At 33.7% G+C, this 144,179-nt stretch overlaps 7 protein-coding genes and 1 long non-coding RNA gene across 10 annotated transcripts in view; 4 read left to right on the top strand and 4 right to left on the bottom strand.

The window, feature by feature from the left end:
* Positions 1-65,165: 65,165 nt before the first annotated feature.
* LOC133180246 (uncharacterized) lies at positions 65,166-66,385 on the bottom strand. The gene has a single exon (XM_061314788.1). It carries the CDS (start codon positions 66,368-66,370, stop codon positions 65,543-65,545), a length of 828 nt encoding a protein of 275 aa, XP_061170772.1. The 5' UTR covers positions 66,371-66,385; the 3' UTR covers positions 65,166-65,542.
* A 3,693-nt stretch (positions 66,386-70,078) lies between these two features.
* Positions 70,079-71,310, top strand: LOC133180479 (oxytocin receptor-like). Its single transcript, XM_061314994.1, has one exon. It carries the CDS (start codon positions 70,089-70,091, stop codon positions 71,172-71,174), a length of 1,086 nt encoding a protein of 361 aa, XP_061170978.1. The 5' UTR covers positions 70,079-70,088; the 3' UTR covers positions 71,175-71,310.
* A 3,990-nt stretch (positions 71,311-75,300) lies between these two features.
* LOC133180478 (uncharacterized) lies at positions 75,301-80,985 on the top strand. Its single transcript, XR_009720333.1, has 3 exons — positions 75,301-75,322; positions 79,240-79,357; positions 80,870-80,985. It is a non-coding gene; the product is annotated as an uncharacterized LOC133180478 (long non-coding RNA).
* A 7,856-nt stretch (positions 80,986-88,841) lies between these two features.
* LOC133180477 (cholecystokinin receptor type A-like) lies at positions 88,842-90,135 on the top strand. Its single transcript, XM_061314993.1, has one exon. It carries the CDS (start codon positions 88,933-88,935, stop codon positions 90,013-90,015), a length of 1,083 nt encoding a protein of 360 aa, XP_061170977.1. The 5' UTR covers positions 88,842-88,932; the 3' UTR covers positions 90,016-90,135.
* Positions 90,136-107,622: 17,487 nt separating this feature from the next.
* LOC133180476 (ultraviolet-sensitive opsin-like) lies at positions 107,623-108,985 on the top strand. Its single transcript, XM_061314992.1, has one exon. It carries the CDS (start codon positions 107,695-107,697, stop codon positions 108,808-108,810), a length of 1,116 nt encoding a protein of 371 aa, XP_061170976.1. The 5' UTR covers positions 107,623-107,694; the 3' UTR covers positions 108,811-108,985.
* Positions 108,986-119,838: 10,853 nt separating this feature from the next.
* Positions 119,839-124,993, bottom strand: LOC133180320 (lysosomal proton-coupled steroid conjugate and bile acid symporter SLC46A3-like). The gene is made up of 4 exons (XM_061314867.1): positions 123,871-124,993; positions 121,304-121,387; positions 120,716-120,872; positions 119,839-119,959 (listed from the first exon to the last, which is right to left on the bottom strand). Exons 1-4 carry the CDS (start codon positions 124,991-124,993, stop codon positions 119,839-119,841), a joined length of 1,485 nt encoding a protein of 494 aa, XP_061170851.1.
* Positions 124,994-137,697: 12,704 nt separating this feature from the next.
* On the bottom strand, positions 137,698-138,468 carry LOC133180319 (uncharacterized). The gene is made up of 2 exons (XM_061314866.1): positions 138,249-138,468; positions 137,698-138,140 (listed from the first exon to the last, which is right to left on the bottom strand). Exons 1-2 carry the CDS (start codon positions 138,466-138,468, stop codon positions 137,698-137,700), a joined length of 663 nt encoding a protein of 220 aa, XP_061170850.1.
* Positions 138,469-140,457: 1,989 nt separating this feature from the next.
* The window catches only part of LOC133180475 (lysosomal proton-coupled steroid conjugate and bile acid symporter SLC46A3-like), a 6,190-nt gene continuing 2,468 nt past the window's right edge, over positions 140,458-144,179 (bottom strand). Inside the window, exons 2-5 of one of the 3 annotated variants that reach the window (XM_061314988.1) lie at positions 143,155-144,179; positions 141,879-141,962; positions 141,338-141,494; positions 140,458-140,625 (exon numbers count right to left, since the gene is read on the bottom strand). The exon at positions 143,155-144,179 is cut by the window's right edge and continues 137 nt beyond it. In XM_061314988.1, coding sequence (XP_061170972.1) covers positions 140,499-140,625; positions 141,338-141,494; positions 141,879-141,962; positions 143,155-144,179 — 1,393 coding nt within the window. In that variant the 3' untranslated portion in view covers positions 140,458-140,498. The remainder of the gene's footprint in view (positions 140,626-141,337; positions 141,495-141,878; positions 141,963-143,154) is intronic. The other 2 variants (XM_061314990.1, XM_061314989.1) reach the window with 2 other exon arrangements.

The following is a 144,179-nucleotide window of genomic DNA, read 5'->3' as shown; positions in this document are numbered from 1 at the left end:
CAGTGATAGTGTACTTTAACTAAAATCTGGCTCTCTTTTCTACAGGTACTGTAGTCCAGATCGAACTCAAAATACACGTATCAGAGTACCTGGTGTCATTTTCAAGTGCAATTTTGTTTTTCCATTATCAACACTTTGAAACTTCATTTTGTGAAGACTACTGAGTTAATTCGACAGTGTTTACAATTATCCTCGTGCATTCGAAATGGATTACTTCCTGGCAGTTATTGATGGGATATAGATTATAATATGTGGTGCTTTGCGACTTGCTGAAAGTTAATAAAATTTGATATTTTTGTGATTGACATGAGGAAAACTCTGCAGCCGATTCAAATATAAATGTTTATAATAAATATATATATAAATATACATTTTGTATTTTTAATTTAAAAATTCTTTAATAAAGCCTTCTGGAAATATTCAATGAAGTTCTGATATTAAATTGTCAGCCTAATATTTTTTTCTTAATAATTTTGAATATTAAAAGTTTGTTATCTATGTGTAGGTTATAAAATATGTGTCATTCTGATCGAATTGTTGAGACTAATCAAATCTATTCAGTTCCATCTCCTTCATTATTTGTGTAAATTAGGTAGGTGTACATTGCACAGTGTCCATTGTATTGTATAATTAAAATTAATACATATCCAAACGCTCGGTGGCTTTATGGAAAATAATTAAATATATATTTTCATATATATTTTGAAAATTTTGACAATTATGCGCATTGAAAAAATATATACTTTTTGTGCCTAAATTAACGAGAGTGTTTTGTTTTTCTGCAGGTACAAATTATACTTATGATGTGTTTAGACGTTAAACACTTCTGCTGTTATGTGTTTAGAATTTAAACGCTTGTGTTTATGTGTTTAGATATGTTTAATTTCTAAGCACACAAGTGTTTAAATTCTAAACACTTTCTAAGACATGTTTAGAAATTTTACATGTTTAGGAATTAAACATATAAAAAAGGAGGTGACAAGAAAGTGTTTAGAAAAGTGTTTGAATTGTAAACACATTTTTTACAGTGTACACTGTGATAGGTAGATTATGTAACCATTAATGCAAAATCCATGAAACCATTAAGGCAGAGTAAGGCGGAATACGCCTTGCTAGTAAGGAGGAATACGCCTATCATAAGTAAGGCGGAATACGCCTATCGTAAGTAAGCCGAAATACGCCTTGCTAGTAAGGCAGAATACGCCTTGCAGGTTAGGCGGAATATGCCTTGCAAGTAATGCATTTTAGGGAAGGCGGAATACGCTCTAACTCATTTAAATATTTCGAGCCCTATTCCGCCCTGATTCCACCTGGACTCCATCTAATAGTCTTATTAAGTTCTATATCGACGAAAGGCGGATTCCTTCTTTTGATTTCTGCCTAAGGTTAGGGCGTAAATTTTCGTACAGGTGGGTTTATACCCTTGCCAATAAGTCGATAAGTAGCTTTCACTCTAATGCAACAGTGCCTATTCGTTTGTAGAGGAATAAATAAATACATCAGTGTAATTTAGAAAAAAAACAAACATTCTGCTCATCGATGTGATGTTTTATTTAAATATCACGTAGTCACAAACTTTCTCCAAATATTCATAAAAAAGGATATGCAGTACAGAAGATACCAGGCATATATTTTTAATATCACTGTAGCTCCTCGTACAATTAATAAACATATTGTATTTGTTTTCATTGTTTGTATCAATGATTGTTCGTTATATTCTTGGAAAAGTTGTTTAACAGACATTAAGAAGAATGAATAATAGTAGAGCTTTATAATTCAATAATTTGAAAAATTATATAAAAATTTATGTAGGCTTGAAATTAATTATGCAGTAAATAAATATCAATTTATTAAAGTTGACATATAACTTTTTTGAAAAAAAAAAAAATTCAATTCAATATTCAGTTTTACAGTCTTACATATGTAAATAATTTTTCTCTTAAGCTATGCTAAAAAAAGGCATGTGAGAAGAAAAAATATCCCCTTTTTGATACAATTACATTGAATTTTGGCAAATAATCTAAATAAAAGGCTAAAATGTATCCCTCAGAAAGATAAATCTCTGTATATTCTTATTAGGGTAATCATGTCTAAAATCCAGTTAAACATTAGATGAAAAAAAAAATTAAAGTTGACCTAGACCTTATTGATATAAATTTTGTTATTACAGATTTAAGCACTAAGTAGGGTATAAAAATCATGACATATCAATTTGAAGCCCAGATATTATCATGAAATTAACTTTTCATCTACATGCAATACCTACTCCATATATTGTCAATTTGCTGTGACTTGAATTCCCTACAAGTAATTTAATATATAGTTATAACGCGTAACATAATATAATATAAGAGTGCCTTGTGCTTGCATGTCATTGTGCCTTTTACCTATGTTGAAACTATATTATTTTGTCATTTACATAATTGGATCGGGAAGCAAGCACACTGTCTATATGTGCCCTCTTCATTTATTATGACTTTGGAAAATGATAGGACCCTTCACAATTTATTTATATCTTCTTGAGAAGTATGTACACAATAAACTAATGCATTCCCTAATCCAGAACGTAGACAAACGCTTGTCGTCCTACACTCATTATCAAAACATAATACCCTGCACCATTGTTAAATAATACATGTAACAGTGGCTGTACTTGTACTGAAAAACCATTTAATTTATAACGTAAACCTATATATATATATCGCAGTACAGTAACTGTTAAGGTGCCAAATGGAAATATCGGCGAATTTTTTAGATAAAAAATACATTCTTTACAAGGATGGACGTTTCTTTAGGACATTACTATTATCGGACAAATGCAATGTGGTTGAAAACTACATGTTGATGACGATTAGAATTCTTATTTAGACTTGTCACGTGATGTGGCAGTCACGTGATTTTAGCAAATATACCTGAATTATTGAGGTCATCTATAAATTCTAATATTGCAAGGGCATAAACAAGTTAAAAATCTAAGTTTAACATATAATTATTTTCAACACTCTTTGTAGTTTGTGAAAATTGCTACGAACCTATATAGATTCTACTATCTAATGCTAAAATTACATTTGTTAGACCGTATGTTGAATATTTTGCTGGTCAAGTACATTAAATATAGATTTGATTAATTCAGTTGCAAGATTTCAACAGGTTCGCAGCACTTTTCAAATTTCTTCATACTTCTTGAGTTTATGTGTAAAAGCTTGTCATAATTCATTGAGGGTATGCACTTGCAATATATTGATTTATTACGACCCCATGAATCTGCATACAAATATACGACAGTATCGCTTGTCTAGGGAATGTACGGGAAGTATATGAATAAAATCATAAAATAAACATCGAATCCAAGTTAATGGCCTCTTATATATATAAAATTTATATTTATTTTAATTACAAATTACAGTTTTCATTGTATAAATATAACTTGATCCGCCTGCATACAAACTGCGTCAAATTTTACGATATGACGTCACATTGACAAGTGCATTGCGATCAGTGAATTGTTTATATATTGCTGTGTGGGAAGTACATTCATTTTTATTCCGTGAGTGTCTATTTTCATGCAGTTTGGTAAATAAATCAGAATAGTATTTTCATCATGGCAGGTTTCATATGATACGATTGCAGCATATTACCAAATTGTGGGATATCACGATATTTTTCACATGAAAGAGATTATAAAGTGAACGGTTGTATTTACTGGTGTAGAAAAATCTAAGTGTCAGTGAAAACAGGTAAGAAAACATACTTTTACTAACAAAATATAGTACAATCTACTTCGATAAAATCATACGGTACGCAACTAAATTATCAAGAGTATTTGAAATATCATTGCTCCAAAGTAAATAAAAAAGCTTCTTTGTTCGACCTAATATAGATTTTAAACTTTCAAAGAAATATTTTAAATTAGTGAATACACAAGGAATATAACTTATTGTTTTGATTATAATTGTGTTTGTAGATATATTCTCTAATAAGAATTAATCTCGGGATGCAACTCCAACCCCAACTCCCCGAAAATATTGCTAGACGAATATAGTTTTTCATAGTAGGAAATTAGTGCGTTTAAAATGTCTTTAGTTTCATAAACACAGTTATCTCCCACTGATAATTTATTTATGACATTATGTGATTGGTGTTTATTTTCTAATCTTAAGAAATAAGATGTGTTTTTTTCTCCGTCGTCAATCCAACGAGCTTTGGCTCTCACCCTGGCCCCTTTTGATTTATATGCATATAACTTATCTAGTTCTTTTTCCAAATTTCTTTTATATATCATATTTATATCATCATACTTAGACATTTCAATTTCTTCAATTTCTTTTTCTATTCGTTTAATTCTATTTTTTACGCTTTTGTTTTTCGATTTAGAATATTCAATGCATAGCTCTTTTATTTGATATTTGATCATTTCCCATCTTATTTGCGGATCTGTTTGGTTGCTAATATTTTCAGGTAGATCTTCAAAGAAGTTTTTGATAATGTTACAAAATTCCACGTCTTGTAAAATCGACGTATTCATTTTCCAGTAACCATTACCTCTATTATTTTTCGATATAGTACAGTAAAAAATAAATGATCTATGGTCGCTCATTCTAGTATTTGAAACATCTGGAGGTTTTCTAAGTAATATCTTTTCAACCGGATAACATAAATTCTCCGAGGTGAATATATAATCAATTCTACTTTTAGGTTTATTACTTGAATCGCACCATGTATTTCCTTCTTTTTCAGGATTAATTTTTCCCCATAAATCTATCAGCCGAAATTTAAACTTTAAATCATTAATCATTTTAGAACTTTTGTTCTTTGCATTGTACAAGGAATTAAAATCTCCAACTAAAATTATGTTTTGTTCATTTAAACAATATTGAGAAACCCATGATGCAAGTTTTTTGAAAAATTTACATCTCTCATTTTCTGAATTTGGTGCATATATATTAACTAGAGTTATAACATTTTTTTCATACTCAATATTAATTAATATTCTCCTTCCATCGTCTGATTTGTGTACATTATGTACAGTGATAGGTAAACTTTCATGAAATAAAACAGATACCCCTCTACTATGAGATGAATTAGAAAAACAATGGTAGCTTGAACCATGCCATCTAGCATTGTAAATATTTTCTTTGTCAGTTACATAATGAGTTTCTTGTAGAAAAACAATTTTGCAATTAATATCATTAAGCCAATCATATAAAGTTTGCCTCTTAGAATAGTCATTAAGCCCGCGAGCATTTAACGACAAAAACTTTAAAACTGACATATACAGAAAAGTTCAGTTTGTTCATTCATTTTAACTTATTAATTACCGTTTCTCTGTTGATCTTTTTTTCCTGCTTTTTCTAAGGTTTTCGGCGGCGCAAGCAATTATCTCCCCCATCATGTTTTTTCCTGGCCAAGCCGTTGGTGATGTTTTGATTGTTTCTTCATATGACAGGGCAGTTCCCCAGTAAGGATCATAAACTGGGTGTCCAAAGAACACAGACGGCTTAAAGGAATTCAGTGTGTCTCTCATTTTATCGCATTGTTTTACCTTTTCTGCGATGATTTGTTCCATGACTCCCTTTTCCGTTTCTTTCCATTGATCTGATTTTTGGACAAGGTTGCCGATGCGTTTTGCTTCTAGGGCAGTCTTGGCATTACGAATGCGCTCCGCTGCAACAACATCGCCGGATCTTAGCGCCTTTGCTGTTTGGAAGGCTTGCTCCGCCGACTTAAAAGTCTCTCCGAAAATCTTTAACTCACATGGGAAGAAATTTGATAAGACATTGTTTTCTCCCTGAAAAGTTTCCAAATTTTTTGGTTTTACGGGAATGTAGAAATCACATGATTCACACCCTGGTTTATGTCCAGATTTTTTGCATACTGCGCAACATGGCTCGTTTTCGCAATGAAACCTATTGTGACCACTTTGCCAACAATTAGTACACGTGAGTGCTGGTTTGTCCATGTGTTGGTCTTGGTGAAACAGCTTACATTTAAGCCCGGCACAATACACGTTTCTGGGTAAGCATGCATTAGGCGGCAAGGGTTCTATGTACAGAAAACGGTTTCCGTTTAAAACACTGGTCATTTTCTTTGTTTCCGGATTTCTAATTTTTTCATAATATATTTCAGTTTTCGGTGTGACTTTTAATTTTGAAAGCATTTCGAACACGGCACTATCATCCACTGATAGAGGGACGCCGCAAATTGTGATTTTTAAAGACTTATCATCGGGAGCTTCAAGGCCTGTTGAATAGGGATTAGAGTCATACACCCTGACATGTTGGCCCCCAATATCTAAGCCCTGCAGAAGAAGACCATCTCTTCCCTCTTTTGTGTTCAGATAGATCCGCCACAAATCCCTATCCAATTGAATACACCGGATGGTATCACCGACAACCTTTGTAGCACACTGCACAAGTAGAAAATTAGATATCTTGCCCTCCTTCGGAGCAAGGATTTCACTGTTCTTTAAATAAACAGGCTTTAAGATTTGCGACATTGTTCAATGAGCACTAATCGCTGATCACTAACTCACCGACTCAGGTACAAATAAACAAGAAATATAAATGCACATAAATCCAACAGTTTTAGGAAATTCACAGAAAATTATATCTATATAGCCTATTTGTCTATATAAGCCACATAGAATTTGAAATGCGGAATATAAACCCAAGAAAATTGATCAAAAATACGGAGCTCGAAAGGTAACGTCCATACCCGTAAGCCCGTCACGTGATTTGAAAAAATATTAGATTCATGGAGAACAAGAAGCTTAACTTTTTTCGGAAAATGTACCGTTATTAATTCACTCATAGTGTCTAAATTATTATATGTGTTTACAGTTCTCGAAAATCCAGATGTCGAATACATTAAAAGTATAAATAAAATTATTTACAATTTTTTATGGAATAAGAGAGAGAGAATTAAACGCAATGCACTTGTAAGGCCAATAAATGAGGGTGGTCTTGGTTTAATAGATATCGAATGCAAACTTAAAAGCGTAAAAGCCGGATGGATCAAAAGGCTATACAATGAGAACTCTACGCTTAGAATTTTTTTAGATAACGCATTAAAAAGTTATGGAATAAACTTTGAATATCTATTACGTAGTAATATTATAAATCCGAATGATTTCAACGTTTTAAACAAATTCTCGAAATTTTACAAGAATATTTTCTGTAGTTTTAACGAATGTAAATCGTTATCACCGCGTAATAAAATTACAGAAAACTTATGGTTAAACAATTTCATTAAACACGACAATAAACCACTATATCTAAAAAACTGGGCAAGAAGTGGTGTTCTATACGTAAAAGATCTGTTTACAACAGAAGGTATGAAAGCTATTACGGATGTAAAAGAGATCATTGAATCAAAAAGTAATTACTTATGTGAATATCTAATAATGAAAAAAGCAATTAAAAAGCTAAATATAGATTACTGTAATGTAAAAAACACTAATATACAAAAACCCTATTTTTATTTTCAAGGAAAAAGTAGAAACCCAGAATTTGAAAAATCAGGATTTTATTATAAAATTCTACTTTCTAAAAAGAAGCAAAAGCCAATAATGGAAACGAAGTGGTCAAAAGAATTCAATATAACAAATGGTCAATGGAAAAATATTTATACAGCTAAGATATTAAATGTATTTGATAAACAGATAGCAGAATTCAATTTTAAACTTTTACATAACCAGCTGAATTGTAATTATAATGTAAGTAAATGGAATAAAGAGGTGGGGAAAAATTGTACAAGTTGTGGACAAGTAGAAAATATTGAACATTTAATTTTAGAATGTTCGGATTCAAAAAGATTATGGGAAAAAATATCAAAAATATTGAAATTAAATATATCCTGGAAAAATATTGTTGTAGGATTTTTTAATGAGTTTAACGAAACAACAAAATTTTTTAATAATGTCATATCAATTGTAGGTTACAAAATATACAAGTATAAAATGAAATGTAGATTACAAAATGAAAATGTAAATGCACATGCAATGTCATCTTTTTTAAAATCATCATTATATCAGTATTATTTAGTAGCAAAGGATGCAAAAAGTGTTCAATTAAATTACCATCTTTTAAAAAAGTTAGCTGACCAAATATGATTTTCTTTGTGTATGTATTTTGAGAAGTATATAAATTAAGATATTTCATCTATGATACTTATTTTATTTATAAAAAAAAAAAAAATATTATACAATGATATATAAGCATATGTATAGAAATGAAATGTCAGCAATGATATGTATACGTACATGTAATTTTTTTTTCTCATTTAATGTATATTATTTTGTAAATTAAATATTATAATAAAAATACCGATCCAGGGAGCTCCAGGCACCCCAGGTGAGGTATATACAGAGGGCTTCTGCGGAAGTTTTGCCTCAATATTTTGTTGTATGTTATTGAAAATAAATATATCATTTAAAAAAAAAAAAAAAAAAACTCCCCGAAAAAAAAAACTGCAAGGCTTTAATGATCAGGGGGTCGTAACATAAAGCTTGCTAAGTTTTTTGACTTAAGTCGGGACAAAAGTAAGTTTTAGGCACAATCTTAGGACCTGTCTAAGTACTACTTAAGTATGTTTTAAACCGTAACATAAAACAAACTAAGCGAGGTCACAATTTTTCTTATGAATCATGCTCAAAATCAAATTCAAATAATTGCTCGTTCACAATGTGGCAAATGTTCAATGTAAATGCATGACCTTTTGTTTATCACTCGAGACTGTGATGTTTTCAGTTACCTTTTGTTGTTACTAGTATTCTTTTTCTTGACAAATGTTCACACGCTTTGTAATTCTCGTAGACATGGCACGATGAGTGAAGGTCTATCTACATGTGTACATGAAATTGAAACTCTAATTAACAAAACTACAAAGCATTAGGAACATTTTGAATTTTCCCCTACCCCATGTATCAGCAAATGTCAGCAGGCAAAGACTGAAGACGTTTCATGACATACTTATTTACAGAATAATCAAGGATAGAAAAGAATAGTTTTTCGTTAGTCTCCAATTTATCAACAGTCCTCTCTCTCTCTCTCCCTCTCTCTCTGACGGTAGTGAACCTCCTGTGCTTGTTGCGTTCTACATTTAATCTAATTTTCAGATACTCTCTGTGTCCTTTCTATTCATCATCGTAAAACTCACCGACAAATTTTCTGTTTTTCAAAGTCTATTTTATCTCATGTTTTCACTGTGAACATACAAATCCATGATTACTCTGTATGATATACTTATATAAACTAGGTCCCACTAGTATTTAACAAGAGGCCCAAGGGCCACATTGCTCACCTGAGCACACTGGCTAGGAAGAAGCAAAAATCAGTTCAGTATATTGTTAAGTTTTATGGGGGGACTTACATTTACACTACCTCAGAATGCTTCTATATCGATATACTAATCATGGCTTTGCTGTTCTTAAACAGAACAATTTTAAAGATTTGTTTTCCTGTGTAACCCTATTTGTTACCCTATCCACCATAAATATGAACAAATTTGAATCTACACTACCTGAGCTAGGATGCTCCTATAATAATATGACTAATCATAGCTTTGCTGTTCTTGAGCAGCATATTTTATCAACTGAAGTTGATTCCTATATATTCTTATGCAAAACTTTGACCCTCTGTTGTGCCCCAACCCCTGGGGGGGTGGGGGGGGGGGTCATGATTTAAACAACATTGATTCTACAATACCACAGGTTGCTTCTGTAATAATGGCTTAGTTGTTCTTGAGAAGAAGATTTCAAAGATATTTCCTATGTAACGTGTATGATCAGGTTCTTACAAAGGATATATAGGTTTTTCTTTTACTCTGAGTTAATGATTGGACAGCTATGTCTGAGGGTATATCACATAGTGCTTAAATTTTTTCTTTCATCTAGAGATGGGGACTGGATAAGGTACTACTTACACCATGTTTCTCCCCTAGGATCCCATTGATAGATAAGAACCAGTTGTCTCAATCTTCTTCAAATTTACTACACCCAGAACTTAAGTACTTAACAAAGACTGCATTGAAGTCTATGGAGCAATGTTTTAAAAATATAAATTCATATAATACGAATATCATTAAATACTGTAGTGAAAAAATAGACTAAAACACTTTAGAAATAGAATCAATTGAAAATGATTTTTTTTTTACCAGGTAAGATTTTTACAATTGATTTTTTTATTAATTAAAACAGAGGAAGATAACTCTTACCAAAATTCAAGGTCATAAATTAGGACCCCCCCCCCCCCCTTTACATGTTAATAGTAATAAATAGGAATTATGTCTAAATATACTGAGTATTCAACACCTACACATCTGTTATGTATTCAACTTCACTGAACCTTTTGCTATTAGGATGGAATACTTTAACTTCTTTATTGCTGATTCATCATCTAACTTCTTCAACTACCTTCTGAAAGCCTGACTTTCCCAAAGCTTTGCCTTATATACACTTAGGATAGTCCATTCCAAGGTTTGTCAGGTCATTCCACTATTTGAAGTCTTCCATGCGTTTTACTCCAATGCCTTTTAACTATTACACCTATATATTCATATGTAAACCTTGACCCAATGTTGTGGCCCCGCCCTATCCCTAGGGGTCATGATTGGAACAAACTTGAATCTATACTACCTGAGGATATTTCTGTATTAATATGTCTAATAATGGCTAAGCTGCTCTTGAGAAGATTTTTAAAGATATTTCCTATATATTTCTTTGATAAACTTTGATCACCCCCCTCTGTTGTGGCCCTGCCCTACCCCCAGGGGTCATGATTGGAACTTTAATCTACACTACCTTAGGATACTTCTTTAATAACATATCTAATAATGGCCTAGCTATTCTTGAAAAGAAGATTTTTAAAGATATTTACTATATATACCTATGGTAAACTTTGACGCCCCTGTTGTGGCCCTGCCCTACCCCCAGGGGTCATGATTGGAACAAACTTTAATATACACTACCTGAGGATACTTCTGTATTAATTTGTCTAATAATGGCTTAGCTGTTCTTGAAAAGAAGATTTTAAAGATATTTCCTATGTATTCCTATGGTAAACTTTGACCCCCCTTTTGTGGCCCTGTCCCACCCCAGGGGTCATGGTTGGAACAAACTTGAATCTACACTACCTGAAAATACTTCTGTAATAATATGACTAATCATGGCTTTGCTGTTCTTGAGAAGATGATTTTTAAAGACATTTCTTATATATTCCTATGGTAAACTACCACCTCCCTGTTGTGGCCCTGCCCCATCCCCAGGGGTCATGGTTAGAACAAATTTGAATCTACACTACCTGAGGATACCTCTGTAATAATATGACTACTCATGGCTTTGCTGTTCTTGAGAAGAAGATTTTTAAAGATATTTCTTATTTATTCCTATATAAAACTTTGACCAAGATGTTGTGGTCCCGCCCTACCCCCGGGGGATATGATATGAACAAATTTGAATCTAAAGTATGTAACGAAGTTTTCACATAAGTTTCATCTTTTCTTGTCCAGTGGTTCTTGAGAAGATTTTTAAAAGAATGCCACCAAATTTGTACGAATTCTTAATTATCTCCCCTTGAAAGAGCCTCTTTTGACTTCTTCTCAAGAACCACTGGGCCAATTTCAACCAAACGTGCCACAAAGCATATTAATTTAAGAGGGCGCGGCACTTCCTGTGAACAAACTTGAATCCCCTTCACCCAAGGATGCTTTGTGGCAAGTTTGGTTGAAATTGGCCCAGTGGTTCTTGAGAAGAAGTCGAAAATGTGAAAAGTGTACAGACGACAGATGAACGCCGGACACTCTTTGATCAGAAAAGCTCACTTGAGCCTTCGGCTCAGGTGAGCTAAAAAGCATCCCCAAAATAAAATTTTGAATTTACATGTATATCATGTTGCGAGTGATATTGGAATCAGTGAACAATCCCCCCCCCCCCCCTTCGACGAAAACTAAAATTATTACACTAGTATTAAAAAGAGATATTTATAATCTTTAATGTATAGTATGAATAGAGGAATGTTTTAACGTCGAAATTCAACATTTAATAGTTTTAAATATGAGTATAAAAAAGAGTTTAGATATACTCAAGTCACCTCTACCGACCGCCTAAGTTTTGCTAAGATTATCAAATCTAACCACGCTTCTAGTTACGGTCTTAAGTTTAAAACCGTACTTAAGTCCTTCTTAAGCATGGTCGTAGACTTAAGTAACCTTTATGTTACGACCCCCAGGTTCACATTTCTTGGGTCAGAAACGACCAATAAAGCTTTCAGTCATTTCATGTAAAAATATTTTTTGACTCAAAAATCAAAGATCGCTTTTCATGAGTTTTTATAATCTTTTCTTAAAGAATGCAGTCCCTAGTATTTGTTGTGGGATTAAGTGCAAGTTCTGGCATTATCATTTCTGAGAAAGCGTCACCTCGCCCCAGCCTTAAATCCTTCAGAGATAACTATGCTAGTGTCGCTAAAACATGCTTGGCTGTTGGCTACGTAAAAGGAAACTGCCAGAGCAACCGAGACAGAAGTAAGGCATAATGAACTAGATTTTCCTAGATGAAAAGTTTATGCATGTATTCAAAATAATACAATGAGAGTTTTCATTTTCTTTTCAGGAAATATGATAATAGCATTCGATGCTAAAGCCAAAGGAGGTGTCCAGGCTTTACGTAAAGGGGATATTATCATGTTTGGAGATGTCAATCTGAATATAGGAGGAGGTTACAACGCCGTTAAAGGGATTTTCATCGCTCCAAAATCCGGAGTGTACATCTTTGATTGGACAATAATGACAAACGCAAACAAATATGCTTACACTTCTCTGGTCGTGAACGGTAAAAGAAAGTCTTACAATCATTGTCATAACAGCGGTCAATATCTCATGTCATGTAGTAAACTGGCTGTTGTAAGAATGAAAGCAGGGGATAAGGCATGGATTGATAGCTATTCAGGAACAGCAACTGTTCATCCCACATATACTTCATTTTCAAGTTTCATGTTGTAAATGTAAAAAAAAAAAAAGATGAGATATAAAAATAAATATGCAATTCTGACTGATACAGGTTTGATGACAATCTAATCAAAATAATGTGAATAGTATAATGATCTTGTAGATTATTGCAGATTCCCTATTAATCAAACAAACAACAGATATTATTTTGCTTGTTTAATGTGGCGCTTCTGGCCGCGGTGATCAATTTGCTGGGGCTACCACAGGGCTGCCCCACAATAACAATCAATACAACAAATGTGACGACCCAAATCGGGCGGATCATGCACTGGGTAGGTCACAAGTGCATGAACGTCACCAATTCAATTATAAATCAAGTTCAATCAATAAATCAATAATCAATCAAGTTCAATCAATCAATCATCATTCAATCAATCAATTCAATATCAATCAAGTCAACTGCTTGTCAATTACAAGCCAATGCACAAATTCAAATCCTGAATTTCAATTTACATGTGCAATAGGATAAACAATGGAATGAGCGTAAGAATATGTGTTGCACTCCTCCAGTTGCGTTGAGGTGCGACGGAATACGCAAACACACAGAATTACCACCGCGACATCGGTTGAAGTGGACGCTGTATCAAGCAGGCAGTCATCACGGATTACGTAAACACACAGAATTCACCACCTTGAAAAAGGCTGATGTGGACGTTGGACCAATCAGGCTGTATTTACGGAATGAGCAAACACACAAAATTCACCATCGGCACATAGGCTGATGTAGGTGCTGGACCAAGCAAGCCGTCCCTACGTACATATAATATCCGAACACACATAATCCACCACCGCGACATAGGCTGTTGTGGAAGCTGGGCGAAGCAGGCAGTCTTCAGCTACAATGACATAACAAAAAGCAGCAGTATTTGTTCTAAAAACAAGAGGAGGGTGGGTGGGTAAAATTTAAAACATTGCCACAATTTAACTCCCAACAATTTTCCATGACCTTACCGTTTAATCGATTCTTCTAGAAAGGAGGTAGAAACGAACTTATTATTAGACTATATACAAATGGACCTAAATTATCCGGAATGATAGCTTGCGACTAAGGGTGAAAATTTATATTTATCCGAATGTACGTAACTTATCCGGAATAGATAAATATTACTAGGGTTACTGAAATAAACTCACTTATCCGAGACCAGGCTCGTATAAGTGGTATTATTGCAGATTCCCTATTAATCAAACAAACAACAGATATTATTTTGCTTGTTTAATGTGGCGCTTCTGGCCGCGGTGATCAATTTGCTGGGGCTACCACAGGGCTGCCCCACAATAACAATCAATACAACAAATGTGACGACCCAAATCGGGCGGATCATGCACTGGGTAGGTCACAAGTGCATGAACGTCACCAATTCAATTATAAATCAAGTTCAATCAATAAATCAATAATCAATCAAGTTCAATCAATCAATCATCATTCAATCAATCAATTCAATATCAATCAAGTCAACTGCTTGTCAATTACAAGCCAATGCACAAATTCAAATCCTGAATTTCAATTTACATGTGCAATAGGATAAACAATGGAATGAGCGTAAGAATATGTGTTGCACTCCTCCAGTTGCGTTGAGGTGCGACGGAATACGCCACTTGCAAGGGCCATGAATACTCGTGTCTACCACGAGTAAGAATGGAACTGCAACCGCCACCAATGGGGGTGCCAAGAACCATGGTGACGGCGGCAGTACCTCAACGCAAATGGTCACCGTCGACCAGGGCCTGCTCATTCACCAATACAACTTATAAAACAAGTGACTTATTAGTCAAATACTATTCAATGCATTAAAGCAAAATATGAATTTAAATCGTCAACGGTCATTCACCTATTCCGTTATATGTGTTGAAATGCAATTATGGACTTGTGAGAATAAAATAACTCCCCGTTTAATCTAAAATTGTGGATCCATACCTGCACTCTATTCCCTGTCCCGTTGGTTAATTTTATCGTACTACTTACCTACTAGGTTTTTACTCCTGTTACGCATTTTTATGGCTTTTATAAAAATTTAAACTATCTTTGCAAGTATTGGTTATAGTTGTACTAAAAAGTGTGGAGTGTATCAGACCCAAATTGAACAAAAACGAGATATTTACGTCATCTCTCAACTTAGAATACTTTTAAAAACAATATTTGTGTACTTAACCCCCCCCCCCCCTTCTCATTTCCCTAGCTGCATAAATCATATTTCCTCTTCACAATTTATTAAACAACTATAATCCATAGTAAAATTAAAAAAATAAATAAATAAATCATTGAAATGAAAGAAAGTAAAAATATGTGAGCCTTGTAACAACTACTTAATGGATGCCTAAACATGTACATTTTATAGCCAGCGTTTCAAAGCTAAAATAACCCCCCTGCATGTTGGTGGCAAATGTGCTTTAGCGGTTGCTCCCCAATTGTAGTGAATGAGATTTAAATTTTGTATTCTACAAATAATAAGACATATGGGCATGATATTCCGTATCCAATACTGACTAAACCTGCTCGAAGTTTCCCTGAAAAAAGGATAAACACCTTTTATGACTGGTCATGGAAGTACTTGCAACTACATTCGAATCGTTAAACTGTTTTAATTAAAAATAACTGCAAGGCTTATTAATTTAATCATCACCTATTAAGTGTTTTAAAGTACGATTAATTTTAGTTTTATATAACCTCATGCCATAAGGGTAGTTTAACCTATTTCAAACAAAAGGAAGAATACTTTATATCGCTATTACTTAACGTAATGAAACTCTTTTGCGTTGAAGGTAGGAAACGTTGATTAATAGCTGAGGACAATGTGCTATAGCTATTGACTACACTATGAGATCGATCACTGCAGATTTTTAAGGGACATATAATATAAGAAAGAAGCCCTGGTGAAATAACTAGCTAAATGTTCGTTGCACCACGCTATGAAATTAAAATGCTAGCTCTCTTGTGTTAATTTTTTGTGGATATTTCCCGCTAAGTAGACTATTCTAATAATAAGTTTAATCATTTTCTTTCTGATAAACGTTATTTTGGAAGTCTAAATATTCCGAATACTTTGACTTGCTTTCTGAAGTGCAACCATCGGCATTACATTGTACCTTCGGCATACTTATTGTTCGTATCATTCAATTGTCACTAGCGTAAACAATATATGTAAACAACATGTTATGCCCCGAAAATGAATGGAGATTTATAAGTTTCTTGACTTTATTGCAAAACAGCCGAAGTAAGTTATACAATTCGAGGTAATTGCGATACTAAGTGTTCTGAGTATTCAAAAAATATCTGTAAGGGAGTAGTTTTATCTCTGGGAAATTTAGGTATAATCGTGGACCATTGTGTATTACACACAATTATACATGTATTTGGTAAAAATTAAACAGAATGATAAAATTAGTCTCAAGGCTTAAATCCCCATTAGACACTGACATAGGTGTGCAATAAAATAGATAAACACAATAAAATATCCGAGAAAACAAATTCTTGAGTACGTTGCAACTCTTTGTCCATGGGTATGTGCGGTGGAAAAAAACTGGTATACTTTATAAGGCATACTTCTGGACATATCTTGGATATCCCTTACCAGATTAGCTTAAAATTGAATGTCAGTGTACCTTAAATAAATGGATCAATATTGTTTTGACAACACATTATTAACTCCTTGGTTTTGACTTTTCTTATGTACTAGTAAATTCAATATTGCAATTTCATATCAACCTATTAAATCTTTAAATAATAATAATAATTGATTCATATATAATTTAACTGATTATTTGACAAGCTTTGTTTCCCCGTCTCGTCGAACACATTAGCAGCTTATCCATTCAAAGATAGCCTGATAAGCAACATACGGAGCAAGTACTGGGTGCTGCTTATCCTAGTGAGACTCCTGACCAATCACTTTTATTAATCTGCCTATCACAGTGCACTAATAGCTTAACTAAATATCAGAACTAGTCCATCCGACGGAGACGAGGAACCAATTTGATTTTGACCATCTTTTTTAAAAAAAATTACCAGTTTATTTGAAATATCCCCCCCCCCTTCTCACAAAGACTCGCTTAACCAAATTATACTTTTCCCTAGAATGTAATCTAATAGCTGCGATTAATTGAAGCTGGATTAGGATCTATATCATTTGCCAATTCCACTTTTATATCTAGTATTAACACAACTGCAACATTTCCTACTTGTTTCTTTTTTGCAAATCTTTAATTGCTATTCTAATGAATTATTGGGGAAGTGATAAGGGCATGCTTTGATGGAAAGGAATGTTGTGCCCATTGCAGCTGTTGACCCACTGATAAAGCTGTCTTAAAAAAATAAAATTAAAAATGTTGACCTGTTTTTGGTAATGTACCTGAAAATAAATAATCATGGTAACATACATCTGTAATCACTATCAATTACTTAAGGTTTTTTATGTACTTACTGCCTTTTGTACAATATAATTTGCTCCTTGCTTGTGCCTGAACCCTGCAAATTTGCCTACCTATTCTAATGCATATGAAAAATACTTTTCCACAGCTTTGCTGCAGTTTGACTGCTCACTGCGAGACAAATGCTTGCAAAATTAATAAGAAATGTTTTCATCCTATTTCAATAAACTGTGATTTTGCTTTCATTAGTTGGATTTTTATGCAGAAATTGACCATGTGGACCAAATGAGCTCCCATATGTTGTGTAACATAATATACAAGTTACATGTAACTCCTATCCCATTATGTAATAGGAAAATCAGTTCATACAATATCATCCATAAAACGTTACACCTTTTTGTTTTCTTAAAAAAAAAAAAAAAAAAAAAAATAGGAAAAGATAACAAACAGTACTGTTCCAAACCTTTTCAAAAGACCAACAAACAAATGAAATGATACAAGTCTGCAAATAAAGCATAACACTTACACAATTTAATAAACCTCCTCTCAGTACACACAGTACTTTGATTACTTGAAAAGTGAAAGTGCACAAATTCTCGTGAATGCTTTCTCCGATTTAACGACGATTACATTTTGTAAAATGCGAATCAATATACCTCCTTCGAGCACGATAAATCTATGTAGAAAACAAACTAAAATCCTTCTAGTAAGCCCAGCTTCTGAGAATATTCCGTGTTTTATGAAATTATCCCCCCCCCCCCCCCCGTTATAGCTATGATGGACTCGAAGTTTAACATTTCGCTCCTAAAAATAATAACTCAAGTTAAACAATCATTTGACCCCCAAACTGATCTTAATATATTCCTGTTACCTGTAAAGTCTCACAAATTACAACATCGCGTAAAATCAATTCAATTTACGAAAAAGTCCAATCAGGCCAAATCCAAAGTCAAACTTCGCCATCGATACGTCTAATTTGCTTTGAAACTACAAACCTCAATAGTTATACTAAAAATCAAACTTATTTGATTTAAAAAATTTAAAACATTGCCACAATTTAACTCCCAACAATTTTCCATGACCTTACCGTTTAATCGATTCTTCTAGAAAGGAGGTAGAAACGAACTTATTATTAGACTATATACAAATGGACCTAAATTATCCGGAATGATAGCTTGCGACTAAGGGTGAAAATTTTATATTTATCCGAATGTACGTAACTTATCCGGAATAGATAAATATTACTAGGGTTACTGAAATAAACTCACTTATCCGAGACCAGGCTCGTATAAGTGGTAATATTACAATAAGTAAGTCATATATAATCCTTTTAAAACCTTCTATTTTAAAAATTTCATTCAAAATATAGCTTATCTTATCATTAGGAAATTTTCACAAGGTATGCAGAAGAAATTTATTTAAGATTTATGATAAAAAGTTTTTATCTGTTATTTCTGGAATTTTATGTAAATTTAAAAAACAGTTCTTTGTTGCATTTGGCAATTTTGAATAATAGGAATTTATATAAGACGAAGATCAAACAAAGTCCGTATATCAAGGTATTATCACAGTAACAGAATGTTAAAAACTGTTATACTTACTGAAAAAATAACGCTATCTGCTTTGTATCTATACAATGGTGCATAATTTGTATTATCAATTAGTTTAGTTTAAATTAGTTTAGCAATGCTTTTAAAATGTAAATAATGTAGCAAAATTTAAAGTGCAAAAAATTTGACCGTCACGGTTGAAGATACATACTCAAAGCTTGCGTTGTCATGAGGAGAAAGTGGTTTAACCTTCACCTTAAACTTCATACATTTCAACAAATTCTATATGTATGGTTATTAGAGCCCTTCGTGGTAGTGTAATAATCGTGTGTGTGTGTATGGTGGTGGTGGTGGGGGTTCCAACTTCTTTCAGTAGCAGATTTTATTCATACAGTACAAAATTACCCTTATTTGACTATATTGCAACAAAAAATGGGGGGGGGGATAACCGGTCATTCAATGAACATTTGCAATAGTAAAAGTTATGTTTGGGGGAAAAAGTGGGAGGCATTACCATTTTTTTTTATTGTAAAACCAATTCAATATAGACTAAAATTACAGTCAGGTTTTTAATCAGTTGATTCAAATTTAACATCGGGATACCAGATGCTTTAAAATCCCATGAAAGTTTTTGGAAGAACACGCAGTATCAAAGAATTCAAAATTCTGTTTGCAAAAAGGGGAAAAAGTTCAATTTGAAATTTTACTTTACATTTGTATACGCACAACTATTTTTGCGTAAGTATATGTAACGACAAATGTCTGTTTTCTGTTAGGGTCTTTATTTAAAATGTATTGAGTCATCTAATTGGTAATGAACTAAAACAAAAATAATACATGTTCACATTACCAGCAGTGTTTGAAATAACCGTGCGCCCGACCGCCAGAGACGCACAAATTTTGCAGCGGGCGAACAAATTTGCATGTATTGATGTATTAACTAAATGCCTGTCCATTCATTACTCCCAAAGGACAAATGGATTTACACTATCTGCTGTGTGATGCACTATTGAGTCTGCATCTTTGTAGCACAATAAAAAAATGCACATTTATGCAATTGCTTTTGAAAACAAAGATTTTTTTTTTTAAATATGTTACAAAGCTTTTAATTATATAATTGGGAAAAAAGTGTAATCTTGATGCAACATTTTAATAAGGTTACTGTATGACTCTTAGATTTGTAGCTATTATCTACCATACAACTTTTTTTAATACTTGTTTTTTTTTTTTTTTTGGGAAGGGGGGGGGGGGGTAATGACTGATTTAAAGCTGCAATTCACATTTTCTATAGATGTACCAACCGGCAGCTTCTTTATTCTTTGCCTCAAATCTAAATGAACCCTAAATGACTAATGCGTATCTATGGCTCAGATAAGTACAGCTCAAGCTCTGATCACGTAAGCCGGTGTAAAGACGAATAATGACCCCCATAGAATAATAACCAAGGGGTCCTTTTTCAACCACAAAAAATACCCCCCCCCCCCAGCCGTAGAAAATTAATTTTTTGTAGAAAAAGAGCCCTAGGGGTCATATTTTTATATGTGCGTCCTATAAAAAATTGACCCCCGTTGGAAAATGACCCTTTTCCAAAAGAGCGATGCACAATTTAAAAGAGATGGTTGATGCCAAGGTTTGAACCTCAGTGTTTAATTTTTCTAAACTTATGCCGTTTTCGATCAACACTGAACGAAAGAGCAATTGAAATGCAAAAAAAAAAAAAAAGCATGACATTTACATGCATATTTCTATCTTTTAAGCCTATTGTGTTCTCAGTAAATATTGAAAATCGCAAAATGGCTACTGTTGGTTATAACTCTTAACGTAATCTCCCTTTATGATTCTGTTTGTTTCATATTTGGATATTTGACAGATTATAGACGTTCATAGTTAAATATATACATTTGTGGTATCTCTCTATTATATAAACATACAGAGAGCAAATATCTTCATACCTGTATGAAGTTTTTCGAAGGTCATAGGTCATTACGTGACCTAATCACACAGCGCAGTAAAATCTACATAAAAAGACTTACTCTACTTAGCAATATAGCATGATTTTCATGCATAAAAATGTACAAAATACACAAGTAAAATAACAATCATTTTATTTACAATGGAAACGAGTAATTAATACAGTTCTTGTTCGATTTTACAGAGAATAGAAAACTACGTGTTATAAGTTTCATGTCTGAGCTGTATAGTTTCAACGTTTACCCTTATTTTTCTTGTAGACCTCTGAATGCTATAATTTTTTTTCATTAAACTTTACTCGCAATAAATTTGAAAATTTGTTGGAAAATATCAGTGTAATGCAATCACGCCACAAACATCTGACAAACACTGCACTTCGGAAGTTCGGTAGGCACACCTCCATCATCGAGATCGTTGTCCTAAGCTGTCGCCAGTGTCTCCGTGTCAACATCATAATAAATATGCCTTACTGAAATCGTAGAATTTATGTTTCTGATCATTTTTTTTTACTTGATTTCAAGTTAACTGGTCCTGACAAGTGTCTCCATCCATCCCTTTCCGACCGAAGTTCCTCCAACTTTTTATTATCAAACATCGGACGTGTTTCTTGTGTTTTTTAACATTGAATATGGGTTCTCATGAATACAAAAATTCCCAGACATCAATATGCTCACTATTATTGATCACAAGTAGCCTTTCACAGAATATTCCCTTCAAAACAGAATCCGTTGCCAGACGAATTTGAAGCGTAACCGCTTTTCAAGCCGATTTACACCTTGCGTAATTTGTCAAAATCTACGACGAACAGTTAGTGCAATATTTATATTCGATTATATACGATTGTCCGTCTCAAATGTATATATAAGTAATAAATAACAAGTTTAAAAACTTCACTGGGAAATGAAGTGGGTCGGTACGTGATCAAATCTGATGAGAAGGCCTTCGGCCTTCACAGGATTTGATCACGTGACCGACCCACTTCATTTCCCAGAGAAGTTTTTAAACTTATTTATTTCTTAAATAACAGACAAGCAGGATGTTCTGACTTTTCAATGGCAAACATGTCTCTCAAAGTATTCAGCATGCTTTGAGTACGATCAACATTTTTTTTTAAAAAGTGAATGGAAAAAAAATGAATGAGGTAAGTATCGGAAATAAATGCGGAAAGTTATGCAATGAAATATTTATATATAATTTTTTTTTGAATGACATAAAAAGATGTGCAAATGTGGTAGAATGTATCACGAATGACATAATATCTCGTGCGAACGACATACTGTGGATATACATATATATTTCCTAATGATAAAAAGGTGAAGATAACGAACAGTGATGATTTCAAATTATCCACAGACAATAAAATTCTGTTAACAGGACCCCTGAAAATTGCAGAGGTAGATTCAGGTGCCTAGAAAGAATAAGCATCCCATGTTGACCCGTCACACCGGCCGTGAGCCCTATAAATAAATCAGGGGACATTCCGTTGTCGAATTTAGTATAGAATAAAAGACCAACCAATTGACCCAATTACAGGTTATATCTGTTGACAGGGTCATTGATACGACAATTGAATTTACTGAATGATGACTTTAAACGAGGTTGTTGAAACCCCTGTAACATCAACTTACATGTACATGTATCTGTCAGAAGCCTGCTTCGATTAAAAAAAATATCGTGATCTTGGGTATCAAATAATTTGGTAGACGTTAACATCATAATTATGCAAATGACAGAGGAATATTACTACATACATAAGGAAAGTTGACGATGGAAAAAGCTGAAGTCATCCCGCTTGTCAGACAATTTAGTTGTAAGTTGGTCTTTATCGTCTATAGTCAGTAGGACGTCCAAAAATGAAGCAGACGTGGCAAACATAAAAAGGACATAAAATTTCTGCATGTCTGAAATATATACAATCGTATAATGTGCATTCAGTTTTCTTTATAAACAGTGGTCTATGGGAATTTCTTTTCAAATATAAAGAAGAAATAAAGAAAAATCCCAGTATAATGTACATATGTACATCCAAGTCTGTTAACATGGTCGTCTGAGAATAGGATACATACATGTAAGAGGCATAATTTTCTTTTGAAATCCACTTTAAATCAGTGATACATATGTCAAATCAATATGGAAACATTTCAATACATTTCAATATGGAAACATTTCAATACATTTCAATACAGTGTATATTGAAGTAGATAAATGTTTTCAATTTATCATTAAAGACAGACCATTTTATTGACCTTCCAGGTGAATATAAGGATTTATTTTTTTCCTACATTGAACTAAAAATAGATTGAAAACAACTCTGAAAAATTATTTTACCTGCATTCGAATTCCATTCAAGTGAACATAATATTCAGACTCAAGGACTCGGAGAAGGAGGGGGGGGGGGGGTTGCCACCTTTTCTAAATGTACATTTCAGCAATTTCTAGTTTGAAAATGTTCATTGAAAGTCTTGTAACCACCCCCTCTTTTTTTATACAGTATAGTTAAAAAAAATCTCTCCTACTTCAGTGGACAAGGTGAACATTACATTCAGGCACATGGGGTCATTTTGCCTCTTATGATACCCCATTTTCCCTTTCGATGCCATGCCTGACATATATTCTTTCTACATTGCACCAAAACTAGATTTCAAATGGAAAACTAATATTGGTCATGAATATTGGTTATGTTAACTCCGATTCTCTTACTGTGTTTGGCTAGGACTGTTCTGTTGCACGCTCTAAAACTGAGAAGAGCTTATTACCTAATCTTGGCCTACTCAAGTAAAATGTCGAAGGCTATTAAGTTACCTAACTTCACAGCACCTAAGAAATAAGTTTTAATGAAACTGGTTGAATCCAGAAAAAATATGATTAAAAACAAACATAATGTTAGTAAATAGGTAATCAAAAAATGTGACTGAAGAAAGCTACATAATTTAATTCAAACCAAGGGATATATCAACAAAACTGAAACCCCTAAAATCGCCAACAAAATAGAACCTTTTAAGAAGAACAGGGGGAAAACTGGGTGGGTTATGGAAATTCCATAGTGATTTAGAAACAATGCCAAAATGTAATGCAGAGGTGAATTATGTACAGGGATGGGCACGATTACTGAAAAATGTAATCGATTAATAATCGATTACTTAGAGGAATTTTCTGTAATCGATTATTAATCGATTACACTCATTTTTGTCCTGTAATCGAATACTTTGGAAGATGTAATTGATTAATAATCGATTACTTCCAAGTTTTTATCCCTTCAAATATCAAAGTAGTATTTAAATGGTAAATGTTGATGTTATCCACTGAAGTTTGAATGTTTTCCTGCCGCAGTGTCAGTGCAGATTCTTTTAAGGTTTTATTCCAGCTAACATTCTCACTGAATGCCCAAATGAGGGATTCTCTACAATGGAAAGTGGAGACATGATTCATACAATAAAATATGCCAAGGAATTAATTATTCCTTTCAACCTTGGATCTGAACCTCCATATTTATTGACTTGTTGCAAGAATTATTTAATATTTTATTGTGAATTACTTTATTTGAAGTATTTGGGCTGCCGTATGTTGACAGTACACATTAAACATTCCTATACGTGTCTTTTTCAAAAAAAAAAAGTAAATTAGAACTCTTAGTTATTAAAATGTAAATTAAATGTGTCTTTCATTTATTAAACTAATAGCATAATTTCATTCTGTATTGAAATAAGTGTTTGAGAGCTATTAATTGTTTTAATAATATTGTTTGTCTTCAATGGAATGAAAGTTAAACACTAAGTAGTTCACAGTTTAAACCTCATTATCTGCAAGTCAGGGATGTCTCAGTCAATTAATTAGCCAATTAAGATAAGCAAACACAGTGACACTTACTCCCTCTCTTACAGACACTTATAACCTCTCACTGATATAAAAGCAACCTTACAATTCTGAATGAATACACGAGAATGATTTTGCATATTTTAAAGTTACTAAAACACAAGTTTGAAGTTGTTTAAACATTTTCAGATATGAATAAGTATTTCCATCTTCTTTTTTTTCGAGTACAATGTAGTTTATTTACCACATTATTTATATTTCATACAGCACTTAAATTTGTTTTTGCTATTTATAATTTTCTATTACAAGACAAAGTTTTTCAACATCTGAAGTATGAAAAAGGACATGCAGCAAGAGGACAGTGGGTCAAATGTAAAATGCACACGAAAAATCTGTATATTTTATTAATGAATGGTTGAAATACACTTCTGAATTATTTAATACTAGACCAGAAGGTCTATAATGCAAATTTTATTGAGAACATTATTAAACTTCTGATAATAAAAGTTAGGAAATCCAAACATTACACTAGGTGGTTTATATTTGATATTTATGTGTGACTGACTGGAAATAATTCTCCAAAATAACATCCATTTATGTATAAAATAATCGAAAGTAATCGAAAAAGTAATTATAATTACATTGAAAATTTTAGCTGTAATCGATTAAATTACGATTACAAGTAATCGAAAATCTCTTCGATTACAGATTACTGTCGATTACTTGAAAAAAAGTAATCATTACAATCGATTACGATTACCCCATCCCTGATTATGTAAGAACAATATACATGTATATGATTTGAATTTTCAATTAAGCATCAAATGAAACCTTCTCTAAAATTATCGAACCTTAGGTTCTCATTTGTATCATTGGTTTAATTTGATGTACAACTAACAACAAAAACAACAACAAAAAAATTACAGTATAACAGCGTCCAGATTAGCATTAGTTTGAATGACATAATTATATAGCTCTAGCCTGCACATTAATTGATAAAAAAAACCTTTCCTATTTCTATAAGAAATTTGGCATTATTAGGAGAATTTATTGGAATGATTATCACAAGGTATTCTGCTTTGTATCAAGGAGGGGGGGGGGGGGTTGATATGAAGAAGCAGTTACAGCAGAAAGTTTCTCACACACCCCAAAAAAGTAATGTTAAATAAGACACGCAACCGGCCACCAATAAAAATGAAATAAAAACACCCGCAAAATGAAATATTATTCAATCATGATAAAAATACCGGGCGACCGTTGTTATATGGTGAATAATAAGTCTACAAATTTTCACACATATCCATGCAATAGTCTCCAAGAAAAGGTCCGGACAAAATCACGTCTATAGACAGGCAGACAGCTATACAATTAATAGATACATTGTATAAAAGATAACAATATGGGGTTATTTTTAGTAGTTAAATAGTGGGGTGCATATGTCCTAAGGTTTTTTTGTTAATTCTTTCACACAGTGACTGCAGTTTTATGTTCATATCTTTAATACAGAGTGTGGTGAATTTTAGTATGGGGTTCTGCATGTCCATAGTTACTGTAGACAAATCCCATATTATGTTTGAAAATTCTTGTAGGGTTAAGTCTATTTCAAATCAATCATAAACCAAGTTATTGTGGGTTTAACCCCACAACTCGAAAGTAACCCCAGAATGCTTGAAAATACGCAAAGTTTATCTCACAGTGTAACTCTCGTAAGAACAGACAGACAAACAGACGGACAAACAGGCAGACAGACGGGTTAATCCAATATACCCCCTAAACTTCATTTGCGGAGGGTATAAGAAATACATGTACCAGTTATAACTCTTAATCTCACACAAAATATTTAACCCATCTTAAAGCACCTATAAACCGTCTTTGAGCCAAGCTTAATGGAAGTGTTTCATTTTGTGTTAAACATATATGGTTGGTGGATATGTTAAAGATATTTGCAAGTGCAACCGGGACAAATGTTAGACACAAAGAGTTAGATCTAGACGAATGAACATACACTATGTGCATGCATTTAACATAATAAACTGAGAGGTTTTCAATAGTTCTACTTAGAAAGCATGCTAATTAAGCTAATAATGCCAAAAGAAGTGTCCAGACAGTGAATAGCTGGCGTATTGTCATGTGTTTCAGATGCTGATTTGAAAACCCTTACCAAACCTGTTATGTCTGCTGCAGATCTGCAGCAAGTCTGCTGCAAGATTGCAGCAAACAAAATTGTTCGCAGGAAGAAAATTTATTTGTTCGCAGATGACTGCCGCTAGCTGCGATCTTGCAGCAAACATTACAGCAATTGCTGTAAGCTTGCAGGAAATCCACAGGAACTCAAGATGTTTGCAGGAACATTGCAAGAAACATATACTCCAATCTGTTGTTCACAATGTTGTCAGCAACGTTTGCCGCAAGCTTGCAGCAAGGTTTCCATATTTGGAAAACCCAATGTTTGTTGCTGACTTGCAGCAAACCTCATTTGCATGGAAAAATGTTTGCTGCAAGCAATTGAAAATTTTTCTTAAACACTAATTTACAGTTAAGCAATTGAAAATTTAAAAGTAAAGTCTGAATTAGATATTAAGCCTTATTCCTTTTTATTTACAAAAACGAGGCCGTCATAAAGAGGTTGTCCACGAACTTTTCGGACAGCACTTCGAATATTAAAATATTTACATTTCACAAGTATTTTGCTTCTAAAATGTGTGGATAACTATGGCATTCAAAACACCATAACACGGGGGTCAAAAGGTTAAAGTATGTGTTTTATTTTGACGTCACAAAAGTTCAACGCCGTGCAAGTGCAACGTCATAAGCGAAAATTAAAATTCACGTTCACATTGAACAGAAGCTGTTGCATTGGCTCTTCCATTATTTGTAACTTACCCAGGGGATAATACAGATTTTTTTAAATATGAATCTTATTTTGCAGACAAGGCAAGGAGTTTAAAAATGTAAATATAAGCATATAAGCTAACGCAAGTTACTGAATTTGTCTACACACACCGTTGCAGTTATGGGACTACATCTTTCAAAAAATAATGATTCAATTAATTTTAAAATACATATTTTTAGGTCACCTGAGTAAACTCAGGTGACCTAATACTATCCGTTTTCGTCCGTCGTCGTACGTCGGTCGTAAACTTTTGAACATTTTCAGCTTCTTCTCTGAAACCAGCAAACCAATTTCAACAAATTTTGGCATATAGCATCTATGGGTGAAGGGGAACAAAAATTGTGAAATTCGTGGCCCCTGCCCCCCTTGGGCCTGAGGGGTGGGGCCAAAACCATCAAAATTAATGCAATCTTTAAAAATCTTTTTCTTTACTCCTGGACATCAAGCAGTCAAACTGTTGGCATGATTGTAATAAGCATTGAGCCCTCTACCAAATTGTGAAATTCATGGCCCCAGGGTCAGGGGTTCTGGTGCTAGGGTGGGGCTATATAGATCATATGGTGAAAGTGCATTATTTCTTTGAAAATCTTCTTCTCTACTCTTGGGTATTATTTAAACAAATTAAATACATAGTTTTGATAAGCAAGAGTGACTCTACCAAAATTGTGAAATTCATACCCCAGGGTCAGTAGTTCTGGTGCTAGGGCGGGGCTATATAGATCATATAGTGAAAGTGTATTATTTCTTTGAAAATCTTCTTTTCTACTCCTGGGTATTATTGAAACAAATTAAATACATAGTTATGATAAGAAAGAGTGACTCTACCAAAATTGAGAAATTCATGGCCCCAGGGTCAGGGGTTCTGGTGCTAGGGCGGGGCTATATAGATCATATAGTGAAAGTGTATTATTTCTTTGAAAATCTTCTTCTCTACTCCTGGGTATTATTGAAACAAATTGAATACATAGTTATGATAAGCAGGGGTGACTCTACCAAAATTGTGAAATTCATGGCCCCAGGGTCAGGGGTTCTGATGCTAGGGCGGGGCTATATAGATCATATAGTGAAAGTGTATTATTTCTTTGAAAATCTTCTTTTCTACTCCTGGGTATTATTGAAACAAATTAAATACATAGTTATGATAAGAAAGAGTGACTCTACCAAAATTGTGAAATTCATGGCCCCAGGGTCAGGGGTTCTGGTGCTAGGGCGGGGCTATATAGATCATATAGTGAAAGTGCATTATTTCTTTGAAAATCTTCTTCTCTACTCCTGGGTATTATTTAAACAAATTAAATAATAGCTATGATAAGCAAGGGTGACTCTACCGAAATTGTGAAATTCATGGCCCCAGGGTCAGGGGTTCTGGTGCTAGGGTGGGACTAAATAGATCATATAGTGAAAGTGCATTATTTCTTTGAAAATCTTCTCTTCTCCTGGGTATTATTTAAACAAATACATGATTATGATAAGCAAGGATGCCTCTTCCAAAATTGTGAATTTCATGACCCCTGGATCAGAGGTTCTGATATTAGGGCGGGGCTCTATTTATTATATAGTGAAAATGCATTAATGCTTTAAAAATATTCTCTGCACCTGGGCATATCAGAGGCAAAAAGAGTAAAAGTTTTAATAAGGAAAGGTATTTTTACCAGATTTTTGAACATCAGAACCATTTGATCAAGTGTTCTGGTCCAGGCCAGGGCTCTATTAATTTGTATTCTACTGAAAGGAGTTATTCCCCTTTGCCATTTACTTGTGATTATTAATCACTGTAAATAATGTACTTGAAAGATTAATAGAATAAGAGAATTATGCAAGAATTTTTATTGTATAATACAAAAAGTTCTTTCATAGTTTTAATGATCAGGTAGACTTGCAAGTAACAGATAAATAAAAATGAGACAAAAATAACTTGTCTTATTAAATGTTCATCAAAGACCAAGAGAGGCCAATGTAAAAGATTTCAACAAGGAATTAAAAGAGTACAGAAGCACTGATTATAAGTTTGTTTTATACTGTCTGGTGAGAGTGATAAATGGGGAACATATTAGAACCTAATTTATCTACTGTTAATGAACACTAGACTAATTATTTTGTTGATCCTGATCACCCTATTTTTCTTGCTTTTGGGCAACAAAGCTTCACCTTTCAGTTCATTTTATACTCTATGGATCCTCTAAATTGTTGTATTATACTCAGGTGACCGTTAAGGCCCTTGGGCCTCTTGTTTTCTCAAAAATATTATTTGAGTTGCCCACTGCTTCAATTTTTATAATATGACGTCACATTTACAAGTGCATTACAATAAGTGACTTGCTTCTACTTTGTTTGTGTGGACTTCATTTGTTAGAATCACGTTACTGTCACATGGTGTGACAAGTTTGAATAAAAAAATGTAATCGTCATCAGTAAGTAGAATTTTATATGTATATCTGTTTTATGTAAGTAAAGTACTAAAATAATCGCCCATCCAAAATAATATTTGATTTTTTATTACTAAACATGTCAAAATTTTAAAAGCACACCTTGATTGAACTGCTGTAAACCTTACAAAGAGTTGTAGTTTAATTTTGAATGAAACAAAATTATTATTTCTTATTAAATATGTCAATACAACAATTTCATCAACTTCGTTTTTTTTTAGAAAAAAAAAAATCAAAAAATAAATGTTTATAAGAAAATCACTCGGTTGTGTTCCATACTCGTTAACTTCACCAAAGAGACAACGGAAGTTTATCAAAACTATTAGTATTTCTAACAATTCATTATGAGCTGGTTTAGCTCTTACTATTATTTTTTTTTAGGTTAATCCCAATTGTGTACAGCCATTGGGCTTACTTTTAATCTGTTTATTCAAAGTAATTATATAGGGGCGCATGAAAGAATTTACTGAAGGCACAAGCAAAAAAAAAAAAAATGAACTCGCTCAATATTAAAACTTCTGTTAATTGTATATAGTTATTTCTTGTATATATCATGATATAAAATTTCTGTGTATTGCTTTAACCATTATCATGTGGTCAACAATTGTAAAAGCTTACACATGTACAAACTAGGTTTATATCAATACCATGCTTTTATTAGGTATGTAATTTTCTATATTCACCTACCGGTCACGGTAGACTAGAGGTAGGACGCTTGCTTCGTGATCGGGAAGTTCCGGTTTCAATTAATATGCCTTGCGCCTCCTCAAACCTAAGACATTCACATAGAAAGTGACAATTCTTTCGCCAAGTGCTCGGTATTAGAAGTGAAAGTCACACACGGGTCTTTGGACGAGTCCTCACCAAAAAAAATCCGATGTCCCGTGTCACTGTAGGCGTCGGTTCTATAAAGACCCCTCAATCCTCAATGGCCCACGAGTGCCGAATAAAGGTCTTATGTAAACCCTCCACCGGTTTATGGTTTATATTCAGTCTTAAAGGAATGTGTGTAAATATCGTAAAAAAACAAAGCATTTCAACAAAAAGTATGGATAAATATTAGAAATCTAACATTTAATCTTAAATTCATGGCGTCCAGATATCAGAATATGGAGTAAAAAATTAAGGAAGGAAATGTAGGAAATAGAAAATTCAGAGAAACGTGTTTAACAGGAGGAAAAATGCCGAGATCAAAAGAAATCTAATTTTGTTTTCATTAATTGATGTTCGTTTGAAAGCAAAGAAAACAAAGATAAAAAGAGATGAAAGAAAATACTACCGGAAGAAAAAAAATTTAATGCTTGAACATCAGATGTACAAAAAAGATTGAAATCCTCCTTGGACATAATTGTAAGTGTGTGCTTTTGTTTACCTACAAAACATAAATAGATGCGTTTTAAGATGATCATAAAACAATATTCTGTAGGTAGTATGTAATATACTAGTAGTGTCAAGATTTTTTTATGTTTGTTATGGTACCCTAAATATATTAAACTGTTCAGATGTATCCACAATTCCTACAGAAGAAGTAAAATGATTTTAAAAATCCACCAAAATAAGAGTCTTTAGTTTAGATTTGGGCGACATCCGAATAAATATTATACAAGTATTAAATAATAATTGCAATCTTTTTTTAATTTTAGTCAAATCCCCCAAATTATGAATAACATAGCAGAATTGTACAAACAAGTCAGTGTAACGGATTTAAATGAGACGCCGGTTAAGACATCTTCAGCTCATAGTTACTTTTGTTTAATGATAGTTCATATACTTACTGGATTGATTGATTGATTGATTGCATATTGTTTTACGTCCCATTCGAGAATTTTTCACTCATATAGAAACTTCAACGGTGAAGGGCTTCAAATTTAGACCTATTCTCGGTACTCAAGTGACTTTCACTTCTAGTGCCGTACGCTTAGCGAAGGAACATTCACTACCTATGGTTACGTCTTAGGTTTGAGGCGGAGCAGCGAACGAGATTCGAACCCGGGCCTCTCGATCAGGAAGCGAACGCCCTACCACTAGGCTACCTTGACCGGTTATACTTTCTGGAAAAGATTGAAAAGAAAATACTTGGTTAAAAATATGAATAATAAAATGTTGAATGTCAAAAAGAGTTACTGAGAAGGAAATTGGGAAATTCGATAGAAAATTAAGATAAATAAGTATTAACGGAAGAAGAAATACGAAAATAGAAAAATATTCGTAGAGATTTTTTTTTATCATAACCTGAGGTCCTTAAGTTAGGGAATTAAAACCAAAATAAACAAAGGCGGAAGAAAAGAAAGTCGAAATGAAAATAAGAAGAAATACGAAAATAGAAAAATATTCGTAGATAATTTTTTTATCATATTCTGAGGTCCGTAAGTTACGGAATTAAAACCAAAATAAACAAAGGCGGAAGAAAAGAAAGTCGAAATGAAAATAAGAATTCAGCTAATATATTTGAACAAAGAAAAAAATTAAAATAGAAAATTTAATTTAATATAGTTTTCTCTAGTGACAAAAATAATCAGTATTTTTTTTAAATAAAATTCTTTAAAAAACACATTTAAAAAAAGAAATAATAAGTAAAAAGTTTTAAAAGAATACGTATGACAATCTGTTTTGCGAATAATTCATGTCATTATAGAGCATTGCCAAAATTTATATTCGACATTTGCTTTTTGTTATTTTCATTTATTAGAGGGTTCAGGTGTTTGGATATTCCAAGTAAGAAAAAAAAACTGTCATCTATCTCATAGATCATGTAAGCGTTTGGAAACACTATGAACAAGGCAAAAACACAGAACCTGGGAAACACCAGATGAGATAGCCGGTGCCTATGAAGAGTTGCATCGCCTCTGAAGGTCAAATTCTGTTGATAAATCTATATTAATCTAATAATCGGGAAAATCTTTAGTGAAAATCAGTAAGAAATTCACTTGGTATTGGAAGAACGATGGTAGTCAATTTAAATTTCAGATCTCTTTCTGGTGTGAAAAGGAAGCCTGTCATATAATTACCGAGTATGTATATATATTGCTAAACATAATTCAATATATTGTAATATTTCGATATCTGTCCTTAAAATCGACATATCTTTGCACCTTGTACATATAAAGCATTATCGCATAGATTGATACATTTACTTTATAATATTAATAATGTAACCGAGTATACAAGAAGAACTACAATGGTCACAACTTACGGGGCGCGTAATGAATTAATACACCATGGATGGAACTAATGAAAAGAAAGGAACAACGTTAACAATTCTTTGCTACATGAAATTTCCTAAACAAGACTCATTGTTTACTGTTTATTCTTTAATTTTTGGATGTTCTTAATCGTGAAGATAAATGTCAATTCTGAAAATGGATGAATTAAGATGTTTTTTTAAAGCTACAATTCAAGAAACCAACATCATCAGTTGATATTATATCACTGAGTCTAAAACAATCAGTAATATTTTCTAGACGGATAAAATAGTTAAGATAGAAAGAAGTAATCGAATTCATACATCCTATAATCAATATAAATGAGAACAAGGTAAACCACCGACCACTAAAAACACCAGAGGTAAGAACAAAAGTATCAACTGTCAAGCACCATCTGCAGTGAGCCCTCTGTATTGATAATGTGAACAGAACAAACCGGTATCAAAACTTGAATCAGTGGCTTAACAGTTTGAATCACTCCAGTGAGTATTTGACCCAAAGACATGTCAAATTTTCAAACAAGATGTCATAATACGGCCAAACAACTCGTGAAATGTTTAAAATGATATTGATAAAAGCCTCAATGCAAGTTTATTTGTCTGCAGTTTGCTTTGGTTTACATATTGATCGTATACATAACATTGTCCATCAGTTTGGAGACATAGAACACCATAATAATGGAATATTGCGAAATATATATCGGAAACTGGCGATGAAAATTATGACGTCATTCCTTTTGTCACATCATTGTTTAATCTTAAGCTTGCCACTACTGTCTGTTATTTTTTATTTATTTTTAATTTCGAGTTAAATGGAATATATAGAGTAGTCACATGAATGAGGAATACAGTAAATAGATTAAAAGTTATTAAGTCAGAGATATTTGTCTATTCATGCATGAATAAATAACCTTCCTCTAGTCCAATGGCTGCTGGAGTGGTACAAGTAAATTACACGGACGCCACATAGTGATTTTTTGAAGATTGCCAAATCTTAAACAGTAAAACCGTCAGTTTGAGAGGTGCAACATTGTTCTGTACCTTGTATTTGCATTTTGGCTACTAGCAAGTTAAGATAGTGAAAATGCCTTTTGATCAAGTAACAAAATTGTTCATGAAGAACAGTGTTAATTTTAGTGCTTGACTAAGACGATTTCCTTGGGGTATTGTGATTTAAATTATGAGTTTCGTTGCACTTTTGAGGAAACTCTTAATAATTTAAAGGTGTGTGTTGGAAAAACTCGCGAGAAAGCTCAATTAGACCATAGCAGTGTAAGAGATGTTGTTCCTAGAATAATTAGAGAAGCCTATTGAACGATTTATAAAAAAAAAAATCAGCCATTGGAAACTGTTTTTTCTATTGAATAAAAGAATCCATTCCATTTTGTCCAAGACAGGGTTGTGTGGAAGTTTAAAATGCAAATTATTGTTAAGTTTGAGCTTTCTTGAGCTTACTTATAAAAGAGCGATCTCTGTTGACGTTAAGTTACACACTGTTTGCACATGCATGCTGATTGCATTCTATAGTCGCATTACATACAACTGTACGAAAAATCGGAGCCTTTTTTACTATGTGAAACAAGCATAATATATTTCAGATGCATCAAGTATATTCAACGATATATTAATTGTATTAATATTATTACATGATATAATATATATAATCCACAGATTTCAAACATACATATATGATCATCATACATTTAACACTCGTGGAACCTACCTAAAATTACAGATGTTTTAAACATAGTTATGGTAATTATAGTGTATTAGGTTCAGTATGCGATCTGATTGTTTTTAATAGGAAACACACTTCATAAAATTTATGGTGAACAAATGTTTTACTTGTTGTTCTTTTTAATGATAATCATAAGATTGAAATACGTAGAGTTCCACATCGTTGCAATGTTTTTTTTTTACCCTTACCGTGACGATATATGAAACATTATCGAAAAAGGAAGTATAAAAATATCCAAAAATAAAATGCTTCAGGATTTTTGATTTCACATTGAATCCTTATCTTTTTTGAATACTGATAAATTAATTCGGATAATATTAACTTTACATTCTAAAAATATATTATTTGTATGGTAAAAATATGTCAGTATTATAGGAAAAAGAAGATAATAATGAAGATACACCGTTTAAATTGTTTTTCAATGTTCAGCATGATCATGTCTTTTCAAAGCGCACAAAGGCTGTCTTTCACTTCTTTGTGTTAAAGGGAATCATCGCAATTCGAATTTATTTCAAGGATAGATCTATATTTTAAAGTCCCCATATGAAATTCTAACATATTTAAATTTTTTTCTTTTCAATTTTAGATTGAGAAAACGCATTTTTTTTCCATGTACATGTATATGCATCAAATGAAATGAAACATATATTTTGACCAAAAAATATCGGAAGAACTTCTTACCAACACACCTGTGCAACTGGTTGTGGCTACGTTCAGTATTTCTGGAAACTGTATAATTATTTTGATGTACACTAAATACTTAAGGGGAAAAAACTTGTTTTGGCTATTATGGATCTTTGTCGATTATTACTCAGTAATACTCTTTATGTCATATGGACGATGGCACCAACAATTCCAGTGCTATAATACATTACATAAGGAATCTGCTATTTCTTTTCTTTATTAACATTGTCATGACTTCTCTTTTTTGTCTTTCTGTGATCAAAATCATTTATGAAAGACGTTCTTTTGCCAGGCAAAAATCGGACAAATAATGATTTAGATAGCAATATCAAATCATATGCAAGGAAACAGAAATGTCCAGTGTTATAACAAAATAATAACGTTACAGAGTTAAGACTACTACAGACTAAAAATGAACCTAATAATACCCCGAGAAAGAGAAAAAAACAGAAGTCAAGATTAAGAAGCAAGAAAGAAAATTGCTGTCATATTTCTTGTTTGAATTTTCACTAATATTGAGAAGCCTTTACTTGCCGGTGGAGGGCTACAAATTAGGACCCTTGAGCAGTAAGGAATCCCTTTCGTGCCAGCACATACTGGGACACAGGACCTCGGTTGATACAGTCTCTCCGAAGGACTAGTTTCCTCGCCTCGCAATGAATTTGAACCCTCAACGTGAAAATCAACTCCTTACTCTAAAGCAAACGCTCTAACCACTGCGCCACGTGGTCGAGCGAATTCTTTAAAATAGCACTTAAACAAACCTTTAAGTTGTCACACCCAGATGCCCTAAGATGCAATAACTAACAAAATGTGATGATCCCAGTCTATAAGTGGTAAAGATAAAATAACAATGGAACCAAATTTAAAAGTGACCTTGGGGTCAAACCCTTTACCCCGGGGTAATGCCTTCAGCATTTTAAATATACAACATATTCTTATTCTAATGTACAAAATTTGTTGAAATAGCCGTTGATTTTTGAAAATATTTTGAGCACCCTCCATGCTTCTTTTTTCTATGTCCTTTATTAGTCGCCTATTTCATTAAAGGTTACTTCCTTCTTCGAAAATGAGAGTCATTTGACTAAGGAAACTCTGTGGAAAAAAATTATAACTTCTGGCCACAGAGTTCTTGAGATATGGTCCACATCTCAAAATATTTACACACATCGCAAAAAAATCCATGGAATAAGACCTAGCTCTTGACTGCCTTTGAAGGGATTGCTTATACCTAACAAATTCGTTCCTTTTTGCATGAGCCATTAAAACAACAAGAAAGCGCAGGTATGTTGAGGCAGCATCCGGATCATTAATCTACTAATTTACACTTTTTGTTATATGTAACATTGATAAATCAGGAAAAAAAACACGAAAAGAATATGTTAACGATCGTTTTCCATTCTATATAGACGTCAATGAGTGTTAGGCAAGAAGAAGCACCCCAATATGGCGTCATCACGTAACGTCTATAAACATGAAAAATGAAATTGAATGGAAAATAAAAAAGTGAAAGCTTAAAACTATCCCTTGAATAATTCATTTCTGTTTATATAAATAATCATGTAAAACATATCTGGCCCACACAGTACAGTTAAGGTTACACATGAAGATAATATGGTAATGAGGTTTGACGTCATGACAGTTGCTCCGTCCTGATAGATCTATATAAGGAACTAGAGCTCTAAAAAAGTCATTTTATGATTGCGAGAATTTGTAAAGAATATCTGTATTTCCATGTTTAAATAAATAAACATTAGTGATTTTCTTTTTTAAAAAAAAAATCTCTTTTATTTGTGTCGTTTGGCTGCATTTGGCTTCAGCAAAGCGCTTGCACTCGGTGATACGGAATGTTGTTTACATCTAAAAACGTGGCGACAGCAGCTGAGATATGCAGTGGATAAATGCAACAAGCAGGCAATCTTTAATGAGAATATGGATAAAATAAGAGTCCCAAGACTTGTTTATCTTTTTGATAAGAAGATGATGACGCTATTTCGGGAAATAATGGAAAGCTGAGACGATCTGCACCACCTTCCTAGGTCCCTTTCTGTTCATTTAAAGGTGTGTATGCATTCGCATAGGTATCAACATGTAGACATACTATTGTTTACATCGATGTAAAATAACCGTGTACATGTACAATAAGATGTTTTATTAAAGTCCGTCACATACTGTAATGCAGTGCCTTGTGTGTATGCCCCCCCCCCCCCCACACACACACACACATTATAAAACGTGCACACTTTTACCCTAACAATTTAATTTGTACTGAATATATACAGAATTCTTGTCATTCAGCTTATTATGTTCCCCAAACAAAGTTTGGGAACATATTGTTGTTACTCTGTTGTTTACTATAATTATTTTTCTTCCTGGGTACTTTTTTGTCCGCGAGTGTTCTCGGAAACTGCTCCTCCAAATGATCTGAAACCTTTTTATGGTTAATAGGTATGTTGTGTAGATTTGCGGAAGGAAGATCATTTTGCGCGCATATGCATGCACGTGAGGGCGCGTGCATTGTGTGAAATGACTGATATACTTTTATGCATTCCAAAATAGATGCAGATATAAAGAAGTATTAAGTTATAAATATACATTATTATAACAGTAACTTGATCCTGTCGAGTTGACAGGCGCGGATCATCATACCATATTGCGCGAGTGTAGGATTTGTATTCAGACCACTTCTAATACCTCTCTGTTCACCAAATAAGTTTTCCACTATGTCTGAATTTAGGTATCCGGGATTAATGCTGTTTTTCCCATTCAACCTTAATTTACACAAGGAAACAAATCCCATTAAGGAGGAATTTAAGTCATGTCTCGTTTCTTGTGTCATCAGATTCTTCGAAGTCACGTGCATCACAGATTTTTCCACTTCCTCTTCCCATGAAAAATTGGGTGTTTTTAATAGACTCAAACTTCTTGTCATCCAAAGAAGTAATTGGCTGCCTGATTGTGCAGAATATGTCGGCTGCCTGGTTGTGCAGAATATGTCGACTATCTGTGATGTATGTTCAAGAAGTGTGATGCTTGCTGCAAGGTTTTCTGGATTTTTTAGCTAGGGTGGACTGGTACGATTTCATCAAGAACAGCATGTCCTTATTGAGAACCTGTATAGCAAGTTCATTTCTCATCTTTGCTGCTGGTGTAAGGTTGATGTGTTCCTCTGTAAGCTTCCTATGAATGGAAAACCCACCTTGAAAGTTAAAATTGAAGCTCTCTTCCCAATGTTCCCAAACAATACATTTTTTTCAAGGAGCAATTATCTTCCAGCCTCTGTCTTGTGTTGTAACTTAGTTGATTCTATATTGTTACGTATTTTCTTCAGGCAGTGCATGACATCTTGAATATATACCATTTTGTGCAGGGGAAAGAATATGTCTTTGAAAACATAATCAGAACTTCTGGGTGTCTCGGGGTGAGCGAACAACATTCCCGCAAACTTTCGATTTGTTGAAGCTCCATCTGTCATAACATAATCCACATGAACATTCCTATCCCCCAACATATCCACACATTTCCAAAATATGTTGTAGATTTGGTGTGCTGACCCTGGATTAGATCCGAAATACACCACTGTCCACCTGTAAAAAGAGTGATCACCCTGTTACTTACTCATGTAATACTGACAATGACTTAATGAAATCTGTTAGAAAGAATGTGTTCATTCTTTTCTATATTAGTCAGTATGACTGCACTCAGTATAGCTCATTTAAGATTTTAAACATAGAGAAATTTCAATACATATTAAACACAATTTACCTGAATTCATTTAATCCATGGAAGACAAATTGAAGAACAGTTGTGGCTAGTTTCATTTCTTTCTTTCCCTTACAAATAATGTCTATATTGCTGTTTGTACTTCCCATAGCAACAAATCCAACCATCACCTGATTTTTGTGATAATTAGATCATCTTGAACTGTCATCTCATCAATAATGAGACCACCATGTCTTCCAAACTCAGAAATATTCTGTTTTTCCATTTCTTTGGTGATCTACAACAAATTTTCCTCACAAAATCCTGGAGTCTGTTTTACAGAGTTCTTGTAATAACGAAGTAGCCGTTTAGATGGCAATACTAAGAAGTTTGATTTCTTCAAGTCTTCATATGCCTGTGGCGAACGAATATACAAAGTTAAACAGAGGCTAATAATTTTCGGATCCCAACGTCGTTGACGTTTCTCTAAATCTGGACGTGCAAAGTTCTGAAGCTGTTATTTTAATTAAATCCCAAAATGCTCTGGTAATCCTTCTTGCTTTAGAACTAGATTGACTAGGTCTTCCATGTCCTTATTGTCCTGTTTGTTTAGAACAATATGAGCAACACTTTCCTCGGAAGTCAAGTTTTGGTTAAACATACTGTCTGTTCTGCAGTCCTTATTGGAGTGTTCGACAAGTGTTGCATTATTTGAACTCTGAATGTTCTGCTTCACTTCTTTCAATATACTCTTCACCGTAGTGGAATCCTTTTCCATTTGTTCATATTCCATTTCAAGAGGACACTGAATTTTCACATTCTCTTTAAATTCTGATTCCTCGTCCATACTGCTATCTGGGTAATTCCTTTTCCTAACTGTTTTCCTTAATCTTGAAATGTTGCAGGAGGAACATACATCCTGTTTAGCCAACCATTCCAGGAAAATGCTGCAGTACTCTGATCGCATAACAGAAACATGTTCCGCCTCAAAAGTAGCGGAGAATTTCTCCTCTTTAAATGATTTTGGAAAATAATCATCATCTTTTCGAAAGCCTTTGCAGGCATTTAAAGTTGAAATTAAGTGAATAAATCCATCTATGTTAGACTGAGTTAGGGGAACGGAGAAGCCAGTGGATATTTTTTTTTTCTTCTACTTGCATCCAGAAGTTACCTGGTTCAAATCCAACTGTGCAATTTACCCGAACATTATCTCTAAGGTATGGTAGCGGACAGTTAAAAGCAAAAAATCTTATTGTTTCTTGCACTGTACACATAGGTGGTAACCATACAGAGCTATTGTTGCTTGTAACTACTCTTGGACTAAGGTTTTTGAACAGAATGACTCCTTTGTCTCCTTTCATCACCTTTTTAAGAAATGTTGACTCTACATCAAAAAGTCCTCTTATGAGTTTGCTTAGTGTCTTAGGGCATGGTGCATTTGCTCCAATTGCCTGCACACAGGCATTATGGATGTTTCGAAGGCTTACAAACATTTCATCCGTATTAGCTTCTAAATTCAAGGCCAGCCTAAATTAAAAATATGAGTTTAGGAATTTTTATAGTTGAAATTATAGTCCTATTTGCTATTAATAGCAGTTTATTCTTTAAGAAGAGTGATATGGATGTTAAGAGGATGACCATTTCTTTCAGAATGGGGGTGTTGGGAAGTCTTGCAGATTTTTGAAATGAGTAATATGTTGAGAATAATTCATCTATCCTTGACTTGGAAGGAAATTATCTGATAGCTAACTGTGACTGGTGGTTCCCCTACCACTCACACACCCACTTACCCCTGAAATATAATTTTCTAGTTTGGATCACACACAATATTTTTTCTTTTTGTCGTTTTCCAGGGAAGAAATGAATTATCTTTCTCTGATCATCTTAGAAAAAAAATCAATATGGGTATAATATCCTACAGGAGCATGAAAACAAAGATGTGTTTGTAAAACACTGATGCCCCCATATGGCAGCATATGGCCAAAATTAAAAGTTTTTCAAAAGTAGTAAAACTCCAAAGTCAAGCTCAAAATTGTTAGTATCCAAACTAAGGTCTTGTCACAAGGAATTTACCTGTAAAATTTGAAATCCCTAGTATTAATTGTTAAAAAGTTATGGCCAAGGTTAAAGTTTTTTTAAGAGTGGGTCAAACTCCAAGGTCAAAATATATACACATGTGAAATATGAAAGCCCTAGATCCAATTGTTTAAAAGTTTAGTCAAGGTTAAAGTTTGCTATTTTTTTTACAAAAGTGAGTCAAACTCCAAGGTCAAGAGGTCAAATATGTTGATACCCAAAGGAAGGTCTTAAATTGTCACAAGGAATACACATGTAAAATATTAAAGCCATAGTTCCAAGGAATCAAAAGTTAACTTATGGGCAAGGTTCAAGTTTTTCGACAAACAGACAAACGGATGTATAGAGCAAAAACTATATACCCCGGAATCTTTGATTATGGGGGCATAATGAGCTGACCTGACAAATTTGAGTTTTTTTTTTTTTTTGTTGGGGGGGGGGGGGGTATGTATGTGAGCACTTTTACCTCAAAACATGTATATGTTTCATAAATAAAAATCAATTATCAACTGTTGTAGGAGAATTATTAAGGAATAGCAACAGAAGAAAGCAACTGCTGTTACAGCCACCACTGGTATGGCCAGTCTTCAACTTGGATTTGATGCGACCACGCTTCATCATTGGTCAGGGACATATGATGATCGATACTCCAATGCTACCCCCGAGGAACTATTCCAGAATGACGACAATTTTGTGGAAAAGAGAATCCAAAAAATAATAAAAATTTATATTCACACCTTAGTATGTAAAAAAAGTTTTTTTTCTTTATTTCTAGCAGTCAGTTGAAGGAAAGGTGTCTTCACGTGTAATATCAGTAACTGCCATTACTTTGATTATAGATTTTTCTTTTTTGGTAAAAAAATTGACTTTTTTTTGAGTAAAAATGCATGACATATTTTTTTTGTTTATTCAACAGAAACGTGTGCTCTAACTGAAAGCTTAGAATATGAAATAATCTACATAAGCTGATAGCCTTCATTTTCTTTAGATTTTCCTGCAAATATCGTAAAAATGAGCGAAAAGTTTTTATTTACATGTCTTAACCACCTTAAACCAAGTTCATAATCTGGTTGTCACTTTTTATAAGAAGTTTACACGTAAATTTTTGTGTTGGTTTAAAATGGATATGACATGTGTAGGAGTTACCTAAAACACCCACCTCTTGAGTTTTCCCATTACCCTAATACTAATACGGACCGCTAGTATATTACTTTGTGACCTTAAATCATCACAAATATAGCATCATTAACCAATCAATATTTATCATTAAATTGGATCATTAGCCTACGGATTCATGCAGTTTTTAAAAGAAAAAATACTACTTGAAAAGTTGAAGTCATTGTAGGCCGCAAAACGGCCTTATAGGGAATGGTCCTTTACTTTCGAATAGAATTAACTATCAGAAGTAAGATGTAGAAAAACCACAACCCATGAAGGTATCAGAGTACATAAGAAACCAACTCAAAATGTAATAATCCCAGTTTATTACGTTTTGCCGTGCTATTACATTTCGCTCTGTAACAGACCTCATATTCCCCTTTAAAGTAACGATATATCCAGCCATCTTTTCAGTCAGAGAGTGGAGTAGAAAGTAATATAATAGTGCTTTTTCTTTAGTTTAAGTTTCACTATGTTTGATTCACAGGTTTTCTCTGAGCTGCGTTCGGAACACCTACTCCCCAATACAATAGCACAGCTGATTGCAACTTCCTTCGGAATTCTCGGAAACTCTCTTGTTCTTTTGCTGTATACTAAATATAAGGAAGACAAAACACTCTCGAGATATTTCATTCCAGTTCTTGCTTTTGTGGATCTTGTTGGATGTATTTCGAATGCGACCCAATATCACCTGGATAATACAATGCGCTATAATTACCCAAGTGATATTTTGTGTAAAACAATATATTTTTTTAATTTTCTTCACTGCAGGAATTTCCACTCATTTGATACTTGCGATAGCATTGCAAAGATATATCATCTGCCATCTATTTGATCAACAAAAGACCAAAAAATTGTGCAGAATATTTGTTTTGATTATATTCCTGATCTCATTTGGTTACTCGTCTCAATCATTGAAATTTATGGGAGTACATGCCTCTATAGCAACCTTTACCTGCCATTCCGACAATAGTGCCAATGGAGATAAAGTGATGATTTCGTATTAGGGGTGTTGGCTCTTTATTTTATTTATTTACATTTTTTATAATCTGTCCTGTACAGCCCTTTTATTCGAACATTGCATCGAACACTTTCAACTGCCAAATTTAATAATTATAATTATCCAGATTGTGATACCAATGCTTCACAGGATGAACTTGCACCATCCAGTCAACTGAATGGTCACTGAAAGGTCTGGAAAGGTCTCTGAATGGCAGAGCTCTGCCAGTCACCACTCAGTTTACTGAATGACAGTGTTTCATCCTGTGCTTCTTCCAAAGAAAGACGTAATTCTAAAAAAATATTGCAATGAAGGAGCTTTGAGCAAAAAGACGAAATAACAATTAAAATTGCAACTGTTCAATTGCAGTCAGTCACAGGAAACAACATGCTAAACTGAGAATCACCGTCACGTTTCTTGTCATCATTATCGTCTATGTAGTTTCGTATCTGACGACACTGGTACACACATCTACAATTTTTCAAAGCTAGGAAATCCGTACTTAAAACCCCTGTCACGTTGGGACTGCGTCCTCACGGCGATCGCACGGCGTCCATAAAAAATTCAAAACGCCGAGGTGAGCGCAGTAGAGTCTCCTACAGCGCCGTGACAACGCATCGAGATCTCCACTGAACACGGTAGGGTCGCGTAGGGTCTCGTAGAATGCCAGTGCACGGCGCGCAATTTGGGCATGCATAAAGTACGCGCCTTGTGATCGCGGTCTAATAAGAACGTAGTAGAGACGTAGTATGATCATCGTAGCAGCGCGGTGAGATCTCCAACAACGCAGTGGGAGCTCCGTATGCACGCTGTGAAGACGCACATGATCGCATCATGAACGCAGTGATAGTAGACTGCGCTTCCACGGAGACCTTGCGGAGTCCTTGGAGATGTCACTGCGTCTCTATCGCGCTTTTACGGCGTTTCTAATGAGATTAATCGTCTTGTGATTTTTTTTTACTGCGATTACACAGCGACAAGGAGTTGCCACTGCGATCATTGCGTTAACTTGGCGTTTCTACCGCGTCCTTTGGCGATCACAATGCGCTTTCAAGGTGTTAGAACGTTGTCAGCCAGCTCACAAAACAAGAACAATGGCCTCATATTTGATCAGCAATAATTCTAAAGTATTTGTTGCACTTCTGACCAGGAGCATGGGAGTAGAATTAGGAAGTAAAAATTTCACCAGAACTTGTTCTGTTGTTTCATTGGAATTACTTAAATTTTATAACAACTTTTCAGTGTGTCTAGTTTTTTACATTCATAACAAAATCAAAGAAAAGATAAAAACACACCTGAATTGATATAACTGAAAAAAGAAGGGTTTTAATTAATAAAACTATAAATAATTTAGTACAAAATTATTCAAATAGATCAATTTTAATTAAAGAATATTTCTTGGCATAAGTAGAATTCTTTTCATCATGTACGTAACTTGAATCTTTAAAATAAAAGTTGTTACACTCCTTCTAAATATATATCCATGGTGAAGAACGCATTGTGAACGTATTATGAACGCAGCCAGCGCAGTGAGAATCCCGTGAACGCGAGGTGACAACTCCTAGCACGCCGTGAAAACTCCGCGGAAGCGCAGTCAATCGCGAAGAGATCTCCGTGGGAACGCAGTAGCACGGTGCGAGAACGCCGTATAAAAGCGTGGGTCGCCGTAGGAACGCCGTGACATCTTCACATTGTGAAAATTTTACAGAAATTTGTGCAATTCCCCTGCGATTTTTAAAATTGAACGCCGTAATAACTCCGTGTGGACGCAGCTTGATGAGACATGGTCCTAACGGGGTACAAATTAAATATTTACATCTTATGTCTCCGTTTTAACATTTTGAATCATATTGCTAACCCATACATTTACTGTTGTTTGCCATGAAATTTTGACAAGAATTGCTTTATTGCCATGTTATTTTAAGACGTTATTTTTTTTTTTAGTGGAATGCTAGCTAGTTCCTAAAAACTTCGTGTCATTTTACATTTTCTGAAGAAAGAAGGGGGTGTTGTCGTCAAATATAACCTGGTACATGTGCGTATTTATAAAAAATGTTTTTAATTTTCATTTTCAGTGTAAAATTGATATGTTCGATTAACAACTTGCATAAAACATTCAAATTTCAGCTTTTGTAAGCATTAAAAATTTATGCAAACTCTTTCAAGAAAATAAATATTGATTTGAATAACAGTTTGAAATTTTAAAAAAAATGTGCATATATGCATATCTATATTTTTTGACAGTTACCTCTTCAATTTTTATACAATATGTTTTGTATCTTAAAAAAACTACTTATTGTAAATGGCCGGAGGGAAGAAGTCAAGAGACATAGAGAGCATATTTATTAAAAATTGAACAGGTCCTCATTTCAGAAATTCGCCCATACTCCATATGTCTATGTCGTCTACTGCTTATTAGGGCCCCGCTCTGCGGGTGCCCTATAGTGATCAGTCTGTCCGTCCGTCCGTCCGAGATCTCTTGTCCGGGGCATATCTTCTATCTCCTTGGCCCAATCTGGCTCATACTTCACCCACAGAGTGTCTTTGGGTAAGGGGTGTGCAGTGACCTTGAACCATGTTTCTAGGTCTAAGGTCAAGGTCATAGCAGAATTATATGAAAAATCTTTGTCCGGAGCATATCTTCTCTCTTCTTGGTCCAATGTGGCTCATACTTCACTCACAGAGTGCCACTGGTCAATGGATGTGCAGTGACCTTAAACGAAGTTTCTGGGTTAAGGGTCAAGGTCAAAAATAGCCTCTCTGTTTAAATTCTTGTCCAGAGCATATCTTCTCTCTCCTTGGCCCAATCTGGCTCATACTTCACCCACAGAGTGTCTTTGGGTAAAGGGCATGCAGTGACCTTGAACCATGATTCTAGGTCTAAGTTCAAGGTCATAGCAGAATTATATGAAAAATCCTTGTCCGGAGCATATCTTCTTGGTCCAATGTGGCTCATACTTCACTCACAGAGTGCCACTGGACAAAGAATGTGCAGTGACCTTGAACAAAGTTTCTAGGTCAAGGTCAAAAATAGCCTCTCTGTTTAAAATCTTTGTTTGGTGCATAATTTCTTTTTCTTAAGTCCAGTCAGCCTCAAACTTTTCCAATTGACTTAGGGTGCAGAACATTAGTGATTTTCCTTCCATATTTTGATAGAGGATATGCAACATTCGTGATTTTTGTGACGCTTTTTGATAGAGGGTGTGGAGCACTCGTGATTTTTATGCCATTTTTTATTATAACAAGGATGACATAGAAGCCCTTTAGACTCAAACAACACATCCCTTAATAGTACACAAATGTTCCTCTTCAAACAGGTCCGGCACAATCTCTTGATTAAGCTATATAGCTTGATTTAGCTATATAGCTTTATTAAGCTATTCAGAATAGCTTGATTAAGCTATTTAATCACACTTTTCCTCAAATGTGTTATTTTCCAAGTATGCACAAAAAGTCGCACCTTGGTGCAGTGATGATATTCAACCTTGAACTCTTATGAAAATAATGCATGTAAAATTCACTCATCAAATTGTGTCTCCTTAAGAGACTTTGTACTCAAAGTTCTAAAAGTTTTGGGGCTATATAAAGCAATTGATACAGTTACTTATTCAATGAAATTATAAAGGAGGCCAATTATGGTCAACAAGATAATTGATTGGTAATAATTCAGTACAATGAGAAGTAATCATACTTATCCATGCCTCAATGCACACAAGGTAGTGTACAGTTACCCAAACAATGGAAATTTGCCTTTTGCTTAAAAGTATTCAAATGCTGCAATATTAGAACTATCTTTGATTTGGGTTGTTGATTTGATAACCCATATTACACATGAATAGTCAAATACTTGCGACTTTCTGTCTATTTTTTACAAATAACATTTTTGTGAAAACCTGCATATAAATAGCTTTATCAAGCTATTTTGAATAGCTTAGTAAAGCTATATAGCTATTTCAAGCTATATAGCTTAATCAAGAGATTGTGCTGGACCTGTCAAAATAAACCCTTTTCAGCTACCTTACATTTTCATGTTCATTGCTGAAAGCGGGGCCCTTTGAGATGGCCACCATCTCAATGATATCTAGTTAATTGAGTAACGCAATAAAATGAATTTATGATAAAGTTTACTGCTTATATATTATTTTTATTATCATTTATTGTTAAGCAGAAAAATAGTTTTCTATGGACGGCTTTAATTCAAATAATTAAAACCTTGCACTGTATGCCTAAATCCAGATTATATTGATCGAACTGCAACAATTTAAAAAAAATATTTTACATCTAACTTAATAAAAAGATAAAAAAGAAAAAAACATTATTAGCAGTAAAATATACGTATTTTCACAGAAGACATAAATAATAAGAAACAAGGTCAAGGTCAAACGCAAGGATATACTCAGCAATAATTGAAAAAAAACTAGCCGATATATTACTTCATTGTGTCTGAGAATTTAAGAAAAAGGTTTTACTGTGTAAAACTAAAATTAAAATGAAAACTTTTATAAATATTTACAGGAACTCTTGACCAATATTTAAAAATTGATTTAGGTAGTTAAATTGCATTCCATCTGCCTTGAATATGTGTGTCGTTTATTTCGTCGTAAGAATATTTTGCTGGTCTTCAATCAAAGTTTGAATCTCAATCGAAATTATTTTGTTTGTTTTTGTTCTTGTTTAATGTCCCTTCGAGGATTTTTCACTCATATTGAGACTCCATCAATTGCATAGAGAGGGCTGCTAATTTAGACCTGTACTCGGCAGTAACGGGCTTTGAGCAGTGAGCGATATTTTTCATGGCAGCACCTTCTGCGACACGGGACCTCGGTTTATACTGTCTCATCAGAAGAACCCGTCTTCAGATCCCGTAATGGAATTTAAAACTGCAAGTGAGTAAGGTCCATATCCTTACTCACCGACTCTAGACGCGGGCGGCAGATACTCAAGTTTCGAGATTATCTCCCTTAGTGTGCTCTTTCATCAGGAGGGGAGTTTTATTCCTTGTAAACCGGCAGGTTTGACACTTTTTTATATTTGATACGATACCTCATTGATATGCCGGTCTAACAGTTTGTCGTAATGAAAACATCAACTCGAAAACTACCAAATTTATGTAAAGACGTCATTTTTTCTACCAAAAATTCGGTACAAAAGAAATTATCGGTGGATAAGACTGAGACGAGGAGGCTCTCATAAATGCAAACGCATCTGGTCATTGCACGTCGGCATTCTGAATGACACACTGACTCTTTCCCTTATAATAAATTCAAAGACTCCACTTACTTGTTAAAAAGGTCTGTTTAATCAAGGAAGGGTCTTTTTGAAAACCATGACGGTTCTTCTGTTTTCAGGTATCCTAACTGAAAGTAGATTTTGTAAAACGTCTAAAGTAAAACTCATCAAAATCATCATTGCTTGACCTTATAATCTATCTATGACATTAAAGGAATTTTAAAAAATCCTAGTCATCGTTGGTGTACATAGGCAGCCTCTCCCACTTCCATGCTGATATGAATACTATTTACGCCTATATCATTGGAGAGTTACAATATCGAAAATTGCGTATTGTAATTTATAAAAATGGAATCTATGAACGTGTCAAAGACATTATGTCGTTTGTACATATTGCTGCCGGTAACAATATATACCAACCCTCACTCTATATGCAAATATTCACGGTATGTCGCCGATGACAATATAAGCAATTGTCGTCTATTCCGCAGGATGAAAAAAGACAAGTTTCGGCACAAATTCCGTCGGTGACAATATGTACCAATGGATGAATTTTTTTGCCGGTATGAGGGGTGATCAAAAAGTTCGCTAACTAATTGATCCTCCATAAAAGAAATCAAATCAAGTTTCAGTGTTCATTATTAGTTTAAATAGTCCCCTCCGGTTTTAATGCATATATATCACCGTTCTCCCCATGCACAAAACACGTGATCAAGGCGGTCACATGACATGTTCTATAGTGTACTGTTCACAGCAGCCCAAAGACCTTTCCGAGTGTTATATTTTTCACCATGTAGGTTATTTTTTTAACAATAAAAATAGTCCATTTTGTCACAAATTGCCAAATCTCGGCAATAGGATGGGTTGATTAGGATATCTCTTCCCAGACTGAGTATTGTGTCTTTCACAACCCGACTCCTCTGTCTTGGGTGCACCGTTCATCCAATTTGGATAAAGTATGGGTGATTTCTCTTTATCATATCTGACCTCCTTAATATTGAGATTTTGGGGAATTAAGAATTATTTTGTTGTAAAGATATACAGCTATTGCTCTAACTCTAAATTGGCGATCTTTCATTACAAATTGCTCAACTGAGGACACGTCTTTTTCCCAACCTACGTTCACTGGACTACCATGACGAATATCATTTTTAACCATCTCCATTCCTTCACTGAAACAATCCATCCAATTACTAATTGAACTTTTTGCAAGTCTTTTGTCTTCCTAAACCTTGTGCAAAATTATATAACTGCTAAGAATATTCCAATATTTACGTTAAACTTTTCAGCCGTTCACTGTTTGAGTACGACTGAGTCAACAATTTCTTTTTCACAAATCATCTAAAAATTGACGTCATTTTCACATTTTGACGCCATAAACATGGAGCAACGTCACACATGCTTTTTAAAGGTCATGTTTATGACTATATGTGTACTAAATTTCATTCTGAACAGTGAACTGAATTGTTATTCATAGATAGTTCGTCATTTTTTTTTTATCACCTCTCGTATATCGTTTTGAGGAATTTACTAGGGTCTTTTAGATAGTCTGAAACACAAACACACACGCAGAGAGAGAGAGAGAGAGAGAGAATGAGAGTGAAAAGGGGGAGAGACACAGACAGCTAGACAGACAGAATCTATGTCAGAGAGGTAAGTAAACAACTAATTATGTACAGAGAAAACTTTTTGGTCGGAGAATTGTTCTCAAGGATCAGTGAACACCAGTATGATTAGCAAAGTTACTTGAAATCGGGATTTTTCTAATAAATTAATTTTTTTTTTCTTGCAATATATATTTTGATATTGAATGTTAATTCAGTACTTGAGTAGTAATAAATCTGGATTCTATTTTTGTGTGTGATACCGAAATTATTGTGGTTTGGTGTTTTTATAATTCTCATTACACCAGTTTCCATAGAATTTATAAATATTCTTGGGTGACTCTTTAACCTAATTGTTCAATTAGTTAAAACTTTTAGTGCACTTGATATCAGTGAGCGGAAAATGATGAGAGTTCTTTTTTTAACAGAAAGCGGGTATTTGTTCCATTATCCTCTTCGTGGCTTTATTTGTACATATATATGTTAGATATAGCATTGCAGCTTCTTCACTGGAGTTTAACATATAGCATATAAGCGATCTCAGGAAAACTGAATGTATAATTTTCGATATATTCATTATCATCATATATCATCATCCATATAACTGGATGCCTTACAGTGGAGCGACAATATGTACATGTATAATTTTGCAGCCCCGCGACAATATGTTCCGATGGAAGACAAATTTTCAGTCAGAATAGGGGCATAGTGTCGTTGATGACAACATGTACAGAACAGCAATATGTACACTGCTCGAATAGTAAAGAAAGAGGCTTTTAATTTCCTCTTTTAAAGGGAACTGTGTGTATAAGTCGAATTACCACTTGCAGAATTAAACCCAAGTTTCTCTAAAATACAGTTAATTTCCCATGGGTACCAAATGCACCCCGTTATTAGTAGACCTTCTTTTGTATTCATATGAAGCAGAATCTATTCAAAAACATATATACATATATGAGAAAATGACACTTCCTGCGGCCTTCAGCTCGACATTAAGTATTACCAATCAACAATTATAGTAACTTCCATTCATGTGTCGACTCGATCTATCCCAGTGAACTTGAAATAAACTATACCACAGAGCCTGACAATCTGTTTCATATTTGGATATTTTACTAGAAAAGGTTAATTAATGAGGACTTGTAGCAGTTCATTCAGATAGTTATGTAAATGGACACCAGTTATTATTGGATTTCATGTCGGATGAAATATTTTTACAAGAGATGATATGAAATAAATCTTATTCTCCACCTGAGAAAGTAAATGATATTTATATCACATGCCTTATAGATTTTGTAATGAAGATCATATCGATACTATTTATTACATATATTTCAATACACATACATGTTTTATAATCATTTATAGTTCATCGGGAAATTAACATTTTCAAAAAAAAAATGTCCTTTTAAATACCTTCAGGTACCTGTCCTCTGAATTGTTTTGATTTTTTAATACGACACATGGCGCACTTTCCACTATACTGCAACAAAAAGTGTGCATGTTAGAGGGATGAGAGGGGGAGATGGGGTTTGGGCACGGCATTTAAATGATATATAGGCTACAATAGAGTCTACAGCATTAAACAGTGTGACCCATTACTACCTCCATAGTACAAAGAGCCTGCAAAAATTGATGATCAAAATGATTGAATACAACATATAATTTTCATTCGAAATTTAAGTGTCACAACATCTGTACTATTGTCAGCACTGTGTTTCTTCTGAGTTAACCATCAAGCAATTTCGATAAATCTTTGAGGCACTTTTGCTTTACTTTAAATAATTTGTTTCTGTTTAGATTCTAATTTAAAAGGTTTTTCCAATCTTATTTGTACGAATCTCAACGTGACGCAATCAAAACAAAACTGATGTCATTCTTTAAAAGGTTAGCTACTCTAATTTAAAAAAACATTGCACTATGGAAAGAAGTTTCCGTAATAAATGCTTTCTAATATCGAAATGTAGACGCAACTCTCATCCATATTGTCACTTACCGGACATAAAAATATAGCCGGCAGTCATATGCTTCGTTAAAACCAATGAATGTGCGAAATTTCAATCCAAGGGAAAATAATATACACGTAGAAACAATTGACTCTGTTCCTGCTGAATTTTTATTTCTTTCGTGAATCCTTAGCCTTTCCTTCCCTTTGGTTATGATAAAAACGTATATCACCTTATTACTGGCATGATACACTGTATATCACATCGCCACCTTGACTTTTTGCATACTCCCTAGTTGTATTTTCATTGAAATAAAATGCGGCTAAACATAACATATTAAAGAATTATGATATACATATTCTTCACATGCATATAAAAGTTAACTGGTTATTAAAATAATCATAGTTTACAGTAAAAAAAAAAATGACTTAATTCAGTGCCAATATTAAAACTAAAGTAATTTAAAGGACTAGAAAATTTGTTGTTGCAAGCAATACCATATGTCACCTCTCACTGAACCATAAGCTGTGACATTGTAAAATGCTTAAAGATGTGAATATTAGTAGACACCATCCTCCCTTCACACACAAGATTTACAAGGTAGTGTCTGGAAGAAAATTGTTTTTGATAAATCTGATTGGTGTAAAATAAAACTATTAATTTTTTCTCCGATATCCTAGGATAACAAAGAAATCTTTCGTAGAAGACGGAAGACCTTAATTTAAAGAAAGTAAGGTTCACGTCAAAACATGACTGAAGCAAAATAATTCCTGAATTTTCCTCTTCAAATCGGGCATTTTACATAGGAAAGGGGCTAAAAAAAATTATGAGAAGATAAAGTATGTGTAAACTTTCTTAGTTTAGCAGAATTATGAACATACATTCCAGGCGTGCTGCGGGAGCGGATCCCAGTTCAAATTAATTAAAACGGTGGAAATTAAATTTTAATGATTCTAATAACTAACATTGAATGAAATTATTCATATGCCAGTAATATATTCACAAGAAATTGTGAAGTGCTAATGAATGCAGCTGACAATCGCTACTTTTTAAAGATAATTTAATTGTAAATAAAATTATTATATATTCTATAGACAAGACAGAAGAAGATTGAATGCTGCCAAAATATCAGATCACATCGGCGGAACTGAATTTTATTTATGAAACTCTAAGATCTTCTTCCATTCTAAATTTTATATCTGTGTATTGACAGGGAAATAAAAATAAAATGCGCCCACCAGATATATACCATATACGACCACCAGATATATACCATATACGACCACCAGATATATACCATATACGACCACCAGATATATACCATATACGACCCTTTTTATTTAACAGAAACTCGTTTCTATAGCATTAGGAAGGTTTTCCGTCTCCTCACTGTAACCAGAGAAGTTTTAACTCTACACTTCGTTCCATGTGTATTGATGCGCTTCATTTCCCGTAAACTACTTAAATGGAAATAAAATGAATAGCTTAGTGCTTAAAAAACGTTGGTCCTACGTTTTTTTGTGGAAATGCTAAGATATTTTATTTCCTCTTGATCATACCAAGAAACCGGTTATGTATATACCGGTAAGCTGTATAGATTAGCCTTTACGTACCCTACGAATATTAGGGAAAAAAGAAAAAAAAATAGGAAGACAAAGAAATTGAATAATTTATAGCTTTAAAAAGATCAAGCATAAACGTTTGTACAACGTTTTTGGCCGCTGGTATCAAGAAACTGCAGACATGAATATTTCAGTTTTTAAGTAAACATCCTTTGAAAATTTAATAACTATCCGCACAACTGTAGGTTTTGACCTTTATTTCTGTGAAGTTTCATAAAGCGTTCTATGAGAACGCTCCAAGACAAAAGTACGGTGGTTAAAAATCAATTAGTGGTCCCGACTTCCTTCCGCTGACCATCAATTCCATTTTATGCAGAAGCCACTTTGATATATTGAAAGGATTAAACCAATAAAGTTTTGAAAAGTTTGCTTTGTTAATTACAGAGAAAAATGAAAATGTTTAAAAGAAACCGCATTTTTCCTGTTTCCATTGCAACGATAGGCATTTAGAAATTTTTGAATGTTGACTGAACAAATAGAGTGTCTAATTATAATTTCTGTAAATTTTCATCTCAATTGTCCAAGCCACCTCGGAAAACATCTGGGTGAATATTAACTTTTTCCTGTTTCTTTCTTTCCTACGGTAACTGTTTTTAAAGATTCTAATTTTTAAAATAGAAATTACTTGGAAAGAATTTAAGGAACAATCCTTACAAGTTTCATAACAATTGTCTGAGCAGTTTGTGAGAAAATCAAAGTTTGGCAGTTTTTACTTTTCTTCTGTTTCCATGGCAACGGTGGGTGGTTTGAAAATTTTAAGTGCGATTCGCACAATTATTGTTTATCATTTCTATGGAGATTCATTACGATTGTCTAAGGGATCAGCGAGAAGACTTCAGGACAAAATTCTTCACTTTTTGTACGTTTCCATGGCAACGGTAGCCATGTTGAAACTGAAAAACATTTTCCGCACAAATACAGCTGGTCATCATCTTTTATGTTAAGTTTCAGCAACATTGCCCAAGTTATCTGCGGGAAAGTCCGTGAACAATGTTTCCATGCGTATAATAGCATATGTCCCCCCACTTCGTTCGGGGTGACATAATAGAGCTTTCAAGTTCCTAAGTTCTAGGTACCTTTTTTCCATTAGTAAGTTGAAGCAGAGCACAAACTTTTGGGCAAAATGACTCTACACTTTGTGTACGGCCTTGAGCCCTGACATCTTTTTGAATATCTGTCAAAGGGAGTCGACCTTTAATATTTTTAAATAAATGTAATGGTTTATTGCTTTATAAAAGCTTACTGTGACCCAGCAATTGATTTTCATAATAATTTTGAAAGAACTAAAAGAAAAATATCGAAATTTTTATTTATTATTCAACCTGATCTTTGGGGATTTCTATTTGTATGATGATAATTTTTACAAGAATTTTAACATTCATTGACAAAATTGAATAGTAATAATTTATATTCTCTGCTTCGTATTTTTTGACCTGTTAACTACGTAAATTCTTTGTTTGTGTAATATTACAAAGAACAAGATTCACTTAAGGCCTTTTTTGGCCCTGTGAATTTCTGAAAAATTAAAACAGCTCAGTTTTATTTGAAAAGAATTTGGGCCTTTGGTGACTGCATATCTACTGAAAATGGCGTTATTTTCTCTCAAGACCATGTTTTATGACGTCATGAATTGCACCATTACTCCCAAACCCTGAAAATTTCTTCAAAAATGCCTGAAAGTTAAACGTTTTTTTCCATTAATTTGTAAAGACCCCAACCTCTGATCCAAAATATGTACTTATATATCGAAAGAACGTCTTTAGAAGATTATAAAACATTATTACCATTTTTGGGATCAAGTGGTGGGATCGTATTTTAATTCTTTCATGAAGGTACTCAAAAGCACCCATTCTCTGCAAATGTCAAGAACATCACAATTTTACCAAGCGTTCATTTAAAACCTGAACTCTCAGAGGAAACTTTGCTATAGAAAATGAAAGCACAGCTACATCTCTTCTTTATATTGGTGTTTGAAATGAGACATAGGGCCTTGACCAATTCATTGGTACAGGGAATGGCCCATTTTATGACTCAAGTGAACCTAGCACTTCAGACATAAAGTCTCATAACGCATTTCCTTCCCTGTTAAAATAGATAAAAAAACCCACTCAGAATTTATTTTACAGGAAACAAACTTTATTTAAATGACAATAGTCATATTTAACTAGTAATATTTCAATTTAAACGAATCAGTTATAGGTGGAGAAAACCAGTGACTTTTTTTTTTCTTTACTAAAATTTAAATATGGTCGATACACAGATGTTATCCGAAGAATATTCGGAACAACTAATGCCAAACACAATAGTACAACTAATTGCAGGTGCCTTTGGGATTTTCGGAAACGCTCTTGCTTTTTTTATGTACACAAAATACGTGCAGGACAAATCGGGATCCCGGTATTTCATACCAGTTCTTGCTGTTATTGATCTTGTCGGAACTGTGTCAAATGTTACTCAGCATCATTTGGATAACACCATGCGCTACATTTACCCTAGTGCCCTTCTTTGCAAAACGTTGCATTTTTTAATCATATTCACCGGAGGATTTTCGGCTCTTATTATCCTTGCAATAGCGTTTCAAAGATATTTGAAGATCTGCCGTCCGTTCGGTAAACAGATGTCCCAAAAAGTGTGCAGAATTGCAATCCTGATTATATTTGTAATTTGTGCCGGCTATGCATCTCCAATTTTGAAATTCAATGGAATATATAAACTCAGATCATTTAATGCCACTGGTGATCTCTCTGTCTGCCGTACCGACGACGGCACTTACAGTTCTAATAGTGTTATATTACCATACTTAGGGGTTTTGCTATTTCTTTGCTTTATTAACATTTTAATTATATCAGTACTTTACATTCCTGTGATTAAAACCATTTATGAAAGATTTTCATCTGCCAGAAGACATCGGGCATATAATGATCCCGAAGACAACATTAATATCGCGTCAATAGAATTGTTTACCATTGGAGAAAATACGAAAAGGAAACATTCACAACAGAATAATGACGAATCCAATAACACCTTGAGGAGTGCCAGAAGTCTTACACAACAAGTCAGAAGGAATATTAGTGTCATGTATCTCGTCATCATTATTGTCTACGTAGTTTCGTATCTGACGTCACTCATAACACACATTTACAACTTTGCAAGCACAGAAGAAAAGAAAGGATACATAAAGAATATTTACGTTTTTTGTCTCCGTTTTAATCTTCTGAATCACATTGCTAATCCGTATGTTTACTGGTTTTTTGACATCAAATTCAGAAATAAACTTAGACAATTTTGTTGTAATAACATTTTAAGAAGATAATGTTTTCTTATCTTACACAATGGAACCTATACGAAATTTGTATTGTTTTATTTTTTAAAAAAAGGACTTGACCCATAGATGTTTTTACTTCTATGTACTGATGTATATCCTTTCGCAGTAACGTAATAAACCATATATAAGACAACCCATGTTCATAGAGCCAAGGCTGATTTCCTGCAGGGCAACATCAACGTAATAAAATGGGTATAAAAATCCAGGTTATAGAGCCATGGGTGTTTTACCGTTGAACGCTTACGGCAAGGGATTTTGCACAAAATCCTTATATTTATTAACCTCTTAGAAATTTTTGAAAAATGATTTTTCTCGCAAATGTAAATGAACATGTTTATTAAAAATAGTGCAAACAAAAACATGGTTTAATCTTTTTTAAAAGATAGGTTGAACAATGCTTAATCGATATTTTGCACATACATGTAATAAGAAAAACTTTGAGACATAATCCACACAAACATCATGATATCAAGTATGTTTATCTTTTTCAAAACTCGGTCTTTTATGTAACGCGCTATGCTACGCTAAACATATTCAATCTCTTCAAACTTAATGGTAAATATATGTATTACGTAACAATGTATATGAAGAGAATTTACTGAAGAATACTGTGTCGTTTTTCTTCCAATAACCAAAAAATTGCGCTTAATATACGTTACAAATGTTAGGGTTTTTTTTTACTTTTCATAAGCGCACCGAAAGGTAACATTATACATTTATTGCATGATAGTGAGGGTGACATGAAGATTTCTTCGCCCATGAAAAATCATATTCCCCGAGGGCAACACCCAAGGGGAATATGATTTTTCAAGGGCGAAGAAATCTTCATGTCTCCCGAACATACATGCAGTAAATTGTTTTTATACCGAATCAAGCACAATGCAAGAAATACAAAGAAAATCCGATGAATAAAGTAAAACATTTGATAAGAATAATATGAAACAGACACCAAACTACACCACTAGTCCCGCTTCATAAAAACATTATGTTATTTACACACCAGTAACAATACAACCCCACCCGTGAAAACACTTTTGTAAATATTTATATTTTACACGTTTGAATCGACACAATCAATCAATGACTCAGTAGTAACCGTCTCAGTCACCGCATTGTGACGTCACAACCGTGAAACGCGAAGTTTTGTTGCAGGGCAAACACGACGGTCACGTGACTGTCTCGGCCAATCAGATTCTATTTTACTAGTGATTATTTATATGAGGTATAATAATAACAGTAGTTGACATGTAAATATTTCCATTTCTATTTGTTTTCTCTGTGATAACTCTTTAAAAGTTTGGAGAGTTGATTTCTTGATCCTTCTACCGGAATCCAAATTTCGCCAAGCGAAAGGTTAGGAGCTAAGAAGGCCTAATACGCATGTAATTCTCGTGCGGCTATCTTTGTGTCTAACTCTAAGGAGGCCTAATATGCATGTAATTCTCATTCTTTGTGTTTGACGTCAGTGGGCGGGGACTATTGAAATTGACTTGTGAGGCCTCGTGTAATTTACATCTATTAGTATACATTTTTGAAATCTAAATTCACAATTTTATTTCACAATGAAATCGCCCGTTATGCAAATTATCCCACGTTTCCAACTATCGCTGATGCCCTGGCATACTCTACTAACTACACAGTTATTCCTTAAAGCGACAGTACGGCTGCAAATTGTGTGCTTTTTCATTCAAATTTACCCAATATGTCATTAAGAAATAAGGTATAAAGTTGATGTAGGCAGTTTGAGAAACAGAAATATTCTCTACTCAGACAAAATTAACGTAATTAGAATCTGCCGGAAAATCAAGGGTCGTACGAACTGGAGCAATCTTAGATCTGTTGATTTGTACTACGTGAATTCTTAAACGGCACGTGTCTACACTGTAGAGTTTACAATTACAATGAATATTAGGTAAAAGTAATTTTCAAAAACAAATTATCATAACTTTCTGATAAAACAATCTAAAATGATAATCGTAAAGATTTTAGTCTGCATTCAGGCGAATTTAACAGAATTAAAAGTACAAATGTTGACGTTTTGTGTATTGGGGTCCGAGAGAGGAAAAACCAACTAATCATACGTTATCGCGGCAAATGTCAGACAAAATATTTTATATTTTTCTGCACAGTTAAAAAAAATTAGCATTTTTAATGGCAACAATGTTTATGAGTCATAGATTTATGATAGATATCATAGATACACTATTTTTTTTTCTTTGAACATGTTGAAAGCGATGGAAAAATGAGAAATGATAACAAGTATCAACAAACCTGTCGAATAAAACCTTCGAGAGCCCTGCATGAGTGTCGCCGAGTTCCCGTTTCTTCCTTATCCAGTGATTATATTAATCCCCAAACTAAATTTTAGTCAGGAAATGTGCTTTTTCAAGTTCTATTTTCAGTTTCATTTTATTTTTGGTCGACTTCGTCAATGTAGCAGGCCTACCGGGCTTCCCTCTCTAACCATGCTGTTTTGTTTATGAAAACTACGCATGCGTGCATAGCATGGAATGTGGAACCCCGAACACGTTGTGATGTATATATTTACGTCCCATAAATAACTATTAATTTTAATGAAATAATCCAAATTATTTAATTGTAAAAGTTGTAATTTTCTGAAAGTTTATACATTTATGAGTAGTAAAAAAATTCCAAATCTTGTCGGAAAATTTTATCTTGTCGGTTTTTTGATGAGATGCGCCGTACTGTCACTTTAATTAATACGTTAGAGCCGTTTTTATGCCTTCACATGTCTACACCATAGCGTGCTTAAACATAATCATTTAGAAAAAAATCAATCGAGTATAGAACAACCGTGTCGTATTAATGCGTAAAAGTATGAAAAGTTTATATGGAATATAGATATAACAAAATATTTCTCGTTTTCACGCTGTGGATATGAAAAGGGGGGTTATTACATTGCTGTTGTCCTCAAGGAAAACCCCCTTGGCTATATGAACCCGGAATTTTATAAACGTTTTTATGTAATACATGTTGTTCATATACTATTAAGATCCAAATATACCTACAGCTTCCTTCCTGGATAAAATAGCACAAAACAATATTTGTGTGAATTGTCATTTTTTGAAAATGACAATGAATATTAACAATACAATAAATGGGGAGATCTAAAAACCTTATACAAATATTCTTTTACATAACAAAGTAAAGTTGTATAATGATCTCTCCTGTTTCATGTCAAAATACGAGGGCCGTTCAAAAATTACGCGGACTTGTTGCACAGAAAATATATTTGACGACATAATCAAGCAAAAAGTCATAAATAATATAAAAGAATCTTTTTATATATGATCATCAAAATTTTATATCAAAATACTGTAAATTGGTATCAATTTCTAGTGATTTTACAGGACATCTAATGAAGTCACGGTGCAGTTAAACCTTCAACGTCTCGGGCGTTTAAAAAAATGGGAGCTTTCGTTTTCTCAATATTTTCCCTTAGTATTTGATATTGTATAGTTTGGGTTACCTTATCCACTCAGAATAAACATCCATATACCATTTCCGATTCAGCTTAAAAACTATAAAACTATTATTGTGTGTTTTAGTTTGTGTTAAACCCCAAAACTGCAGATATTTCTGAAGTCAAGTTTAACGTCAGTCGATCTCAATTACATTCTTAACAGTCCAGATCAGTGTTTTGTCGATGAACTTCTTCCATCCCTCCCGGATTGCCTTTTGGCTACGGTCTAACAGTCTAAAATTCTTTTTTTACATTTTGTAGAGATGTGTCGGATATTCCGCTGGTTTACAGCATGTTTCATTAGGATTATTTTGGGTTTCTATTGGCGTTTTCCCAGCATGATTCATGATTTGATAAAAGTGCGCTGCTCCGTCAAATCACGAAACGTCATATTTGCAGTTGATTTCGTAGGGGTCACATCGGAGAAAAATTACAATATTTCTGTTAGTACTTCAAATACTAAGTCAGAAATCTAAAGACTTAATAATAAAACAATAAAAAGAAATTTTAGAGAAAATTATTGAATAATATCGTGAAATATGGAAAATAACTGTATAAAATTTTGGATACCGCATGTTTGTTTTTCAACATTTTTGCCGTGCTCCGTGCATCACCATCAGCAGTATCAAAACAGCAATAATTTTATGAGATATTAAATAAAATCAAAAAAATTTACCAAGAATTTATTGGAATCTTTAGGAAATATGTTCCTGTGAAATTTCAATTCTATATGACGTCTGTAAGAGTAAATAATAACAGAGTCCGCGTAATTTTTGAACGGCCCTCGTAATGTACGAAATAACAGAACAAATTGTAAAACATATATACATTACAAGCAAAAAGTTGGCGTTCAAAAATAAAACAGAAGCCCAATCATATGTACCTAATGATGGTGTTTGAGAAAAATAAGATAAAAACAAAAATTAAAAATAGGTTATATAAACGTAAAATGTTAAATCATTGAATGGTGGTGAAAGCTGGGGAAGGTGGGGGGGGGGGGGTGATTTCTTATGTAAATTAACTGAATGTTTTTGTTTTCCCTCTAAATCAGTCAAGTGACGCTATTCTGAGTCACGTGAAGAATACATGCTTCTGATTGGCTAATTTACAAAGATTCGGCTAATTCCCCGAGAGACTCCAAATGTACATTACATATAACGTGTTTGTGAACTTTAATCTAAGAAAACAATATCTAGTTACCAACAAAAACACAATGATTAAATAAATGATATTATTTAACAATAATGCTGTATAATGTAATACATGTTCATATACTATTAAGATCCAAATATACCTACAGCTTCCTTCCTGGATAAAATAGCACAAAACAATATTTGTGTGAATTGTCATTTATTGAAAATGACATTGAATATTAACAATACAATAAATGGGGAGATCTAAAAACCTTATACAAATATTCTTTTACATAACAAAGTAAAGTTGTATAATGATCTCTCCTGTTTCATGTCAAAATAATGTACGAAATAACAGAACAAATTGTAAAACATATATACATTACAAGTAAAAAGTTGGCGTTCAAAAATAAAACAGAAGCCCACAAAAAGCAAACAAAGTTTGCAAAAAACGCCAACCCATGTGGGCTAGCCATCTAAGGGTAGTCAACACAAAATGCAATGGTTAACCCTAGGACACTTAGTCAGGAACTGTACAAATATCAACATTACTATTTTGACACATGCTCATAACAGTTTTAAGGATATATAGCTTCACTTAATCCCGCAGTTTATGAACAAAAGTTAAACAGAGACAAACATATACTACTTATTTGTAATAAATCAGTGAATAACAACCTGGATGAAAATTTTTGGTAACTATGTATATACAACATTGCATTTTGGCCCATACATTGCACCATTCTTTATAAAAAACATCTGAGAACCAGCAGGCACAGCTGGAAAAGATGGGGACTAGATTACCACATGGCACTACAAATATTTTCATCAACAAGGCAAGAATCATTTTACCAAATATAAATGTCACTACATGTCAACATGAAAAAACATTTTTACACAGCGGTTTACTTTTGACCTGTGTATAATTTAAGCTACACAGCAGTTTACTTCTGACCTGTGTATAATTCAAGCTACACAGCAGTTAACTTCTGACCTGTGTGCACTTGTACAAGAATAAATGGTTTATAATCCCGCAGCAGTTTACTTCTGACCTGGTGGATTAAAAACCCCTCACAGGCTTAGAGTTCTTGAAGTACAGCAGTTAAAATCTGACCTGTACTTACTTACTATTCAAACAAAGATAATTATACACTGTATTATGTACAAAAAAACATATTACAAAGCTTTCAAGGCGAACGTACCTACGAATAGCATCTGAGTTCCAGCGACCCATCTTTTGAATACTGTTTTCAGAAAAGCCTAACCTTGCAGCATGTGTAGCTGCTCCTATCCTGAAACTATGGCCTTTGTACAGAGCAGGATTGAGACCAATGAATTGAATTGTATTTTGGAGATGTTTAGCTACAAAGGAATATGGGACTGCCCCCCCCCCCCCCCCCCCAGTGAATTGGTAAAGAGACCCAGTATGATGACCAAACATATTTACATATTCATACAAGGCATTCACGGGGCACATGATGTTGTCTTTTAAGGCCTTCAAGTGGATCTGGAAGAGGTCCTTTGTTTTATTTGTTTTAAAGTGCCTCAACACAATCAAGACTTCAATGGGTGAGTTGTCATCTAAGACAAATGAAATATCTTCTCGTTGAATAACTGTGCTAGATAGACTTTTTGACTTAACCACTACTTCACCTAACCGCAGAAATGCATTGAATGCAAGAAGAAAAACTGACTTTAAAAGAATTCTTTGATGCTGATTCAAAATAGTACACTGAAGCCACTGTATTAACTTGAGTAGAATGGAACCTGTGATGGGTAGTCTCGAATCTTTACAGGGGGGCCGAATGGTGGCAACCTTGCATGACCTTTTTTACCAGAAATGTGTCCGATGGATCGGTCATCCCTAACAATTTATGTACATAGCTAATTGCTGATACATGTGTTGCAATGCTATTTGGAGAATATCCATTGTCAAAAAAGTCAGAAATAAAGTTACATAACATGTGTGTGGGGGGGGGGGAGGGGGAGACAGGCAAGGATTTAAGGGAAGGAAATGTGCCCAATAGCATCTCCCATGATCTTTTGTAGGCTGTGCTTGAACTCTTTGAAAGTGCCTTTGAAAGAAGATTGGAAGCTGATGAATTCAAATGATCAAGCTGACTTGAGGGGTTGGTGTTGGCTGGCGGTTTAAGTGAGGTGCAGACTGGAAAGCTGCCTGAAATTGAAAACGGGAGAGGCGATCAGCAGTGACATTAAATTTTCCTGGAATGTGTTTTGCTCGAAAATGAATGTTGTATTCTAATGTTGCTAACACTAAGCGGCGTACCAATTTCATAATTGTTTTGTCTTTTGAAGTTTGTTTGTTAATGATCTGCACTACTGCCATATTATCAGACATGAATAGGATTCTTTTATTGTTGATTTTGCTCCCCCATATTTCTATGGGTAGTACAATGGGAAATAACTCTTTGACTGCAATTTGACAATCTTTCTGCAAAAAATCCCAGTGAGAAGCAAACCAATCATGACCCAAAATTGCAGCAAAGCCCAATGATCCTGATGCATCTGTATAAAGAGTAAGATGATCTGTGGAAAACCACTATTGAGGAAGAAAAACTGACTTTCCGTTAAAGCAGCTTATGAAAGATAGCCATGTTTCCATATCTGCTTTTGTTTCCCTGGTTAAGTGTATGTGCGATGCAGGTTCAGTTACTACACAAGTCAGATCAATCATACGTCGGAGGAAAGCACCCCCTTGAACCACTACTGAGCAAGCAAAACTGAGTAAACCAATCAGAGATTGTAGTTCACGTAATGTAGTTTGATCTTTTTGTAAAAGTTCTACTAGATGTCTTTTAATCTTGTCAATTTTGTCGACCGGTAGCCGTGCTTCCATTTTGTCTGAGTCAATTTCAATACCATAAATGATAATTTTTGTGGTTGGAGTCTATGTTTTGGACGTTTTGATAGGGACTCCAATGTTTTTGCACAAAAAGAGAAAATTTGTTATTCCTACATTTTGAAGAGTTAGCAGGTGCGATAAAGAAAAGGTCGTCCAGTATATGCGACATTCCCCCTGCCCCACACTTTGATTGTAGTATCCACTGTAAAGCTACACTGAATTTTTCAAATATCTGGCAAGAACTACTTGTCCCTATTGGGAGACATTTGTCAAAGTAATATTGACCTTGCCAAGAAAACCCTAATAAATGATAATCCTCTGGACAAATTGGAATGATTCGGAATGCGTCTTCAATATCAGTTTTTGCCTACTTTTTGCTCTAAATTTATAATCCAGTCAATCGAGTCATAATGAACTTCTGAATTTGCTTTTGGAATATGGGTGTTAACCGAATTTGTTTTTGGATAAGAAAGGTCATGAATGATTCGAAATTTTCCAGGTTCTGATTTTGGTATAACTCCTAGAGGACATGACACAAAGGGATCAAAAGGAGGGTTTGGGAAAGGTCCTGCAATACGCTTGAGCTTAAGGCTCTTTTGTATGTGAGCTTGTATGATCTCTGGGTGATTTTTTGCTGAACTGTGATTTCTTGACAAAGACGCTATGGGAGTGGTTATACATCCCAGGGAAAATCCAGAACTGAATCCTTTTACTAAGTATTCCCTCTATTGATCATCATAACCTACTAAATGGTCATTAAGTTTGTTTGCCTTTACTGAGGTTGGGAGAGGCCTTATCATGTTCGGATTTGTCATTAGATCTGCATTTGCTTTTGGGATGATGACCCCTACATGTTTGACAAATGTGTGTGAATGGACTAGGGGTTGACTTACATTTGTTGCCTTGATTGTAGTCGAAGCAGAATCTGACCCCACTGATTCTCCCCACCTGTTTCCCACGAAAGGGCTGCCCATTAGATTGTTTTGAGGAAATTGCCAAAGATTTCCCACGTAGTTCTTCCACTGGCTTTTGCCAGGGAAGGTCTACAGTCTCCCTTAACTTTCTGAAAGACTCATCATATGATCGCCATGCTGAATCTCTACGAAGCTTTTGTAATTCCCTTATGAATGACATGTACCTAAGCAGGTGGGGAGCCTCAGCAGGTTTCTGTTGTATTATGATGCATGTAAAAATTAGAAATGTGTCTGTCAATTGGTTGATGGACAAAGGTGTTTTTGACTTTTGACTATATTGCAAATTAATTACACCTGGTGTGATCATTAAGGTCACTGGGTCTTCTTCTTGGTGCGTCAAAAGACTACGTAAATCTATGAATTCATTTGACCATATTTTGGACTTAATTTTGCTGGGTACAGTTGCACCAAGAGGAATGCCGTCAGTGATTGAGATGTAATTACTAGTGTTTTTATTGGGAGCTGTGGCTGCTGGCTCACCTTCAAAAATCCTAGAAACTAGTTGTGAGACTGTCCCTGTTGTGTCAGCTTGTGAACCTGATGTAGCAGCTTGTGACTCTGATGAAGCAGTCTGTGACTGCATTGTCCCTGTTGTAGAGGATTGTGCCATTGTCTCTGATGCTGTGGTCTGATCCTAGTTTTCTCGTTCACCAGTAGTCTGTAATGAAATATATGGAGATAACAAACAGTATTCAAGCTCAAAAGTCCATTATACAATACAAAATAGGAGCAGAGCAAACACGGACCTCCAAACATCAGAGGTGGGATCAGGTGCCATGGAGGAGTGAGCATCCCCTGCCGACCGGTCACACCCGCCGTGTGCTCCTTGTCATGATAGGGAAATAACGGAAAAATCCGTCGACAATTCAGTGTGTGAATAATGGCCTAACAACCAGTATGAAAAACGTCAGTCAGCATTTGACTCAATGATAAATTGTAAGTTGCATGGAAGAGTATTCCCTGTATATGTGGTATTAGGAATGGATGACTGACTATGAGGCTACACAGGCTGTGGGTCATTGCTCACTGAAGGTTGAAATTGGTGCATTCCCTGTTGCCTGAGAATTTCTGATGCAAGTTTTTGGTAGTCGATGGCAACTTGATCAGGTTTTGCTACCACAGAAGCTTGATTGGTCTTCCGACGTTTTGCTTGGGTTGTGGAATGCATTTCAACACTCTGGGCGTCTGTCTGTTTTGATGTCTTCCTTCTAGGCATGACTCCTACAGAACAACTATACTGTGTTAAAACTATGTGATATATATAGGCTATCAGATAGTGTGCCTTATTAATGATAAGGCATACAAATATTATTTCTTCTCAGGACTTCACCTCTCATTCTCAGTGTATGTGAAATCCAATATTGATCTCTAATCAAACTTTATATATTTTCTCTACATAAATTTTGTCGAGTTGTCTGCTACTTAAGCTCAAATTGAAGACAAATAACCCATGCACACTACTGTGAGAGCAGGTATGACTACAAAGTTACTACCTGACTGCACAAATAGACTACATATGTTATCAATTACTTGACTCAAATTTATGCACACTAAAGCATGAGACCAGAATTTATGTACACTTTTCTGCCAGGGACTCAACTTGTGCACTCTGTACATAAAAATAAAGGCAATATCAAGTGTGACAACCACCGACGCATACTACTTTTAGTGTATGACTACAATTAATGGATACCACTCTGTGTGTGACTAAACCCACATGTATACCAACTACTTTGCATGTGTTTACAAACTTTGCACGCTACTCTGCATGTGACTACTAATATTTGCACATTACTCAGCGTGTTACAAAATAAAGCACACTATAATGCATGCGAGTAAAAATAATGTACACTACTCTGCGTGTGACTAAAATAATGCACACTACTCTGCGTGTGACTTAAATAATGCACACTACTCTGCGTGTGACTTGAATAATGCACACTACTCTGCGTGTGACTAAAATAATGCACACGACTCAGCGTGTGACTAAAATAATGCACACTACTCTGCGTGCGACTTCTAGTGATGCACACTACTCTGCGTGTGACTGTAAGTGATATAAACTATTGTGTGTGTAACCAGTATTTTGTTTAATATTTATAATAAAATTACTACAAACAGTGACATATAGGCTCTGTTGTGCAATGTTCAATATATTTAATTTTGCAACTCTGTAATGAAGCTTATATGTCTGAATTCTTAAAGTTAAATTACACCTTATTACTTTTATACAAATTTCCTTGTGCAAATGTCCAAGAAATCTATGATGAATACCTATATTCTAACATGTAATAGAGATAAGCTGATCTATAATTAATTTAATTAAAACACTGGCCTATCTGGAATGGTGAAGAACTGCAATGCGAATACTGTGGAGGTATTTTTTCTTGTGTCTGGATTTCCCATCTATGTGCACCTCATCACGACCAAGATAAGATCCGTCCAAAATCCACGATGTTGCCAAAAATAAATGTTCTTTAAGGTAGCAGTCTCTTTCTTCAATTTATTGTTGACACTCACAACGTCTTCATTATAACCTGGTCTGGTCGCCCACGGCTGCCGACGTAACAATTGACCCACTATCACATTTTTAATTCCCACGCCGTCACGTAGAAACTGGACATATGAGAGTATGTCCGTAAACACTTTGTCAGGTTGCCTCCGGCATAAATCGTTGCCGCCCATCTGCAGAATGCACACAGCAGGGGAGGTTTTGGGAAATTAGTGAATTTCGCGCACTGTGCTAAACGTTGAAAAGTCAGTCCACCTCTAGCTTGAAAATCCACCAAATACTGTGATTTGTCTAATTGTAAATTGGCATAATGTCCATTAACCGCGAAAAATTCCCCTAAACGGCGAATGTAAGAGTGTCCGATAATTCGTACATGAATCTTCATACCTTCCTCCATTGTGTTGTGGGCTGTTTGGACGGAGCCTGCCAAATCCTGGAAATTTTCCTTTAAAATTCACCAATATGCACTTACTTCACTATATGGGGATGAACTAATCCAGTCTAAAAACAAAAATTAAAAATGGGTTATATAAACGTAAAATGTTAAATCATTGAATGGTGGTGAAAGCTGGGGAAGGTGGGTGGGTGATTTCTTATGTAAATAAACTGAATGTTTTTGTTTTCTTTCTAAATCAGTCAAGTGACGCTATTCCGAGTCACGTGAAAAATACATGCTTCTGATTGGCTAATATAAAAAGATTTGGCTAATTCCCCGAGAGACGCCAAATGTACATTACATATAACGTGTTTGTGAACTTTAATCTAAGAAAACAATATCTAGTTACCAACAAAAACACGATTACATAAATGCTATTATTTAACAATAATGCTGTATTATGTAATACATGTTGTTCATATACTATTAAGATCCAAATAAATTAAGTAATCGAAATTGAAATCTAAGATAAAAGATAGGATTGTATTATCATCAACTCATGTGATAGAAGATGAAGGAAACAGCATAACATATATCTAAAATTAAAAATTATGAATGTCTCAATGATTTCTGACAAGAAGAACGTACAAACTTTTCACGTGCTGACATCTGGATCTATTACATAAATATAGACATGGAATAAAGGGAAAATATGCAAGCCTTTCGCAAATCATTACAAATCATTGTGATAATTCTTTATCGTCTTTTAACTGTTATCTTTATAACCATTTATCTTGTTTCAATTTTTGTATTTACACTTATGCAAGTAAGAATATTAAAAGCATTAAACTAGTCATGTTACGTAATCATAAAACCGCTTATACAATAAAGGAGGAAAATATTTTAACTGGAATGTAGCATATTTATTTCTTTCGATTAACCATAGGTGGACAACTCCAAAACACAAAATCGATTTCGTTCAATGATGTTATACCCCAAAAACACAAAATTTCTTTTCTCCGATCGATATCAAACTCCAAAATCATTTTTAATATAATTTCTCACTGACAACTTATTTCTAGATACTATATATAATTAAATATCCATGCATCCATTTGGATTATTCAGTGTGAAAATTTTACATACCTCTTATCTTCACTTCTTGTTAAAAAAAAAAAAAAAAAAAAAAAATTTATTCAGGCAAAACAAAGGAAGTAGGATTGCGCAGTATAGTTATTCTTCATAATAATCTTACAAAATTAAACAAAGTACCCTCTCATGCCAAGTTCTTCATGGTACTTCTGTTAGATGCTTGTGATACATTTATTCTAAATTAGCATGAGTAGTCTGACTCTTCCTTTATATCACACAAAGTCATTCCTTAAGTCAAAGTGTGGTATAAAATTCAAATAAAAACGTATCACTTGAACGACAAATGTGATGATGGAGTCTGCACGAAATTTTTCTGAGCAACATTCGGAACGATTACTCCCCAATACGATCGCAATATTAATTGCTGCTGCCTTTGGAATATTCGGAAACTTTCTTGTTATTTTGGTGTACTCTAGATACGTACAGGATAAAACGGCTTCTCGGTTTTTCATTCCAATTCTGGCATTTGTGGATCTTGCAGGATGTATTTCAAATGTGATCCAATATCACATTGACAACACCATGCGTTATCCTAGTGAGATTTTATGTAAAATTTTTAGTTTTTTAATCATTCTGACAGGAGGGATGTCAGCGCACTTAATTTTTGCGATAGCATTACAGAGATATTTAATCATCTGTCGTCCGTTTGGTCCGCAAATGACAACAAAATCATGCAAAATTGCTACCATGATTATATGTCTAATATCGGTTGGGTATTCCGCTCCAATTGTGAAATTCAGCGGTATACATGAACCCTCTTCGGTAACAATGTGTCATTTCGATGATGGAACCAACGGAAACAGTGTAATGATCCCGTATTTTGGAACTTTTCTTATTCTTTCTTTTATAAATATCATCGTTACTTCCGCTCTGTACATTCCTGTAATCAAGACTATCTATAAAACACTGTCACCCCCCAAACGAAATCGAATCAATACTATCCCAGACGACAACACTATTATCTCATCTAAAGAAACACAGGATCTTAGTTCTGAAAATACTGGTATTACAATGGCGGATTTACCACAAAATATTCTGCGAACTCATAATACTGAACCCTCAAACACCTTAACGACCGACGGAAACCGGGAACAAAGAGCGCGGAGGAATATCAGTGTCATGTTTCTCGTCATCATTACTGTCTACGTAGTTTCGTATCTGACGTCACTATTTACGCAAGTCTACACTTTTGTAGACCCCGAAATGGACCTGAGAGGGTTCAAGTTAAATGTGTACGATTTCTGTCTGCGTTTTAACCTTCTGAATCACATTGCTAATCCATATATTTACTGGATTTTTGACAACAAATTCAGAAATGAACTTCGGTTGTTGTGCTGCGAGAAATTTTTCAGAAGATATTCGTTTTCATTGTAAATTTTATGTCCCAGTCTATACATATGAGGAGTTGATAATTTCAAGATTAGTTTTTCCGTATACATCTAATACTACTTTTAAGAATTAAATTCATTCATGATCATTTTGTACTACATGTACACCTTCTATATCCTATGTTTTTATCTGCAATATATATTTCAAAATAAATCAAAACGAAAAACCACGGAAGTCTGGTTTTTATTTGACTTTGACTTGAAGTTTAAGCTTTCTCTGAAAAAAAAAACTCATTCTCAGATCTAGGCAATATCAATTGTTGCACATTTTATTTTTTTTTTTTTCATTCAAGCGGGTGACAGCAAAGTTATAAGTGGACAAGTATGTTTTGTACATAATACATGTAGTAACGCCACCCGTTGAATTCGAAATTTATAAAAGGACAATTATACGTCTAACCAATAGACACTCCCCAAGACTCAATCTGGTTTGATTTTCATTTCAATAAATGTCAGATTCCGATGTCTAAGAAAGGTTCGACTGGGTGAGAAACTCTCGTTACTAGTTAGAATGTGCCCTTAAGCTGAATCCAACATAGAGGCGAGTTGCACGCCTTGTTGCGTGGACCCTGAGGTCCTGTAAAAAATATATAAGCAAGGTTTAACCGAATGCGATGGTGAAAACTCAGATTGCGCACGCGCTAGAATCTAGACTGATCACTCATAAGACACTTCGCTCTTAAGACAAATGCACCCCAACCAGAACTATCCGTTTGGATACCTCGCCATATTAACACAGACAACTCGCCGTAGCTATTTTACTTGATCAAACGTAAAGTTTACATGTCATTTAATCTGAATGAGAACGCTAATTCTGAATCCAGTAGGCATATATAGTGTATAAATCATCACTTATGTACATCTCAATTGATAAAATAAAATATTTTTAGTATATTTACAAATATAGTATCATAATAGTAGAAATATTTATATGTAAGAATTAAGATGTAGAATGTCTATGGTACAATGAATTTATAGAGGATTAAAAAAATAAGTGGGGGTGGAGTTTGAGTTTGGGACAGGATATCCTCATTCCAAAAAAAATCACAATAGTTATTATGAAATGTGCAATTGAAAGCCTCTTTTAATTCTGTGGTTAATTTTTAATGCTACATTACAATGATAGATACCTAGATCAACTTAAGTGCGTGTCTACGAGAAATCCATGCAAAATCCAAATTTTATTATGAAAGGCATTGCGATCATTTTGACTGATTTTATTGTTTCTGATTAGCATCATGTGTCCTCTAATAAATCCCAGTATCAAAACTGTCAGGTACCTTTGGGGGTCCCTATTATAGTCCTATATTCTATTTTTAGCAGTTTTATGAAAATATTTAGAAAAACACCCATAGATTAAGAAAAAAAAATTGCAGGAAAAAAATGCACTTTTATTCAAATGAAAAATATTAAATAAATTTAAAGGAAGTGCTCTAACTAGAAATATTTTATTTTATTTCATTTATCAACACTGATTCTATAAAAGTGGGGTCTAAAATTAGATTAAATCAATGTGTTTAAAATACCACTATATTTAGAATGCTGTAAAAACCCAACAAACGCCTAAAATATTATAAATATCAGTTTAATTGCAAAAATCCTTCAAAATCAATTGATAGTTAAAAGGAATTTGGTTGCAAATGGCATTATGCTAATTTAAAAATAGATTGAAGTTGGCTAAAACTATTAGAAAAATTATCTCCCTCAGGAACTCTCCTTATTTAAAGGAATTAAAAGTATGGTGTCCTAATGGCAGACGAAAAGATGAAGTGTTGATTTGAGGACAATTGTGATTAAAAAAATCTCTAGTTTTGTTAAACGATTGTAAAACAGATTCAGCTGCACATACAAGGTATATTAAATGCAACACATAAGACATTTCTGTCCCTGAAACGCTTCCTATCTTGAACCATCTTGGACTATTTGCAATACTCTACAGGAATATTTTACAAACACCAAGCACATTTAGCAATAGGACCTGTTGCACCATGCCAAAGTACAGAGTTGATGCTTCAAGTTGTCGACAACATTCCAAAGGAAAAGGATCAAGCGGTTTTTTTTTTCATGACAGTTTTGGGACTCCTTGATTTTCCTAGACACCAATTAATGTTTCATATATTTTGCTTTCTTTCAGTTTAGTAGCTTCAAATGTGAGGGGTTTTTTTTTGACAATTTAAAATTAGTTAGAGATCATCTTATTAATAAATATTTTTATAATGTTACTGTCTTTTCTATGTAAAAGTAACATGTACTTGATACATTCAGTAGTTTTTAAATGCATTTGAAGGAACTTAATTGAGCATTGTCAAATACTTCATTTAAATACTGGTTGTGTTTTTATGACTTTATGGTATTAAAAAAAGACATAAACATTCATGTATATAAATTTAAGGCCAAACAAAATCAGCATTTGTATAAAATTTGTTGCATGTTTAAAGACAACTTTTGGAGTGAAGAACTGTATGGAATTTAGGCAACAGTGTGAAAAAGTGGATTGTACTCACTGATGTGTTCACACTTTTGAACACACTCTCTGTTAAACTTGCAATTTTATACATATTTGCAGTTTTTGCAATGTGCATTTTCATGCTAAGGGATCCCGTAAAATGAGCCCCATATCTAAAGCCAATTCATTGCTATAATACATTAAGCATTGTTAAAATCTCTTGATTTTTAGCTCTACTGGTTAGAGACCATGGCCAGAAGAGCTTATCTGATAGTAAGGTGTTGGTCGTCCGTCTGTCTGTAAACAATTTTTCAAAAGCTTCTTCTACAGTTTTAGTCTTATTTCAATATTACTTGGCACACAAGTAGACTACACTGAGATGCTTAATTTTTTTTTATCGGTTTTTAATTTTGATGAACGGTGTTGCCATGGTTACTAAATAGAAATTTCTGTAAAATTCTTTTAAAAGTCTACTCCTCCTACAGTTTTAGTCAGATTTCCACGAAAAGAGACTAAATCAAAGATCATTACTCTATTTTTTGCTGTTGCAAAGTTTCATGTCCAACTGCTACTTATCTCTTCCTTTATTATAAGTACAAACCAGTCGAGCTACAGTCTCGACAAAGACTTCTGGTTAAACAAATATTTAAATCATGCATCTGTGTGACATTCTGGATAAATATAAACTAATTTCAGTCATGGAGATTGAAGGTCATGTGCCTGAATTGATGTAAAGTTCAGAATGTAATCACTCCAGTAGTCCAGTTTGCCTTTCTACCCAGAAATAGGTAATTTTGCTAGGAGGAAAAAAAATCAACTACATGTAATTCAAATGTGCCATCAAATTGCCTGTTATTTTTACTAAAATATCTTTAAACAAAAACTTCTTGATAAAAATATAATCACTGAAGTGTTTCTTGAAATTCTGTACCTGTTTTTCTACAGAATATCCATTAGAATTATTGTGACCTTTCTGCACTCACAGTTTTGCACTTACAAGAGTGAAAACTCCATTAATTTAAATTTGCAACCAAATTCCCATTAAGGGTTTGGTTTTGTGTTCATCCAAGTGAAACTGGTACGAAATAAAAATCTCAATATCTTAATAAATACTTCTTGCTTACTCTTGAAAACTGACCTATGACACCTTCCATGGGAAAGCTGTCTTGATATGTATGCAGTTTGATTGTCACTTGCAGTGTCATGCAGCAATAATTTGCATATTACACTTGCAGGACTGCACAGCTACAGGTCTAACAAAACAATAACATGACATTTGTTGTATATGTGCAGATAGTTGAACGTCATGGGTACAACTATTTGTTTCGTTCCTAACGATTCTGTGCGTACTTTTTCCATAACTGTCTGTTTTTCATCTACTAGGCATGTCCGCCATGCGAAATCTGGGAGCTGCCATTCCGGTATTGAAACCAACTGACTATTTCTGTAATCTGATGTCTCTAGTACCCCGATTACACAAAGCAATTAGAGAGATGTTTCGTAAAACATCTCCAGCTATTAGAATGTTTCGATCTAAATGTTTAATATTGTTTATTATAAAAGAAACATCGATGTTTACGTCATATCAGGGAATGCTCCGTCTTCGATTTTACAATGGACAGATAAATTAATACGCGCCCAGTTTTAGCAGTTCCGACTGAATTTGACGTCTGTTATTTCTTTTGCAGGTAAGGCTATTAATTACCTTTTATCAAATAAGCATATTAATCCTACAAATGTAGGACAATGTCATATAATATTGAAATATATTGCACGAAAATTAAGAACTATAATCACTCAGCGTAGTTTATTTCTGAGGTCTGTCATGCGATATTCGGCTAAAGTGAAAGTACATGTAGGAGCTGGTAAGTTGATTTGTTGTGTTTATTGTGATTTATGAGCCTTATCTCAGAAATACGATATAACTCCTAGTATCAGTAATACATTTTGAGTATGACAACGCCTGCGATCTGATGCACATCAATTTTAACAAGATGCCCAAGGGCCTTAATGGTCACCTGAGTATAATACAACAATTTAGAAGTTAAATACACTGATAGATGAAGCTTTGTTGCCCTAAAGCAAGAGAAGTAGGAAGATCAGGATCAACAAAATAATTAGTCTAGTATTCAGTATCAACTCATAAATTAAGTTCTAATCTGTCCCCCACTTAACACTGTCACCATGCAGACTATTAATAAATTATTAGTGCTTCTGTACTATTTTGAAACCCATATTAAGAACTCTAGCATTGACCTCTCTTATGGTCTTTGAAGAACTTTTAATAAGATAAGTTATTTTTGTCTCATTTTTATTTATCTATTACTTACAGGTCTACCTGATTATTAAAACTAAGAAAATACTTTTTGAATTATATGATAAACATTCTTGCATAATTATCTTATTCTATTAACCTTTCAAATACATTATTTACAGTGATTAATTATCAAAGGTGAACGGAAAAGGGGAATAACTCCTCTCAGTAGAATACAAATTAATAGAGCCTTGCCCAGGACTAGAATGCTTAGACAAATGGTCCAGATATTCAAAAATCTGGTAGAAATACGCTTACTTATATCATTTAAACTTTTACTCAGTTTTCTTCCGATATGCCCAGAAGCAGAGAAGAATTTCACAGGTACAATGCGTTTTCACTACAGATTCAACAAAGCCTTACCCTAACACCAGAACCCAAGACCAAGGGTCAAGAAATTCAACCCCCCTCCTCATTATGCCAGAACCCCTGTCCCTAGGACCACAAGATTTTTAAAAATTCTGTTCGAAGCTCCCATTTTCATCATAGCTAAGCAATTTATTTATCAGCTCATCGCTAAGGAGCAGACAGGATTAATTACTGATTAATTAATAGAATTAATGCTTTTTCACTATATAATCAATAGAACCCCCCCCCCTTTCCTCAAGAACCCCAAAAACTGAGGCCATATATTTAAAAATTTTGGAAGAGGCATCCTTGCCTATCATTATCTTGCACTTAGTTTGTTTAGATAATCTCCAGTAGCAGAGAAGAAGATTTTCAAAGAATCAATGCATTTTCACTATATAATCAATAGAGCCCTGCCCTAACACCAGAACCCCTGACCCTGGGGACATGAAATTCACAATTTTTGAAAAGGCATCCTTATGCATCAAAACCATGCACTTAGTTTGTTTAAATAATCTCCAGTAGCAGAGAAGAAGATTTTCAAATAATTAATGCATTTTCACTATATAATCAATAGAGCCCCGCCCTAACATCAGAACCCCTGACCCTGGGGCCATGAAATTCACAATTTTGGAAGAGGCCCACCTCCTCATCATAACTATGTACTTAGTTTATCACCCTAATGCCCAGGAGCAGAGGAGAAGATTTTCAAAGAATTAACGCATTTTCACTATATAATCAATAGAGCCCCGCCCTAACACCAGAACCCCTGACCCTGCATGGGGCCATGAATTTCACAATTTTGGAAGAGGCACTCTTGCTCTTCATAACTATGTACTTAGTTACTTTATTTAATACCCAGGAGCAGAGAAGAAGATTTTCAATGAAATAATGCACTTTCACTATATGATCTATATAGCCCCACCCTGGGGCCAGAACCCCTGACCCTGGGGCCATGAATTTCACAATTTTGGTAGAGGCATTCTTGCTCATCATAACTATGTACTTAGTTACTTTATTTAATACCCAGGAGCACAGAAGAAGATTTTCAAAGAATTAATGCATTTTCACTATATAATCAATAGAGCCCCGCCCTAACACCAGAACCCCTGACCCTGGGGCCATGAATTTCACAATTTTGGTTGAGGGCTCAATGCTTATTACAATCATGCCAACAGTTTGACTGCTTGATGTCCTGTAGTAAAAAAGATGATTTTTAAAGATTGCATTATTTTTGGTGGTTTTAGCCCAACCCCTAAGGCCCCAGGGGGGGGGGGGCAGGGACCATGAAATTCACAATTTTTGTTCCCCTTTACCCATAGATGCTATATGCCAAATTTGGTTGAAATTGGTTAAGCGGTTTCAGAGAAGAAGCTAAAAATGTTCAAATGTTAACACACGACGCACGATGCACGCCGTCGGACGAGAACGGATAGCAATAGGTCACTTAAGTGACTCAGGTGCACTACAAGGCTAAACGTTATACAAAGGATCTGAGAATTTCCACGTGTTTCTTGCAGACCACAATTTGGTAGCCGGCAATATTTAAGGTTCCTCTAATAAATGTTACTATGTTTCAAAATACTAAAAGTATTAGTCATTGTATAAAAATATAGTTCAGCCAAAAACAGGGTTTCAAATATTATGAGTAAAGAACTAAATTTTGTTTTCATTAATGAGCGATTTTTGTGTAAGATCCTTCATTGAGCCTCAGACACACCAAGTTAAATGTCCAATGATGGCTAAGTGAAGTGGCTCTACGTAGTACACATATATGGTGAATCAGATGTGTTATTTGTAAATCAAAATTTTGATATTCAAATTTTATTGCTTTTTTGTTTTTACTTTTTGTAAAAGAGATGCAAGTATTATTAATTATTTATATAAATAATTTTCACATAAGTTTGTACTATGTATACAAACCATCATTTTGGACTTGGTCCTTCTGATTTGCAGATTAGTGCAGTGTATGTAGTTCTCATGGGGAAAAGTAAATTAAACGATAAAAATTTTCAAGGATGTCAACTTAATTTGCTTATTGCTTGATATGTAAATTGTTCAATGTTCATCAAATGAAGAGTGCAGCAAAATTGAAAAATAGCTTTTTTTTTAAAGATGAAAATTGCATAAAGTATTAATAATTAATATTCTCTGGTTGAAATGGTTAAGATTGAAAACTTGAATTTCTGCAACTGCATTGGTTTAATCAAAAAGTGAGTATAATAAGGGGGTCTTACCTGATCTTAAGTTACCATTAATCATGCTGAATCAAATGCTTAACCAAGCATGTTTATTTTTAATTGAATGTTCATTTTATGACAGTTTTTCATATGCTCAATCAGACTTAGGTTGTTGGTTGCACTTGTAAGGAAGAGAAAAGGTGCTGGGGGTGGGGTGGGGGTAAACCTTGGTATTGATCCATAAATACCATGATATTCTTGTAGAAACCTCTAAGATTTTTCTATAAAATTGAAAACAAAAATGAATGTACATGTAGCCACCACTTTATCTCAAAGGTTATTATTTATTATTATAATTTTTTTTGAGGACCTGCATTTTAATGGTACAGGCAAACGTTGTTATTTCTATCCTGATGGGACCAGTAAAAAAATCAAGAAATCTGGTATAGTTTGACACATTGAGGTTAAAATGCTTAAAGAAAAAAAATGGAAGAGACTTTCAATGAAATATGAAGATAACAAACAATCAAATTCAAATTCACATTTATTGATGTTCGAGAGATTGATGCAAAACTCTATTCTTATAATGTCTCATAGAAAAAAAAATTATCGGACACAGTTTCAAGAAATAAATACCATTCAGTTAAAACACTGACACCCTTCAACATATTCAACAAAGATTAATATTAATATCAAAAATCAAAAGAATTGTTTTGAACTTTTTTCCCAAAATTTATTATAACTATGTTTACCATGTTTACAGAATGCCTTGTTTCACAAAAAAGAACACTGTTCAGATATTTTCTCTGGACTGTCAATTTCTGCATTTCATAATCATGTGATACCTGTGTTGGAGCCCTCCCAAAAACCTCCCCTGTAAGGTAAGTTTTATATCCCAATGAAATGATTCCATAAATTTAATAGACAAGTGTATAAGGGTATAAGGTAGGTGTTATAATCACAGTGAGCTGACTAGTCATTTTCATTTTGTATGATTGGATTCAAATGTTATTCTATGTGTACAGAATGAAAGAATGTACATTTTTTATGATGAGAAATATATATGCAGTTGGATGAAAAGAAAGATCTTGTTTAAGTGAATGTTGTGTATATGTCCATCACATTGTCTCAAGTCCGCCTACAGTGCAGGAAACTAGTTTTGTTACAGCATCGATGCTGATTTGAATGCTTCCTTTGCTTGCTGATTTGAATGCTTCCTCTGCTTGCTGATTTAATGCTAGTAATCCTTATCCTGATGCTGTTTTATAATTAGGTCAATGCTACCGGAAGTAGCATCATGCTACCGGAAGTAGATAATGAATTTCAGCATTGCCATTTAAAGCAATTAAAAGTGCCCTTTACAATTATTTGATCATAATATCTCACTATGTATCAATAATGTGAATACTTTAACCAATATTCTTTCTTTCTTTTTTAATTTTTTACTGAATTAAAACTCATTGATTTTCTGATGCTAGTAGGATAATGCTGATTTTATGTAGGTCAATGCTGGTTTTATCCTTTGCTTGCTGATGCTGATCCTGGTAATGCTGTTTTTTAAATGCTGTTGCTGATGCTAGCTCGATCCTGATGCTACTAATGCTGATGCTGGTTTATTAAAAATTAGTTCCCTGCACTGTACAGCTCTCTCCTACCTGAGGCTGCTTGAGCGAATAAAGTATCGTTATCATGAATAATCAAACCTTATGTGTGATGTCACGTTATAACCAAATAAAAGTAATTGTTTATATTGCAGTTGACTTTAACGATAGAAAAACAAATGTTAGGTAAACAGTGTCTGAAAAAAGAAGTCACATCAGAGGTTATTTTTAGATAATTGAAAACTTTAATCTCTTTTGGAAGGAACTGTTTCTGATCATCTTCTTGTAGCTTACTAACACACATGTCATCATATCAGGTTTTTTAAATTCTGCCATCAAATCCTTACCTTGTCATTTAACCTTCAGATTTTGTACTTGTTTGCTTTATTTAATTATGATTTTATATGCTTGACTCATCTACTTCCCAAGGCAAGATGACATGACCATCACTTGGGTTTACCTTAATTGTTCTTATTTATGGTTGACTTCTTTGTATACAGATTAGACTCATCTATCTCTGTATGGATTAAACTACTCTGATCTACACTAATTGTAAATTAAAATAAGATATATTCAGTGCAACAATCAGTGTTAACTAACATTTACAATGTGACCATCATTGCTGAGGGATGTGTAGCCTTTGACCCTGAAATTTACATGTCTATCTTTGCATACTTTTTACTTAGTCATGATGTAAAATTTAACTTTCAATTCAAGTTCACTCTTTGAGAATGATCAACAGTATTGTTTTTAGTGGTTGATTATAAATTATTTATATTTAATATTTTACAGATTTCAAAGTTAAGGAGATCATTCAAATGACAGAGGTTTTGGTCCATGTTGGTTTGTCTCAACAGTTAATCTTTTGGAAAGCAGTGTTGGAGAAAATATCAGCAACATGTGAAGACTGTGATTTAGTTTCATATGATATGACTAGAGAAAGTTAATATTTTTGATTTCATGGTTGTATGAACAAATGCTTTGAACTTTCCAAAAATCATTGAAAAAGAACATATGATGACCAAACAAAAATACATATTTGAACTTTCCACGAGTTTAAAATGAAGAACATTTTTGGATCTTGATACAGGATTTTATAATAGTGTTTTATCTAATTTATTCATATTGTTTAGTGCATTAAATGCAAAAAAAATGTTTTAAGGTCACTCTTGTGAAACCCATGCTAAGAACACGGGTCTCAAATATCTTAAAGAGTTATATTAGAGTTATATTGTTAGAATTGAAGCTTATTTATAAAATTATACCTTATATCTTTAAAGAAAGTTTCACAAAAATAGTCAAACTTGCATTAATGGTTAACATGTTAAAAGAAATATAATATCCTGGAAGTGATTAAGAATAAAAAAAAAGTTCATTTATCATCCTTTTCTTTTGTTCTTCTTGGTGACTTTTTTTAACAATAATCAAAGACATTTACATTTTAGCTCATCTGAGCAGAGGCTCTATTGAACTTTTCTGATCAAAGAGTCTCCGGTGTCTGTCCATCTGTCATCCATAAAAATTAAACCCTAAAATAGAGGTATCGAAGTTTGACATGGAAATAGATAGGAAAAAATCGTCCTTTAATGAACAACAAGGTAATGATTTACTCATAATGTATGCACGCATCCTCAAGTAGTGAAGATTCAAGTTGGTCAAAATCATTTGCCAGACTTATTATTATAATAAAATTAAAATATTCCCTATTTGTATTTTTTTTTCATTTTTTTTTTTCTTCAAATAAATCTGAGATCAGATTTTATATATAAATTGGTAAATGCATTTATACATGTGAAAAAAAAACTTAAGAAAACATATAAGCCATGTTAGCCATATTGATAATGAAATATCCTCATGTTGTGGAATCAGTTTTGGATTAGACATGGCCTTATGACCCAGGGTGGGGCCACAATATTAGCTCAAATTTGTTTTTATGAGAATTAAGGGGGATAAGAATGTCTTAGAAATCTGAAGAACACCAAGGTGACTCAAGTGAATGTTGTGGGCCAGGCCTCTTATTTAAATTGCACACTTACATTATCCCTGCAGATTTTTGACATCTTATTTGGCATATTTTTAAGGAGAAAATTATTTTTCTAACATTAATTTCCCTGTGTTTTGTACACACCATAGAGTAATATTTTAGATACATCTGGGCTTTCATATAAAGTGCTATTTTTAGATCAACAGTGAGTCTCTTTAATTCTATTTTTAACACATTGCCATGTGGTTGGGACTATTTTCATGGCTAACATTTTCTTGTTTAACTAACAAGTATGCATTTAAAGAAATGTGCCTATTGTAGTGAGTTTACATTTAAATCAAAGGTTCTTCACAAATAGTTGTAGTCACTTAATTGGTTTAACTATTTCATTTTTTTTTTGTTTTGTTTTGTTTTGTTTTTTGTTTTTTTGTTTTTTTTTATTTTTTGGTTCACTACTAAAACCTGTGGCTGCGCAGTCCTGCGGGTGTATTGTGCACTTCATAGCTGCAAACTGCTGCAGGTGTCAATTAAGCTGCATATACCCAGAGATTGTTTTCATTATGAAGATGACATGGACCAGTTTTCAAGTGTTAGCATGGCTTATTTTTTGAGTTATTAAGGTTTTTATTTTTAGTGAGTCTCACTTGGCTGCACACAAAACAAAACCCTTAATACTAAATAAAATATCTAAAAACAATCACTTTAAAAAAAAATTAAATCAATGGAAGCCTTTCTTGGAGTTTTATAGCTGTTTTTCTGCAGACTATTCAAATATCTTTATTCCTTACAATTATCGTGACCTTTTTGCACTCGTAGCTCATCACATTCAAAAAGGTATGTGGAATAAATGCGGTAAATATTTTTTTCAAAAGGTTTAATTCCTTAAATCCATTAATTTTGAAGATATTATGGAGATTTTTCATACACAAACAGAATATGTACAAAAGGTGTTATTTTTCCACGGTGGGTATAGAAATATGCCGACGATAAATTAATTCTCCCTGTATCCATGGTAACAAATGAAATGACGTCACCAAACTTAAGCAGGAAGTAAGTGACCTTGATCTCACTTTGTATGCAAAGTTTCAAGCAATTTTGAAAAACTTGCTTTCATAGCATTCTGCATGGTTTTCTCGTAGTCACGCACTTAAATACTAAGACCATTATATTATTTATTATTACAGGTTAATTTAGCAATTAGAATTTTTAAATCATGATGAAAAATTTGTACATTTCAAGATAGAAAAAATTTATATTTAATCATTCCTATTTCCAATACACCAAGAAACTTTTCTTCGGCTTTCTCTGAGAAACAGATGCATCCACTTATTGTAAACCTTTTTAAAGGACAGCAATTTGTTAGTATGTGAAGGATAACCACACATTTATTTAAAGAAAGAATATTTATACACTACATATCCTTTGTGTCATAAAATATAATAGCTAATTACAAAGTTTAAAAGTAAGTAGTTCATCAGCTTTGACAAACTTAAACATAAATAATTTAATGAATTATCTCATATGCCTCTTTGTTAAAATAATTATTGTAATGAAATTAGAAAATATTAATATAATCAAGCATGTCAAAAAGTCAACTTAAGGTCTAATAAAATTCTCCAAAAGTAACTTCACTCACTGACTGCTCTTGGGCTACTAATTAGCTGGGCACTCTAGACAAAGGAAGTTCAAGGTTTCGACGAGAAAATACTGACCAATGACTATTTTATTTTTTACTCATTTATTTGTTCAAGTTAACAGTAAAGTTGTAATTTTAGAACTCAATTCTAATTTCTTTATTAAACTGCTTAATATTAAAATTAAACATACTAATATTTATTTTATATCAAGTTTATTATTGAAAGGTATTTCATAACTTTCAAAGGCATCTGAAAAGAAAATACTGTTAATTAAAATCTATATAAAATCATCACTATCACACATAATCAACACTGATATTCGTCGACATTTCTTTCCTGTCAAGCACTAAAAGAAATAAAAGTCGGAATAGAAGAAAGGACTGCCTTTATGCTCTTTTTGCTTTTTTTTTCACTTTAAAAATCTTGGTTAAACAATTATGCGATTATCATTGCTTTGTCGAATTTTACTCCCTTGGATGTTACTAATATTTATTTATAATTCATAATATTTTGTTGGAATTATTAAGAAATATTCAAAGACAATAGAGAATTTTAATGCTTTATCCAACGCAAATCATCAAAACCAAAAGAAACTACATGTATTCATAATAGAGGTGTGAAAAACAGTCTTGTTAAGTGTGTTAATTTGAAGATTCTTCTCAAAGGCATCAAGGCTACTTTTTCTTCTAGTATATCACACCTTGTTATTATGTAGGCTTCAATTTTTGAAAACATATATACTAACGACCTGAGTTTAGCCTTACAAATACGCCACTAACTTCTAAATTTTATAGACATTATAAACAAAATACTTCAAAACACTTATTGAATAATGTGGGTCTGTTTAATCTACCTGCTCATTGTCATAATGTGGTCAATTCTTCCGTATTTTCAACAAATAAACAACAAACAAACAAAAAAAACCCAATATGGGTATATCTGTTATACACTGCGCTGTGGAAACATGATTTATTTAAGGTCAAGATCTAGTAAATGAAAGGAGCCTAGAGATTTCTCAAATTTGAGAATTGAATTCCTTTTATGATGCTTTATAACTATAGCTTGGTCAAATAAGGTGTATCGGGGTATAATTTGTAGGTAAACAAGACGAAAACTCATATTTTAAACTGTCATTTTCAATGAAAAATTAAGAAAGTCAGTCATGAATATGGGAGTTTTTGTCATATCAGACAAATGAAATGTATCCAGATTGCCTACAGTCTCTCAGAAAACAGTAATTTGTATGTTCTTAGCCTCTTCTTGAATATAGGTACCGGGATTACTTTTTACTCGATTTCAAATTGAATGCCATGAAAATGCTTTGTTTTCTACATAATTCTATTAGAGTCGCAAAGTACGGGAAAAAGAAAGTTTGAATTGATTATGACGTCATAATGGATCTAGGATCAAAAAGACATTCCAAAGTCATTTACTAGATCTTGACCTTAAGGAATGTTTTTAAGTTTTGTGTGAGGTATTCGTGTGTAAATCACACAGACTTGTCACGTAGGCATATTTCATGAAGCGCGCAATTACAAAAATATACTCAATATTTGAATTTTTTGCTGCCCTATATAGTTACATTTTCATTAAAGTCTCTGTAGCCTCATTATGACGTCACTTCAGCACGAGTTTCTCCGCGTAAAATTCTACGCGTGAGTGTACACGAAAATGGCATTCAATTCAATTTCACTGTTGGCTTAGGAGAAAGACACAGCAAATGTAAATATTGATATGTGGTGTCGAATTGGAACTAATACGCTTCAGTTGTATAGATACATTAGTATACATGCTCGATCGGATTGTAATTTACAACAACGCTGATATAGATTACAATAGACAAAGTTACATGAAGTTTATTGGTATAATTCTTTATAATTTAATTCTGGTTATAACGCGGAATTTGATTGGATAAAAAATTTACTTTATATCGTATAAATTGGGTTGCCTACGTCACAGTGACTTGCGTCAAAAAAAGTATCGATCCGCATGACGTTACATTTAAATTAATAGCTACCCAGTTTATACGAATAGAATATATAATACATATATGAATTTAATAGCTACCCAATTTATACGGTATAAAGTGGGTTGGGAAGAGTTTATGCTTTTCAAACTGCGAAGCGGTTTATAAAAAAGCGTTAACTGTTCCAACCCAGTTAAATTCATTCCATAAATAATAATGAAACAAACAAATTACAATATTTGCTCAGAATACAAGAATGTAAAGCCCTCCTAGTAAGTGTTATATAATGAAATGCTTCTACATTAAGAAAAAGGTGGAAAAACACCGCATAACTAATGCACATTTTCATCAATCACTTCCGATTGTCTAGCCGAAAACTGTTTGTGATCTTTCTGTATGCCTGTGTCTCAAACTGTCAGTTCTATTATTTTTCACAACTTGTTGCAGAACTTAAAGCAATTTTAACTAAGTACAAAGTTTATTTTTAAAAGCAAATATGTATGTTCTATTGACTATTCCTCTTTCAATATTTTGCAGGGGAAAAAAACAAAAAATTTAGAGCAGGCTCATTGAAAGTTTTCTGCTCAACTATACCTTATTCGTGCAATTTTATATGCCAGTAATGATAGAAGATTCCTGTTATTCGTTTCTGTAGTCCATCACTATATACGATTTATCTTTTCTGTCATGTCCATTATCTTTTTAAGTGAACATGTAAAGAACAATTTAAGACTGTTGAGACAAGGGTTGGAATGGCAGTACAGGTTGCCTCTTTGTCACTTTTTAATGGTTTTTGCTGAACTGTAATGACTCCAGTATCAAGGTTCTTTCCAAACTTTAAATATTTTTATTCTAAAGTTCAAATTGAAAATTAAAAATATAAATGTATGAATTTATCTTGCAATTTCAGTCTTTTGCATACAATGAATTTGAAAAAAACCAGAACTGTTCATGAGCTATTTCATATTTTATACCTCTGTGTTAAGGTGAAGTATTTTTGCCTTGTGCTTTTAATCCAAGGCGTTTGCCCGCATATATTTTCTTTTAATGTATATAAGCTGAGGAGAATACATATAAAATTATTCAGGAAGGAGTTAAATTCATTGCATTTTTAATGAACCATTTCTAATTTCATAGAATAAACTTATTCTTTTTACCCCGTTGCCCAACCAAAATTAATGAGGCATCCCTTGTAAAAATTATACTGGTGATCAAAATCAAAATTTATATGCTGGGTGTTAAAAAGTTCGATTTATACATTTACGAGCGTTTTTATTATTCGTCATAGAAAATAATATGTTCATTTCTATTCAACTAAATTTAAAAAAAAAAAAAAGTTCTCAAATATATGAGGAAAATATTTTATCATCTTTTTTAATTCTATTAGTATTCCTATTGGAAAATTGTTCTGATAAGTACTTAAGATATTATTCATATATTGACTTATGTATGCTTTGTGCATATCGCTAGAAAAGAAATTTTGTGACAGTAAAGTCTGTTTACAACGGAAAGTGGATTGAGGGTTATAAACAAGAAGGGCCAACGCTTCTAGAAAACCCAATGACCCTTTAATATATCTCATGTTGTTGTTGGTATTTTATTTTTACATTGAAATATAAGAATTAAACAGATTTAATAATACCTTTCTTGTGTTATAAATGTGAATAAAGAAAAAATAAATGACTACTCCCATCTGAAAAGCGTCATGGAAGTGTATATTTAATGTACTTGGTTAAAAAATTTATATAAAAACAACTTGCCTCCCCTCCCCAGTACCCAACATTTCTGCAATGGTTGTGGAAATCAGGCTTTTAGCACAAAATATCTTCGGACAGAATGTTATCTACCCCTCCCCCAATCTAAAAACACACTAAAAGTAATAAGATAGTGTGTGTTGCACTTAATTACACAAAAGTGCTCTTGAATTTCTTAAAGGTTGTTTGTCTGAATGTTTTACCATTTGTAATACCCACGCTTGAAGATCGGGGGAGGGGGGTATAGTGATGGGGGGGTGCGGCCGTATGTCTGTCCGTCCTGCCGTCCGTTACGCTGTGGAGAACCCATCTCTTATCCGCAACTCCGCATACCACGGAATAAAATTTAAAGAGATTTTCATAGAATCTTTGCTACAAAGTTCCATTGTGACCTAATATTTCACTTTTTGATCAGACATATTTTTCGGGTTTCCCATAGCACAAAGACACTACCATTCTTTCTATTATACTGGGGAGTACCCATTTCTTATGCGCAACTCCTCCTATACCATTGAGTAAAATTTAATGATACTTTCACAGAATCTTTATTACGTATTGTCATTGTACGTGCACCTCCTACTTTACGTTTTGATCAGACATATACAGTCTATTTAGGCTTTCCCATAGCATAAAATGGAATTGCCACTATACTCATATGGGAGAAGGGGGTACATTTTGTGAGCTAATGCTCACAGTAACTCTAGACTAATACAAATGTTTTTCTACTAACTATCATGTATATTAAGCATAAGTAGGAAGTATTTCTGTTTACCCGTAATATTAAACTTTAACAAAGATAACAAAAATATTATGCAAATCCTAAGCAAATTACTAAACCATCATAAATCACTGCATTATTGAAATACTGTTTTTGATCTAATGGTGTTATAACTACACTGTACATGTATTTATCATTTTTAATTTTTGTATTTAACCAGCTGCGTAAAAAAGCTTGGTAATACATATACTACAATTATTAAACTCATCAAGTAACAGAGAAAAAATAGTGTCTCTTTCGTCCAATTGATGGTACGCGTACAACCACGACAGACGAATATTTTTTTCAAGTTATTTCAATCAATGGTGAAAACCCAAGGAACACAAAATCCCTTTGGTCCGATCAAAGTCAAACAAAATCAATACTTTTTTTATATAATATCCCAACAACTTATTTTCTAGATACTACACTGAATTAAATATCTTTGCACCGATTGTGATTATTTAGTTTGTAAACTGTACATTCTTCTTTTACTTTGACTTGAAAGAAAAAATAGATACTACACAGTAAGCAGGCTTGCGTAATATTATAATTAGTCATAGTTATCTTAAATGTTTAAATAAAGTACCGTCTCCTGCCACTTCCTGAATATTTATGTTAGTGGTCGTGAGGTGTGTTTTTTTAGCTTTGGGTGAGTAGTCTCACTTTCCCTTTCTATTGTACAAAGTAATTCCTTCAGTCAAAGCTTGGAGTAAAATTCAAATAAAAACGTCTTTTCATAACGACAAATGTGATCATGGAGTTTGCACGAATTCTGTCTGAGCGATATTCCGAACGATTACTCCCTAATACTATCGCACAGTTAATTGCTGCTGCCTTTGGAATATTCGGAAACTCTCTTGTTCTTTTGATGTACTCTAGATACGTAAAGGATAAAACGGCTTCTCGGTTTTTCATTCCAATTCTGGCATTTGTGGATCTTGCAGGATGTGTTTCCAATGTGACCGAATTTCACATTGACAACACCATGCGTTACATATACCCTAGTGAGATTTTATGTAAAACTTTGAGTTTTTTAATCATACTGACCGGGGGAATGTCAGCGCACTTAATTTTTACGATAGCATTACAGAGATATTTAATCATCTGTCGTCCGTTTGGTCCGCAAATGTCGACAAAATCATGCAAAATTGCTACCTTGATTATATTTCTAATATCAGTGGGCTATTCCGCTCCAATTTTGAAATTCAGCGGAATATATAGACCATCTTCATTAACAATGTGTCATTTCGATGATGGAAGCAATGGAAACAGTGTAATGATCCCGTATTTTGGAACTTTTCTCATTCTTTCTTTTATCAATATCATCGTTACTTCCGCTCTGTACATTCCTGTGATCAAGACTATCTATAAAACATTGTCACTTCCCAAACAAAATCGAACAAGTACTATACAGGACGACGGCACTGATATCTCATCTAAAGAAACACAGGATGTTAGTGTTGAAAATATTGCAATGGTGAATCTTCCACCAAATATTGTGAGAACACATAATACTGAACCCCCAAACACCTTAACGACCGACGGAAACCGGGAACAAAGAGCGCGAAGGAATATCAGCGTCATGTTTCTCGTCATCATTATTGTCTACGTAGTTTCATATCTGACGTCACTGGTTACACAGGTCTACACTTTCGTAAACCCCACAATGGTCATAAGAGGGTTCAAATTAAATGTTTACTATTTCTGTCTGCGCTTTAACCTTCTGAATCACATTGCTAATCCATATATATACTGGTTTTTTGACAATAAATTCAGAAACGAACTTCGGAAAATTTGTTGCGAGAAAATTTTCAGAAGATATTCATTTTCATTGTAAATTTTGTGTCCTATTCTACACACAGATGGAATTGTGAATTCAAAATTTTGTTTTCAGTATACATTTTGTGTGACTTTTAAGATTTTAAATTCATTAATGATCAGTTTGTATTACATATTCACCTGCTCTACGTTTATATCTATATGTATTTCAAAATTAAGAACATTTGGCAAAATAAATCAAAATCATAATCGACAGGAGTGTAGTTTTATTTGAATTGACTTGAATTTCAAGCGTGTTTTACAAGGAAAACTCATTCATTTACATAAGTAATATATAAATTATGGCACATTTAAATTAATTCAAAGGGCGACAGCAAAGTTATAATGTGACAAGTATGTTTTGTACATAGTAGGAATGCCACCCGCTAAATTAACTGGAGTGTTCAAAGGAACGCATGTGTCGCCTACTTTGCAACTTCATTAAAGCCGTAAATAAACCTAAGTGTAGAAGCTATTTATTTACAACTATGATAGTTCATGCAGAAAGAAGCATCCACGCATAGTATAAGACTGCGATAGAATCTGACAATCAAATAAAATATGATTCCCAACCCTTAAATGAATAATTAAATTTAAATTATTATAAGAAGTTCTTTACTCCAATTGTCGGTCTAAACGATCTATTGTGGGATACCGATCTCGATGTATTTTCGTATCAGTTTGTGTGGTAACTGAATGTCATACAGTTTCAAAGTACAGTATCATGAGCTCATAAACATGTATAAATGCTAATTATCAACACCCCACCTCTCAAAATTAAAAGACTTCAGTTAAATTAAACTGTCCGGGGTAATTTTTGCAAAGAACGTCAAAGGTGAGGGTCAAGTGAATAATAATGCTTGTTTTTCATGTTTTAGAACAATCAGTGCACATGCTAAATAGCATAGACGTACCTCTTAAATGTCCAAAATATGCTGTATATTGGCACTATTAACTTTTTTGTAAAGTAGATCAAGGGTCACGAGGTCAGTAACCATAGCAATTCACAAAAGCCATAGTGCCAAGCAATATATATGCAAAATATCAAGTCCATATCTCTTATAGTTCTTGAGATACTAGGTGTGACAGACGGACAGCTAGACAGACGGAAAGACAGACAAACGGACGCCGGGTAGAGTGATCCCTAAGTGCCGCTCTGCTCTGCAGGTGACACAAAAATGATAATACAGATAAAGTATTCAATTCTTGTTCTGGTAAAGGTATTATTTTTTTCAGAATAATCGAACTGGCAAATGATGATAGTTCCCAAACGTTTGATAAATATGCATATTAACCACTCGTTCCTACCGCCTAATTAGCTTGGAAAATATTGTGACATTTTGTTTGGGTTTATATTGTCGCCCTAGCCAACAGGGACAATGCAAGTCAATGTTGTTGGCAAATAAAGTCTCTATCTGTCATTTACTATGAAAATCTTCACTGACTAAACAGTCTTACATTTTTGTCTGCGAAAATAGTAGTGGGTATTTCTGTCATAGATACAAAACAAAGTAGAGACAACTCTTGCTATTATCGTTTCTGGCGATATGCTTTGTGGCAACGCACTATGAAAAAATTCCGCACTTTGAAAATTTTTTTTCAAAGTGCGTTAAAATTGGGACAAAAATAACGCACTTTGAAAAGATTTTTCAAAGTGCGTTAAATCTGGGACAAAATCAACGCACTTTGAAAAATTTTTTCAAAGTGCGTTATGAGTGTATATCAACATTTTTTACCATGGATACACTTAACACTTTGAAAAAATATGCATAAAACAAAATTCTGGATTTAGATTTTAGTAATAGACAGCATTATTTTATATTTCTTTCGAAAAGCTGATGAATTGATCTACAATGGCGGATCCAAGAAATTTCATAATGGGGGAGGAGGGCGCAGTAGAAGGCAGGGGGTCTGGGGGATGCTTTGAAGCCCCCAGTGGGTCCAGGATAAAGCCCTGGTGGGGGTCCGTGAACAAAACCCCCGGAAGCTGACGAATTCTTACAAATAAGAGGTGTTTTTTTTATGTAAAAAAAAATAAATTCAAACGGGAAGGGGGGAAGGGGGCGCCGACGCTGGATCCGCCTTTGATCTGCCCTCATCGAGAACGAGAAGACAGGTAGAAGGTCGCTCTGCCCAACACTTTATCTTTCCTACCCAAATATATGTATTTACATAACTGGTATGACACTGATTTTCTTTTAGTCTCAATAAATTTGAGTTAACCAAAAATAGATGAAAAAATTGATATAAGCTTCCCTGAAAAACAAAATAACGCACCCTATATTGTATTAAAGAAGAGGGTCATTTTCAATGGAAAAATCATAATTGCTCCCTTTTCCCTAAGAAAAATGCGATGCCTCGGTTCTTAAGGTCTCATCCGAAAGACCCACAACTTTCACTCCAAAGTGCCGTGCGCTTGGCGAAGGAACAGTTGCTACCTATTTTTTTAGGTCAGACGCGGCCGTGATTCGAACACACGACCTTTCAATCACGAAGCGAGCGCTCTACCGACTGAGCTACCGTGACGGTGCGCATCTAGAGAAAACGTAAGTTCATTCATCATAGGCGTCGGAACCGGGGGGGGCTGGAGGGGGGCTAGCCCCCCCTCACTTTTTTTTTCATAAATAGACAAAATATAGGCATTGAAAACTGGGGCTTACCTTTTTCCGTTGGTTTACTCCCCCCCCCCCCCACTTTCAATTAGCCACCCCACTTTCAATTTGCTTCCGACGCCTATGTTCATTATGTCACTGTACGTATAGATGTTTGCAATTTAAGGAAAATGCATTTAAGAAGTTCCTTATTACTTTACGTGTTATAATAAATCACATGATCAGTGCATGGTAAACATCGTAGTCCGTCGCCTTCTGTGTGCGTAAATGGTTACATTTCCTGAATGCATCTCAGAGATTAAACTATGATTAGCCAAAATCGATCATAAATATAATATTATTAAGTATATATGTATACCCTAGTTCTTGTAGAAAGAAAATAACAAAGGAACATGATTCAAATTTGTAATGCAAATCTTAAAATTATGTCATCTCACTTTTCTTTACATTTTGTTATATTAGTGGAGATCTTCGTCATTTGGTTATTATCTTAATGAACTATAATTAGATACCTACTTGCAGATCCAACAATTTGTTATGAAAATACAGTTGAACTTCCTTATCTCGAACACGGATATTTCGATATAGATATGTCAAAATGATGTTGAAGTCCAAAACACTTTTTCCTTAAGTATTTTACCCTCAATATCTTGAACTCTAGGATATCTCTCTGTTTTTTTCTCCGTCTCATCGAGTTCAACATAACGAAGTTTGAACCACATTCATTTGGCTCCTTTGGTGAATGACGCTGGACAATTGCACTTATCTTTCTATTATGAATAAAAAGAAGCATAAGAATTACTGACTTTTCTGTTATATTCTGAAGGACTTGACAGTATGCCTTTTTCGGAAATTTTCTGCATTCGATTTCCAATGATAGTCCCCTTGTGAATATAACTTTAAGAAATAACAATTTTACCATCCCCTCCTCAATATGTTCAATTTTGCATTAGTTAAACATACTGAGAGACTTGAGATTCATCTATCTATTTCCGTGAATATTTGAAAATCTGGTAATGTTTTAAAGCTTGATTTCAATTGATAAAATTTTCTACCCCCTTATGAAAGGAGTTGAAAATAAGAGCAAATTACTTTTTGACACTGTTATTTTTTTAAATTTTTAGTCCGTTACTAATGAGTTTTTCTTTGCATTCAAACAAGTTTTAATGTCCAAATTATCATTTATATTGAATTCAATGGATGTGAAACGTAAGCAAAATTCTCGAGTTAGCGTGCGTAGCAATCACAATAATAAAACTGTGAAGGCGAGGAAGTCTGTGGGGGGGGGGGGGGTCACAAAAGAAAAATTAAACTTTTAGTAGGGTCTTGTGTAACATTTTTGGTATATGTATTTATACTAGAAAGATAATAGAATTTTTTGCCTACAGTGAAATATCCAGCAATATCTTTTAGTGTTTCTTTTTACCCTAAGGAAAGTGCCTGTTTTGTGATTTTTTTTATATGTGCCTTATTATAATGGCTAATGTAAGATCTGTAAAAACATTGGTTGGGGTGTGTGTCCCCAATAAATTGCCAGCATATATTATTCAATATTGCTTCCTCAAAAATGACGCATGTGACCTTTTTTTTTACTTGTCAAGGGATTTTCTTTGCATAAGTTGTGCCCCCTCCCCTTCCTGCACTGAAATTACGTCCTTGCCTATAAGATCAGCTGTTTTACGTAGAGGAAAAATGCCTTGTATTATGTTTTTTTTTCATTAGTATTTCGGTGTAAATGCATATACCAATTAATGCTACTGTCCTTTCTGACATATTTCATTTTGTCAAATAAAATCTGCAACATGACTAGTTATGATTAAAGATAAAATTTCACTTTGAATTTTAGTCAATTAATATTTCAATTTGGGTTAAGATTAATGTATGTGGATATTTTAACATAACATTTTGGGTATTCTCGTTTTATAGGAATTATATAGTAAAGTCTTTATTTTATTTCCTGTTACAATTTCAGATATATGTATAGAAATTTGGTAATAGTATTTTATTTGACGAAAAAGAAGGAATGTCTTTGAAGAAAAAAATAAGTACAGGTAATTGTCTAAAATAAATAATATGTGTTACTCAGAAGATTTGGCATGAGGGATTAGTAAACTGTTTAAGCCTTTAGCCATACAATTATGTAATTTTGCTGGAAAAAGAGAACAGCAGTAATTTGTAGATAGGTGATGTGTTTTTTTTGTATATTTATTTATGGGTTCTTTTATCTTTTTTATCTAGTGTCAAAAACACTATCAAACGAAGTAGAATCCATTAACCTATTGTTAGGGGATTAACTTGTTAAGTGGCAGGTCAAATACTCAGGTAATGGTCAGTTCATGTCATGTGATTTTTCAAAATACGATATTTTGGCTATTATTGATACAAATTAACAAAGAAAAACTAATTTGATTGGACAAAATAATTCACGGCAAGCGTGGGTCTCCGAATGGAATTGTGCCGCAACTCGGCCATTCTATTCGGAGACGTGAATAAAGTAACATCGTTTTTAATTTGATCCACGCTTTGCTTTTCCTTATTACAGGTATGGTAAAAATGTTTTATTTGGTTAAGTTATTTTTCTAGAACTTATAAAGAAAAGATTAATTAATTATTTATTAACATTTGCAATTAATTTCTGGAGTTTACAAAAATTTGAGCTTTAGTTTACAAAATTTGAGCTTTCATTAAAATAGAAATCTATTATAAAAGTATTATATTGAGATCAGGGCATTTATATTTGATGTGTGTTCTTATGATTTTTCTTGTATTTTGGTAGCTGTAGTCCTATGTAGAGTGTAGTTTTATAGTTAGACACGTTTTACTTTTTATCGGTTTTATACCGGAAATATAATGCCTTTCTTTGTTTGGCTCTATTATTATTATCAAACTCTCCAGTCGAGGGAGGTAAATTTAAATGTATCCAGTGTAAACAAAAGTACGAGCTTTAGTATTTCAGTTGGAAATTACATTGTCTAGATTTTTTATTATATAGAGTGAGTCTTTTAATATTGTTTAATCACTCTATGAGTCACCAGATGTTAGGTAGGTTAAGGCACACTTGTTTGTAATGCTACGAGCAACTCATAATGATTTATTTTATTGTGCCTGGTGACTTTTTGTTGTGCATTCTATTCGGAGACGTGAATAAAGTAACATCGTTTTTAATTTGATCCACGCTTTGCTTTTCCTTATTACAGTGCACCCAAACCTAATCTGGACCTGGTGGCTGAAAAGCAGAATCATTATAAATAAGGGTCTCTCACAAGCGAGCGAGCTAGACAAATTCCCAAGATAAGTGCGGTCACCCAATAGGGCGACACGACAACTGGTGGAGAATCCGAAACCCGGATGAACCATATTGTGGAGTTGAAAGAAAATACAGCCTTTCACCGATATAACTTAAGAAAGTACAGCAAAATGCCTGCTCCATCTAATGCTTCAGCACCGGAGAACTCCGACACCATCGAGGAAGATTACAACCAGGAAGAAGTGAGTTCGTTACAGAGAGAGTTACGAAGTCAACAGGAGGAGATACAACGTCTCCAAGACCGCAGAAACCGAGAGTTAGACGAAAAAGAAGAAGAAATTGAATCCCTAAGGAGACAGTTGAGGGAAGTGTCAACCAGACAACCCCCAATCCCACTCACTTTTGATCCACCCTCTTCTTTAACCAACAGGAATTATACAACCAACTCTCAGGGAAGCTCATCTTTTCCCAAAGTTAGACTTGAAAAATTCAATGGGAAGGTGTCTGTGGTACAATGGTGGTACAAGTTCATAACCTTTATTAACCTCCAAAAGCTCACAGAGGAAGTCGCCATCAACACCCTCCCCTTTTATCTGGAAGGGGCTGCCGAAAGCTGGTTCTACGCTTTGGACCGCACGGTAAAATCGTCACTAGAGTCTATTCGCAGGGCCTTACATAATCGATTCCAGCCGTCCTCAAGACATAATTTACAACTGATGGATGTTAAACAAAAGGACCAAGAAAGTGTAGAGGACTTTATACACCGAGTGACTAGTATGACCAATGACCGAAGTGTAGACCAGGACTGGCTAATTACAGTCATAATTAATGGACTGAAGCCAGACATAAGTGCGGATGTGGTAAAGGATGACCCTCATTCTTTAGAACAACTGAGGAACTGTGCATGCCGAGCCGAACTTGCCAACAAAATCAGACAGAAAACCTCATCAGTGCAGGACTCAACCAATTTAGCCTTGCTGAATGCTCTACAGGAAGTGAGGACTGACATAAACGCCATACAGGAGTCAGTGAACGATGCCCAATTTTCTCAGCAGGCCCCACCGAGAGAGTCCCAGCCATGGAGGAATAATGGTGGACCCCGTAGGCCTTACCAACAAGGAAATGGTGGAAACCGCTTTCAACAGGGAAATGGTGGAAACCGCTTTCAACAGGGAAATGGTGGCTATCAGCATTCCCAACGGCAGGCTAGACAGGAGACACAATATCAGGGACCCAGATCCAGACATCCTCAGAATAGGCCAAGCAATGGGAGAGGTTCCTGTCACAACTGTTCTGGTGAGTTATGCGATTCTTTCAATTGCAATGCTAAAAAGGTTAATATGTCAAGCTGTTATTTTTGTGGTAAATTGGGTCATTTTAAGAAAACTTGCTCTTCTTACGCACAGCACTTACAGCAACGTTCACGCACAGTAACACACTCAAAATACCACAAGCACACTTCCTCGTTTCAAAACAGTAAACAATAGGGGTGCGCGCCTGTCTTTAGAAAACATTCTAGAGATGGGCACCATGACAACCAGCCACAAGTCAATCTAGTGGCACACATGACAAAGAACACAATTCCACTGCAAGTCGGTGGAAGAAAAACTAGTGCTTTAGTGGATTCTGGTGCTTCTGTTACAATTATGAATTTAGAGTTCTTTAGAAAGACTATTTATGCTCATGATAGGTTGACATCACCTGATTTCCGATCAGTTAAGGGTGCTAGTGGCAAATTGTTACCTGTGGCAGGTAAGTTAGAGATGAAGTTAGATATCAATGGTCAGGATTATAACTTCTCAGTTCATGTGGTAGATGGTTTACACCATGCTTTCATTTTAGGAGTAGATTTCTTGTGTGCAAACAACACAACTCTTAGGTTTTCTGAGACCAATACACTACACATTCCAGATCACAATGGTGATGCAAATGTTTGTTCAATTTCGATCAACAATGGGTATGCCCGTGTAAAATGTGCTATGAAAATTCCCCAAAGGTGTGAAATTAATGTCCCTGTACATATTTCAAGACAAAAATTAGGTGAGCAAGTACTGTTAGAACCTCATGAAGAGTTGCAATCTTTACAATTATCTGGTGCTAAATGCTTGGTAAGTATCAGAGATGATGTGGTTATGAGGTTGATTAATCCTACATTTGAGGATGTGTACTTACCAAAGAATTTTGTAGTAGCTAATGTGTGTGAGGTGCAAACTCGAGAAGTGTATGCCTTAGAAAATGAGACAATGAGTATCAGTGCGTTGAATCCAGACAATTCCAAAGGTCAAAAACCAAGTGAAATTGCATTTGATTTAGAGAATTCCGATTTAGATCCAAATCAAAAAGAGGTTTTACTGAAATTTTTAGCAAAACATCGAAGTAACTTTGCTGTTGACCTCAGTGAACTGGGAAGGACAAGTGCTTACAAACATAAAATTGAAATAAAACCAAATTCAAAGCCTGTTCGCCAACAGTTTTACAGAACATCATCTCAAGCTTCAAAAGAAATTCAAAAACAAATTTCAGAAATGTTAAATCATGGTATTATACAACCATCAAATTCAGAATGGCATTCGCCAGTGGTTTTAGTAAAGAAAAAGAATGGTCAATTTCGGTTTGCTTGTGATTATCGTGCTTTAAACAAAATTACAGTACCCATGTCCTTCCCACTTCCCCATTTGGAAAGTGTTTTTGATGCTATAGGTGAGGCACGAGCAAACTATTTTACTAATTTAGATCTCATGTCTGGATTCTGGCAAATGGAACTGGATGAGGAAAGTAGAGAGAAAGCAGCTTTCATAACAAGAGAAGGAGTGTATGAGTGGAAACGTATGCCATTTGGCCTTACTAATTCCCCCATTTCATTTCAAACACTTATGTCAAATGTGCTGAGAGGGTTAAATTGGAAATCGGTACTTGTCTACGTGGATGATATTTTAATCTTTTCGCGATCCTTTGATGAACATCTGCAACACTTAGAACAAGTGTTTGATCGTCTGAGAGTGGCAAATTTGAAACTGCAGCCATCAAAATGTCACTTTGCCGTCAAAGAAGTTAAGTTCTTAGGGCACATTATATCACGTAAGGGAGTACAAGTAGACCCTGACAAGACCCGTGCGGTCAGTGAGTTTCCCATTCCCAAGACACAGAAACAGGTACGTAGTTTTCTGGGTATGGCAAACTATTATCGGAAATTTATCCAAGATTTTGCTAAAATTGCTACCCCACTTAATGCCTTGTTATGTAAAGAGAGAAAATTTCAATGGTCTGAATCTTGCCAAAATGCCTTTGATACCCTCAAAGACAAGTTATTATCTGCCCCAATTTTGTCATACCCAGACACATCTAGATCTTTCATACTGACATGTGACGCCTCTGACAATGCCATTGGGTATGTGTTGGGCCAAGTAGATGATGATAATCGAGAATATGTAGTATCCTATGGAGGTAAGTCTCTCAGTCAAGATCAGAGGAAGTTCAATACTACCGAAAAGGAATGCTTGGCAGTGCTGGAAGGCATTGCCGCATTTCGACCTTATCTGGTACACAGTAGGTTTACAGTAATTACTGATCACAAAGCACTTGTTTGGCTGCAAACAGCCAAACACACTGGTCGTTTAGAAAGATGGGCTCTCCAGCTACAAGAATACAACTTCCAAATCATACACAGACCAGGTAAGAGCAATTTAGTAGCAGATGCTCTCAGTAGACGAGAATATCAACCTGGGGTAAGACAAGCAACAAGTATTGTCAGAATTTCAGCAGAAAAGGACTCGAACAACTCACTGGAGGAGGAAAAAGCAGAGATAGTACAGTTAGAAGTAAGTGACACCCAAGTCAGATCCGTGGGTAGCCAAACCTCAAATATTAATTTCTCAGACACAGAGAGTGAAGATGAGGGAGACGAACACCCAGAAAAGTTGCCAAGTATAAATTCAGTCAGTATTCAAACAGAGAATCTTCCAGATACATTAGTGGATGAACAGGATTCCCTAGAAGAAGCTTGTTGTGTAGAGGTAAGTTTCACATATGCAAATGAGGAACCCGAGACCTTAGCTATAGAGGAGGAGGATGAACCTGAAGAACATCAGCAAATTCCTCTGGATGTAGCAACTATTGGACAACTCCAATCCCAGTGCCAAGATTTTCAAGATATTTATACATATCTTAAAGATGGAACATTGCCAGCAGAAGTCAAAACGAGAGATGCAGTGATAGCAGAAGCCAAACATTATAGCATGGTAGAGGATGTGTTGTATCACTGGTTTCAGAGAAGATGTCGTAAACCTCAAGGAGAATTCAACTTTATCAAGCAAATTGCATTACCTCAAGTGCTTAGAAAAGATGCATTATTGTCTTATCATGACAGTCTGGCAGGAGGAGGACATCTAGGCATTGAAAAGGTAAGGACCGCTATCTACCGCAAATACTATTGGCCGCGTATGCATAGTGACATCATCGAATACGTGAAATCTTGTGATCGCTGTCAACGCGCAAAACGTGACTACAATCCGTCAAAACCTCCAATGAACCCTCTCCCAATGGTGCACAAATTTGATCGATGGCACATTGATATTTTGGGTCCCCTTTACAAAACAAAAGAGGGACATGAACACATTTTACTCTGTGTAGATTCATACACTAGATGGGTGGAAGGTTTCCCTATGAGAACTCAAACAGCAGAGGAAACTGCAAATGTACTGTTCAGAGAAATTTTCTCTCGATTTGGTGCTCCAAAAGTTCTTGTTTCAGACAGAGGCACAAATTTCATGTCTAAATTGGTAAAGGCATTATGTGAAATTTTTGAAATTACTAAACATCAAACTTCAGCTTATCATCCAAAAACAAATGGCTTAGTGGAAAGACAAAACAGTACACTTGCACAATCCTTGAGGGCATATTGTGGGAAAGCTCAAAATGATTGGCCAAAATTAATTGCAAGTATTTTAATGGCTTACAGAAAAGCACCCTCAATGCATTCCACAGAGTTCTCCCCCTTCTTTTTAATGTTTGGGGAAGAAATGCGCCTCCCATATGATGTTGCGCTAGAACCACTTGAAAACATGAGTAGGGACACAAAAGCCTACATCAATGAGTTTCTAGAAAATCTTAAAGTCCATGACGAAATTGCTAAAGAGAACATAAAATGGCATCAAGAGCAAAACAAAACTAGGCATGACTTAAATGTGAAAATCCCAGATTTCAAACTTGGCGATCAAGTACTGATAAAAATTAACAAGGTTCCAAAGGGGTTATCTAGCAAACTGTATGATAAATCTGAGGGACCTTATGAAATTGTTGAAATTGGTCCCAACTTCACTTATAAACTGAAGAGAAAATCGGACAACAAACTTCACATGTCAATGATGAATGCATCAAACTTAAAACATTACTATGATGAAGATGAAAGACCAAACTTTGAGCAACCCGAGCAACAAATTCAGATTCAGAATGGTCAAGGTCAGGATCCAGTTGATCCACCCCAAGGTCGACAGAATGATGACACTGTACAAAATGATCAAGGTCAATCTCAAAATGACACAGATGCAAATACAGGTAATGATCAAGGTGAAGGAACAGTTGTTCCAAATGATGCAAACATTGACCAAGGTCAAGGGAATGAAGATGAATCAGACTTGTTAGATGAAGAAATACATGATCCACATAGAAAATGGAAATTTAAAAAGTTTCTAAGGGGCAGATTTAAAAATGGAAGAAGAGAAATAAGAGTAGAGTGGGAGGATGGTTCCAAAACATGGGAACCTGATCACTGTTTTGATGATGAAGTTATGGAACTCATAAACAAAAAGTTCACAAAATTAGGAACAATTAGGAAAACTTGTTTTAAGAGAAAATATTAAGAAGTACTAACATTTAACAAAGGAAATCATTAAGAAAAATATTTATGCCAAAACATTTGTGTACTGCATAAAGTATGTTAATGCCAAAGCTTAAAGCACCTGCATTATTAAAGAAAAAAGGTTGATTAGAGGTGAAAAGTTAGATAAAGAAAGTGTGAATGGAAAACTCATAAATTAGCAAGGGTAATAGAGTGAATTTGTCTCATTTTTATTTCTAAATGTTTTAGATATGTATTTGCAAGTTATTATGGGTTATTGCATTTGGTCAACAGTAAAATCCCCTTATAAATGGCTAGCCATTCATTTTTGTTTAGTTAAAATTCAGAAATTTCACTTACCATTTAACACCTTAAATTTTACACATAAATAAAGAAAAAGAATTATTGCTGTGGTATGGTCAGATAATCAATGTAGTTAACTCTGCAGTTTTTTATAGTGCTAGAAAACACGAATAACGATCGGTTCTTGTTTTCATGACAAATGTACCACAACCTTAAATTTTTTTTCTATAAATATATTTGTAGGAAAATTTGGGGGATTCCACAATACCATGTTCCTTGTGTTAGCAGTAATGACTGTGATAACCATTCCAGCCCAAGCTAGACCTGAGAAAACTGAAGACAAAATCGTACAGAGAATCAATTATGGGGTAGTTTTTAAAGAACAATCAAGCATTATTTTATCTCAGGAGTATTGGCTCCATACCTTTCATGTGAAACTTCCAAAAAGAATTCATGTATCTAGAATACCTTTTTGCAATGTTCATACTTTTCGACAAGGATGTGTTTTGTTAAACAATCTTGCAAATTTTGTCCAGGGATTACATAAAGAAACCTTAATTCATTTCAATGAAACCATGCGCCAAATCAAAACTTTAGTTCCTCAAACAAACATTTTAAAACAAGGTAGACAACTCCGAGCTTTACTTCCATTTATTGGGTCACTCTCAAAAAGTATTTTTGGCACCGCAACTATAGATGATGTCAATATTTTAGCTGGACACATCAATGCATTAAATAGGAAAACAGAAAATATTGCAAAAGCACTGCAACAACATGGATCTCATTTGTCATCTTTCATTACTGTAAGCAATCACAGAATGGACAACTTAGCTGCTGGTATCAAAGAAAATTCAGAGTACATTTCAAAAATTGCAACTGCTTTTAATAACAAATTATATGATTTGGAAAAATCTTTTGTTAATGTGTCAAAAATTCTAATGTCACAAGTTAACAGAGCTACTCTTTTGAGAACCCAGTTTGATAAACTGTCAGCTGCAGTCCAGAGTTTATTAGAAGGAAAGATAACTCCATTTTTAATTCCAAAATTTTTAATCACCAGAGCCATTTCCAATATCAATTTCAAACTTAGAAAATCATACAAGAATTTTTATTTAATTCATACAGATTATTCATTTTATTATTCTCATGGAAAATTTTTGTATGCAAGGGATAAATCATCATTATTCATTACTGTGAAATTTCCCATCTCAACACAGAAACAACCTTTACAATTGTTCAAGGTCATTAGTTTACCTGTTCCTACCTCAACCAATGTAACCTCAGACATGCATGCTACACAGCTCCTGTCCACACCAGATTATTTTGCAATCACAAGTCACCATGATTATTTTGTCTCGTTATCAGCAGAAGATTTAGTTAATTGTGATCATGGACCCACCATACTATGTAATTCCAATAGGGCCTTGACCCCTATAACTGAACCTGATTGTACAATGGCTTTATACTCAAATGATGTTAAACAAGTTCAAAAATTGTGTGACTTTAGATTTATTCCTTCTTTACTGAAAGCAAACATTTTTGAAATCACATCAACCTCAGTTTTGTTGTATAATACACCAACTTTGGTCTTAGATTGTCCAAAGGAACAAAAAGTTTTAAAGGGATGTGCTTTTTGCATCATTCATATTCCTTGTAGATGCTCATTGTCAACCCAATCTCTGTTTTATGCACCAAGATTAGTGGATTGTTACAACTCTTCTTCAAATTTTTCAGTGATCCATCCTGTAAATTTGGCCTTATTACAAGAATTTTTTGATGATTCTAAATTAGAACATGTGTTTGGGGACAGTTTATTTCCTACACCAATAAATATGTCCATTCCTGAACTGAAATTTTATAATCATTCCTTAAATGAGATATTAGTAAATGATCAAAAAGCCCATTTAAGTTTAAAGAAAATTGCTAAAGCAGCCAAAAAGGATGAGAAAATTTTCAAAACTCTGGCAGAACCTTTAATAGATGGCAAAATTGATATTCAAGATGATTGGTTAGGTACTTCCAACATTTTAACATATGTAGCTTTAAGTATTGCAGCACTGTGTTTAGGATGTTGTATTGTGTTGGTCTTGAAATTCAGAAAACTGTCAACATCACTTTTAGTTCTACAACAAGTACAAAATGCCACATCTGACAAAGTCCCTTCTTTCATTTATGAAAAACTTGAAACTTCAACTCCTAATCCAACAGACATAAGCTCAACTTGGTTTTCAGAATTTACTTGGATTCATGCATCAGTTATTTTAAGTACAGTTGTACTGGTCATCTTGGGACTTCTCTTATACTGGATGTACAAATCAAAGTCATGCAAAGGATCCATTTTGGCACTAGAATTAACTACAGGTGGTGATTGTGTTATGGTGTTTATAACTAGATTGTCCTTGTGTCCTTCATATTACACTATTTCAACACCTCAAATTGCAGATATTTCAATTACTCCTTTTCCATCATGCAAATTATTAGCTACGTGGACAAATTTCAAAGTCACTGACACTCGAACCAACATGACCATTACCATTCCATCAACCATTACCATCAACCCATTTACCCACCATAAACTCAAAAGAATTTTAAAACAACCATTCAGTGCCTATGTCATCTTATTACACAACAATTATGCTTTCCATCTAAATAACCCACACAAAAACATGCTGGTTACCCTTTAAATGACCCAGTGCAGAAAAGATTAACAATATTTTCAATTCCTTTTGTATGGTTTTAATTTTTTTCTATGTTCCGTTGTCAACATTGCATTGAATCGCACAACTCAATAATTTTTTTTCCTTTTTCCATTTATTGTATGAATTCTTTTTACAGGGACCTCATTGGTTTTTTTACTCTTTAATATTGGATGACTATTCTATGATATTTGTTTGTTCATTTTTCCCACTTATAAGTAATAAAGTATTGAAAAATCTCAGGGATTCAAAATGAACACATATATGGGTATCAATATTGCCTTTATGTATATACATGTATATATATATTTTTTTTTTATATAAATATTTTTTTATCCATAGGTTTAATTGTAGTTTTTAAACATGTGATATATTGCATAAAACAAAAAACAAAAAAAGAAGAAAAACAATGTATTAATTTTTTTGTCGAGGGTATGTAATTGATGCCTTGGATATCTTTCAAATTAAATATTTTTCATTATCCATGAGGAAAATTTGAGCTTTCAGGGACGAAAGCAATGGTAGCAAGGGGGAAAATAGTCATGTTGCAGATTTTATTTGACAAAATGAAATATGTCAGAAAGGACAGTTATGATTAAAGATAAAATTTCACTTTGAATTTTAGTCAATTAATATTTCAATTTGGGTTAAGATTAATGTATGTGGATATTTTAACATAACATTTTGGGTATTCTCGTTTTATAGGAATTATATAGTAAAGTCTTTATTTTATTTCCTGTTACAATTTCAGATATATGTATAGAAATTTGGTAATAGTATTTTATTTGACGAAAAAGAAGGAATGTCTTTGAAGAAAAAAATAAGTACAGGTAATTGTCTAAAATAAATAATATGTGTTACTCAGAAGATTTGGCATGAGGGATTAGTAAACTGTTTAAGCCTTTAGCCATACAATTATGTAATTTTGCTGGAAAAAGAGAACAGCAGTAATTTGTAGATAGGTGATGTGTTTTTTTTGTATATTTATTTATGGGTTCTTTTATCTTTTTTATCTAGTGTCAAAAACACTATCAAACGAAGTAGAATCCATTAACCTATTGTTAGGGGATTAACTTGTTAAGTGGCAGGTCAAATACTCAGGTAATGGTCAGTTCATGTCATGTGATTTTTCAAAATACGATATTTTGGCTATTATTGATACAAATTAACAAAGAAAAACTAATTTGATTGGACAAAATAATTCACGGCAAGCGTGGGTCTCCGAATGGAATTGTGCCGCAACTCGGCCATTCTATTCGGAGACGTGAATAAAGTAACATCGTTTTTAATTTGATCCACGCTTTGCTTTTCCTTATTACAGGTATGGTAAAAATGTTTTATTTGGTTAAGTTATTTTTCTAGAACTTATAAAGAAAAGATTAATTAATTATTTATTAACATTTGCAATTAATTTCTGGAGTTTACAAAAATTTGAGCTTTAGTTTACAAAATTTGAGCTTTCATTAAAATAGAAATCTATTATAAAAGTATTATATTGAGATCAGGGCATTTATATTTGATGTGTGTTCTTATGATTTTTCTTGTATTTTGGTAGCTGTAGTCCTATGTAGAGTGTAGTTTTATAGTTAGACACGTTTTACTTTTTATCGGTTTTATACCGGAAATATAATGCCTTTCTTTGTTTGGCTCTATTATTATTATCAAACTCTCCAGTCGAGGGAGGTAAATTTAAATGTATCCAGTGTAAACAAAAGTACGAGCTTTAGTATTTCAGTTGGAAATTACATTGTCTAGATTTTTTATTATATAGAGTGAGTCTTTTAATATTGTTTAATCACTCTATGAGTCACCAGATGTTAGGTAGGTTAAGGCACACTTGTTTGTAATGCTACGAGCAACTCATAATGATTTATTTTATTGTGCCTGGTGACTTTTTGTTGTGCATTCTATTCGGAGACGTGAATAAAGTAACATCGTTTTTAATTTGATCCACGCTTTGCTTTTCCTTATTACAGTGCACCCAAACCTAATCTGGACCTGGTGGCTGAAAAGCAGAATCATTATAAATAAGGGTCTCTCACAAGCGAGCGAGCTAGACAAATTCCCAAGATAAGTGCGGTCACCCAATAGGGCGACACGACACTACCCAAGATCCTACTAAAAGTCCCCTGCCCTTTTTTTCCCTGACGTTATATAATCGTTTATTCTCTCTAAAAAACTATTGAATTATTAGCCTGCAAGGAATTGTGAGAACTAGATGTTTTGTATTTGAGAGGAAATACTCCTTCCTCTTACTTATTCCTTCCTCGCCTTCACCGTTTAAAAATTCCATAATAAAAATGATTTTGTTTTGTTTGTTTGCTGTTAAACTTCCCTTTCGAGAATTTTTCACTCATATGGAGACGCCACCACTTGCCGGTGGAGAGCTGCAAATTCTGGCCTATGTTCGGCACTCAGGGCCATTAAGCAGTGAGGGATCTTTTTCTTGCCAGCACCTACTGCGACACGGTACCTCGGTTTATATGGTCTCATCCGAAGGACCGATCTCCACGTCCCACAGTGGGATTCGAACCCGCGACGTAATGATCAACTCCTTACTCCGCGACTCTAGGTCAGACGCTCTACCACTGGGCCACGCGGGCGACCATAATAAAAATGAAACCCGAAATGCAATTCTTTGATTGTGGATTTATAATATGTTGGGGTTTTTTGTAACCCATGTTGTCCCATTGTATAACTAATAGAAGTGTTAGTACGTCTTTGATACACGATTATTCTGTAAGTTGTATTCATGCTATTCCTTCACTCCTTTATGACAATTTAAATTTAGAGGCACTAAAGTGAGTTGGAGTACATATTTCCTTATTACCACATTGTGTTAAGCATCCACTTCTGGTATCTTTTCATAACAATTTCTGTCACTGGTGTAATGTGTTTATTCCCAGTAGCAGTTTTCCAGTTCTTTATATCTTCTCTAATAGTTTCCTTTGGATATTGGAGTTGAAAATAGTTATAGTGAATTTTCTTTGCCTCACTTGTGAATATGGCCGATGCAGAGATTTTGTCCGATAAATATTCAGAACAACTCCTTCCCAACACTATGGTACACATAATCGAAGCTGCATTTGGAATATTCGGAAACTCTCTTGTTCTTCTGATGTACACTAAATACGTTAAGGACAAAACAGGCACCCGGTATTTCATTCCAATATTGGCTTTTATCGATCTCTCCGGATGTATTTCGAATGTGACTCAATTTCACCTTGACAACACCCAGCGCTACACCTACCCTAACGTGTACTTATGCAAAACTCTTTATTTTTTGCTGATACTGACCGGGGGATTTTCGGCTCACCTGATCCTCGCGATTGCATTACAGAGGTATTTAATTATCTGTCGTCCTTTTAGTCAACAGATGTCAAGGAAATCCTGCAGAATTGCTATTCTGGCAATTTTCCTATTTTCGGTCGGTTATGCATCACCTGTTTTGAAATTTGGTGGATTCTATAGCACAACTGTAGAAGATAACTATCAGAATGTCACTCGGAACATCTCTGTTCTTGTCTGTCATTCCGATGATGGAACAAATGGAACAGGTGTTATGGTACCATACTTCGGATTTTTGCTGCTACTGTCTTTTATAAACATTTTCGTCACAACCGCCCTGTACATTCCAGTGACTAAAACTATTTATAGAACACTATCACCTACCAGACGAAATCGAACAAGTAATATTGTGGATGTAGACACTAATATCACCTCCAAAGAAACGCAAAGTTCTACAGTTGAGAAAATTGCAATGGTAGAGTTCCCACAAAACGATGTGAGAAAGTCCTATATTGCACCTCAAAATACCTCAACTATCGATAAAAATCGGGAACAAAAAGCGCGCAAAAAAATCAGCGTCATGTTTCTCGTCATCATTATTGTCTACGTAGTTTCGTATCTGACGTCACTCATTACTCAGGTCCACAGTTTCGCAACCAGAATAGAACTTAAAGGGTACGAGTTAAACATTTACTTTTTCTGTTTGCGCTTTAACCTTCTGAATCACATTGCTAATCCCTATATATATTGGTTCTATGACATCAGATTCAGAAATGAACTCCAGAAATTTTGCTGTGGTGGCACTATCAGACGATACTCATTTTCGGCATGAAAATAATGTCACTTTACAGTTTTCTGCGGAGAAGATAGGGGTAAAAAGGACTAGAGGACTATTTTTTATCTTTCTTCTATAAACACTTCTAATAATATGGCGATATAAAATCCATGTATTAAATTTACGTTTGTAAATACACACATTTTGTTTATACCTGACAGGTATTATCAGTCTATTTGAAAATTAAAATTATGCTGGCATACATTGTGGATATTATGTTTTTTGGTCGATTACACATAAATTCTGTCCTAGATTTTTCTAAATAATCCCTGTTTAAATGTCCTATTGTCTTATTTTTCCATACTCTCACATTTAAATAATCGACCTCGTTCTAAATTTGCTTTCAAAGTAATTGTTTTCTGATAGTTAGCATTGAAAGTAAAGAATATTTTTGATATACTAAAGTTTAAGTCTTGAAGATTAATTAAGATTGTTCAAAAGTTTTTAATATAAAAATAAAAAAGTGCTTTAATTTTACAATATAAACCGATGTTTAACTGCATGAATCGAGTTTAGCTGCAGGTCTGTAGCTCGTTGGTCTGGAAAGGAGCTAACGGCTCTGGCCCCGGGATCATGAAGCATCTTAAGCTTAAGTCAAAATCCTTCTGTTGTACTAAAATGTTTTAAAAGTCAAGCAGACTAAAATTAAAATATTTTTCAAAATTGCATCACAAAAGTGTTTTATCAGGAAATTTAAAGATTGATTCAATAATTAATAAACATTTTACAGGCGATTGAAAATTTGACTTAAGTCTAATCTGTTTCATGATCCTGGGGCCTGGAAACGGAAAAATAAATCGCGAAACAGTGCACTTTTTGTGCGCAATAAATACACACTTTTTTCAATGGGTGGCAATGTTGCTCACTGGTCATCCATCCTAATTTTTTTTTCAGACCAGCGAGCTACAGACCTGCATTTATAATCCAGTTCTGACTTCTATATTAAACATGATTTTAAGTCGTGTCGTGAAAATTATATATCTTGAGAACGGAGAAACTTTGGTGGGTAAAATTTTATATTTATTGAGGAAGGGTTGTACTTTAATTTTTTATCTCAAATTTATCACAATAAAATATATAAGTGTATATGCTATCCTTTAAGTGGAATCATTTGTGGAGAATGATTATATGTGCGACTGTATATTTCAGGAACCAGGAAGGGAGTTAAAGAAATGATTCATCTAGTATCCACTTTTATAATATCTTCTAATTAAAAAAAGATAGCAACACAAAAAAAAAAAGATTTGTCATAGTTAATGCTACAATTCTAAGTACCTAATATGAACTTTTGTTCAAAATACGGCTAGAGTTGTAAAGAGATAAAGTAGTTTCGTTCCAATGTACATGTAATGATAAATTTAAATATTTGTGTTCAGAAATTGTGCTTTGCTCTAGATTTCTTTCTTTCTTTCTTTTTTCTTCATGATGTTTGATTAATTTCAATCGAGCATATAATCTGAGACAGCCTTGTTCTGATATTACATATACTCATTTGTAAATCTTTTTTTCTTTATAAACAAAATCCGTTTTATTAAAACTTTGCGTATACAATATTCAGTGTAGTCTTGTTACAGGGACATTCTTGTTAAGTTTGTATAAAGCTTCGACAACATCTTCGTGATCTTACAATTATTATTTTTTAAATATAATCTCCCTGCTTGAATGTACATAAAAACTACTGACAATATTTTATATTTATTAAGTATTTGAGATTTACATCTCCTGTGGTCTAATAACCTATATATCTTTAAAAGAAATTCGCCTTAATGTTTTCATATACCTGTATTTATATTTTAAATCGCTGAAATATACTGCTTTCACCTGCGGATTTTGAGGGGGGCGTTGGTTCCTAAACCCCACTCCCCTAAAATTTCCAAAAGATAGATAACATGTACATTGTATTTAGAACTAATTATTTTTAAATAAAGGCAAAAAAAAAATTAAAAGAAAACTTAGCATGATATTAAAATGTGAATTTCAAATTACCTTGGAAACAGATACATTCATAAAATATGAGATTTGGTACTCTCGATTAATCAGAGCTACATGGATTATAATCGATTTCAAGCATCAATATCTCGGGGAAAATGGTTTCCCTAATCGGCGATTTCCACAATACAAACCTGGCTACTTGATACCAAATAATTCTTTGGATACATGTTTGACTATTGAAGTAGACAATATCTCAGATTTTTAAATAGATCTTTGCCTTTATATACTGACTTAAACAAGTGAAGAATGATTTTATCTATATGTAAAAATGGCGAGCGTCGATCGGCAGGATTTTATAAACATTTAAGTTTCCGGGGCTGATGAAGGTAATTCAAAGAGGAGAAATGTCTTGAAATTTTTTTTTTCGGAATAAAAAAAACTTCCATAGGCTGTTGTAGGAAATTTAGGAAATATAACATCATATATATACCGGGTATAGTCAAAACCAGCGCATTTTTTAATATATGGAATCTTCATTAACACAACAAAGTCTTCCTAACTTGAAAATATTTTCTACATGCAATTTATTACGTTAAATTTAAATTTCCTGAAAATATTTTCTATCAAGTCTAATTTTAAGTTTACATTTTGCTCTTAAAATCTCTAAAATTCAGTAGCTTTTAGGCGCTACTTCCCCTGGCACCACCAGGACTTCGCTCTGACCTACCCTACTTGGAGCCTCAAGACGGTCCTCAGACCCCAGCCTCCAAAACTTTCATCCCTTAACGGAAATTTACGAATCTCCCCATGACTTTATTTCGTCAAACACATAATAAAATGACATAAACTGAGGACAAGTGTTAGTCTTTACCTCCTTTCAAAAGTTCGAATAAGAAAAACAGTAAAATTTTGGAATGGAATTTCTATTTCTTTAAATTAAATTCTTTTATCCTCGAAATATAAGTCAGTGAGAATTCTAAAATAAAACCAGTAACATTCTTTTAATTGAATAAATAACTTCAAAAAGATCCAAGTTTCAATTGGAGAACCCATTTTCCTCCTTGTTTTGTATGTTGTAATAATTAGGGAAAAAACATTCTCTTTGATATTTCTCTCTGCATACAGAGTTCAGTAATATAATCCACAATCTCTCAAAAATCAATTTTTATGAATTATAAAAGATTCATTTTTAGAAGAACGATCAAAAGTGGTAATTTATTAATATGTACTAATTAACTTACTTTTCCTTTCAAAGGAAATTAACAGAAACCCGCGCCTTCCGCAAGTATAAAAATATCTACTTTCAATTGTGCGGAAGATAACACAATTTTTGTTTAATCTACCGACCTTTACCAAGGTCAGCGATACTATACTTGGGGACAACTATTTTTATCACCGTTTCGGCACAATGATCATTTTTAAAGAGCTGTATATTGATTTTAAGACAAATTTTATTTAAAAGGCCGGTCATTGATACTATGTACATAATAACAAGCAAGGAGCAATTTTTGGAATGTGTATAGGCGCTAGATTGACCTAGTCAGCTGTTAGTTTATCGTGGGAGCAAAAATTATTTCCTCGTCAAACTCCTAGGTTTAGAAAACATGCTGAGTTATACTTACACGTGATGGTGTTATTACCTCGGCCGGAAATTCGGGAAAATGGATGAAAACAAATTACAGCTAAACGAGGAATACGCACAAAAAGTGAGACCCACGACGACATTTTATAACGTAGTGGCCAGTTTTGGCGGACTGGGGAATATTACTGTTGTACTCGTGTATTGTTTTCGAATGAAAAAACAGGACAATCGGTATTTCATTCCGATTTTAGCGTGTGTAGATTTCATCGGATGTGTAACCAACGCCGTATATTTTCATTTCGACGACGAATTACAATTTATTTACCCAAGTGATATATTGTGTCGTCTACTTTCATTTTTGGTCATTTTCAATAATGGAGTTTCCGGTCATATAATTCTTGTGATTGCCCTCCAGCGGTATCTGATATTATGTCGCCCATTCGGACAGCAATTAAACAGAGCACGTAGACGACTTGCTCTTGTCATTATATGTGTGTTGTCCTTAATATATGCATCACCAGTGTTATTTGCAAGTGGAAAATTTGAAATGACGTTATTGTACAATAACACAAATGTGACAACAGAAAGTTGTGGATACAGTAGCAATATTGACTCGCCGACTTTTTTCCGGCGTGTGTATTTTGGAATTCTTTTAGCTCTTATATTATTAAATATCATCGTAACAGCTTCCCTTTACATGCCCGTTATACGAAAAATTTACCACACCTTCTCCAGATTAAAGCGAATGTCGTTTATTAGTCAGAATTTATCTAAAAAGGAGTCTGAAAGTGAAGCGCCATCTATAAACCACAGTCACTGTGAAACAGAGGCTGACCACGGTGATGAATGTAGCATCGCGCAAGCCCGAATGAGAAATAATATGAGTGTGACGTTATTAGTGATAATTGTTGTGTACATTTGCTCTTTTTTACCTTCATTAATCACTCAAACACTCGCTCTTGGAGAACCTGAAATTACAGACACTGTTGTCCGTTTTAATTTGTATTACTTTTTTCTTAGATTTTATGTCTTAAACCATGTTTTAAACCCCTTCATCTACATCTGCTTTGATCTGAAATTTCGGCGGGAACTCAAACGTTGCTGTTGATTTTGTGTGTAAAAACTCACAGTATTCCATTTTCGTGCCTGCACATAAATTATTCAAACTTATTTTTTTTCATGTTAGAATGCCTTGCAATTTTTTCCTCAATATACAGCGGTAATTGGATGCATTACAGGCAGCTGTTCCTGGCGTGAGTGCAAGTGTTACATAGTTATTCCGTGATTGCGCCTTCAAAAGATAAAAAAAAGAGTACTTAAACAGAGAACGTGGCTTGTGTGTATGATCATAAATAAAGCTTCCACACTTAGCAATTAATGTAAGAAATATGTGACTCAGGGTTTTACTTTGCAAAATGATAATGTATGTTTTTGATGTACAACAGATATAGTATTAATATATGTACATGTAAATGATTTTTAATCCGAATTAGATTACCTTATACTAGAAAATAAATCTTAGTACTTAGGCCCGTGCGAAAGAATTTCAGTTTGGGTAGAGGAAAACTAACAGAAAATTATTAAACCCCCCCCCCCCCACACACACACACACAAGGGGTTATTAGACGTTATTTTTGAGGAAGCATAACCGTAAATTAGCCTTGATTTCTATTATTATTGTATAAAGTGCAAAATTATTTTGTCGGCCACGCCCACCCCATCCCTTCCGTTTCTTACGGACCTGACACTTTAAATTTTAAACAGAGGACGATTTAGTGATTTAGCTTTAGATGTAATGAAGGGTAATAGGAAATAGATATTGTTTATTTGTGCATACGTAGAAGGTAGCTTTTTTTAAATCTTAATTATGAAAAATATATGTTGTGCATTTCATTAGATAAACAATATATATACCAGTATCATATTATTTCAGTGATCACACTAATGAGGGGTTGATATATTTGACAAACTAAATTGTACTAAATTGTATGTAAAATAACACAACTAATGTGCCATATAGCTGGTATGATATAAGAATACTGAATGTAGTTTTTGTAAGGTGCGTGTCCCATAAATTGCTGGATCCACCAAGACCCCTTTTAAAATTCTCGATACAACACAATTTTACACTTGTTATGGGGGAAATCAGATGCTCTTTGATGCAGGGTAAAATTGCAATTGAGTAATTATCAATTATTTTAAACAATGTGGTTATTAAAATGTGCCTCACATAATTATACTCAACTATATGAATTTTTATTCTTTTTCTCCTCTGCAGAAAATATGTGACATTTACCAATACTAATGAGGAAAAATCCACAGGGTAATGATGTATGATTATATAAAATTACTCTTCCGTCAGTCGATAAATATACACAAGTATTAACATTTTTCTCTCTCTTTCTTCCAAAAACCTCAAAATTCATAAAAAAAAAAGCTACGTGAAAATCTGAAGCAGTTTTAAAATACAGTTTCCTCCTAAAAATATTGTTTTAACCATTGTAAAAGAACCTACAATTCATGGAAGAAAATAGATTTAAGTGTTTAACATGACAAAAATTCTTTATCACAATAGCTTGTGAATCAGATGTTAGTTTAAAAACATTAAGCTGCTACAAATGTACTTTTAAACAATTTATGTCCTGTGCAAATTTTACCGATCTTTCTGCATAGTCAGTATTATAAAGTGCAATTAAGAAAGCATGTTGAAGATTTGTTAATTGAACAGTTCATTTGGTTTGATATTCAACAATGGTATTAATTTTTTTAACTATCGTTATAGAAATGGATTTATATGTTAATGTTATTGCCTATATCTATTTCATTTGAATATGATTATTGTACACCTTAATTTTAAGGTTTGTTCTATAGACTTCGTTCAATGTGAATACTCAAGCAGTTAATATGACACATACATGGGTTATGTAAGATATCTATCTATGTTGTAATTTTTCAGGGAAGCTAAGCTTGTGAGATGTTTTTGTTTGATACTTTTACCTCGTATACTACACACGCTGTTAAAAAAAGTCATTTTCCGGATGTTTTTCTATTTATAAAATCATCAGAGTATGTTTTGGCTTTTCTTTAATGTTCGTTGAAATAAAGCTAAACAGAATTATATAATACCACGATATTTTTAATTTTTTAATGAAAAATATCAATAAAACTCGTATGTAAAGACATTTTGTATGTGTATTGAAGATTATGTGTATTTAGAATGTATGTGTATTGAAAATGTATGTAGTGACTGTATACAATGTATGTGAAATGAAGGTGTATGCATTGAAGATGTCCATGCATCGAACATATATTTGCATGTTTGTGAAGTGAAGCTGTGTGTTTATATTGAAGATGTCAATACACTGAAGATATATGTGTATTGAAGATGTCGATGCATTAATTGAAGATGTATGTGTATTGAAAATGTATACAGTGAAGATGTATGTATATTGAAAATGTATACAGTGAATTAAGATACATGTGTATTAAAGTTGTGTATACAGTGAAGATATATGTGTATAATATACAGTGAAATTATATATGTGTATTGAAGATGTATAAAGTGAAGATATATGTTTAGTGAAGATTTTAACAGTGAAGACATACTAGTATGTGTTCTGTAGATGTTAACAGTGAAGATATATGTGTATTGAAGATGAATCTGTAATGAAGATATATATGTATTGATCATGTCAATGACTGAAGGTGTATATATATTAAAATATATTTTTATTGATGATGATTGAGTACTGAAAGGTATGTGCAGTGAGTTCGAAGATATTTGTATAGTGAAAGTATACGTAAAGTGAAGATGTATATATGTAGTGAAGATATGCGCGAAGTGAAGATGCGTATTTATTTACATGTATATGCAGTGAAGATGTTTCTGAAGTGAAACCACGTGCATATTGGAAATATGAGTGATGTACGCATGTATGTTTCCTCAGATGCATAAATTTGCAGTGCAGATGTATGTGAGGAAGTGCGTTTATATAGTATCGATATAAGTGTAGTTAAAATGTATTTGTATCGTGAAACTTGAAAATGTATTGAGGAAGATGTTTATATATTGGAAATGTCTGATTGTTCATGAACATTTGTGAATTTATTGTGTTTGGCAATTCAAGTTTGTTGTACAAGTCAACGAAATCTTACCCAATCCTGTTTACGGTCCATAGTTTTTCTACAAAGTTAATAATTAATTATATAAAGTTTCGATTTGTCACAATTTCTGATGAAAACCTTTTGTTACTTTCTATGTCAGATCGGATATACTGTTGATTTTTTTGGTATAATATAATATATAAGTAATTTATTTCTGACATATTCTAATCCGAGAATAAACTCTGTTATTTACCTCTATAAATAGATATTCAAAAAAGGCATGTGTTATTGTCATTTATTTTACTTTGATTTATAATGAGTGTACTTGATAAATATAGATATGTATTACAATGAAATCGAAATACATGTAGCTTAGATCACGAACAATTTTAAAATCAAACGTTAAAATGCAATTTCCAACTACGTAAGAATATCTGAAACAAATAAAATATATTTAAATACTAGTTCTCATAAAGTAATTTGTGGGATGGAAAGGGGACAAATTGCTTAAACTTGTAACTAAAGGCTTGATACAGTGTAACTATCATCGGGATTTCGAAAACATGAAAAAAATATTCCATGTAAACATATATCGTTTATCAATGTATCGATAGGATCATTTCTTTTTTCATTGAAATTCTTAGTCATGTATTCAGGTCATCTTAAAGATAAATACAAGGATATCCTTTCTATTTAATTATGAGTTCAAATTTCAAACAAATGTTTTAAAGATTACTGCATGATATACAGCAAGGCCTTTCATACTGTATGAAGAGAGAGAGAGAAAGATTTTTTTAAGTCTATCTCTGATGTGATTGAAGCAGCCACCGTGCATAGTACAATGGATGTTTTTTGTATAAGGTACTATCATTCATTCACCACTTAAAATCTCACATTCCAAATTGATTACAAAATAATTATAGCAACCGACCTTTACGTTTGACCTACGTATTTCCGGAAAGTGAACAATTTCCTTACTCTAAAATGTGTTGACGATTAAAAGCTGAACAAACTATTTATTTAAAGTCTGAATTCAAGTGGAATGATTGTTATCTAAAACCTCGAAATCGCACGTGCGAGTGTTCTTGTTAAATTTTCTTTCGAACACTTTTATCTGCAATAGGAATTTATCTGTATATTATGAGTTAGAATATCTAAGGCGATTTTACCATTTTGTGACCTTGAACGTTAAAGACTTATCTTTTGTGCTACGTTGTACGTATGCAATAATCAAATTTGCTTGCTTGTCGTATTTAAAAAAAATTGTGGATTATTATGGACGAAAACCGAACAAATTTAGATGATTTATACGCTTTAAAGGTACTTCCCACGACAATCCTTTACAATATTGCTGCAGCACTCGGCGCCCTTGGAAACATAATTGTGATTTTGGTGTACTGTTTTCGTATTCAACGACAAGTACATCGATACTTTATACCGGTGTTGTCCGCTGTTGATTTTATCGGATGTGCCAACAACGCTGTATATTTCCATCTCGTTGATTCCCATCATTACGATTACCCCAGTGATGTTCTGTGTCGTGTGCTCTCCTTTCTAGTAATTTTCAACAATGGCGTCTCAGGTCACATCATATTCATCATCGCCCTTCAGCGTTATTTGATGCTGTGTCGACCATTTGCAAAACAGTTGAACGGTGGATGGAGAAGGGCTTCACTCATTATTATAAGTGGATTATCTTTATTCTACGGCTCTCCTACATTTTATTCAAGTGGTACTTCACAAGACGTGCTTCTTTACGACAATCGAAATTTTACAACGGAAACTTGCACTTTTGTTGCCAACGTTAAATTGAAGACATCTTTTCTACACGTCTACTTCGGGTTTTTATTAGCTATAATTTTGTTGAATATTTTCATCACAGCCGGATTGTATTTCCCTGTTATAAGGAAAGTTTACCATTCATTTGAGAGATTAAAACAGACCACATTTCCAGAGAACCAATCACACGATGCACCCTCTGAAAGCAACGTTGAGGATGAACATATAGGGGGATCTAATGTTTCACGGGCGCGTATGAAGCATAATATGAGTTTAACTGTACTAGCAATCATCGTTGTGTACATTGTGTCCTTTTTGCCCCCTTTACTTACTCAGGTGATGGCCATAGAAGAACCTAAAATTTCAGACACAGCCACGCATATGAATTTTTATCACTTCTTTCTCAGATTTTACGTTTTTAATCATATTCTCAATCCCTTTATCTACATCGGGTTTGATATGAAATTTAGAAGGGAATTCAAAACTTGGTTACGTCCGAATAAACTTAGAAGTTGTACTGAAAATCAGTAAAAAAGAAAAAAGCAGTAAATACAAATATCTCAGAAACTGATTCATGTTTTTCAGAGTATGAAAAAAATTGTTATGTATAAGTAGTCAACAGCATCATTACATTGCATACAGTCTTTTGATTTACTGGTATTTTTAGTGATAATACACTACTCTTATACATGTCACACATTTGTAAACAAAAGAAAATTATTGATTGAAACAAAGTTGAATACGACAGAATTCAATAACAGTTCACTTTTTAAGATATCAAGAATTATGCTGTCAAAATTTTCATTCATTTTATTGTAAATGTATACGGAATACATTGCAGGACTTGCGAGGTAGACCCTATAAAACACTGCAGACTGTGTAACATGCCTGTTTTTGAACTGTATTTATTGTAACTGTGTTATGAGATGTACTTTGTTTAATTACAGTCAAACCTCGTTATCTCGAACTCCATGGGACCGAGAAAAAAAACTTCGAGATATCCGAGTATTCGAGATATCAAGGGTTAAATACATAAAGAATAAGGGGTTGGGACTTCTAATTCACTTTGACATATCTATGGTATTCGAGATAGCAGTGTGTGAGATACCGAAGTTCAAGTGCAATTCGTTTGTTTTCTACTGAGTATGATGGAACAATGCTTTCTGAATTAAGTTTCCAAATAAACAGGAATATCAATAACTTCTGATGTAAGAATTAATCGTCATTATGAATAACTACTTGTGTCTCTGGAAAATCTCCTCCTGACGTACGCAGTAGAATGCTTGATAATTTGGAAGTTCAAAATCTGCACGCACTCTCCCAAGAAAATAAAAACGTCTGAAGCTTGTTAAAGTGTTTACACGCCTCTTTGATAAAACTCATTATTATAAGAAGTCGGTCAGTATACGGCAGAATCTTGCATCTGCATATTCGATACATCTATAGTACCTACTTAAAATTCCTGAAGCTAACGAAGAAGAGAGACGCAGTAAATTTTTTTTACTCACGAACATGCACAGAAAAAAAAGTCTTTTAATGATATTTAATGCATTGTTATCAAACATGTTATCAATGTTTTATAAGCAAAACTGGTATGTATACTTTAATCATGGAACATTAAAAACAAATTAATTTGATGAAGTAGATCTTGACTCGGATGAGGTATAAGTTCCGTATTTCTTCTCGTCTTGTCTTATTTCTAATTCATACACAGAAATCGTGGTAGTTTTCGATATGAAAGCCGTTACACTGAAAAAAGAAGTAATAATGTATTTTTCAATAAATCAGAAACATTTGCGTATCGACTATAATAAATTTGGCATGTGGTGAATCTATCTGTTAAATTTTAAAAAATAATTATATAAAAAAAAAAAAAAAAAAAAAGATGACTTGATAAAAAAAAAAATCAAAGATGTGTTGATTTCTTCGCGAATATAAAAAAGTTCAGAAACTATATCAGTGATAATGTTTCAGCGTTATTCAAATTGCATATTTAAAGTTTAGGAAAAAACACGTAGAATTTGATTTAATATACAAAAATATTGAGAAGTTTTCTGACTTCCTTACTGTTTTCGTTCTTTATTTGTAAAAGTAATACACAGTTATTTATAACAAAAGAGAAACAAGCAGTCATTTTTGCTACCTTTATGCACATAATTATTTTTTCAGGCTCAATATTATTCTATAAACCAGAGAAAATTTCTTTTATTTAAAAACAAACAAACAATTCGGACTTTTTTTACCTTGCATATTTATACCAGGTTAGTATGAAGAAAACTAAGCCAAATTCATTTATCAGACTATTTTGAGGAAAGGTTGGGCCGGAAAAAAGTCTGATAATCTCTCATATTGTCAAACTTAACATAGGAACAATGAAACATACATACACACATTTACAAACAAACAATCAATCAATAAATAGATAAATAAATATCCTATAAGCGACAGCCTTTTTATTTTATTTATTTATTTATTTATTTAATGGGTGCACCTTTAAGTACTTACCTCAGCATTACCAGTGAAATCATTGCACACGCAAACATGACAAAGTACACAGCTCCCTTATACAAATCCACGGTGTGGGAGTAAACTGTATTAAAGAGGGCGTTTCCTGCTAAATTACCAAGGATTTCTACCGCACTCAATCCGCCAAATAGCGAACCTGCGGAAAATATACAGGGTTTATCAAATATATGTTTTAATTGGGATAAATTAATAGTTAGAAAAGTGTATTAAAAAAAAAAGAAAGAAAGAAAGAAAAGAAAAGAAAAAAGTACAAATACATTTTTAAAGTTGAAAGTATGTCAATAAAATTTGATTTTCAGCATTTTAAAAATTTAAGTAAGAAAATAGAAGAAAACTGAAAAAGCAAACAGAGAGAGCTAGCTAGAATTTTTTAAAGAAATGGTTTTGAACTAGAAAAAAATCTCATCTAAATACAATTTAAAGAATCACTAATAGATTTTGTTCTAGCTTGTATTACTTAACTATCAATATTGTTGTGCAATATTATTCCATTTGATCAAAATTTCACTTCCAAGTGGAGCATATTATAAGCAGTATACTTCGCTAATAATCTAATTTTAAAATCACCTTGCTTGTGTTTAGAGGTCATTCTCGACATTATGGCGCGGATCATCGGGAATGGTAGAATTGCACCAAAGCCTACTATTGGAGCTGAAATGTGATCATTATGTACTTTGAAAAATAATGAGAAAAACCTCCATGAAGAGGGGCTCAAGAAATAAACTAAGTGCAAAGTAATATGGCGGGATAAAACACGAGGGGGGGGGGGGGTAATATATACTGATTTATATTTTTTTCTATGTAACTCGTCTTTGCAAATGAATTTTCAAAGAAAGATAATTCAGGTTTAATCAGACACATTTTCTCTTACAACGGGTGCGCATATTTCTTCTTTTTCTGCTGTAGCTTAAAATACAATATTAAGAACATTTTCTAACTTGAAATTGAGGGACTGCAATTACAACTTACAAAAAATCTATCTTACCTAATTTTCCACAATAAATTAGTCCCTATTAACTCATTTTGAAGGTTTTTCTTAAATGAATTATATAGCAACGCAAAAAAATTAGGGAGTTATACATGAAAAAAGTCACAATATTTTTAAATACTAAATGACAAGGAGAATATACCCCCCCCCTCCCACTATTAGTCCGAACTGTTAGTATGTTTGGATGCACTGCCAAACCCCTACAAGGTATAGAAAACTACTATTCCGAGTATAATTCATGTACATAGTACTTATATGAGTTGAAGACTTTCTTGAAACTTACTGGAATACTTTTCCAAGTCCAATCGATGAAGGAGAAAATGATTACAGGTAGAAACTTGTTCACATGGATATTTGACTTCATTTACATATACAATTAAGGAATGAATTTCAAAATTAACCAAGTTATACGAGTATGTATAAAACATGTACTCTGGGTTGGGAACAGCTTACCCTTAGCTTATGCGTAAACTGTTCCAACCCAGGTTATACGAGTATAACGGGTAATTTTTAGAGCTTATGATATAGTAAGGTGTCCGTCCGTCTGCCTGTCTGTAAACGATTTTTCAAAACGCTACTCCTCCTACAGATTTGGTCTGATTTCAATATTACTTGGCACATACATGTAAGTAGACTACACTAAGATACATAATTCTCTGTATCAGTTTTTGGTTTCAATGAACGGTGTTGCCATGGTTACTAAAAATAAAAATTTTCTTCAAAAACTTTCAAAGCGCTACTCTTCCTACAGTTTTGGTCTGATTTCAATATAACTTGGCACACAAGTAGACTAAAAAGAAATACATAGTTGTATTTATTGTATTTTGTTTTTGTTGAATGATGTTCCCATGGTCACTATTATCGAAATTTCTGTAAAATTCTTTTAAAAGAATACTCCTCCTACAGTTTTAGTTTGATTGCAATAAATCTTGCCACAAAAAGAGACTAAACCAAGGATCATAATTCTATTTATTGTTGTTGCAAAGTTTCAAGTCCAAGTGCTACTTTTTTCTTTCCTTTGTTGTAGGTACAAACGACAGAGACTTCTGGTTTCTATTATGATAAAAGATGTTGTTAGGTTACCAAAACAACATTTCTTTAAATTCTTTTTAAATGAAAGGTATGGAGATAACGAGCAGTATTCAAGCTCAAAAATCCTTTAAACAATACAAATTTTGGAGCAGAGCAAATACGGACCTCTAAAATATTAGAGGTTGGATCAGGTGCCATGGAGGAGTGAGCATCCCCTGCTGACCGGCCACACCCACCATGTGTTCATTGTCATGATTGAGGTATAACGGAAAAATCCATCGACAATTCAGTGTGTAAATAATGGCCTAACAATTAGTATGAAAAACGTCATTCTCCTTTTATAATACACACCAGTAGAGCTTCAGTCTCATCAGAGACTTCTGGTTAAATTTATACCTATAATTTCAAAATTACAATATCCTTCAAACGAGTTCATATGTTTTTGACAAAAGATATCTTGCGACAGGACAAAACGTATTATGCGATATTAACTAATTTTTTTATGCAATCAAATAGCTCGTTTTAACCAAATTAAGTCATTTAACGACCATCTATACATTAAAGTATAATGATTTTTTGGATATTGAGAAAATTATAGTGTTAAAAAGTGTAAATATTGAGCTTGTCTGATAGGTTTTCAACATAGGGTACCTTAGATTTACCCCCAGGAAAAATATTCTCAGACAATGGAGTACTGATGAACAGAAATTACTTTTTTTTTAGGGCAAAATACATGTACCTGCAAATGTTTATTGTTCAATCTATTCCAAAGCTAGTGTTATAAATGCTTGATTTGATCACAAATTAAGTAATACACTGTACATTTCGATTTAATTTATTCTAAATCAAAGGACAGATTACTCTATCTGCAAAACATACCACAAAAATCAGAACTCTTCAGTGTGCATTGCATTGTATAGAGGGATAAAGATATTCTTTAGAATATTCAACCGTTTTACAGTGCATAAATAAAACTTAAACTGGAATATCAGTAAAGTGATAAAATCTGTTGACATGTATACTCAATCTTTATATTTACAAATATATCAAAAATAAAATTTACAAAAGCGGGTATGATCTGAAAAAAAAAATAATAAATCAAAAGTCTTCTTACCTATGTACATCATGACGTCATTTCTAGCGAGTGCAGTGATCAAACAGTAGAAAACTGCCGAGGTGGATCCAAGTATTGCAACACCTTCGTCCTTCATACACCTATGAAAAACCTTGATCATTGCCAAACACAGGATGCTCTGAAGAAAATACTTGATGGTACCATACCAACCAACTTTTACCGAACCCCAACAAAATGGTTGACTGATCTGATAAAGGGTCAAAACGGAAGTATCGCCGGTCATAGTCAGAGCATAAAAACCAAATATTAGAAGAAAGGTGACGTATTTCCAACGTGTTCCGTTGTCGTTCTTGGCAACATAAAAGGAAAAGGCATTTTTGGTGTACTTGAGGAGGAAAGAGAATTTATGTGAATTTTTATCCTTTTTTCGTTCTTGGGTCTCCGGTAAAATGAATAGGACCACAAGGTTTAAAAGACAAAATATGCAGGCGACAGTGAGCATGGGGTAAAAGTAGTGGGTAGCTTTGATGAAATATCCGGCTGTAACCTTGCTAAGTACCACCCCTACCCCTAAACACATTTCAGTCAGAGTAATAAAAACTGATCTTTCCTTGTCATCCTTTGTAATATCTGCAATGTATGTAAACGAGGCATGCAGAACAAAGAGGAAGCCTCCAGTCAAGCCCTCAATGGCGCTCCCGATCAGAAGTAGATAAACATTAGTTTCCAAATAAATAAAGGTAGCCATAAGTCCTTTACTTAATAATTGACCAGTGAAGGAAATGAGAAAACTAAACTTTCGACCAAGTTGATCACTGAGGGTTCCAAGAATCACAGAAGAAAACGCGGCCGGAAGTGAGGTCAGCAGTGACGTATAAATAGAAAATGACGCAGCTTGCTTTTGAATGACTGTACTCTCTTGGGATGTTGTCGATGAGTGGTTTGTATCACATATGGATCCAGTCGATGACTCCAATTTACGGTGTGGATAAAGTGTTTTGGAGATGATGTACGGTGCATATAATGCGGTTACTGCAAAGGATAATGTCAATGCGAAACAGTACAAAAGCACAATAGGTCCTACAATGAAATGAAGTCGCTTCCGCTTGACAGCGAGATTCGATTTTGATTCATATGTGAAATCTTTATTTGGTTGATCCATTTCTGCCTTTTAAGATTACACTAGAAGTCCAGAGGAATGCTTTAAAAATATGCAATGTGTTAAAGTACATCGTAAATTAAAGTATTGCAATTTGTAAATGATAATTTTGAAGACTTCTCTGCAATATTGTATACATTCATAAACTGTAATCTTCATTGCGTAGGGTCAAGCAATACAATTCGACACAGGAGACAAGAGAACCAAAAAAGGCATACGTGTAGGTATAAGAAAAGTAACTCACATGTATGACACCGATGTCACAGGTGCAAACAGATGATATAAATTTAACCTTTTTCTGAGTATAGTATTTTGTAACAGTAAAGAAGATGGGTGAACATGACGAGCGAAAAGCCTATAGTGTGACACACATGAAGGTGAACATTTAAATCTTAATTACATTAAAATTTTCTTTCATATGTTATCTAACATTAAAATATACTTTCTGAAAAATCTCTACAATTTGCAAAAAGCTCACAAAGATTGATATTATTTGTTTATGAAATATAATACACACACTAAAGAGAGCAAAAAGAGTCATTTTCTCATACTATAACTCTATTTTTCGATATGAGTGGGTCTTCGCTCCATTTTTTTGAAAGTTAATCCTCTAAGTTTGCATAAAAATATTCATATTTTGTTACCAAAAATATGGGGCAAAGACCTACTATGCCTAAAAAATATACTTTTATTACATAACGTTCGCATCTTTTCGAGAAATACTTGAAGTCCATTTAGTCAATGGTCAAATCACAAACATGATTTAAATGCCATCATTCATCAGGAGCTGTGTAGTCTAGTGGTTAGCGTGCTAGTCTCGAAAGAAAATGATACTTAGGATTTTTATTGCTAGGGTTCGAACTACACGAATACAACATTATATTTTTAATGAAAGAATAAATTTCGCCGAGAAAATTTTCCTGTAAACAGTTTTGTTTATCATAATTTCATAAATTTCAACAATGAGAACTTAACTCTCAATACTTAATTCACAAATTCAACATGATTTTTATATATCTGAAGCTATAGGCTTTCTGCACGCTATGTTCGCCCATCTCCTTTTCTTTAGATGCTGGTTGCCACCCCCCCCCCTTTCCACGCCCACTTTTTGATGTTGTGAGATCGAGCATTGTCAAATTCCAGGATTTTTACAGTAAATTAGCCTTTTCTTCTTGTCAGATGTTTTTGGGAAGTTGCCTCCCCCCCCCCCCCCGTTTCAAAACCGCTGCTACGGGCCTGGTACCAATGTTTTGTATATTAGTTGACTTGAGATAAAGTGAGGAACAATTGTCTAACATGTTTCATAGGTTATTTAAATTGAATTTTCAGAAAAAAATTGAAGTGGAAATTTAAAAACAAAAGTTTCTCCCACAATAAAAATTCCACCTTTTGCTGTTTTCGTCCATGTCCCCTTAGAAAACTTAAGCCCAAACTACTGGACCAAAATGCATTCTTAATTCCTTTCATTCAAGCTCGTTTTAGTTTAGAAACTGATCATGAACTGAAATCCGCTCATAGTCAAAGGTAATAAGTGAAACAAATAAACAGTGTTAATAAATTAAGGTCCTGCATGTTTACAAACACACAGTGTGTAGAAGATAATGGTTCATACAGATGTATAAACAAAACATAGGTATAACGTATATCAATAGTAGTTTTTGTATACTTACATCACCACCTTCTAGTACCCGCTTTCCACTGTTTTCTTCACATTACAGAAATATTATCAGCTTTATACGTTTACGATTATTAAAATTATTTTTAAATATGAATGTTTTAATGATAGGTAGACTAGAAGGATACCAACCCGTTCTGTACTATATTATAACCCGTATTAATATTCTTTATCTACTAGATCCCCTTCAACTAACCTATTATAGATACATGTATATGTACATTACAACAACCGTACCTGTAAATACACGTAGTTTTTACCATAATTAATGAAAATAGTTTTACCTAGAAACTTTGCCACAGGTCAGCATTTTTTAAACTACAAGAAAATGTAGTCTTTCGTCAGAGCAATAATTTTAGAAATAGAACTGAATCAATGTTTCTACAGTTCCACGCGACTCCCCCCCCCCCCCTCCCCCCTTTTCGAACTTTGTAGCCATACCCTGAGCCCATAAATCATTGTCTGGGTATTCTTAAATTAAGAAATTACTTACACTTAATAAAGATGCTTTATGTCTATTCTAATTTGACAATTTATAGCCCTTAGTCGTGAAACGTCGTCTACAGATATTAAGCATCAATAATTTTATACAAAATGTGACCTCATTGTTTGAAGAATAATCCCATTATTTAAACCTTTTAATACATGAATAATTCTCCCGCAACTCAAAGAAATTCTCTAACTTTTTGTTAATTTTTAAATGTAGATCTTAAGAAACATTACATTTTACGTCGTGTGGCGAATACACCTTCCATATACATGTCAGAGAGAATTTCATATCTTCAAATTTTTTTTTTAAAAAATTCATTTATATTTTATTTATCACACATATTTTAAAATCATTGATAGTGAAAAATATCTTCAAAACGAAAGTTAACGTTATTTTTATAGCATGATAGGCGCCTAGTCTACAATTTACAAGGTCAACTGTCATGTTGTAAATTTTGAATTTACTGGGTGCCAGTAAATCACTGCTACCCGGTAAATTCAAAATTTACATGACACAACAATGCCTTACTCAACTTATCGGAAATTTAGTAGAACGATAGTCGATTAATTGATGAAGAACTGCTTTATTTCATAACATATTCATGCTACACGTATTATAGAATGAAATATTACTGTAAAAATGGTTATATACACTGGTTGTTAGTACGCGTTTGTGACTGTCAAACATTACGCTTGGGTCTAATATACGCGGTCGCACGAGTTACCGAGAAAAATTCACGCGGCTATCGTAACTAACATCGAGTTGTTCCCCTTTGAAAAGGTCAAGTAGTTTACACGCATGAATCATAGGAACTCCCCATCTTAATTGTTAAAAATATATATATCTACTAAACTATAAACATACTAGATATATATTTTTTTAACAATTAAGATGGGGAGTGCCTATGGCATGAATAAGAAAAAATAAATGAGAAATAATTACAAACAAAACAAAACAAAAAAGAGGCCCATGGGCCACATCGCTCACCTGAGTAACTTTGGCCACACTGTTCATTACCAGACTTCCCCCCTTGTAATACCTATTGTACGGGGTTATTTTACGCGGTTCTAAGCTCACCACGTAAGTAATGTAAATTTCCCCCACGCGTAAATAACCACTTTTACAGTATTCACTCTTTTCTTCAGTTTGATTAGAATAATTTTGAATTTTTTGATAGTATTTTTTTGCAAAAAAGAGAAAAGATTCAATAATCGTGATTTTTTCCCCCAAGACCTCTTATGAATTCTAATTTGCCATGAAAATTTAACTTGAAAGGATTTTTTAAATAAAATATTTACTATGCCTGGCCTTTTTATCTATATTACCGTTAGTCACCAGGAGATGCAGGGAGTCGCCATTCTCTGCCTAATTCATCATCAACAGTAATATTGCCGGATTTAGACTCAGTTTAGTTCTTTCATTTAAGTTATACATTATTGTATATTTAAAAAAAAACAAAAGCAAATGGTTATGCTCTTCTTCCTTTTTTTTTTAATTTTAATCAGATAACTGACTAGCAAAATAAACCTACTCTAACAGAAATCGTCATGATTAACACAGTGAAAAATTGCGAAACATGTGAAAATTGAACACAAAAGTGAAAAAACAGTATCACTAATCCATCATTTCATTAAACTGATCATAGGCTCCAAGTCACCTCTTCATTGTATTTCTTTTAGGGCCTTTAATTTGGTGGAACACAGCCTCCCCTAAATAAAGTTCATCGCTAAATATCTTAAGTGAATATATTTAAATCTAACACATTCAGAAAGCGCGCAAAAACAGGCCTACGCTAATATGCTAAAAGATCAATTTCTTCAAAATATCGTTCATATCAATGTTATACAAGTACGGAGTGTTACACATTGAACAAGATGTTATGTATTGCTACTAATAGGTAAAAACTTCACCATCCCATTTGGCTAAATGAAATGTATCTATCTTTTATAAAGATAGTATTTGCGCAAACAAACAAAAATAAAAAAAAAAAAAAAAAAAAAAATACAAATCCAAAAAAAAAAAAAAGAAAATCAAACAAACAAAAGCAATTACATATATCTCCATTCGTTGATATTTCATAGCACAAAAAATTTGCTTTATTTTCACATTTTCGTTTTGGGGTCAACAAAAGTCACCTTGTGAGTACAAACATGCACTGGAGAACTTGGATAGTTGATAAGCTTTCTAAAAAACTGTGAAAGGAAAAAAAAAATAAAGCAGTCAATTCAATGATGTCAATTTGGGGATTATCCCTAGATCCCCCTAAAGTCCTAATAAACCATCTTTTTTCATTAACTTTTTTTTAATTACCAGTCACATTACCCTGATTTGACTATACTGCAACAAAGCGTTTGGGGTGGAGGACAACTAGCCTTTAAATGAACATTTCAATAGTAAAAAATAATGTCAGGCCGCCCCCCCCCCCCCCCGATTCTACGTGCCTGCTAATAAAAGATTTCACATTTTCCTGGGATCAAATTGTAGTGGTTTGATGAAAAATTATGGGTTTGTGGAGATTGGATTTCGTGGTTAATGTGGTGTTTAGTTGTGATATATTCGAAATTTCACATTTCATTGAGAACGTAATTCGGAGGTCTTTTCAAATAACGAATTCAACAAGAATTAAACCCCTTCGAAAATTAGTGATTTCACAGTATATAAGCCTTTTTCAAAATTAAGGGTTAAATAGTAGAAAGTTTAAATTATTCAAAACTCTGTTAGTGACTGATTTGTCTTAAATGTTAAAAAATTGTCTTCCCCTTCTTTAACTGCAAAAACTTTTATTTCATCATTTAAAATTTTGCAGGAAATTGCCTTTCTAAACCTTTTTTTCTCCAAGAGAAACAATGAAAATCGTATAATGAAAAATAAGCACCATCGATATCTAAAGATATCAAAACAAAGAATTATCTTTGACAACCAATATCAGCTCATTTGCATGGGCAATAAAAAAAATCAATGAAGAAATAGAAGTAAAAGCAGATAAGGCTGGGGCATGGGAGACCATCGCTACAAGGTTTGCAAATTTTGTTTACAAATCATTCTATAAAAGTATGCAACAGTAGTAGATTGGTAATAAACATCATCGATGTCTAGGCCCTATATTTCTTATAATGAGTATTCATTTGTGATATGTAGGTATGTTGTTCATTTATAATTTCAACTATGTTGCATATTTTAATTAATTTTTAATTAAATTATTCAGCATAAATGCCATTGGTGGAAATGGACGCACCACCAAAGAGGTTAAAAAAAAAATGGCAGGACATCCAGTCTTCCACAAAAAAGAAGGAAGTAGAGAGGAAAAGAGTTGCAATGAAGACAGGTGGAGGCCCTCCCCCTGAGGACATCAAAGACTGGGAAAAAAGAGTATGTTTTAGATTTTAAAGAAGGGGTGTTGGGGGAAAAAACTTTTTTTTTTGCAATTGATTTAACAGTTATCATTTAACTTGTAGTATACAAAATATTGATTGGCTGTCAAATTTGAAACATTACAAATAGTCTAATGATGTACATCAGTCGCCACAAAATGATATGAAAATTTTAAAGATATATTAATTGGCATTAAATAAATGAGCTTGGGTGATTGTTTTAGATAATTGGAATCATCTCGGATAAAGTCCTGTATGGGATTGAGGGAGGGACAGACACTCTTGAAGTCTCAAAAGGAATAAGTATAAACATTATACATATTATATAATTTCTTGCCTTTTTATTTTACATGTACTCAGAAGTACAGTTTGATGAAATCAAGTAAATCATCAACCTATATCTAGACAAAAATTATCTTCAAATTTAATTGTACAGCAGGTTAAACTAATGAAATATTATTAGTAATTATTAGCACATGTATGTATTATCAACAGCATGACCATGAAGAGTTTATTTTCAAGTAAATCAACATACAAAGTTACTTTCTGTTTTATAGAATTGTATAACTGTTAAGGCATATGTATATTATTTCCCATGCTATGTGAATAAAATGGAGATTTAAATTGCATGATAATTTTCAGTGCATAAAGCATGTAGTGAGAGTGCATGTCTCAGCAACATCTGCAGTACTAGTGCACAGGCAGTGCTACCCGGGGTATTGGCCACAGACACTGAAGCTGACCCAGCTAATTTGGAAGATCAGACAGTTTTTATTATAGGATTGCAAGTTTATGTTTTATATATCTGTAAAATTTCAAGTGAATTTATAGATAAAAGAGGTTTAATTAAAAACAAGAAATACACTGCATTGTAGTTCATGGAAAAAACTTTCCTTAAATTGTACATGTTTTTAAATTTGGGATAATGAATTCATTGCTATATTTGATATATTCATAGCTACCTGTAGCACTCCAACTTCAGCTGAGGGAACCACAGAGTTTGAGCCTGGTATTTGTATTATAATCATTCCTCGTATTATGAGAAGATAGAGCTATATAAAAAATCTTTAATATATGAAATATATGGTTACAGTGTTGAAATATAAGCAATATTTGGGCAGGGGTAAGAAAACCTGATAGGGGGATAGGCTTGCCAAGCCCCCTATAACGTTTTTAACCAAATACTGCTTCTATTTCAAGAGAGTTATCATGTATTTTGTTTATCCTGCTACATATGGTTTTACATATGTCTAGAACAAATTTAGGCACATTCTATAGTGGAAACAATGATATGGCGTAAACAATAATATATATAACATCCCACTGTTTTTCAAATACATCAAAATTCACAAGACTATATTTAGCCATTTACCATGTTGACCGTAAAATTTAATTTAAAAGCTTTGATTTATTAGGTTACCTTCATTAGGTCAATGCAATGAGGTGGTTGTGGGTTAAAAAACGTTAATTTTTAATGGTATTTAACCATGAAATAACAATTTGAAAACAGCTGCAGTTTTTTTTCACAAAATGTAGAGAATTAAAACATTATAAATTTAAAAAAAAAACATATATATGCATATATCTGCAGTAATAAAAATGTATTTTTACAGTGGTCATTAATACATGTAAAACTTTGGAGGATCAGGAAGGCTCTAAAAGAAGCAAATGTAAGTAATAAAAAGTGTTATATGTATATTTTTATTGATTTTGCTCCCCCCGCTCTCTCTCTCTCTCTCTATTTATAAAATTCATACAGAAATGAATTTTAATTATACATACTTTTTTACTTATTTTATGAGTAGAAAAAAAGATAACCTAAAATTATTGATTTTAACTTTAATTACTTTAATTCATTTCATTTCAGATGAGAAACAAAGCAGTAGAAAGCAGAAGCACACAGGTGTGTTGATTTTATATGTCCATGACAGTTACTTCTGGATATCTTGCAAACACTGACAATTTTGGCCTCCGACTCAAAATACATTCATAAACCTTATATGATTTTTTATCGTCTTTTGAGTTATTTGAGTTATTTCATAATTAAGGACATTTTAGAGGAAAAAATATTATATTTGATTAGATTTTAATTACCTTCCTCTTAAAAGAGAGTTAAATTCAATTTGTGATTTGATTAAAACTGCTTTTATCTAAGCTTCTTTTACTATTTTTAGAAATCCATATATTTTTTTTAATTTAAGCATTTTTGCCTAAGTGTATTTACTAATTATTCTTAATTTTTAGGAGAAGATGCATCTGAACTTCTCATCATTCAGAAGGAAATGTTGGAGATAATGAGGGAAGATGTTGCCATCAAGAGGCTACCACTAAACAAAAAGATAAACAAGTCTTTCACGTTGCAGTGTACCATCACGATCTTGTCCCAGACAGACAGTGTCCTCCTCAGAATTTATGTCAACTATATCACCCCCAGGAGTCACCAAAGGAACTTTCCTCTCAATGCACTTGTTGTGCAATTTCATTGCAACACTTATCACCTTTTCAGGGCTGAATGGCAAACACTCTCCAGTTTTGTGCAAGCACCTGAAAAAATTATCATATTGAGCCTCATTCAATATTAATTTTGTGATTGATTGGTTGATCGATTATTGTTATTTTACGCCTAGTCGGCAATATTTCAGCCATGTTTCTGCGGTATGAATTTAAATACTGTATGAACGGTTTGAAAGTTTTTGAGTTTCTCTGGCTATTAATTTTGTGTAAATTGCTAGAAAACAATAAATACAGGTGATATTGAATGCAACTTTTACAAGATAAAAACAATGGATGATGCTATACATGTACCTGAAACGCGATTTGAGGACGCCAAATGCCCTTTCTACAACGACCCTTGTCTGTCCGTGGGCCTTATTATAGCGCTCCTCTGCCTCTGTTTGTGGATGCAGCTTTGGGGTCATTAAGTACGACTTTAAGGGGTATCCGGAATCACCAACCAACCAACAGTTGTCTAGCCCCTCCAAAACCTCACGCAGCTTGCTATTGTTAAAGATGAAACTGTCATGAACGGATCCTGGCCACTTACACACCATGTTAGTGAATCTGTAATATTCATATATCGTAAGATTTATAAACTGTTGTTTATACTTGAGAAGTAAATGTATATATAAGAACAGTATATGAATAATCAGTCGCTAACCTTAAAGCTGAGTCAACAACGCCTTGAACGTTTAAGGCGTGATATCCTTTACGCTCAATCCTTATTACAATCATGCCAACAGTTTGACTGCTTGATGTCCAGGAGTAAAGTAGATGATTTTTAAAGATTGCATTAATTTTGGTGGTTTAATTTAGCCCCACCCCTCAGTCCATGGGAAAGAACTATCTAAGTTTATAGAATTTGTGTCCAATCCCTTTGACATATTGTCGATAAAATATGTTCAAAACAACCCCTCAGGCCCCAGGGGGGCAGGGACCATGAAGTTCACAATTTTCGTCCCCTTCAACCATAGGTGCTAGATGCCAAAATTGGTTGAAATTGGTTGAGCGGTTTCAGAGAAGAAGCTAAAAATGTTCAAATGTTAACGCACGACAAACGACGACGAACTGAGTGACTCAGGTGACCTAAAAATGGATTTGTTCCTTTGCCAGATTTTTTAATTAACAACATATTCTTATCCTTTTGTGTAAGTTTGGTGATAATCTACCCAGTGGTTCTTGAGAAGATTTTTTAGCAACGCAATACAGTTAAGGTGCCAAATGGAAATATCGGCGAATTTTTTAGATAGAAAATACATTCTTTACAAGGATGGGCGTTTCTTTTTAGGACTTTACTATTATAGGACAAATGCAATGTGGTTGAAAACTACATGTCGAGGACGATTAGATTTCTTATTTAGACTTGTCACATGATGTGGCAGTCACGTGATTTTAGCAAATATACCTGAAGTATTGAGGTCATCCATAAATTCTAATATTGCAAGGGCATAACCAAGCTAAAAATCTAAGTTTAACATATAATTATTTTCAACACTCTTTATAGTTTGTGAAAAGTGCTGCGAACCTATATCGATGCTACTATCTAATTGCTAAAATTACATTTGTTAGACCGTATGTTGATTAATCTGCTGGTCAAGTACATTAAAATTCATTTGCAAGATTTCAACAGGTTCGCAGCACTTTTCAAGTATCTTCATACTTCTTGAGTTTATGTGTAAAAGCTTGTCATAATTCATTGAGGGTATGCCCTTGCAATATATCGATTTATTACGACCCTTCTATTACCCTTCAATGAATCTGCATACAAATATACGACAGTATCGCTTGTCTAGGGAATGTACGGGAAGTATATGAATAAAATCATAAAATAGACATCGCATCCAAGTTAATGGCCTCTTATATATCTACAATTTATATATCTACAATTTATATTTTATTTAATTACAAAATACATTTTTTATAAATATAACTTGATCCGCCTCTCACTGCATACAAACTGCGTCAAATTTTACGATATGACGTCACATTGACAAGTGCATTGCGATCAGTGGATTGTTTATATATTGCTGTGTGGGATTTAACCAACAACAATAATGCATGCACTAGTTAGTATTGATGTAGTTTAAAGCTATTCAACAGTTTAAAATAGCAAATCATTTCATTTTGTGGTAATTTGAAGAACTTATATTTTTGTGTGATGTTATAGTAAGCATTTCCCGTATAAATTAAGCCCCGCCTCCTTACTGCAGCCTTAAATGTGATGCGATTCAGTACTTTTGTTTCTATTTTCCTAAATATCCCCCCTTGTTTAAGGGTCACAACTCTAGTTTTAGTATAAACGGGAGCCCTTAGGCCAAGGATACCCTGTGACAAATTTGACAATAATTGGCCAAGGTGTTCTTGAGTTACGGCCCATATTCTTAAAAGTTTATGCACACCACAGCATTAGCTCTTTGAGCCTTTGGCTCAGAAGAGTAATAAAAAAGGAGAACAAAGTTAAAGAGAGGGGGAAAATATAAAATTTTTAGGTTTTAAAAGCAAAGAAGTATGAGTCTTTGTACATGTGGAGGGGTCCTTGAAAACGGTACCGTGCTAGTATGTCACCGTCCGTCATTGATTCGAGCGGATTTCTTCTGTCTCGAAATATCCTCGGTGTAGGTAATTTTCTAGTTCTGTTTTGATTTTTTTCTTTCATTAATACAATGAATGCGGCGGCCATTTTTACCTCTAAGACTGTTACCATAGTAATCTTTGACTTACGACAGCCTCAGGGCACTCGTAAAGTTACGATAATTTTTTATCGTAAGATTATCGTAAGTATTTTTGTGAATAGCTCAAAGTCTTCAAAAAAATCTTACGACAATTTTACGTCTACGATTTATCGTAAGATTTTTTGTGAATAGATGTCCATATCTTTATCAAAAATAAACGGCCAAAAAACAGCGGAGGGCCATTTGGAACAATTAGGACCCCGAAAGCTTTACAGGCTATTAGATGTTTTATAGCGCGAACTACTAAGTGAATAGGGGGTACTAACCAATTGTTTTCATGTTCCCAGTTTTGGGTAAAACAGTCAATAGCTTCCGAGCCAGGATTCCAAAACTTTGAATTATATCGCCCCAACTTACAATTATTATAATTTGCAAATCTGTCAACAGTAAAAGTTCCGAACAAATTGTTAACGAATTCAAAAAATGTTGCAGTAACACCCCAATCATCGTGATCTATGATATTACTTAGAAAATCAGCTTTATCATTTTCTAGTCTGGGAATCCATTGTATGTCAATTGAAATTTTTTGTTCTACACAAATCTTGAAAATATTGTAAGCAAGAGATTGTAAATGATGTTTCATACTGCCAGACTGAACAATTTTTACACAGCTCTGATTATCAGTGAACCATTTTACTTCTTTATTCACTAAACTATCTTTAAATGAAGCTAAAGCTAATTCAATCGCTCGAAGCTCTCTCCAAGTAGAGCTCATACCCTTCTCAAACTCTTTCCACATTAAGTGAAAATTTTTTGAATCAACTTCAACAGTGTAAGCTCCTGACGCTAGACTACTGGCATCGGAGTAAATGATGACACTTTTTTTTGTCGGTATGTGTAAATACCTTGTTTTTTCTGAGTAGATACATTGTAACCAAAAATTACATTCATTTAGAACCTCGTTCTTGTGTGTAAATACAATAATATCGTCCCATGACTTTCTACATGCTATCTCTATAGAACAGAATCTGGTCATTATACTACATATGTTACCCATTACTGGTGACATTGACATAATCTTTCCGACCACTCTTGCCAACTCTCTGGCCGTCACTTTAGGAAAACTCTTCACTAGTTTCTGCAAACAAGCAACTGTGTCGTCAAGACGTCTTGTGGGCACTGAAATAGAAAATGACTTTGAATCCCAAGAAATTCCTAACCATTCTAAATTCTGGGTAGGGTAAAATACAGATTTTTCAAAATTAATAAGTAGCCCAAATTCTGACAAACTCTTTTGAATGAATTCAGAAACTGAAAAACATTCCTGTTTAGATGGGGCAAACACAAAACCGTCATCTAGGTAAAGTACTATTTTTATACCCCTCTTTCTCCAGAATTTAACAATAGGTCTTAGGCATTTTGTAAAAATGAATGGAGCGGATGACAAACCAAACGGGGAGCACGGTATAACAGTAATACTTGTCGTTCCATGAGAACCCGAGGTATGTCTGGAAACTTTCAGAAATATCTATATGATGACAGCCAGATTTGAGATCGAATTTTAGACAATAACAATCTTTTTCAAAATAATCTAGGGCTGTTTTCCAATCTTCAAACTTTATTTTCTCATATTTCACATAATTATTAAGTCGACTCAAATCTAGTATCAATCTCTTTTTCGACCTGTTTTCCGCGACGCTGAGGGGGCTTACAATGTATGGTCGTATGTAACTTCTACAACACAACCTGTCTTAATTAATTGGGATATTTCTGATGTGACAAAGTCAGCGTTAATTCTTGCAGATTTGTTATTTCGAAAAATCATAGACGGTGGAACGGAAATAAAAGGAATTTCATAACCAGAATGTATGACTTTCAAAATATAAGTAAAAGCCCCACTTTCTTCCCATTTACTGTAATGTCTTTTTAAACTGTGTTTTATGCTACTTTCTGTTTTGCTCTTTTGAATCTCTTCATGAACACAAGTCAAACAACCTGTATACTTACCATTGACTTTGAGTGGTCTTTCCCTTTGGGCAGTTGGACTTCCAGTGCCCTGTTGCAAAACAGTTGAAACAAACGTTGTACGGCATAGGCTGTCTCCTTGACTGCTTGTTTCTGCCCTGGCCGTAGAGAAATGGCTGTTGCTGCTGCTGTTGAAATGCAGGAAAGGGCTGAAAAGTACTAGAAACCCCAGGAAAAGCCAGTTGAGCTGGAGATCCCGCTGCTGCCGCTGGTGGTGTTTTTTGTGTCCCATAAGGCTGAAATCTCTTGTTTTGTTTCTGATGTCTAAGGGCCCTGTTTTCGGCGCTGCGAATCTTCTTTTCGTCATCAGAGTTGTCTGCGATCTTGTTACTCTGGTATTCATTGACGGTTTTCCAACCGGCCGGAGACGAATCAGCTATCCGTATATACTTCTGACGCGTTTTTAATTTTTTATTTAAGTCTGAAATAATTTTCAATGATTCAGAATCCTTCAAGTCAAAGGTTCTTGACTCCAGCTTCTCAAAGCCCTCTAACAATTCGGCATTAAATTCGAACTGAATTCGGTTACCTTCGGACTTTATCTTGTGCAGAGAATTTTCTTTGAGTTTCTTCGAAATAGACTCGGACTGTTCCGCTTTTAACTGCCCCGAGAATGTTTTGAATTGAGACTGTATTACTCCCGTGAAGAGTTTAACAATGTCCGAGATTTCTAATGAAGAAGTCCCTCCTGTGCTGTCTTTTGGTAATTTATCTGTATCTAAAGTCAGCTCATCGCCCGAATCGCCCATATTACGTGGAAATAGAGAGTGGAAAAAAGACGTGTTATCTGCACTGAAGAGAGCCTTCGAATGGCTATAGAACTTTCGGCGCTAACAGCGGTCAGTTAAAACCAGTGCAATGAATATTTAAATGTCACCTGACAAGGTGACCAGTATTGCAGCCAATAGATTACAGATATAGATAAACACGAACACGTTTTATTAAAACCTTTGATAAATACATATATAAAACCACACGATCGCACGTGTGAGTGTCGTTTTTTTTTTTTTTTTTTTGTTAAATTTTCTTTCGAACACTTTAATCTGCAATGGGAAATTATCTGCTCTTTATGAGTTAGAATACCTAAGGAGATTTTACAGTTTTGTACCTGGAACGTTAACGTTGCAGCCATTTTAAAGACAAACTTTATTTAGTACGTTGTATGTATGATTAAAACATTGCTGTGATGTCATTCCTTTGTTCTTGTAGTCTAAATATTTACCCGTGGCAGTCCGGTATTAGTGAGCAGTCTGATATTAATCGTAATATCAGACTGTTTCAGTACTGATATCCTTCAAAATTGGAATGATATTGAACAAAAGAAATTAAAAAGTGATTATTTACCAAATAGCAAAGTTAAATCTTACATGTACAATGATAATTTTGAAACACAATATTATATTTTGATCATTCAGAATTTTAAAATGAATGTTTAAATTTCCAGTTAAACCAAATATACTTAATATACATAGCAGGAAGGGAGAAATGTGACTGAAGAGACCAGGATTCAAACACAAGATCATACAATTAACAAACTTTAAACAATGATTTCATTTAGAATTAATTAAAAGTTAAAAAATTCACGTAACTAGGTTGAACACTATAATCAGAGGTAGTTTACTGCTATTAGAAGAGTTGTCTGGTAAACCTGTCATGTTAATCATATAGAAGAGTTCTACTTCTGGCTACATTATAAAATTATCCATTACACATGCAATCTTTTATAAAGTTATTCTCAATATAGAAGTTAAAATACCTCCGGCATCTACTGTGTTCGTTCCATTCAAAGCAGGGTACACATCTGCATTTTTTCCTTCCATTCACAAAATATCATTCACTTGATTATCTGTGTCTTATTAATCCATGCATTGCTTTAAAGTCTGTGCATGTTTAACTTATTAAGGAAATGTTCATCCCCACTCTTCATTCCAAACAATCATTGTCAAATTACTTCAAATACCTATATTGAAGTTGCTGATTAAAGAATACTGAGTAGTTTTCATTCAAGCCTTCATTCTTGATAGACTTGCTTCAATTGTGTCCATTGTTAAAATATCGGACTGTCCCGGGTTAATCAGCAAATTAAAGAGCAATGTTTTTAGTACGATATATGCCGAATACAATTCTGCATAAAATATTTTATTTGATCAAATAAACTCTGCGATATGACTACTTAAAGTAGTCATATCGCAGAGTTTATTTAATCAAATAAAATATGTCAGAAAGGACAATAGCATGCGCAGTGTTTGATATACAGAAGTTCAACTGTAATTCATTTGTTTTTTCTACTGAGTATGATGGAACAATCCTTTCTGAATTGAGTTTCCAAATAAACAGGAATACCAAAAAATTTCTGATGTAAGAATTAATCATCATTACGATTAACTACGCGTATCTCTAGAAAATCTCCTCATCACGTAGGCAACAGAATGCTTGATATCATGGAAGTTCAAAAACTGCATGCACTCTTCCGAGAAAATAAAAACGTCTTAAGCTTGTTAAGTGTTTACACGTCTCTTTCATAAAACTCGTTAAAAAGTCGGTCAGTATACTGCAGAATTTTGCATCTGCATATTCGATACATCTATAGCACCTACTTAAAATTCCAGAAGCTAGTGTAATCAAGAAGAGAGACGAGGTGATTTTTTTCCTCGCAAACATGACAGAAAAAGAGTCATTCCATGGTTCTTAATACATTGTTAACAAACCTGTTATAAAATAATGTTTTATAAGCAAAACTGGTGTATGTTTACTTTTATTATGGAACAATTAAAACAAATTACATGTAACTTGATTGAGTAGATCCTGACTCGGATGAGGTGTAAATTCCGTTTTTCTTCTCGTCTTGTTTTATTTCTAATTCGTACACAGAAACAGTGGTCCTTTTCGACATGAAAGCTGTTACACTGAAAAAAAAAATAATGTATTATTTTTTTTAATCAATTATATATATTTATGTATCGACTATGATAAATTTGGTATTGTGGTGTACCTATATGTTAAATTTTAGAAAATGAGAAAAAAAAAAAAGATGAGTTGATAAAAAAAATCAAAGATGTGTTATCTCTTCAAAAGTAAGGAAAAAAGTTCAAAATTTTTATATTTTACTGATTAAGTTTTTTTTTACTTTCTTACTGATTTCGCCCTAAATTTGTGACAGTAATACACAGTTACATGTATTTATAATAAAAAAGAAATAAGTACTCATTTTAACTACCTTTATTCATATAAGCATTTTTTCACTCAATATTATTCTACTAACCAGAGAATATTTCTTTAAAATTAAAAAAAAAAAAAAAATAAAAAAAAAAAATCGGACTTCTTTAAACTTGCAAATTTTTACCAGGTAAGTATGAATATATATAACTATGCCAAATTCTTTATCAGACTATTTTTAGGAAAGTTTTGAGCCAGAAAAAAAGTCTGATAATCTCTCATATTGTCAAAGTTAATTAACATAGGAACAATGCAACAAAGAATCAATAAATAAATAGATGAATAAGTATCGTATAAGCGGCATCCTTTTTTAATGAATGAATGAATTAATTTATTTATTTATTTATTTATTTATTTATTTATTTATTTATTTATTTAATGGGTGCACCTTTAAGTACCTACCTCAGCATTACCAGTGAAATCAGTGCACACGCAAACATGACAAAGTACACAGCTCCCTTATACAAATCCACGGTGTGGGAGTAAACTGTATTAAAGAGGGCGTTTCCTGCTAAATTACCCAGGATTTCTACCGCACTCAATCCGCCAAATAGCGAACCTGGGGAAAATATACAGTGCTTATCATTCATATGTTTTGTGTGTGATAAAATAATAATTAGAAAAGCGTTAAAAAGTACATTTTAAAGTTTACAGTATGATTAAAATTTGGCTTTCAGCATTTTAAAATTTAAGTAAGAAAATTGGAGCCAACCAAAAATGAATTCATTAGAGAAATTTTTGCGCTAGCTATAATTCTTTAAGAAATGGTTTTGAACTAGAAAAAAAAATCTTCTTATGTAATTACAATTTACAGAAACATTGACAGATTTTGTTCTTGCTTGTATTACTTAACTATCAATATTGTTGTTAATATTATTCTTCACTTACAAGTGGAACATATTATAAGCAGTATACCTCGCTAATAATCTAATTTTAAAATCACCTTGCTTGTGTTTAGAGGTCATTCTCGACATTATGGCGCGGATCATCGGGAACGGTAGAATTGCACCAAAGCCTACTATCGGAGCTGAAATGTTATCATTATGTACTTTGAAAAATAATGAAAATTTTCATTTTGCTAAAAACTCAATGAAAAGGGGCTCAAGAAATAAAGGCAAATGCAAAGTAATGTGGCGGAATAAAAGAAGGGGAAACTAACACGTGAAGATTTATAATTTGTTTCTATATTATCATTTATTCGATGTGAATGAATTTTCAAAAAAAGAGAGAGTTAATTCATTTTGGAGCATGCATAAACAAACAAATAAACAAACAAGGAAGGTACTGAAATTTTTGTCCCAGCCCCTCGGAGTAAGGTGAACCACACGTGCATGCGTGTGCGTTTATGCCAACCCAACCATGAAAAATATTTTGGAGTCCTAACATTTATGTACTGAGTTTAAAGCATTTCATACAAAATGGTACATTTAAAGCTGTTTCAATTATATCAGTTATTTCACTCGTTGCATGCGCACGCACGTGCATGCAGGTGCGAGAAAAATTACCTTCGTTCAGCATATCTACACAACATACCTATTAAGCCTAAAAAGGCTTCATCTCAATCGGATAGGTAAAGTTTCCAAGAACACTCGCGGACAAAAAAGTGCCGGAGAAGAAAAAAAAACCCAATTCTCCCAAACTTCGGGGAACATAATTGAGGGATGGATTTAAAAATTACCCGTTACACATGTGCAAGTAAATATGTACAGGTAATCTGGGTTTGGAGAGGTTATGCTTACAGCTAATGTGTTAACTGTTCTAACCCAGGTTATGGTGTAACTTTTAAATTTATACATGATTATAATTTAAAAAAAAAATAAATCTATCTAAAATATATGTTTTTGACAAAAAAGATCTTGCGACAGGACAACGCAGGTTATGGAATATAGGCTAATTTTTCAAACAATCAAATAATGCGTTACAATCTAAATTAAATCATTTAAAGATGTTCTTGAGAACGTTCCGCCTTTCTACAGTGCATTACTAAAATTTTTACTCGAATATCAGTAAAGTGATAAAATCTGTTGACATATACACCTTGTCCGAAATATCTGACGTTTTCCTGGCTTTTTTTTTACGATTTTGATATTTTACGTGCCAGGAAAACTATAGTAACTAATGTACACCCAATCTTTATATTTACAAATTTATCAAAAATAAAGTTTACAAAAGCAGTTATGATTTGAATAAAAATAATAATAATTCAAAAGAATGCCTACCTGTATACATCATGACGTCATTTCTAGCGAGTGCAGTGATCAAACAGTAGAAAACTGCCGAGGCGGATCCAAGTATTGCTACTCCTTCGTCCTTCATACACCTATGAAAAACCTTGATCATTGCCAAACACAAGATGCTCTGAAGAAAATTCTTGACGGTACCGTACCAACCAACTTTTACCGAACCCCAACAAAATGGTTGACTAATTTGATATAGGGTCAAAACGGAAGTATCGCCGGTCATAGTCAGAGTATAAAAACCAATTATTACAAGAAAGGTGACGTATTTCCATCGTGTTCCTTCGTCGTTCTTGGAAACATAAAAGGAAAAGGCATTTTTGGTGTACTTGAGGAGAAAAGAGAAATTATGTGAATTTTTATCCTTTTTTCGTTCTTGGGTCTCTGGTAAAATGAATAGGACCACAAGGTTTAAAAGACAAAATATGCAAGCGACAGTGAGCATGGGGTAGAAGTAGTGGGTAGCTTTGATGAAATATCCGGCGGTAACCTTGCCGAGTACCACTCCTACCCCTAAGCACATTTCAATCAGAGTAATGAATACTGATCGTTCCTTGTCATCCTTTGTAATATCTGCAATGTATGCAAACGAAGCCTGAAGGACAAAGAGGAAACCCCCAGCCAGGCCCTCGATTGCGCTCCCGATCAGAAGTAAATAAACATTAGTTTCCAGATAAATAAAGGTAGCCATGAGTCCTTTACTTAACAATTGAGCAGTGAAGGAAATGAGAAAACTAAACTTCCGACCAAGCTGATCACTGAGGGTTCCAAGAATTACAGAAGAAAACGCGGCCGGAAGTGAGGTCAGCAGTGACGTATAAATTGAAAATGACGCAGCTTGTTTTTGAATGACTGTACTCTCTTTGGATGTTGTCGACGAGTGGTTGGTATCGCATATAGATCCAGTCGATGACTCCAATTTACGGTGGGGATAAAGTGTTTTGGAGATGATGTACGGTGCATATAATGCGGTTACTGCTAAAGATAATGCCAATGCGAAACAGTGC

The sequence above is a fragment of the Saccostrea echinata genome, unplaced genomic scaffold (assembly GCF_033153115.1).
Source record: "Saccostrea echinata isolate AGI-Se365-2 ecotype Australia unplaced genomic scaffold, CSIRO_AGI_Sech_v1 ptg000006l, whole genome shotgun sequence".
Classification (NCBI taxonomy): domain Eukaryota; kingdom Metazoa; phylum Mollusca; class Bivalvia; order Ostreida; family Ostreidae; genus Saccostrea; species Saccostrea echinata.
The sequence above is the reverse complement of the archived record's forward strand: the minus strand, read 5'-3'. Positions and strand labels throughout refer to the sequence as shown.

Coding starts and splice junctions, on each gene's coding strand:
- LOC133180246 (XM_061314788.1), bottom strand. CDS start 66,370: ATGGCACAATCCTCTACAACAGGGACAATGCAGTCACAGACTGCTTCA.
- LOC133180479 (XM_061314994.1), top strand. CDS start 70,089: ATGATGGAGTCTGCACGAAATTTTTCTGAGCAACATTCGGAACGATTA.
- LOC133180477 (XM_061314993.1), top strand. CDS start 88,933: ATGGAGTTTGCACGAATTCTGTCTGAGCGATATTCCGAACGATTACTC.
- LOC133180476 (XM_061314992.1), top strand. CDS start 107,695: ATGGCCGATGCAGAGATTTTGTCCGATAAATATTCAGAACAACTCCTT.
- LOC133180320 (XM_061314867.1), bottom strand. CDS start 124,993: ATGGATCAACCAAATAAAGATTTCACATATGAATCAAAATCGAATCTC. Junction 121,388..123,870: donor TGACGTCATGATGTACATAG/GTAAGAAGACTT, acceptor ATCACATTTCAG/CTCCAATAGTAGGCTTTGGT. Junction 119,960..120,715: donor ATTTCACTGGTAATGCTGAG/GTAAGTACTTAA, acceptor TTCTTTTTTCAG/TGTAACGGCTTTCATATCGA.
- LOC133180319 (XM_061314866.1), bottom strand. CDS start 138,468: ATGGGCGATTCGGGCGATGAGCTGACTTTAGATACAGATAAATTACCA. Junction 138,141..138,248: donor GCACAAGATAAAGTCCGAAG/GTAACCGAATTC, acceptor AAATTATTTCAG/ACTTAAATAAAAAATTAAAA.